At 42.2% G+C, this 118,350-nt stretch overlaps 6 protein-coding genes across 15 annotated transcripts; 1 reads left to right on the top strand and 5 right to left on the bottom strand.

Annotated features, from left to right (window-relative positions):
* Positions 1 to 2,612: 2,612 nt before the first annotated feature.
* Positions 2,613 to 7,406, bottom strand: tmem183a (transmembrane protein 183A). 2 transcript variants are annotated; one of them, XM_086198934.1, is made up of 8 exons: positions 7,205 to 7,406; positions 6,787 to 6,876; positions 6,505 to 6,675; positions 6,251 to 6,410; positions 5,309 to 5,489; positions 4,532 to 4,612; positions 4,274 to 4,429; positions 2,613 to 3,588 (listed from the first exon to the last, which is right to left on the bottom strand). In XM_086198934.1, the coding sequence occupies exons 1-8, from the start codon at positions 7,266 to 7,268 to the stop codon at positions 3,403 to 3,405; spliced, it is 1,089 nt and encodes a 362-aa protein (XP_086055060.1). In that variant the 5' UTR covers positions 7,269 to 7,406; the 3' UTR covers positions 2,613 to 3,402. The 2 variants fall into 2 exon arrangements, with proteins under 2 accessions (XP_086055060.1, XP_086055061.1); XM_086198935.1 differs by having other exon boundaries at positions 4,274 to 4,426.
* Positions 7,407 to 11,842: 4,436 nt separating this feature from the next.
* Positions 11,843 to 74,038, top strand: ppfia4 (PTPRF interacting protein alpha 4). 5 transcript variants are annotated; one of them, XM_086198931.1, is made up of 31 exons: positions 11,843 to 12,186; positions 12,365 to 12,663; positions 50,840 to 50,941; positions 51,158 to 51,322; positions 51,927 to 52,001; positions 52,873 to 52,944; positions 55,801 to 56,022; positions 57,906 to 58,040; positions 59,223 to 59,357; positions 59,572 to 59,655; positions 60,422 to 60,553; positions 60,671 to 60,733; positions 61,454 to 61,545; positions 61,667 to 61,796; positions 62,194 to 62,369; positions 64,428 to 64,656; positions 64,735 to 64,770; positions 64,851 to 64,972; positions 65,725 to 65,837; positions 65,915 to 65,996; positions 66,089 to 66,170; positions 66,255 to 66,455; positions 66,959 to 67,021; positions 67,565 to 67,591; positions 68,511 to 68,686; positions 68,882 to 68,979; positions 69,942 to 70,117; positions 70,713 to 70,781; positions 70,869 to 71,055; positions 71,222 to 71,319; positions 72,465 to 74,038. In XM_086198931.1, the coding sequence occupies exons 2-30, from the start codon at positions 12,403 to 12,405 to the stop codon at positions 71,278 to 71,280; spliced, it is 3,564 nt and encodes a 1,187-aa protein (XP_086055057.1). In that variant the 5' UTR covers positions 11,843 to 12,186; positions 12,365 to 12,402; the 3' UTR covers positions 71,281 to 71,319; positions 72,465 to 74,038. The 5 variants fall into 5 exon arrangements, with proteins under 5 accessions (XP_086055057.1, XP_086055055.1, XP_086055058.1 ...); XM_086198929.1 differs by having other exon boundaries at positions 62,173 to 62,369; XM_086198932.1 differs by lacking the exon at positions 66,959 to 67,021 and having other exon boundaries at positions 62,173 to 62,369.
* A 78-nt stretch (positions 74,039 to 74,116) lies between these two features.
* myog (myogenin) lies at positions 74,117 to 76,306 on the bottom strand. The gene is made up of 3 exons (XM_086200687.1): positions 75,641 to 76,306; positions 74,926 to 75,025; positions 74,117 to 74,833 (listed from the first exon to the last, which is right to left on the bottom strand). The coding sequence occupies exons 1-3, from the start codon at positions 76,172 to 76,174 to the stop codon at positions 74,715 to 74,717; spliced, it is 753 nt and encodes a 250-aa protein (XP_086056813.1). The 5' UTR covers positions 76,175 to 76,306; the 3' UTR covers positions 74,117 to 74,714.
* Positions 76,307 to 83,636: 7,330 nt separating this feature from the next.
* mdm4 (MDM4 regulator of p53) lies at positions 83,637 to 91,695 on the bottom strand. 2 transcript variants are annotated; one of them, XM_086198925.1, is made up of 11 exons: positions 91,521 to 91,695; positions 90,980 to 91,067; positions 90,786 to 90,860; positions 90,523 to 90,656; positions 90,338 to 90,387; positions 89,811 to 89,875; positions 88,066 to 88,162; positions 87,821 to 87,981; positions 87,511 to 87,693; positions 86,690 to 86,758; positions 83,637 to 86,594 (listed from the first exon to the last, which is right to left on the bottom strand). In XM_086198925.1, the coding sequence occupies exons 2-11, from the start codon at positions 91,049 to 91,051 to the stop codon at positions 86,028 to 86,030; spliced, it is 1,473 nt and encodes a 490-aa protein (XP_086055051.1). In that variant the 5' UTR covers positions 91,052 to 91,067; positions 91,521 to 91,695; the 3' UTR covers positions 83,637 to 86,027. The 2 variants fall into 2 exon arrangements, with proteins under 2 accessions (XP_086055051.1, XP_086055050.1); XM_086198924.1 differs by having other exon boundaries at positions 83,638 to 86,594; positions 87,511 to 87,708.
* Positions 91,696 to 92,255: 560 nt separating this feature from the next.
* On the bottom strand, positions 92,256 to 111,639 carry LOC147267847 (sortilin-like). 3 transcript variants are annotated; one of them, XM_086198921.1, is made up of 21 exons: positions 111,307 to 111,639; positions 107,940 to 108,032; positions 103,291 to 103,353; positions 103,136 to 103,209; positions 102,579 to 102,681; positions 101,862 to 102,023; positions 101,694 to 101,767; positions 100,269 to 100,318; positions 100,067 to 100,194; positions 99,598 to 99,742; positions 99,290 to 99,445; positions 98,518 to 98,630; positions 97,457 to 97,559; positions 97,175 to 97,343; positions 96,908 to 97,092; positions 96,639 to 96,828; positions 96,008 to 96,124; positions 94,936 to 95,041; positions 94,621 to 94,733; positions 94,414 to 94,537; positions 92,256 to 94,329 (listed from the first exon to the last, which is right to left on the bottom strand). In XM_086198921.1, exons 1-21 carry the CDS (start codon positions 111,532 to 111,534, stop codon positions 94,315 to 94,317), a joined length of 2,511 nt encoding a protein of 836 aa, XP_086055047.1. In that variant the 5' UTR covers positions 111,535 to 111,639; the 3' UTR covers positions 92,256 to 94,314. The 3 variants fall into 3 exon arrangements, with proteins under 3 accessions (XP_086055047.1, XP_086055048.1, XP_086055049.1); XM_086198922.1 differs by lacking the exon at positions 107,940 to 108,032; XM_086198923.1 differs by lacking the exons at positions 107,940 to 108,032; positions 111,307 to 111,639 and adding an exon at positions 103,821 to 104,385.
* Positions 111,640 to 114,073: 2,434 nt separating this feature from the next.
* Positions 114,074 to 117,272, bottom strand: psma5 (proteasome 20S subunit alpha 5). 2 transcript variants are annotated; one of them, XM_086200685.1, is made up of 10 exons: positions 117,175 to 117,272; positions 116,819 to 116,869; positions 116,340 to 116,406; positions 116,115 to 116,241; positions 115,327 to 115,394; positions 115,129 to 115,236; positions 114,970 to 115,028; positions 114,788 to 114,890; positions 114,569 to 114,655; positions 114,074 to 114,347 (listed from the first exon to the last, which is right to left on the bottom strand). In XM_086200685.1, exons 2-10 carry the CDS (start codon positions 116,845 to 116,847, stop codon positions 114,270 to 114,272), a joined length of 726 nt encoding a protein of 241 aa, XP_086056811.1. In that variant the 5' UTR covers positions 116,848 to 116,869; positions 117,175 to 117,272; the 3' UTR covers positions 114,074 to 114,269. The 2 variants fall into 2 exon arrangements, with proteins under 2 accessions (XP_086056811.1, XP_086056812.1); XM_086200686.1 differs by lacking the exon at positions 117,175 to 117,272 and adding an exon at positions 116,956 to 117,040.
* Positions 117,273 to 118,350: the final 1,078 nt, after the last annotated feature.

The following is a 118,350-nucleotide window of genomic DNA, read 5'->3' as shown; positions in this document are numbered from 1 at the left end:
TGTCGTGCTTTTAGAAAATGATTGAACTTTTAGCAATAATATCTGTATGTTTAAAGTCCTTTTTTTACTCAAAAATCTTTGTCATCTGTGAAAGTCCAGGTCTACCAGTAAAAAGAAAAAAAGATAATTTAGTGTTGATGATTCAACAGATTGATTATGCAGCTACATTCTAAAATAACCTCCCAATGTTAGGCGCTTAAAATATTACCATTCTGATGAGTCTGTTCAAGAGGCTTCTTTGTATCCATGTTTTAAAGAAACATGATGAGCTCTCATCTCTAGATCAGGGTGTTGGTCATCAACTTTAGTCGGTTAGAAACGTGTACATCAAAATGGGACCTACCACAGTGACATCGAGATGAGAAACGATGATTAGTGTTTGGTCAGAGGGAATCATTTTCAGGTGTACGCAGTACCCGGTATTACCACAAGAGGGAAGCAAAAACTTAGCGTCATTACAAGTCAGTGACAAAATTCTGGGACACTTTAATGGGCAGTTTCAGTTTTTATTTCAGTGCAGCTATGCTTTTGTTTTGTTTGTTTGTTTGTTTGAAATCAATGCAATTGACAAAAGTTGACCACCCACTAAAACAATCAACTGTCCTCAGTGACGGGGCACAGCCATGTACTACATGTTGTTTCTACAAGTCTACACTGTGGAAGGATAATCAGACTATCAGAAATGTCGTACTGTGGCCAGTTGCAAGCTAATCAAGGTTGAATGGTGGCGATGTCAACGCCTCTCCCTCCAGGGTTCACACACATCTCTACCAATCAATATTACTTTTTTCACACCTGTGAGAAAAATTACATTGACAATACATTCTCTGACATGCACATGAAAAATGAACAGAAATTCATGTCAAAATTTACCTGCATATATATATATAAAGTTTTCTCTAAGTTTCTTTTTGAAACAACCAAAACTTGTTTTACTGACCCACAAATGAAGACGTATTTAAAGTTGATCTTACCTGAATCACATATACTCTGATAATCAGGCATTGGTGAAGCATGTTTATATTACTTTCCCCAAATGTTCTGGCTATTTGTTTAAAAAAAATAATTAAAAATGGGGGGGCGGGGTTGCCATTTTCTATTATCTGACTCATCCAGGTTTTTTTAATGACTGTATGAGCCCTGGGTCTCCCTCCATAGCCCATCAAGATCAAGCCTGTGGAGTTTCACACTCACTTTCAAAACGCAAAACACAGAGCACTTAAAACATGGATATTCCACAGCTGGCAGTATGGGAAGAGGCTCAAAAAAAAAAAAGAAAACTCAACAATGAAACAAGATGTTGTTCGCCAAGAATCACTTGAGAGGAGAAATACTGCCGAGATCGACCGATAAATTGATATATTCTGAGGTAAATCTTCTCTTTGGCCCCTTAATATAGATTGTTATTAATCACATAATACTATGTGAGGCTTCTTCAAATTAAATTAATCATGAAAAACATTAAAAAAAAACATAATACAACTCTGTTGGAGCACCATTGTCAAACCAGTACAGATTTAAATAACTTTCCAAGTTACAAAACAACCAGGGGATGAAATTGTCAACCCTGTTATTCCACCAAACTTCAAGATAATGTGTCACATGTGCAGCAAGTGTCCATGTAGATGGCGTGATTTAATCTTTATATTCAACTGGTAGCTCAACGTACAAACGTCCCCCTTCACCATTTCAGTAGGGCTGGGCAATAAATCAACATCTGTCATCTGTTATCACGGTACAATTATTTCTGGACGTGAAAAAAATTATGCATGTAACTGAATCACAATGGGGGAAATCTGATTTAAACAAATGGATCACTGAAAACAGATTTCTACCAGAGGGATTTCTAAACTGCTACGAAGGGCGTGCAAGGCCTTTTCATTACCATGCTTCCACCAGGGAATTTGACGTAGTTTTCGTAATCTAACAGATATTGAAACCTTATCTATTTCATATGCTGGTTAAAATACCATTCAGTTGTTCTCCTTATTACCCAGCGCTACATCTGCATCTTTATGATACGGAACTGATGAAGTTGAGAAGTGTTTCCGGACCAGAGAGACTCCAGGGCCACATGCAAACCTGCCAAAAATGCCATATAAAAAACACACACATGAAGAGTGGGGATACTAAAACTCGGGGTTGTTGTTGTTAATCACTCAAGTGCAGTAACACGGTGGGCTGGATGTGCTCTCCAAGCTAACCTGGTACTTTGGTTTTTGTTTGGGATGCATGGTGATTTACAAATAAGTGTCCAACGGTTCCATCACTGGTGTCGTAGCTGTGAAACTGCAGCACCAATGACAGTGAGACCCGGTGGCTACAATTCATCAAATGGAAGAATGCCTCTGAAGGAAAGCCTACTGTTGTGAAAAAAGTCCAGAGTGGCACGTAGACACACACCACAAAGTTGATGAGTATAAACAATGATACAGAAATGAAAATTTAAAATATGGTGAACCCCTTATTTCACTGTACATGAATAATGATAAAAATTACGTTTTATATGCCATCATTGAAAAGAAAGTCTGAACCCAAGCTATGATGAGCCGCAGTACGCCTCCTACACAAGTAGCCAAGAGTGACAACAAACCTATCTAATGTATGAAGGAGTGTGTGTGTGTGTGTGTGTGTTTATTATCAGCCTAGTAGCTTGATAAATGTTTTTTTTTTTTTATTTAAACTGCGCTGTCATGTGGTACAGCCCTGCACAAACACTGGCAGATTTACGGCACCGTGGATGCTTCATATCCAGCGCACGCTTCACCTCAGCTGCAACAATATCAAGCCAGAAACACTGTTGAAGAACCTTCAATTCAAATCAACACAACTGGCAAGACTGCAGGTCCTTCATCGCCGGGTCTTTTCTTTTGAAAGATCGAACAGGCGGCGGAGCAGACGGGATTACTAAGACTGCAAACAGTTGATTAAGGAGGTGCTGACATTCATGTGAAGTGAAGTGTGCCGGTGGGAGGAAGCCTGAAGTGACTTAATGCATCTGGCCCCAAGTCTCTCTAGTGGCTCAGAGGTACTGATGTGTACCGTAAGAATCATGTTTTTGTTGGACCATTCTTCAGTACAAACATGACACCCAGTGCAAATATATGAGAACCTGTTTGACAGCAAGAACTCAGCCTTGATTGATTTGGACTCTAAGGAAGGGTTTAATCCCATCGTAGGCCAGTTCTTTCTGCATTGTCCCTGCAGAATGTTTTCAAATGTGAACATGCTTTTAGTTGCCCAACTCTCCACAGATGAATGGGGAACACTGAAGTGTGTGTCTAATCCTGGGTTCCGCAGAATCAGCCAGTATCATATTTCTGTTGGGGCAAGCTGGGTGAGATAACAGCAGGGAGCTTGGCATGATGCTCTGCTGTCGTAGAAACGGAGGGGAGCCGACTCTTATGTGTAAGGTGAGAGGGGGTACTGTGGATGCCACCAGTCCATGAGCCTCACACTGTTTACGGGATCCAACACCACCTGGGTCCCACCATGGTCTCCTCTCTTCTTCCCTCGCTGGATCGGTGAGTCCTGGAACATCAGCCGGACGCGGTGGTGGCGCATGTCTGTGCTGACATTGATTGTGAACTAAGACAAAGACAGGAGAGCACATTAGAAGGTGCGACGAGGGAGGGAAAATATTTTGAGAATGTTAAGTGGTTGATCAGTCTATGCTCAAAAGTCTACTGAAGTCTTCAGTGTTGAATGGGAAGCTGATTAACGAATTCAATAAAAACGTTTGATATTTTAGGATTGGGAAATCGTTTCTGTGCTCATATTGGCCAGTCGTGGACAGGCAATGTGATCCCTCGGGGGTGGAGGAAAATTGATTTGAACATCCTAAATTAACTAAATACAAAGGAATATGAACATTTAACGATATTTTTTAAATGTTTTCAAAAAGCCAAATGAATATCAATGCCTTCTCTTTACATGTTAATTTGCAATTATTATTTTTCACAAGGACAGTGTGGAGTACAAACTCATTGCGCTACAACAGCTAATTCACATCCGCTGTATCTGGGTGGGTGGATCACAACTTCGCTTTTGTGCTGTCTTTAATATCACAATCCAAATCGTATTGAAAATGTTAACTACTTTTATGGAGCACCGAGCAGGCATGCGGAGAACGGATACGCCTGATGTCAGCTCCACAGAGAGGAAAAAGTAAAACTTGTTTGTGATTAACAATCTCAGATGAATTTTCACTCCAGCAGATTACCAGTGCTTAAGAGGCGGACTGCTCCTGTGAAAACTCTGTAATTGTACTCACCAGAGTGAGCGTCATGCCCATGACCACAGGGGTGAAGATGAAGTTGAGTGTTGTGACCTGAAGCACGAAACAGTCCGAGTCTGGGTTTGTGTGGACATCTTCGTATTGTTTGGGCATGCACAAGGACTTGGCACATCCATTCTTACTGTGTCCCTGCTGGGATGGAGGAGGATATTTAAGGAACTGAAGAGACAACAGCAGCCAACATAGGCCATTACATAATTCAAGCATATATTTGATTTTGAAGAAACTTAATACCTGCTTTACAAACTTGAAGTTGAACTCCCACAATGCTTCTGGCCGAGTACCGGACAACTTTTTGACCCAGAACAGTAAACACTGCAAAAGGAATAAATATACATAATGTCATTTTCTACTAGAAGAAGCCAGTGAGACTCATTTTCAAGAACATGAAGCAAAAATTAGAGTTGTGTAAAGAAATAAAATAAAAATCATTAAAAAAACACTTTTAAACATGAGAATCACCGTTCTAACATAGCCAATTCAAACGAATTTCATTCATCAATAAATGATGGATGTTTTTGAGTCTTAGAACAGAGGTGTTCCATTTTCCTGAAAGGGGTTTACAGTGCCAATCCTGTAAATGGTGCTGTGCCTGTTTCAGCCCACACAGCCTTTCCCACTTCCTTAAAAGAGAGAAACTAAGCAGATGGGCAACTTCCAATACATTAAGCCCTATTTATGAAGTTTGGATCTTAAATTATGTATAAAACAATCTTGTCGCAGACAAATGGCAAAAGTAATTCGAAAAGAATAGTATTTGAAGCATGAGATTCTCAGAATCGTGCACCCTTAATTGAAACATGGAACAAGGATTTAGCATTTGGAGAGTCAGGTCTACAACTTCTGAAAAAAAATGGTAAGACACAGCTGGTTGTCAACAGGTACGCTTCATCCCTGTCCACAGGTGACAGAGCTCTTTTACACAAGTAAGTACCATAGCTTTTCAGATTAAAAACAGAGATCAGGCATTAAAGCTTTAGAATAAACAGTGAATGACAACATTTCATTTACCTTGGAATTGAGCAAGGTTGTTGGCGTAGACTCTGGCAGGGCAGGTATTCTTGAGACACGCAAGCTGAATGGCTCATACAAATGGAAAAGGGACCGAATCACACGGGCCCTTAAACAACACATCCTGCCAATGGAGTCAGGCTGGAGACGAAACGGCAGATCAGCATCGATTCGGTAGTGTCTTTGAGAGGGAGAGGGACAAAGAAGAGGAAAGACAAGCATATAAATGACGAGAAGATGACTAACCTTTCAACCACATTCCTCCCGAGACACTGAGACAGAAAGCCTAATCTGGTCACAAATCATTTCATTTCCAACCTGTCTAGAATATTTTCACATATAATGTACGGATGTAATATAATTTATTTGTAATACTTTTTGCTTTATCTAAGATTAATTTGATCTACAGTGCTTAAAAAGGTTAGCTACATGTCCTCGTATTTGAAAGGCTTTAACTTCAGAAAGTTTGCCCTTTTGAAACCATCAGTGGATCCAAATTATTAACAGTAGTCAATGTAATTGAAATAAAATTTCTATCAATCAGCTAATTAATTAAGTAATTGTGTAAGCGAAAATATATATCAATTAAGACTTGACTGAAATGCATAATTCCAAGTAAACAAATGTAGTAAAGGATAGCATTACAACTAAATTAACTATATGTTAATATGGGACAGACTCAGATTCAGAAAACTTTATTTTTCCCTATGGGGGGCAATTATGGTAGAGAGCTGTACAGTTGGTTACACAACAACAACACAACAGCATACATAAGGTAAGGAAGTGCAGGGAAGTCTATACTTCCCAGGGTTAGCAGCAGTTGCTTTGTAAAGTTCATGATCGAAGTTGTAGTGCAGTAGAGGTAGTAGTGCAGAAGAAGTAGTAGTGTACAATAGATAAGTAGCATAATTACATTAATGAATGAAAACAGCTGCACCTCACCTTCTGTAGAGCCTGGTCCAAAATACTGCAGTACAGGTGACCATCCAGGCATTTCTACAGATTAAAGAAAACCTGCACACGTCCTCAGGCCGGATATATGAGGAGAGAACAAGCCAAATGTCCACTGGATACTCCTCCCCGTCGCTGCACTCACTGCTCTCTGTGAAGACAACATGCATCACAGTAAATTCTCACCCTGTCCTGTGTGTTCAACTCATTTTCTCTCGTGCATAATCTTGAGATAACAATGTTACCCTTTCTCCTCTTGCTTTTCTTCTTGTGCACCACTTTAGTATCATTTTCCCCATCTTCTTCTTGGTCTAGGTCATCAGTGCTGTCCAAAGCATCTACTCTGCCACTCACTGCAGATGAGAGAACCTCCTCCACAGCACCCTGAGATGCTTCCAGGCCGCAGAGTAATTTTACTGAAACACATAGTGATGCAGTTGAACAACTAGACTAAATAATCGAGTGCGGCAAAAGACACTGGTGATCACAGACTAACTTGTCAGACAAACTGTACAGCAAATATTTACCTTCTTTTTCAACTGCATTTGCAACAGCCTTTTTCAACCTCCCCGACTTCACAACGGCTGGGTCGGCATCAGCATAATCAGCAACAGTCACTGGGAAGAAACAGTCACGTAATCACGGGATCAAAGTTATTCTTCCCTGAAATAAAAAAGACCTAAAACTATGTATTCGGTAGGTTAAAATCCCTACTGATTGGACTTTAACTAACTTTTACTAACACATTCAGCTATTTGAATGCAAAAGTCAGTAATATACACTATGAGGTACCATTAGTGAAATGACTAAGAATAATAATAATAAAAAAAGAGTTTACAAACCGAGAGAAACGCAGAAAAGATAAACAGCTCGTAATAAGCTCCCTGTTATCGGGGCTAAACTAGCTTGTTAGCTAATGTAAATGCTACAGGAAACGTAGCTTACCTGATTCCGAACAAACGTCTCCTGCCTTAAATTTCAGCCGTTTTCGGTTCCCTTTCTTGGGCATGTCGACAACAATGATTTAAGGACGCTTAGCAGGGCTGTGTGTCCTGCCATGTCTCAGTGGCAAGAGGAGGTAGAGAAAAAGAAAGAAGAATGAGAAAGAAATTGAAAAATGTCCCCCCAGGATCTTCAGCCATCATGGAATGACGTCATAGTGCAAATAACGCGAGAGTTACCACCTTTCTTTCTATCTGCTGACGCATTACTGCCATCTGCCTTTCAACGCGGCTCGTCTTTTTAACAATATTATTTATGATTTCAGCGTATTTTATATATATAGGCTGAAATAGACCCATGAAAAAGAAAAATTCTACTAAGACTCTACTATGTTTTAAAAAAGAGCAAACTTTTTTTTAAAACTTAAAAATTATTAGACTGGAATTGCTTGAATACAGGCCAGTGTGTACTTCTTTAATTAATTTGAAGTTTTTTAATTTGTTCATATATCTATCTGTATATTGTGTAGAATGTAAAGCGCTTGCTAATGACATTTTGATACTTTTTGATACTATTTGATACTTTTTGTGGTGCTTTGTTGCCTTTTATTTTGCGCTTTAAGATTTGTTCTTGTTTGAGTTTTTATAATAAGAATTAAACTTGCCACTATTTTCTGAATGTAATCCATTGGTTAATGTGAATCATTGACAAAGGTGGAAATAAATCATTATTTTGCAATTAAATCCCAATCAAGCTGAGCCTCAAATTCCAACACAAGTCTCAAATTAAGATTAGCTGGGCTAAAGCAAGTCGTAAACCAGAAAATTTGGATTTTGAGTCATGAACACATTCCAGGGCAGTCTTTAGAAATGTACTGTCATTTCAAAATTTTAAAGCCAACACAGAAATAGCACGTTTTTTGAATGTACAAAAAGCATGAGTTGAGAAAAGTTTTGCCTTTCTTTTGTTGACAATTTTGCATCTTGGCATGAAGCAGTTCATACTTTAAATTCTCTTTATGAGCTTTATGTAACATTTACAACCAAAATCTTGTAAAACTGAGAGTCAGATATGTTGAATACTGTTGCTATCACTGAATTTAGTCTGAAATAAGAACATCAAAACAGAGGGCACTGACTTTAACAATAAAAAGAAACACTGATTCATCCAACACATAGAGACAGACAACCATTCACACTCACAGTCACACCTACAGTCAATTTAGAGTATCAATCAGCCTGGTCCTCTCTTGATGTCTTTGGACTGTGGGAGGAAGCCGGAGTACCACAGAGAAATGGTTGCCATACATGCACTTCCTTGACTACAGATAACAATTGCTTGGTCTGTTAAACCCAGACGATAGCAGGGGACTGGAAGCTCTGGAATACTTGGGAAGTTGTGTATGATATATGAAATACAGTAAGAGCACAAAGCCTCATAATGGTAATAAAGAGAAACTTATATTTCAACTCTTTCAGGATCTTACAGTTATGGTTTATTTTGTCTGGATTGCTTTTGAGGGGGAAAACAAAAAACAAAAAAACCTTCACGGGGGTCCCCTAGTGGTCAGGGGGCCCATTGCGTTGCTTGTAATGCTTATAGGCAGAAACGGCCCTGCGCCCAAAACTAGTTTGCTTGACTTTTCATGGCATTTATTTATTTCTATATTATTGGACTTTGGAACAGTTTCAAGTCTTTTGGTTCATAAAACCCAAGTCAAAGTTGAGTTGCAGCTATTTTATAATTGTCAAGTTGAGTCTGGAGTCATCAAATTGTGTCTGTTCTTTATTATAGCTGTAAGTAATTTGTGACATTAAATTTCCCATACTTTGAATTCAGTTCTGAGAGGAGAGTCATAACTATTGCAATAAAGTTATGAGTGATGGGGTGCAAGGTTCTCGCTGTTATCAGTTGCATCATGCTCTGTGTCTGGAAGCATGAAACCTAAACAGACATCACTTTCAATCCTTTGTGGTTGGACAATTTATTTCATGTAGATTTTATTATGGACCATATGCTTTGAGCACATCTATGACAGAAACTACCCAGTATGTATTTTCTACATGTAAATAAAATATGGATTTGGTCGGTGTTACTCTCCCTCAATCTCCAGCAAATGGAATTGTTTTATTTACTTGGACATGGCTTCAAAGCATTCGATGAGCCAAGGGTGATCTAATATGGAGGAAAATATCTTCAGAGCTTTGATTCCACTCATTATCTAGAACCATCATTTTCAATCTCACTTCCTAATTGTTTTTTTTTGGGGGGGGGGGGGCTCCTGAAGAATTTAATTGATTTTGATTCAGTTGTGTTTCTACTGTGACTGCTTGAGTCTTTTCACGTGTCTCAGAAACAGACGGCATAATTTGGACATTTCCTCTCGGAGAGATTGTCACTTACAAATACAGACAGAAGTTTTTACCTGAGAAATTGTGTTTATTACTATGATTCCACTCCATTGTTGCACATTTGATAGAATCTTAAATTCCATCTTCTAACAAATTAAAACATCCTCAATCCTCTCAGTGGTACAATATGAATTACATTTTCTCCATAATCTAAATGTGTTGCAAGTCCTGTCTGTTGAGGCACTGGTCTGAGTTTGCAGTTGGTGGCTGCAATGGAGACTCTCGGTTATATTTCCTAAAGAAATAAAATATCTTGTCAGCAAAAGCAGTTTGTTCAGGCATCCACTGAAAAGGAGGGGTTTTGATGGAAGAGCGTGAGGGCTTCAGTGTATTCCTGCAGAGCACTGCTGTCATTCTGACTTCACAAGAGCACTGAGATGCTTCCTCAGCAGTCACTGTCTCCATCTGCCTATTTACATCAATCACAATCTTAGACAGAAAAAAAAATTAATCCACAAATGAATAATACTAAAATTATACATGGATAACAACAATATATATATATATATAAATGTAGATGCAGAGAGCAGTTCCAAGAGTCAAAATACAACAACAAAAAAAGATACATACTGCTGAGCGCAGTGACCCACTAAAGAATTTTGGCTCTGCAATAGAGCTGCAGGCTACTGCAGTTGAGAACATTGTTGTCAAAACCTTGAAAATGCAAATGGCTGGAGCGACATCCTCCAGGACTAATTCCTGAAAAAAAAAAAAAATTTTAAAGATGAGATCCGCTGCAATTTTAAGACAAAACAAAGATAAATAGTTGATCTGGTCATGAGTCACAACTGTCTCATCTCCTCAGATTTCAAATATAGGTCAGAGGAGATGTCGGGAGAAAAGTCCCCACCAGAACTCTCATTAAGGTCTTCATCTTAAGTGGTCCAGACTTATTTGAAATCACTGGGACTGCTTTGCATTTTCACAGCTTATGCTTCTTCTAACAGAGTGTATTGATTTCATCCTGAAGGGAACAATTTACTGAGTTCTTCCCATTATTTCCCCCACATGGCAAGACCTAGGACACCAGTGGTACCTGTTCATGATTACTGACCCACATCACCCACATTCAAACCATGTGTCACTTGCCAACAGCCAAGTTTGGTCTAAATCTGTAATAAACCAGTTTTAACACAAATGTACCATTGATTTAAAGTATTTGTCACGTATTAAAATGAAGTGTCATTGCTCATTCATGACCTCAAAATTATAAGACTTATCAATATTCAGCTGGATAAGATTGTCCTCAAAACACAAAGCGGAAAGAGATATTTTTTTTACTCAGAAAAGAACCCAGATGTTATTGTTATCATTTGATGAAAATGCCCATGTTTTTTCTTTTTCTTTGTGGAGGTTGTTCTGCTCATGTCAACACAAGTCATCTCGGGTGCTGTGATCACACATCAGAGCAGAAAGAAGTGACAATATTCAAGTTTGAAGCACAGTTACTAAAATAGAGTAGATGAGAGCTGATGGGTCTGATCCAACCACTAGATGGCAACAAATATCCATCACTTTAATTTCTTGTCCATGTTTTATGTATTCTTTCTCGACTCCAACTGCAGAGTTTATATTCATGATTCACAACTGTACATCCACACAACTGCTTAAATGTTAGCAGAAATACTCCATAAAATGAGAAATACAGACAATCACAAGAAACATTGAGATAGTGTATTGTAGATATTTTGGTATTTGAGTTTTAAGTAAGAGTTCTTCAAGGCAAAGCAAGCTGACATCTCAAGTCTATGGTATTTCTTTGGATTTTGGAACGAATAGCTATCATATAGTCGGTTCAGCTCTGTGAGAGGAGCAGCCTTTTACTTTTAAATTTACATTTTCATCGCATTTTCAATTTAGATCCTGCTGGGGGCGCTGTGCATCCAAGTGAAGGCCATTAAAATGCCACATACGCTCCTGAAGCGCGCAGGTCATGCTTAGTGGTGCCGATTTAAAAAGTTAATTACATTTCGCAAATTAAGTGTAAAGGCTGTGGTAGTTGCTGTGATGGCTTTTTTTTTTATAAGTGTAAAATTTTAATTATGCCAGAAAGATTGTGCAGCTAATTTCAGTCCTCAATTTTGACGCGCATAAACGACACGGAACTGTGAGTTGGTCCCTTATTACCAGAACTATAGTGACAACTGCAGATTTGTGTGTGTGTGTGTGTGTGTGTGTGTGTGTGTGTGTGTGTGTGTGTGTGTGTGTGTGTGTGTGTGTGGGAGGAGGAGGAGTGAGCGGCGGTGTGGTGGTGAGATGGAAGCAGGGAAGGCGGATGCAGATAAGACTCGCTCGCACTGTATCCAAGATTAAGGACGTAGAAGAAGCGTCTCGTCTCGGATATTGTCGTGTATCTTTTTATTCTCCTGTACTATGACCTCCGCCGTGTTCTCGGGCACCATCCCTCCGAACACCCCTGTGTATCTCTGAGCTGTCAATCACATCACGCCGGGATTTCTACATGTGAGTGCATGGCGCGCCGGGTAGGGCGGATCTGCTCACGGGGTGAAAAAACGCCGGCTAATAAGGATGAAAGGTCAACCATCATCTCATCATTCAAATCGCTCTGATTAGGTAAGGCGATGTAAAGCTTCAGGATACATGTTTGACGCACGGGGACCGTAATGTACTGGGAATAAGGGAGCGCGTTACGACTGTATCGGCTGCATCGGGGCGTTAATAGGCCCTCTCATCAGTTCCTCTGTGTTTATCCAGCTTGTAAAGCACACATTTCCCTTCCTAATCCAAACAGCGACACTCCCCTAAATCCCACACCACAGAGAAGGAAAGATGATGTGCGAGGTGATGCCGACCATCAGCGAGGGAGACTCGGCTGGTCCTCCGAGAGGAAGCACCAGCGGCGTCCCGAACGGCTCGGACCAGGAGGCCAACTTCGAGCAGCTGATGGTCAACATGCTGGACGAGAGGGACAAGCTTCTGGAGTCCCTCAGGGAGACGCAGGAAACCCTCATTCAGTCTCAGACCAAGCTGCAGGGGGCGCTGCATGAGAGGGACGTGCTCCAGCGACAGATCAACGCTGCACTGCCCCAGGTGAGGAGCAACCGGCCTCTGGGGGGTGCTTGGCTGGGGAGCCAGACGGATGGTTTGTTCCAAATAGCAGCATGGTTTGGTACAATGCGGTTGACTTGAGCTGGACAACTGTCCTCTATGTAGTGCGGGAAATGGTGAGGACAGCTGCGGGGCCCCAGAACCCCGGGGGTCCTGATGGGTCCTGACGGCTGAGGTGTGAGCAGGTTTGTGCTACTTTTAAAGAAACTTTGACTGAAAGCATGAAACCTACATAGAAAACACAAATGCAGGCAATAGAGCATGGCATTAAGGCAGATCAGAGTATAGAAGTCTTTAAAAGGGGTCAAAAACCTATTGAGGCCTTGATTAATTCAGTGTTTTATTGGCATATTCAAAATAATAAACTGGGTAATCAACTAATGGCAGAGTGCTTTCATGGCATACAAAAGCCTACATAAAACTGTGACATAACATGGAGTACAGCACATCCTTTTTGACCCAAACCTCAATAATAATAGATTAACTGATTTGTTATGTCTGTTTGAATGTTGCTGCTCAAAAATTAAACTCATCAGAAGTAAATCATCTACCTGTTTGTGGAGATGGCTTGATTCTGAGAAGTTTCTCCTAAATACACCCATAAGGAGGAACATAGAACACATAAAAGACAAGTAAGAGATCTCAGTTTCTGGTGGTTTGGTCCCAGTAATAAATAAGAGATATGCTAAATGAGACGCCCACAGTGTGAGTTTCCAGTTCACCTTCTTGTGCTGAGATGAAGCAGATGTAGGCTGTGACTAAGAGCTTGTTGCAGAATCTTAATGGAAGCTAAAGTAATAAATATTGGTTGTGAATTTTTTTAGCGCACAGTTTATACATGATGTTCTCATATTAAAACAAAAAAAGCATATGAAAAGGGATAAAGTGGGTCGGCACACAAGGATGGTGGTCTTCTCCTCTCCAGGCGAATGTTGTCTGTGACTGTAAAGGTCCAGGCCAGATGTTGAGAGCCCTGCTACCTAGAGGAGAGGGCAAGGCCTACTTATCATTATCTGGACTGAAACAGCCTCCTCACTTACGGATGTGGTGACCTGCCTTCTTGTCTGTGCCATTCAGCCGTAATGCGAGCCAAAGGTGCTGATGGTGAACCGGGATATCTTTGACAATTGACTGTAAGTGTGTGTTCTGTGAGAAAGAGTGCTGGAGACATCACCGAGCACGATGACATTAAAGGCTCAGCACAGAAAGACTTGTTACCCTCTGACCCTCTCGTCTAAATACATGGCATGATGTCACACAAAGCATACAGTGTGAGTGTGTGTGTGTGTGTGTGTGTCAGAGACAGAACCATGCTGATGATGACAATGTCACTGCAGCCTGCTGTGGAAGATGCATGGTTTCCTTCTAGTGTACATGGCCTTGGGCTGCTTGTATCAGCACATGCATGAGTGTGTGTGTGTGTGTGTGTGTGTGTGTGTGTGTGTGTGTGCGTGTGTGTCAGAGAGAGTGGGAAGAGGCTGTCATGCTTGTTTTCCAATCATGCTTGGTTCCGTGTTATATTTTATTGTAGCAATAATACAAGTATTAGGTATACAGTCATAGACCTCAGGGACATTAAACAGACATTATGAGTGGCGTCCGCAGGAATAAGATGTTTCTTACTCCCTCCCTCCTTCTACACACCCTCATGCACATTGCAGAGACACAGCGGTGGTCATTTCCACACCAGCTAGCGAGCAGGAAGATGCATCAATAGTGGGAGTGAAGCAACATTGAGAAATGAGAAAATGGAATTTCAGTTTTCTTCTCCTCAACTGGAGGGATCAACGTATCTGTCCTCGACGCGTCGGAATTTTCAAGTACATCCTGTAATTATGAGGAGGAAGTGTGGGAGGGAAAAACTGTGATGTCTGAACTTTGGGCGTGATATTTGAGCAGTGTTGTAATGGTAGACAGTGCCACTGACCCCAAGATCCTGAATGTGTCAGTGGTAATTAGGCCGATTTGTGACGGCACTCAGCATGATTGTTGTTGTATTTATGCCCTGGACTACAATACGGAATCACAGCTCCCTGTTTGCTCTTGTCAACTCGCTCGTGTAGCCCTGCAGTCAGCAGTGTCTACATTTGTGTTTTATATTTCCTTGTGTATGTCCTCTTCTCTCTGCTTTTAGGGTTGCTGATGTATAAGTGTTGGCATGACGGGACAACCTTTTTTTTAACTCAAATCCAAATACTCTTTCTTCCGCTTGTTTTGCCGAACAAACATTTGTCTTCTTCACCTTCTAAATGTGTGCATGTGTGTGTGTTTTGTTTCGTCTTCTGTTGGTTTCCTGACTCTGAGGGACCGGTCTGACCCAGAACTGTCAGATCTTTGTCTTTCCTCTGTGTACACATGCACTCACTCACACACACACACACACACACACACACACACACACACACACACACACACACACACACACACACACACACACATTTATTGAACTCACTTTTGGGGTATTAACACAGACTTACACTCATTTCATGGAGACTTACCTCAACCACTGACCCAAAAATCAGCATTTTACTGACTGAGGACACAGCATTTGTCCCTAATTAACTGTCTGATTTCTCCCTGAAATCAGTCACACTCACACACATACACTCTGTCATCAGGGGGTGTTGCAGATGGTCTGTGGGAACGTCCTCATATGAAGCAGTTTGTTGCAACAGCATTAGAGTAGGATGATACAATGATATATATATAGATATAGATAGATATAGATATATATAGAGAGAGATATATAGATATATATCTACAGTATATCTATATCTATATCTTCTAATGATCGATGATCCAGTTGTATCAATGCAAAGTCAAAACATCAATAGACATATCTTTGTCACTATCTTTACAATTGCCATTGTGTGTCTCTCAAAATTTCCGCCCAAGCAAACCTCCTTTCATAAAACTGTCAAGTTGTCAGAAGCTTTTCCCATGTTGATATCAATGCAACTGCTCGTGTTAAATATGAATATAATATCATCTCATGTTAATCGCAGGCATCTGATTCGTATTGAATCAAAATAATATTGTGGCAAATATCGCATTATTGTCCGAGGAATTGATATAATTCTTATTGCATTATTCTGTATAATTTCTCACCCCTAGACAGCAGCTACTTCTGCACAACATCATACTACAAGAGCAGCAACTGTGCACATGTGCTATAAAACCAAAGTGCACGCTTGGTTTGGCTGGAGGTGAAGATGTTTATTATTATCAACGTCTTTTTGTAATTCAAGGTCATAAAGACAATGTTGCTCCTCTTTTATTTTGCCTCATGCGTACACAGGGAATCCGTCCTCCTGTACATGGCGACCTGTTGCACACGTGTGGAAACACCAAAAAGTGGAATGACTTTAAACACCTCAGCTTTTCACGTTCACATCCATTTAGGATTATGGGAGGTTTTATCCTAACGTAAGCCATCACAACCGAGGGCTTCATCCTAAACTTTACCCTCACGTCAGATATACACTGAGTCCACCCATGACGCACAACATGGAGGTAGCGACGCTTGTTGCAGTCACAGCTCTGATCATGTGCTGCTGCTACACTACACATTAGTCGTGTGAGACAAGTGTGTACTATTTTTTTCATAGCTGGTCTGTTGTTTAGTTCCTTGTCATATGGCAATGTGGTCCTTCCGGCATTTTTACAATGTCATGAACTCCACAGTACCGGCTTTGTTTGTGCAGAACAAAAGCAGTTGTTTAAAAAAACTGGCCCCAGTGTATTTCGGGTCTAAGCCTAACCTAACCCTAAAAGCAAAGCCCTAAAGTAACCATTTTAAATTGTGGGCTCCAGCATTTTGGCCCCACCATGCGGGTCCAAGCCCACAAGTATGGTTGGTTCCAAAATTAAAACATGACCACACACACAAACACACACAGTTGCTTCCATCTATTACCACTTACAGAGCCACTACCTGCCTAATCAAGACTTCATCCTAAAATTTAAGGATATTTATAAGAGTTGGATTAATTTCTGCCCCCAAGAGTAGGCAAGTGCAAACACTCTGTCTGTGTAAAGAGCTTTATGTCTCTGTGACTGGAGGAATACCTGCCTCACACCTACAAACTGCAATTAAAAATTCTATGCTTCAGCGTTTGTCATTGTTGATAAAAACTAAACATAATCCCATTCACCTTGGCATCAGTGTTCAAATGTATTTGCCTCAGCAGCGCCACATAAAAGGGATGACATTGGAATTTTACCCCCCCCCCCCCCACACACAGACATACAGCGAGTAGGATGGATATGTTCATTAGCTACAGAGAATAGAGTTCCAGATTAACATGTCAGCCCATTACAGAGCATAATGCTTCTAATATTGCCCTCAGAGATGGGTTTTCACATAGACAAATTAGCTTTTAAACACACAGACAGCCCCCCCACCCGTCCACCCAACACACATACACACAATTGTGTATACAAGCACAAACACACACACACACACACACACGCGCACACACAACTGTGTGTGAAAATAAAGTCCTGCCAATGTCAACTATAATGTGTTACAAGTGGGTGTGTATGTGAGTAAAAAGCAGCGTATGAACGCTGTCTGCTCCAAAACTGTTTCTCCAATCACGACAATATATCTACAAATAGCTTTATTGAGGCAGTGGGTGGGGCAATAGGGACACACATGTGACACAAATACAGCGAGTGTGTCATGATTTCTGAACCAGTGCTGGTTTATATTGCACTGTCAAATAGATGAGGGACCAATGAGAGTTAAAAATATGGTGGAAATGAAATGATTGAGTAGTGTTGATTTTATTATGGCTGTCGTATTTGTTTGTTTGAAGTAAAAGGATCAGTAGCACTTTTCTTGATTTATTAGAAATCATCTTGAAGTGGAATCGCACAGTCCACCCATGAGTAAATATTAATTACATTATTATATGAATATCAAGTCATTAGATGTAAAGAGTCATGGCTGCACTTACATAAATGTGACATGATCGCGGTGATAATATCTGACAGCCGTACGGGCAGAGTACTCCAAACCACCTCAATGGTCGTTCCCGCCAGCTTCCATATGTGAATAACCTGATGTGGACGGACTGACAAGGGCTGAACTCAGGTGAAAAGGCAGCGCAGCACCAAGCACGACACTGGCATAAACCTCCAAGAGGAGAACTACATTGACACCTTTCTTTATACAGAGGCCTACCATGGAATTGCAAACATGGATTCCATCACATGATGCCCCATGACCCTTCCAGACCTTTTTTCTGTAAATTAAAATTGTTGAAGAACCAGCTGGGCAGCTGTGGGTAGATTCTTTTTTGTGTCAATCATAATTTAATCCAGTAATTTGAGAGGAGTCTTGAGGAACCACCAGATTAAATGGTGTAAATTAAATGGACTCCATTTATATAGTATGGAGTATTTCCTATCTCCAATGCACTCAAAGCACTTAACGATGTCACCTCATTCACTCATTCACACACACACTGATGGTGGAGGCTGCCAACCAGTTCTTCAGGAGCATTTAGGGGTTCAGTATTTGCTCAGAAACACTTTGGGGGAAACTGGGATCGAACCAGTGTCCCTTTGGTTACTAAATGGACACTTTAACTCCTCAGCAGTGCCTCTCTTTAACAAAGGGCTGCACCAGAATTAAGCCCCGGTGATGTGTGTTAGGACGCCTCAAGATCACATCTGGTATGGGAGCAGACTGCACGATGACGTCCAAGAAGTTGCAGCACGTTTGTCAGGAGAAGGACAGAGGGAGTGTTTGGATGCAAGTTGTGGCCCATGAAGCCGTTATTAGAGCTGATATTAAACTGTCTGCCCAACAAGGGGATTTAGTGGTCGGCAAAATAAACGGTTATGTAAAGCAGAGAAGTTCATCAACAGTCCAGTCAGACATCCCCTCAAAACACACATTACCAGTAAATCAATGTTCCCTGGGAGATTACACCTTCTCCATTTTCCAAAGAAGTGTGTAATGATGATGATTGTGCGGATGCTGTGTGTGTGTGTGTGTGTGTGTGTGTGTGTGTGTGTGTGTGTGTGTGTGTGTGTGTGTGTGTGTGCGCGTGTGTGTGGTGTTATGATGTTGGGACACCTGTTCCAGTCAGACAGAACACTTGCTATTTTTGCCAGGAGACAAATACACAAAGATGCACACACACACACACACACACACACACACACACTCCACTGTCCTTCCAACAACTGCCTCTTGTTCTGAATTCTCATGTCCCCACTTACACACACACACACACACACACACACACACACACACACACAGATTGCTGCTCAGAGTACTGTACGTACACATGAACATCCTATACTATACCTTTACTTTCATGTATGCATCTTTATAAAGAAGAATGTGCCTCGTTCTTGTGACAATTTGGCGATTTCTCCTCTTTAATTGGGTCTAAACACTGTCCTATCTCTCTCTCTCTTCTTTGTTTTTTTCTTTAGATTCTTACTTTGTGTCCCACTCATTGATACCTCAGTATTCTATTCAGTGGGTTTTCAGAGTGTTCTGTTCCCTCCTATAGCTCCAGCTGTCCTCCAGGTGTCACAATGCCCAGTGTTCAAAGCACACGTTGTCTTAATGGCACGAAGAAGGTAGAATAAATCTGTAATTGAAGAGTCGTATTGGCTCACACAGATGATTTTGACTATGTTCACATGGTCAAACCCAAACACAGGAATATATTTTGGGGAATAAAAAAAAAAAAACAATAAAAAATTGATTTGCCAGTCTTAGTGTGTTTGAATTTCAGACATATTGCATGATGTCAGGGTGTGGCGCGTGTATTTCTGTTTAAATCAGGCACCTCTAAATAAAAACAGATGTGCAGATTAAGAAACAAACCGTTTCTAATTGAATCATAGCTCTGCATCCCTCATGCTTACATGGTGTTTGTGAACATTTAATAACTCAATGTTGCAATAAAAACTCTTCTAATGTTTTATTACTGCTTTTGCCATCTCCAATGAGTGAGGAATATTGACCAGCAGCCATTTTCATTCATTCATAATTACAGCTATACGATGCTGGTACACAGCATTTACTGATTCTCTTGTTGTCGTTGTTCACCGTAAGTGAAATTAACAGACAAACGTTCCCGTAACACAAAGCAGTAGCTAACGTTCCAGGTAACTGTTGCCCACTGTTACTTTACTGTTGAAGTTACTATTTACAGTAGCTTGAAATACTCATACATATCACCAGTGTTGTGCCTGAACGCATTCATTGAAAGATAGTTCATGAACGCGTTCATATTGTGGAGGAACCTGAAATGAATGTACAGCACTGCTGCCTAGTGAACGCTACTGTGAACGCATTCCGTCTGGTGTCTGTGAACGGTTCACTCTCTCGTTCATCTTCGTTCAATGGGGTACCAGATTTCAGGTAAAAATCCGGCTGAAAAAACTCCATAAACACCTCTTAATATAATGGAAAAACACCCATTCTGGCAACGCCAGCCACCAGTGTCGCACCGCCGCACGCGTCATCAAAACAGAAAGCAGCACGGAGGAGGCGACAGGAGCGGCATGTAGTTGTAGCCCACGGACAAGACAAAACTTGACTCAGCAAAACCAGCAAGGATGCGTCTTACGGTCATTTAAACAAGTTTTATGACAAAGTCGAGGAAGATGGGAGAAATCTTACATTTCTGTGCAAACTTTGCCCGCCAGGTTTCAAAAAGAAAATACACACTTCAGTCACATCCACCACAAACCTGAAATGGCATATTGAACTGAAGAACCCAGTAGCCTTTCAAGGGCTGTGCCAGTAAATAAAGGATGCAGAAGGACACAAAATTGAAAATGAAGATGCAATTTGACACATTGTTTCATTGTTAGAACTGATAAAATAACTGCTGTCTGTGGTACCACATGGGCTGTAGCAATAATTAAGAAAAATAATAGCTCAAAGCAACATGTGGGGAAAAAGAACTGAAAGAGTTCATTTATAGAACTGTGAACTTAGTTCAAAATTTTGAATTATGAACTTTGAACTGAACTAGTTCATTTTAAAATCTGTCAACTGAACTTTGAACTAGTTCATGTAGCAAATGAACTTTCCCAACACTGCATATCACATTAAAATGATCAAGGTTAGTCAGAGATCTGGTACAATCATCTGGTTTCAGAACTTTTGGAAGCCTAGTCCACATCAGACCATCTGACCGTGGCCCTTTATTAGCTTCCTTACACTCTGGTTTCCGAAGACGTCCAGCAAGAATCCTCACCACCGTTAGCTCAGTCAGTGCTTTCCAAAAGATCCTTAAAAAGAAATTTACTGCCTAGCCTTCCAGGCAGCTGGGTTGTAATTGAATCTATTTTAATTTAATTTACTTATATGAAAACTGTCTAGTACTGCATGCATTAATCAATTTCCGCTGCCTACCCTCCCAGTAATGGGATGGTACATATTGTCTTTTATCAGCAACCTGTACAGCAATTTTTGTTTGAAAAAAGGGCTATATGGACAAAAGAAATTTACTTATGTAAATGTGGACCAAATGCCTAATTCCTAATTCTGTTGGGTAGATGTATTTAACGTCATTTGACCAAAACAAAACAAAATGAAGTGGAAGGAAACATGGAAGCAAATGGTCAATGCAGTCGTCAAAACTGGGTCTTCGATATTTGGATATTCATATTAAAACTTGTTGATTCACTCATTAACCTGGAAAAGCAAAATATCCTCAGAATTTGCCAAGTTTAAAAAACATATTCTACCATGCTGTATTGTGGAGAGACATACATCACGTAGATGGGCTGGGATTCCATGGTGTAATGGTCAGCGCTCTGCACCCTGACGCCGATGACGTGTGTTCTGATCTTGATTGTGATTTTGATTCATCCAACAGTTAAAAGTATGTGCAACTTTGCACATAACAAGTGTTCTTCTGCCATGTTGTTCCACTAGCTACTAAAACTCCTTTAGTATTCAAGTGTTGGTTTCAATGACTGATTTTAACAAGACTAGAACATCTCACATATATTGGCCCTCATCTTTTTTTTACATCTTAAAGTGAAATGAGACAAATGATGATACAAAAACAGATACATTCATCTCTCTCTCTCTCTCTCTCTCTCACACACACACGCACACACACACGCACACTTCATGAACAACAGTCTGATGACATAATAATGCATTTTTTTCCCCTACTGGAAGAGCAAGACATGCCTGTTTTCATTGCATTTCATTTTCTGTTCTATTGCTCACAAATTAATAATTTTAGAATTAATGACTGGATACTTTGTGAGGTAGTTTTTATTATTTTACTCTGGATATAAAGAGCACTTTGGTCTTTGAATCGATTGATTTGACTTCAAATCTCAGTGTGACCTTACATTTGTGCAGTTGTACTATATGTAGGCAATTAAGTGAAAAACACACAAATAAAATCGAAATTGCAAAAAATACAAAAAGAAAATACAAAATGCATTCATGGAAAAAAACAAACTGATAAAGGAAATACACATGTTGTAGTCAGTCCTCAGAAACATAAAAATCATAGATTTGAGTGAAATCTGTTTTCACATTACCTAGGCCCCCCCAACACACACACACGCACACACACACACACACACACACACACACACACACACACACACACACACACACACACACACACTATTGGTTGCGCTGGCTAATAGAGAGCAGAGTATGTTGTAATATTTGAATCATGGCCAACAGCAGGGAGCCTTGCAGGCTTGGTAGTGAGCCATGGTGTTACTGTACTAGAGGTGTGTTTAGCTTACAGGTACAGTGTGAGGGTGTCAAAGCTAATATACCTCACCCTGCAAAGACAGAGCTCCAAGGTTCTCTACACTGTGGTTGGAAGCTCATCATGATACATACAGTCAACAAGGCACAAACAAACAAACACACACTCACACACATGCATTCACACACACACACACACACACACTGTGTTTTCTTAGATGTCCGTATGCACTGGCTGTACATCCATGCCCACAATTCGGTCTAGCACAAACAGCTGAGGCATCATTGTGTACCATGATCGGAGAATATTCGGGAGGTTGAGAGAAGTCAGTTGAAAATTACCCCCCCACACACACACACATACACACTTACCCAACACCACCACCACCCCAACTCATTTGTCTACTGCTGAAGCTCAATCTTATGTTGTGTGCTATGTAAGCACCAAATACTGGAATTTAGGTTGATGTGGAGGAAAGTGGAGCATGAAGGGAGCAGCTGAATGTCACCAAGAAGCGCTGTAAGAAATGGAGGCAGCGAGAGGGAAGAAGAAGCAGAAGAAGAAGAAGAAGAAGAAAAAAACAGGGGCATGTAGATGCAGAGAAGGACAGCTCCATCTCACTTACATGCATGTACATTCACAAAAGTGATCTCAGTGCATAAACGATGGCAATAAGGTGGTGGAGACACAGGATCCTGAGTTCACTGACGTAGCTTGACGGATGACGATTTATGTGTTGTTATAGATCAGAAAACTTTGTTTCATCATCAGTTGACATCAGCTTCTGGACATCTATTGGAAAATTACATTTTATGACATGTTAACAGTTAGGTCTGGTTTGGTTTTAGAACCAAAAAAAACCCCACTAATGATTTACATGTTACGTGCCACCACCATGTGGTGTGGTGTAAAGAGGTTGTGGGCACGTGGAGCGATACGGTGGTAGATGCATGTTTGTAACTTCAGCCAACTAAGTTTTAATACATGTCAACTGTTTCTTGTTTCATATGCTTTTTGTTTTTGTTTTGTTTTTTTTCATTTTCATCATCTTTCAAATTTGAGTGTGATCATATTTTCACCAACATTATCATCATTTGCTGCAATGTTTCTGCCAATCTGCTTTATGCTAGCTCAATATTGGCCCTCCTTTAGCTCCTGTTAGCTCCTGAGGAAAATATCGAGCTCTTTAGCTGCTCAGGTATGTTCACCTGCTTGTTGCTGTGTGGTTTGCTGAGCAGGTACTGAATTACAGGGGGTTTTAGAGTTTTGTAAATGGAAAACAGCAGCCTGCTGTTGCTGAATACGATGCCATTCATCAGTCAAAAGTCAGATTGCAGACCAGACAGCTGAACAACGAGCTGGACGTGAAGCTTCAGAAATACATGAGGCGTTGCAGAGTTGGTGATACATCATAAAATGATATTCCACGCTGGCATTTGAGAATTGTTTTGAGGAGTTAGCATTTTATCCATTTTGTCAGCATCGCACTCATCAGTGAATTATTCCCTTAAAGAAAAAGTGTAAAAAAAAACTCAAAAAATTCCTGTTTGAAATGTAAATCTATGAAATTCAACTTGTTGATTAGAAGTGTCACTGACAGATATGAATTTGACAAAAAAAAATTAGTTGCAATCAAACAGAATTATTCTGTAAATGTTTGTAAACTTCTTTTTTATAACTGCGGTCTGATCCACATTTCACAAGAGACAGCCTCAGCGTGGACTCACGCTTGGTGCTCTTGTTGCATCTTGATAGCTTTTAATGTAAGTCTCCTTTCCTCAGCGGTTCACAATCCTCCTCCTGCTCCGTGAGCATTCAGTCTTGACTCATCCCAGGTCACTCTGGCCCCTGGCCTGTTCACAACGTCCCAGCCCCTGAGGGCTAATTGATTATAAGCGTGCAAAGCTACTGCAGCACCCTGCCACACCACAGAATCAGCGCTCCATAGCATCCGTCCTTTGCTCTGTCCGTCCCTCTGCCAGTACCATCTGGCTCTCAGCACCAGGCACATTTAGCTCAGCCGGGCGCCAATTTGTCCCCCCTGGCTACATGTGAGGAGAGAGATGAAGGAAGGAGAGAGAGGGGAGACAAATGTATAGAGTTCACGTCTTTAGCAAAGAAGAAAGTGAGTGAGGAAAAAAAAAAAAGCTGGATCAAGCATTTCTGATGGTCCCCAGCAGCGAAGGACGTGCTCTGGTAATGATGAGTAGATGTGTGTGTGTGTGTGTGTGTGTGTGTGTGTGTGTGTGTGTGTGTGTGTTTGTGCATGCGTGTGTGTGTGTGTGAGAGAGAGAGAGAGAGTTTCTTTTCCCTGGTAATAAGAGCAGAGTGATTGGAGTTGCAGGACCACCAGAGGGGCAGGCAAGAGTAATGAAGGAGGGATGCAGGAGAGGACAGAATGAGAAAGAGGAGAAGCAAGGGGACTGAAGACAGAGTTTCCCTGCCAGTGGTTAAGCCCACAGCAGCCCTGCCATGTCTAACAACTACACTATTGGAACTCTGTCATTTCACTTTTCTTCCTGCAACCCTCTTAGAATAGAAGATAAGGCGGGGGGGAGGTGGATATCAGACTGTATGTGACACAGTCAGTGTGTGTGAGTGGGACTCAAAGCCCAAGGTTATGGACGTCAAGGGTAGACACTAAAACACCCACAGAACAGAAGAAGAGTCTTGACAGATCTGGTACATGTCCACAACCCCTGTCTGTGAAAACACACATGCATGTAAATCAAGCACACAATCGAACCCTGGTGGTGGTGGTGGTGGTGGTGGTTGGGGGGGGGGACTTCCTCTAGACCCCAGTTTTCTCAGCTCCAGACTTGCACAGCAGCTGCAGAGGCAGCAAAGGCAGTGGCATCAGAAGCTTAGTCCTGACTGGACCCTGAAAGGGATTTAAAGAACTTCAAAATGCTTCATCTGCTCCATGAAATACAGTTTGTCACTGTCTCACAACGTAGCACACACCCCCTGCTGCTGACTGTCAATAACTGCTGCATGCCAACCCCCTGCACGCACACACGCACGCACGCACGCACACACACACACACACACACACACACACACAAACAGACATCTGAGAGAGCGTGTCAGTGCAAGTAAAATGCTGGATTTGAGGGAAGGACACAGTGGGAGGGCAAATACTGCTATTAAACTGGCTTGTATGAAGCATGTGTTGCTCGGTGCATTTGCATGTTGTGCGTCTGGGCTGCAGAACACAGTGCACCCTAATTTATGCATCGCTTTCAGGCTATGAGTCATGTTTATAATGTACTTTTTAGCTCGGCTTATGATTTTTAATATGTAGGTAACAATATAGCTGTAATCCAAAAAAGTCTTAACTGACTACCTCAAATATATTTGAATAGATTTTTTTTTTGTTTACCAAATTTGACAGCAAATATACAGTGTTTTTTCCAATAATTAGTGGTAGCCAATTTAGAGCTGTCTCATATGCTGTCTTGGGGAAAACAGTGCAGGCCCCTCGGAGAGAACCTATATCGCCATATTTAAATGCAACTGTACACGGTGGTGATGAGGCACTTCATGAAATTGTTGTTTATTAGTTCCAATTCCAAATAGCTCTGCCAACAAATAGTGTTAATCAGTTCTTGTGTCGGTTATGGTGGGGGGGTCTGCATACACCCCATGCGCAAGGATAAATCAGGCTTACTGTTCGTCACCTAAACATCAAATGAAATTGTCCCAATTTGCTAAAACTTGAAAGTTTCAGTTAAACGTTTCACACAGGAGGTGTGAACAAAGAAGCTTACTCAAGACTCCATTACTCCTCAGTAACTTCCCATGGACAACAGACGTTTGGCTTCATATTAATGTTCTAAATCTCCCAATAAGAATTTGATATAAATGTTGAGTAAACTGGTCTTTGCACTTTAAGTCTTCCACAAAGACTAACCTAAATTGGTGCGTTTCTTTCTATCATGCAGTCATCCTCTGTGGCATTGCCGATGAAATGTCCTGAACGGTGGCCAAACACTGCTGGTATTATAGGTGTTTTTTGAAAACAGCAAGAGTCTGCATGTACCGGTACACACCTACTCTCACACACGGGTGTGTTTCAGAGAGTAAAACAACTTGTGCCGTGAATGAGATATTAGCCAGTTCAGAGGCCACAGCAATCATGGCTGACCATCCGCCACAATACTGTACGTCACCGTCTGAGCCTCCTCTTTGATTATGCATGATGACATACATGCAGACTTTACACTGCTGATACATCACACTTGAATTGCACAGCATGACTTCACCGAGCACATACTGGAGAAACTAACAAGATGTTTCGGGTGCATCCACAGAAACCTCTTAGATCTGCTTGTCTCTACTGAATCAAGACTCGTTTATTCAGCACCACCTACACGGCGCCTCAGTTCTCTGCTGCAGTCTGTTATTCATTTACTTCCAGTTTCATTCACAGACATGTGGGTTGTTTCAGACACTCAGATGTGTGTTTTACATATGCACACATGCACACACATACACACACACACACACACACACACTATGTGCACTTTTTTTGCAGCAAAGTTATTCTACTGCATCTTTTTTATAATCTTAAACATTTCTTCCTTGTTTGCCTTTACAAATACACCTTAGCCGAAGAGCCAACATGCATATCAGCTTCACTTGTGTGTGTGTGTGTCCTCTCTCATCAAAGTCTTCCTCACTCCCCTTTCCCCTTGTTCTGTCTCAGTGTCTATCTCTCCCTCACTCTCCACCTTATCAGCTGCGATGACTTTAAGCGTGTGTGTGCTGAGAGGTCTATTAGTTAGCTATCGTTCCGTCAGATAAAGCTTCATATCGCTCCGCTCCCTCGCTGAGCTTACAGCTTTGCTCTGTCTGCATACGGTGGGAGCTGCCAGGATGATATACAAACACTGTTTTACATCATAAAGTTGCATTTTTGGGGGCTTTCAGGAGAAAGTTTGTGTGTGTGTGTGTGTGTCCTTCAGCAGTTGTGTGCGCACTGAATCGACCTAAATCAGCTCATTAAGCTCCATGTCTTCATAGTAGCCTGAGAACACAATATAATGTATATATATGGGAACCTATGATTGCTTCGTGGTGCCGAGGATTTGTTTTCATGATAGTACTGTAGTCCATGTAGTACATTTAATTACAATGCTAACTTGCTGGGCTGCTTGTGCTGGTATGAATAGCTGATACACACACTATCATCTCCATGGCTTGCTCCGTCTGCCAGTGATGAAGGTCAGTAAGCTTTGTGGTGCCCCATTAGAATAATGGGGGCTGTGACGTGGCCTGCCCCAGCGCAAGAACATCATTCACACTCAGCTGCCTTCCTCTCTCTCTGTCGCCCTGGCCTACACTGTCTTTTCTTGCCCTCAATTCCACACCCCCACCCCCCAACACACACAGACTCAATGACATCAGATGTCTCTCGGATATTTTTAAACACCATGAAGTGGAGCTTTTTGGTTTAAGCCTCGAGCCATGTACACATTGTAAAAATCTCAAAAACTGACCATTTATTTAATTACAAATGGCCTTAGTGGTAATTAGACACCTGCAGTAGACAGCATGACCTACAATACGTGTGTGTGTGTGTGAGAGAGAGAGAGAGAGATTCTTTTTGATGCCCTTTTCAACATCACACTGCTAAAAGATTTCAGGAAAAGTTTGAAGATATATAATCTCAAGGTCGCAACATCTTGTCTGTGTCGTTGGGCTTCTGCGAATGATGAATGTTGGGTAGTGTAGTACTTTATGTGAAAGAGCTACCATTTTGGTCTTGTGAAGTGACAAGGTGTACTGAGTCAGGTAAAATTACATGCCTCACTTATTATTCTGTCCTCTAAATGTAGTTAAATTAAGTCCCATTAAATATTTGAGCAGATCTTTGTAATGGTGAGAAATTGCATTTTCCTTTTTTCTGGTTTTGGCTCGAGTCAGCTTGGTGGAGGTACAGTACCTGCAGTCTAATTGGCCTCCAGCTGTAATTGCAGTTTAGATTTAAGTATTAGTAAACATTTCAAAAATACCAAATCATCCATCCATCCATCCATCATCCATCCATCATCCATCCATCCATCCATCATCCATCCATCCATCCATCATCCATCCATCCATCCATCATCCATCCATCCATCCATCCATCCATCATCCATCCATCCATCCATCCATTTTCTTCCACTTATCCTGTTAAGGGTCATGGGGGGGGCTGGAGCCTATCCCAGCAGCCTTCAGGTGAGAGGCGGGGTTCACCCTGGACGGGTCACCAGTCCATCACAGGGCCAACAGGTTTTTGATTTGTCCTGTTTTTTTACCCAGACTCCATTTTAAAGGCTCAACACAGCATCCCTTTTTTCACATTTTCAGCCGAGGGCGGATAAATTCAGTAGTTTCAGATGAAACCACTGTCTCAGTTTTGATTGACATGTGTATTTCGCCCGACTTCAGTTCTGTTGTTGCAACAGAGGAAAGGGCATTTCCAGAGTGTTTTTTCACTCAATGATAATAATTTGGAGGTTGACTTCTTGATTACTTTGGAAATATGCAACTTTTGGTAACTCCCGAGTTGAATGAGTTATATACTGTCTTTTTACTTTGCGTTCAAACCTTTGTCTGCCTTTTTTTTCATGATCTTTCTTCCTGTCGCTGCTTTTAAGCACTCTGCAATGAGCTAACCTCTTCACTTCACCTGCAAAACAGGAGTATTCTGCTTTTGATGTAAGTCAGTGGCTTTTGGATTGATGCCTCGTGTGTGCTTTTGCTGCTCCTGACAGCTTGGAGCTATCACCTATTTAACCGGAGAAAATAAAGATGAAATTAAAGTCCTAATTGCAGCACAGTGGTGTGGTGCCCAGCCAAAGAGCGGCTGGGCTCTCATTACCTCCGCTCAAGTTTATTGAAGGCAACTAAAGGACCTCATGGAAAGTGGTTGTGATTTCCACACCTTGACGTATGTGTCTTCAGTGAGAGTGGCGGGAGATGACTGTGAATGAGGGATGGAGAAAGATGGAGACAAAGGGGAAATGCTTGTAGTTGAGTTACATAAAGGTCAGATGAAGCTCCGCAGCTTGCATCAGACTGTGCCATCTCTCATCCCATCCCCCACTCTCTCTCTCTCTCTCTCTCTCTCTCCCTCTCTCTCTCGACTTCCGCTGCCATCTTCCAATATTCCTCTCCATCCGTTGCCTCTCCAGTTTCAGTTGCACCCTTTTGTCAATGTGATCTGTTCATTTTTGCCATCTCCAATCTGATCCCCCATTTCCTCTCTCCACATCTTGCTTTCTCAGCTCTCTCATTACTAGTGTGAACATGTCAGTATATTATGTCAAGCTTCTTCTCTTCTCTTCTCTTCTCCATCTTGCCAGATAATAGTAAAGCGGGGGTGGGGGGGGGGGGTGCCTCCAGGAAGCATACACTCGAAAACACACATACTCATTCACCCAGAAATCGTGTGCATTAATTGGTCCAGATTGGTTGAAGACAATAAATGGGACGTTATTACTCCTCTTTTCCTCTTTTAAATTTCATTCCTTCATCCCTTTGTAAAAATATGTTATCTGATTTTTTTTATATTAAATTCACTGATCAAATATATTTACTGTAATAGAGGCACTCTCTGTTTCTGATCCTTGAGTTGGGCGTAATACTCCTGCTGTTTCAATGTTCCGTCCAGCTTGTTACAGATAATGCAGCACAACTGCACTTGGTCTTGATTGGCAAATCAATCCATAAACAGCTGCTTGAATCATTCCAGTCAGGCTGATTTACTGCATGTAAACTGACATACCCCAGGAGAATGCCTGCACAGCTCTGCATGTAAGACTTTATTCTGTTTTCATCCATGTAAAAACAACTACATCAATTAAAAAACATGTCATCGTGATTTGACATGAAATATTACAAAGAATAAAGAAGGAAAATAACATTTTAGGACTTGATGTCCTTGCTTCAGATGTGAAATAATAGCATATTGTTATTGCTGCAACATCATCAAATGTATGTGTGCGTGCATGCATGCATGTGTGCAAGGTCAGCACATTTATTCCATACTAGTCACCTATGTAAGGTTATTTTTATTCATATGATTTGGCAAATCTCCTTTCCTATTTGCTATAAATGACATTTAATCCCCCCCCCTCTCTCTCTCTACCCCCCCCCCCACACACACACACACAAACACACACACACAAACCTTGACTATACACTACATCCCAGTGGGAATACACCCATGATCCAGTTGGAGCTTGTAATGCTGACCCAACGGAATACGTCTGTCCCTCCAGTGTTCACCCTCACCCTGAATGCACCACTGTGTGCAGGGGCTCTACCACACACATCCACACGAACACGTTGTGTATTCATTGATAACCTGCTTCCCAGCTGTCTGTCCTCTCAGCACCTCTGTTGAGACGTGTCAGACTGTTGGTCAGCTGGACTCTGTAAATGTGTGTCTGAGTTTTGTTTCATGTGCAGACTCAGGCTTTTCCTCCTCACCTCTCAGACCTCTCAGAGCTCTGCAAATTTAGTCTCCATGGAAACAGAGGGAGGGGAAGGGGGGGGGGTGATGTTGACTTCCTGACACCTTCTGTCCCACGGGACACCAACTGTCAGCAACTCTGTATGTGTGTATACATATGCACGCATACATTATAACATATGATTAGTTCTTATGCTTCACCTGCTCTGCAAAATCAACCCAAATATAAAGATAAAACTTGAATTACCAGGTTGTTGTTTTTTTCAATTGGGCAATTTCAGGGCTTTTTGTTAACTGGGTTGTGTTTGTGTATTTTTTGGTGTGTAAAGTTTCAACCTTGATGGCTGATTCTGATGAGCTGCCAAAGATGAGCAGCTCAGAGTGTTCGTGGGTCCGTTTGGAGGACGGTGTGAAGGGATCTCTGGTTGATCAGGGCAGAATGGTGGTTGAAGCTACAGTTCATTTTATTTTTTTCCCTTTATTTATTTATTTTATTCAGTATTTTTGTTTGTTTGTTTTTTGTGATATTTGATAGGTAATCAAGAGATTAATCAATGGTGAGAGACTGAATACGGTTGAAAAGTCTGGATTGTTCCATCTTATAGTTTTAGATAAGGGTTCCCCAATAGGCGCAAATGGCGAGAGGACGCAGACTGGCCCACACCAACTTGTGAGCAAAAAAAAAGCAAAAAGGATTTTTTGGGGGGGGGGGGGAAGTAAATCTGGCAACTTTCCAAGCAGACTGTAATAACCAAATATTTATTTTGAGTAAATGGTTGGTTCTCAACTTCTGTTTCCAGAGTGCAATTTGTCTTTGTGTGATCCCCACAAACTGTATTCCTGAATCCCAGGGCACAACTAATAATAATGTTATAATGCACTATAAGTGGAGGTTCAACGTTGGTATCTGCACCGTCACTGGAGTGGGGGTGCGGTGGCGCCCCGCTCCCTGCCGCCGCGTGCCCCGCGGGTGCTGTGGCCCTCGGCTTGGTGCCAGGTCAGAATTTGGCCCTTGGGGAACCCTGTTTTAGATCCTCCGATCAAACATCCATCCATTTTCTTCTGCTTATCCTGTTGAGGGTTGCGGGGGGGGGGGGGGGGGGGCGGCGCTGGAACCTATGCCAGCGGCTTTCGTTCACCCTGGACAGGTCACCAGTCCATCACAGGGCCAACACATAGAGACAGACAACCATTCACACTCCCAGTCACACCTACAGTCAGAGAGAACATGCAGACTCCGCACAGAAAGATCCTGTGTTCAAGCAGGGCCTCAAACTCAGAACCTTCTTGCTGTGAGGCGACAGCGCTGACCACTGTACCACCGTGCCGCCCTCCAATCAACCAGAAGAGCTAAAAGTAATTCACGTGCTATGGAAACTTCACTGTATATACACTGCATGAGAAAGATACCATTGCAGTTCTTTGACAACACTTTACAAAGTAAATATAATTTAAAGTTGATAAAAGCAATTTCATTTCCCACCAGAAACATAATGAAATGAAAGGTGCACAGCAAATAGAACATTTACTCCTTCAATTTCATGTAGTTTGGTTTACATTGTTAACTGTAACAACTAGTGAATCATTTTTCATCCTTGTTCAGTGACCTCAAGATCTCCAGTGAGATCATTTTTTGTGAAGTGTGTTGTTATGTTTCAGTTTGTTTGTTTTGCACCAAAAATCCAGATGTGACAGAAATGATTCAGAATGAAACTCATATTTTTTTGTAAGTCTCCCCAATAAACACTACAGTTTAAAAAAAAACAACAGAATTTTCTATCAATTATTTAATGGTTCAGGGTTTTCAAGGGTTAAAATAATTCTTAAACTGCTAAGGTTTAATAAATGTTACTCATACTGTAATTCAGCTATTCATGTACAAATAAATGTTCTCATTCAAAACTGGAAATTTTTGCGCAGGTGTTTTTACAAGAGAGATTTCATGGAAGTCAGGTTATATTCCCAAGTCCCCTTTCCACAAACGAGTATAAAAATGAGGTCGGGGTTCATAAAGCATGCAGAATCAAAAACATTTAGCAAGGGAGATAAAGAATTAAGGAGGAAATGGCAGGAAGAATACGAGGTGGAGAAAATGTAGAAATGTGAAGATGTTTGAGTGGCTAGATTCATTAAACAGCTGTCTGCGCTGTATCCCTACATACCACACCCCAGCGTTGCCATGGATATTAGGCCTTGGCAGCACAGCTGTGTGTGTGTGTGTTTGTGTATGTGTGTGTGTGTGGGTGTGCTGGCGAGAGGTGTACCAGGATGACATCATACAGTAGCTTGCTGAGAAGGTCTACTGCAGGCACACGGCATCTACAATATTTATAGACCCTCAGAACACATGAGCTCACTCAGTCACTCGGTGTGACTGCGAAGAAGTGGCAGAGAAGTTACTCACGCAATCAGACCACACCCCAATGTTTCCTCACCCACTGGCCTTGAAGAGCGGCCATGCAGACATCACAGCGAACGCAGCCATCAGTAAATGACAGTTTGATCGACCCTGATGCAAGTTGGGATTATTGTGAAAATATGAGACAACAGAGTAGCATTAAAAGCACTGGAAATGAGCTGCCACAGTATGAGTCATGAGGAGAGGGACCGGTTCTTTGTGAGGGATTAAACCAGTGGAAAAATAAGGGAGTGCTACTGTAACCACACAACACATAAACACGATAAGCAAACACACATTAAATGACCTCCCCCCCAAACATGTGCATATTACGCGTGCACACACACACACATATGCACGTGTGCACACACACACACACACACACAGGATTTAAATCCTCATATCTCAAAATAAACAAAATCATTTCTTGGTAGAGCAAATACTGTGCATCTGTGTAACAGCAAAGTATGATTGAGAGTGACCAGTGTGTGTGTGTGTGTGTGTGTCTGTGTGTGTGTGTGTGTGTGTGTGAGAGAGAGAGAGAGAGAGAGAGAGAGAGAGAGAGAGAGAGAGTGAGAGAGAGAATGGGCATGAGTTACAGGACTGGAGAGAACCAGAAAGAAAAATCACATTTCATAAATAAATCAGCCAAGGCCTTGTGATCTTGTGATGGATGTACACACACACACACACACCCCAACACACACACACACACATACACACTCACTTATACACACAAGGCCGCAATAGCCATAACATAGCCATCATAATGCAGAGCAGATTAGAGGCGAATCATCTTTAAAAAGCCGCCGCTGCTTATGTGTGTGTGTTGACGTGCGTTCATGCATCTGATGTGTTTATGCATCCTCCTGCACAAGAGTATTTCCTCACATGATATTTCAAACTGAGCAACAGTCATTACGAGTGTGGGGTGGGGGAAGATGTAGATTTTACAGGCCTCTTAAAAAAGGCAGGTGGAGCTCTTTGACTCACCCTTTCCTTTGCTATGTGAACATAGTCTCAGTTTAATATTCATTCCTGCCTGTGGGATTAATATGTGCATCTAAATCAGCATCTGCAGAAAGTGACAGGGTCCCAGTGCATCACAAGTATGTGTTCAGAGCTATGAAAAGAAAAGTATTTTTAGGAACCTATGTGCGAGAAAGGATCGTGCTACACTCCGCATGCTTCTCTCGCTTCTCTCTTCCTGCCATCGTCACACACTGACACTCCCAACGGCTATGATGTTGAATGTGCAGTTTTATAAATTTCACCGGCTGGACAAGTATTTTTAGATGCCACGGCAGAATAAAGTGGAGGGAGATGATTAACATTCAAATCACTGTAACTAACTAGTCAAAGCTCATGACAACCCATCAGACCCCCCAAACAGCTCATGTGTGAATGTGTGCTGTGACTTGAGATGTGACATTTCAGCCGTATTTAGCCCAGCTTGTGTTGAAGAGACACCATGTTTTTTGAGGACAGGACAGCAGTGTGACGCCTGACTTTCAGGCACCAGGAGAGGTACTTGTCGTGCCTTTGTCATTACAGTTACACACACACACACACAGTGGTGTTGTGTTACATCCTGCCACTGCAGTTTTGCGCTGTGTGAAGGGCAAGTGCAGCATTCCTGACCTTCCATAACAGAACATCCAGGTTTCTCAGTTCAGGGAAATATTGGAGGGGAGTTTATTGGAAATTATACTGGATGTTTATTTACATGTCGACTGATTACAGAGGCATGATACACTTTCATCTTCAAACCAGAGCAGCTGACTAAGTGATTCGGTCTCAGGGGTACATGTGTGTATTGGCTAGTGTGTTTGTAGGGGTGCATGTATTCATGTAATCAGCCTTCAGACTTGACCAAAATTGTGTATGTGATTAATTGAATAAGAATTGTTTTTTTAAGCAGTTATAAACAGAATGTAATTAATTTATTTTTTATTAAGATGCAAGACTTCATTTATAAATAGAAACACACTTTCTGGGACAGACTAATTTGAGGTTGCATGCAACAAAGATGTGAACCAGGTGCCTGAGGAGAACAACGGCGATGTAGAGATGGAGAGAGCTGAGCCGGCCACTACAACTGAGTGATGAGGACGAGAGGGGGGGGGGAGAGAGAGAGAGAGAGAGAGAGAGAGAGAGAGGGAGCTGACATGGCTGCTTTAGATGAAGGAGGTGACAGAGGAGCTGGGGAAAAAAACAAATGTGCAGAGCAGGAGGAGGAGGAGTGATGAGAGGGCATAGTTCAAACAAATTAGTATTTCTCATTGGCTTTCCACTCACTTTTCATTCTGGTGATAAGTTAAAATGCTTCCAATAGGTGTTTTCTGATCAGATGTCATCATCTAGATTAGCATTTTCATAATCTCTATAAATCCATGTACAAACAGAATCTGCAGGCCAGGGAGAAAATGTCAGGACAGGGAAGTGTCTGATATCCGTTGGAGTAACATTGTCATCTCTCAATATGCAAACTTCTCAAGTCATCAGACTTCGCCGATGGGTTCTGATATTTGGTGTCTTAATAAACATGGTCGCATTCAGCTGATAGCAGGAACACTTTGAGTTGGTCGGATTTGAAGAAATTCCTCAAGGTGCTCCTGAGACGTGGTGTTCATGTGAAGTGACACTAACTTTATAATCTTTAACCACCAAAATAGTTTTAACTTAATCCCAGAGTCCAAGTGAACATTTGTGCCAAATTTGAAAAAATTCCCTCAAGGCGTTGCCAAGAACAGAGACGTTAACACCCTGGGCTGCACCACGCAGAGGCATTAAAATACAGAAATGTAGTTTCAAAATGTCATTAACATAGAACTATAACTCTCGTTCCTGGGTACTCTGTCTTTCAATCAAGTCCTTGTGAAATCAAAGTAGTTGTGAATGAATATTATATCGTACAATTAGACCTAACATCATTAAAAGGTTAATTGATTTGTCATCTGACAGAAAACTCATAAGTAGTTTCTGAAATAGGTGCAATTAAGATCAAATATTATCAGATTAATCAAGAAATACGAACTGATTTGAGCAATTATTGTGGTGTTTTGTTTGTTTCTTGTGACGTTTTCTTTACTTACAGGGGCAAAGTTGATTTAATATTGTGAGAAACTAGAAGAGCAAAATGAATAACTGTTTGCACCTCTACATATACGTTCCTGTGTGTTCCGCGTCTTGCTTCATGTTACGTTACTATCTAAAATGGCTGTTTTCTGTCAAGGCCGTGGCTCAACTAATATTAGCAACACTCCAGACAAATAGAAAAAGCCGGGAAGAGCGAGGGAAGGGGGAGAAAAAAAGGTCTAGAGAGCAAGCAGAGAGGAGCTGGAGTGTGAAAGAAGTAATCAAGTGTAGTTAGGCGGCAGCGAGGAGAGGAGAAAAACCTAGGTAGCGAGGAGAATTAGGAAGTGTGAGAGGCTGACAGATTTTAAAAAAGAAAAAAAGTTAGATGGCTCCCCCTTCTGTGAATCCCTCTGTAGAAAACAGCTCAACCTCAAGTGTCAAGTTTCTTCTGTTTTTGTCAGTACTGCTGATGGGTAGGCCTTCGGTGTCTTGTGGAGTTTGTGTGTTTCGTGCTTGTTCCTGTCTTTCAGCCTCAGACTATAAATCCCAGGTTCAGCAGAGGCGGGGTCCCGCTGATGTCAAGGATGATAGGCTATCATCATATATGAAGCGCAACCATTTGTTACCTTGTTCTCCCACCTGTCATGATTGCTGTGGTTCAATATGTTTGGGGGGGGGTTTAATCCTCAATGTGAAAATCTGTAGTTGTTTAGCTGCCAGTAGGGGTCTCTGTCTCCCCAATAACACTGACAGTAGTGACTGGTATGTTTGGCTACTCCATGGATGTATGCTGAGGCTCCAGGCTGCACTGAGCCGCTGTCACTTAATGGTGGAAGTCATCACAATTACTAAAGGATTATTTGATGTGTGGAGACTTGTCTGTCTTTCTGATTCATCCTGTCTCTCTCGCTCTCTCTCTCTCTCTCTCTCTCTCTCTCTCTCTCTCTCTCTCTCTCTCTCTCCTCTGGTGCACCCTTGTTTCCTTGACAACGAGTTGCAAGCAAGTAGACCTATAGACAGGAACCATTTCTACTTTTTTTCCAACATCTTTGCACGGCCGCTACGGAAGTTCATTATATTAAATCATTTTAATGTGTTTTGACTGATAAAACAGTTGGAATGAAACAATTGCCGCTGAACTTGTTGCACAAGTGCAGTTTCACAACATGCGAGAGACGGATGAACAAGTCCACAGCCACGTGCGATACTGATGTAGCACTGATGCTGCACTTAAAGTCCTCATGAAATCAAAATAGTAGTAACAATGTAGAGTTTTGCCGAGCAGCAGCAGTGTCTGCTCAACATATTCTCATGAAATATTCATATAATATCCTATAGAAATTGTACTTTTTATGCAGTTTCCTACAAATGTCCTGCAGCACCAGTGATCAACATGCCTGTGTGAACCCCACAACAAGAACCTCAAGCGAAATGTCGGTTATTGCAATGTGACAATGCCGGTATGTTTAGGTTTGGGCACTTAAAAAACACTTTTTTTTGTTAAAATGCAAATATGTAAGTCAATTGAAATGGCTTCAAATGTTCTAGTGCCTTGCTAATAACACACTTTTTGGAAATATGTTGATGTGTCAAATCCCCTCTCTCTCAGGGGGCAGTATCAGCACGCTAACATTCTCATAATCATAATACAACTCATACAGTTATAATGTTTCCTACGTCCAGCATCTTAATTTAGAGTGTTAGCCTGCTGCTAACACTTTTATTGTTTTGGCTTCTTGATGCACATTCTGTCCATTCGAGACAGCAAAATATATCAACTGTCTGGTCACTCCAGTGTCAGTGGATTACGAAACCAGTAGGTGTAGGTCTCCGTCCTCTTATATTTCAGTGTGGAAAATATTGGCGGGACTGATTTACATTACAGTCATAAGACTTCCAGACTTTTAGCTCTTACAGTGGCTCCAAAAATGGTGAATTTTGCTTTTCCTATAGATTATAAAGTGACATCACCAGATTAATTTTCTCAGAGCTGCTCCACAGCCACATGAGTCACCACACAAAGACTCGACCCTTAGAGGAACAGCTCTGGAGTTATGAATATGGAACTGTGACTACTAATCCATCCATCCATTAGCAATACCGCTTATCCACTAGTTGGTCCCGGGGGGCTTGAGCCAATCCTAGATGACACCGGGTGAGACGTAAAGTATAACCTGGACGGCTTGCCATAGACAGCCATTCACAACTACGTTCTCACAGGTCGACTTAAAGTCATCCATTAGGCTGAACTGCGTGTGTTAAGCATTCACAGCCACACGGGAAGCTCCCAGAGCCAAAGTCACGAGCATCAAGAACACTAAAAATTCTGTGAATAAACTGAGCGTAACATTATCGATGAGATGATGAAGTATATATTTGATCTTCGTAAGCGTGTAAAGCGCTTGAGGAGCTTTCAGATTCACTGCACTTTGAAACCCTGCTGAGAGAGAAGGGACCAAACCTGCTGGCCGCGGTAGAGAGAATCCAAGTGAGCGATGTCATGCTGCAGGGAACTATCTATGGGTCTCTTGGATTTGTGTTGAGTCAGCAGAGTTTAATTTCACGCCAGTTCTTGGTACTTGGATTTGAAAATCTGATATAGTGAAACTTCATGATGATTCATCATCACTGGACAAAAAAGTTGATTGATACATGGATTTTTCTGATATTAGTGCATGGCTGAAAGAACACACATGGTATTTGAGTTCTTTTTGGTGCGCTAGTCTACAGCCAACATTATTAGTTTAAGATTGGGAGATGAACTATTTTTGTGAACAGTTGTTTTTTATTGGCCTATATTCATATCACATACATTCATTCTCAGTGGCAAATGCATTCATTTGTGGTTGAAAAAAAGCATTTCGATAACATTTCCTTTCAGAAGTCTTGAGATGAAGAAGATGTCTAGTATCCACCACAGTATTTGTTCAGTGAATTTAGGTCATCTTTAGCTTGCTCTTTATTACCAAGTTTCTAAATTGTTGGGATGCTTGGTTGTTGGGTTTTTGTGTACAAAATACTACTTAGACACATACTACGGTTGGTTAGGGTTCTCAGCCAAGACAGTGTCTTCTCCGTCTTGACAGTCACCGTTTTGAAAACTAGCAAATAATGCAAATTGATTTAGAACTCACTGTTAGCAAAATCCTTGTCGGTGGAGGAGGATAATTTAACGTTAGCGCTAAACTAAGTGGCTGCAACAGTCACTCCTGGGTCACTCTACTGTGGAGTCTAATGAGCTAAAAGGAGTACTGGAATTACAACAAAGCCTCACACACCTATTAGTCCAGTGAGAGTGTGTAGGGGGAAATTTCCTGCATTGTTTGTTTATGTAACGTATGCACAGGTAGTTATTATATCTATAATTCAGTTTGGCGTGTAAGCCATGTAATCATGAGTCAGGAGACTAAGGGGAGATGTCTGAACATTTGCATTGTTTTTTATTTATTTGTTTAAATTTGTATTTTAACCCTTTCCCTAACCCTAACCAACTGTTTTTGTCTAAAAATAACCAGACCAGCTTGGTCACAACTGTCTCAAAATATTGCATTTTCCACTGAAAGTACAAGGAGCGTCCTGCAATTAGCTTGAGGCTCTCATTGCCAGCATATGTTGAATCATGGCGTATTTATTGGTGTGTCTATATGTGTTTGTAAGCCTGAATAATATCTGCTAATTATTATAACGGACGTACTGGGATGGCGGTGTGTGACGGTGTAGTTGTGAACAGTTTTAATACATTGTGCTATTTCAAATAATAACTTCATGCTGAAACGTCACCTGTGACTATTTCGCTTGAGCTAACTCTGTGTGTGTGTGTGTGTTTGTGTGTGTGTGTGCACATGTGAGTGAGCGAAAGGGAACAGGTGGCCAAAGCCCCCAGCAGTCCTCCTCTAAATCCTGCCTCTTCTTGCTTCCTCCATCAGCTGATCACTACCAGCCGCTCTGTCACCTTCTTCTCCCTCTGTCCTCATCATATAGCTCTCATTCTGTCTTCCCCTCTGATCAAAATCCATCTTACATGTTTGCCTCGACCCTCTCATGGCCTGTCCTTGTTTATCTATCTCTCAATCAAACGCCCGTCTCTCTCTCTCTCTCTCTCTCTCTCTCTCTCTCTCTCTCTCTCTCTCTCTCTCTCTGTCCATGCCCCTCTCCCCTGCTGTTTCTCGTCCCGGGCTGTTGGCTGTAGTTAGCGCAGGCTGACTAGCAGAGTGTTGTTGTCGTGGCAGCGGGCGAAGGGAGCAGCACTGGAACCTCATCTAGACCTGCTACATTCAGCATCGACCAGGACTTAGAGAAACTCCCTCTCTTCTCCACCATCTTCATCCTCTCTTTCTGTCTCTCTGTTTATGGGGGGTCTGTTTGAGGCATCTGATATGTTAAACCTTCACCATGAACCCAACAGTGAAGATCCACCTTCAGAATGGGACCCACTTTAACACCTACATGTACCAGGTAGGGACTCGGCACCAGTGAAGGACTGTGTCCAGCTCTCTCTCTCTCTCTCTCTCTCTCTCTCTCTCTCTCTCTCTCTCTCTCTCTCTCTCTCGCTTTCTCTCTCTCTCTATCTCTCTCTCGCTCTGCGGTCTCCACGTGTCCTTGGCTGAGTATTGATTTCAATGCTGATGACTCTTTTTCTGGGACTGAGATATGGCCTCCTTTTCTCCTCTTCCTTCTTTTCAACACTGAGCCTCAATCAGGCTACGAATGATTAATGTTTCACAGTGATGCAATCGCACATCGGTTTTGAAAGTACCTAGTGGGTAAATGCTTTCCATTAAGGCTTCTCACTGGTTGATGTGGCTAGATTTCAAATCAAATGGCTCAAGAAAACTACTTGGAAACATACAGTATACACGCACGCACACACACACACACACACACACACACACACACACACACAAATATATACATGTCATGTGTAGATGGGGGATTCTCCTTTTCTGTGGCTGCTTTTAACGTTCGCTGCAGACACAACCTCTGCTGATGCACAACAAAAACTCTTTGTGTTTCTCCCATCATTCGAGGAGGAGGAGGAAGTATTCCCCTCTTATCTTTCCTCTCTTTCTCTGTCCTTTCGTTTTGCTTTCATGAAGAAAACTGGGATACGTGAATGGATGCTATTCTGGGCTCAGGCCTTAGACGGCCACGGAGGAGGAAGGCAACGGGAAAGTTGTGTGCTGAACTGTAAGAAAAGGATATTTTTAAAAAATGGTGGAAGAGGGTCAGCTGATGTGTCAGCTTTGAATTCTGCAACAGCTCCATCAATTGTTCAATAACCAGATCAATAACTGATCAACTGATTGATCAATAACCAGACTTCAATGACTTGTGGTACGCACAGAATTTCTTAATTGCATCAGTGCAGAGTTAAGGTTACAGCTTTCTTCCTTCAAGCTCATTTTCACCAGAACCTCTCCAGTAGCGGGCTCCTCCCCTCTCCCCTCTTGAGTTTCTGTCTGGTTTCATTGTAAAACGTCTTAAAGGTGGTGAGAACTCTTTTTGCTTCATTTGTGTTTTTGGATTGGGATGATTTTATTCTGTATATTTGAGACTACCTCTGTTACTCTAAATGCGAACCATACAAAAATGCTGTGTGTGGAAAAAATTTAAACAAAAAGAAACAGCAGCATTGCATAACAGATTCATGTTGTGGGCTTTTTCTTCCCTCAGGGGAGGAGAATATTTTCCCACAGTTTTACTATGATGTTTTTAGATAGTTAGGTTATGCAAAGAGCATCATTACAAATGTAAAATTAACTCTTTAGCTGTTGAAGAGAGGAAACAAAACTATCAGACTGGTATCAGGGTTACTCAGTCGTAGTATCAGTGTTGGACATGACAAAGTAGAATTGGGAGCTCCCTACGTTCTCTATTTACCATCGAAACTGTGAGGAGGTGTTCAGTGTGCATTTCTACTGAGTATATTTGCGTTCCAGAAGTGAGTCCAGAGCTGGCAGAGCTTCACTCAGTCTTGGCATCAACACTAATGTGTTTCATTCAAGGCTTATTTGCTCATGATTCACAAAGATTATGCAGAAGCCTAATTTTACTACATCTGTCTAAGCCCATCTAAGTATAATTAATAGAAGAAGATTGCTTTGGCTTTTGTTGTTTAGTCTTGTGCATCCTGAAACAGTCAGAGAAGCTTTTTGAGAAGTTTGCAGTTTGAGTCGTTCCTCCAGAGCTGCAGCCGGGTGGAGATCTGTCAGCTGCTGCAGTCAAATGCATCTCCCTCAGGAGCTGTTACACCATCACTCGGAAGAAAGACTCGTCTCCTGTTTATGTGTTTACACACCAAGGAGATCATGTTTTCACGGCATATTTGTTGGTTTGCTTGGTTGCTTGTGAGATATCTCCAAAGCTAATGGGATTTATTTGGATTAAATACGGTGGAAAAGTAGGTAATGTTAGAAAGCACCAGTTACTAACTTTTGGATGCAATCTGGATCACATTGTAGGTCCTGGATCCTGAGGACTCTTCCCAACTGTTGGCAGGACGTAGACATAAGCAGTATTTTTACTTTCTCCAGCTTCTTCCATCCAAGTATTATGTGGAATACGCACACAGCAACAAAGACAGGACAGGGACAGTACGCAGAACTGAACATGTCAGACATCAACACTGGCAGAGTAAAATGTATGAACGGATGTCGATGATACAATATTCTGGATCCATGTCGCCTTCTTGGCAGAGGGAGGTGCTCTTGGATTGCTTTCCAGTTCATTTGATGAAACTTGTAAGCAAAGTTTATATACTGCTCAAACATTTCACTTCCCTAATGAGCCGTTGCCACGGAGATAGCAGGAGTGTTCAGGATAGTGTTATAGCAACAGATTATTCACTACTTACTCACAGCCAACACCCAGAAAAGGTGTTGTAGCAGTGGCGTGTGTCACGAGCCATGTGTGTGTGTGCGTGCGTGCGTGCGCGTGTGCTTTTAGGTTAAGATGTGAGGGAGGAAGGTCGAGTCCGCCTCCCTCGCTGTTTGCCGCCTCAGCTTCTCTGCAGTAGTGAGGAGTTACACAGCTGTGATATCTGAATCTCCCCAGGGCCTCACTCATTCTCCAGTCCCCGAGCATGCATTCATCTTCAGTGTGGCACTCCTCGGTGAATTACCACCATTTACATCAGAGTTAATTTAGTGTCGTTTGGTGCACTCAGTGGAAAGGAGCACAGTCATTATATATGATCTCTGATGAAGCAGCTTTGCTCTGCTTCTTTACTGCGTGCGTCTGTGAGGCCGAGCCTTCCGTTCGCACCGAAGAACTCGCAGCTACATTTCTACCAAATCGCTCAAATAAACATGCTCTACCTTGGTTTTCTTGGTACTATTTATAGACCGTGAGTTAATTCCCTGAGACATTACTGGGTTACTTGTGTGAAAGTATTAACTGTAATATTAATTACAAGTGTCACATTCCACTTGCTGAAGGACAAAAGGAAGAAAAGCTGAATTGATTTTGTTGACTCGTGTTCAATATTTCAGTCTTTCGTCGCTGCCTGCTTGCAAATGAGTCAAATATATCCTAAGGTCTCTCACCTCATGAACAGCTTTCAAATACATTCAACATTTTTTAGAACACGTTCTTGTTTGCAGAGATGTAAAATACTATCTGACCGCTGGTGATGGGCATTGGAGCTGTAAACATCCTGTCATCGGCATAAATTATATTGCATACCACTTCCCGAGCCTGTGAATCATATGATGTGTGAATGAGTAAATAGTTTCAGCCTCTTTCCTGTCTTGCTTAGTCATACAGTTTCCTCTTTTCCTCCTCCCTCCCACTAACAGACGCTGACAGAGTATGCCTCATATCAGCGTCGGTGAATGTTGATTTATATCTGTTTTGGCTTTGGTCTACAGTGTTGTCATTCTGCCCTCACATATCAGAAGTACTGTTGTCATAAAGTTAGAGGCCACGTATGAATTCTGTTAAAAGGTGTACACTGAATGTGCCGGTGGGTTTGCATGCATAGCTGCAGTTCTAGCTGTACCAGGAGTGGAACATTTAATCAAGGTATGGTTGTGGACTACAGCAGAACCAAGGAAGAGTTGTTATTGGCAGAAGTATGTCCGCCTCTGGAACGGTAGGTTGTGGTAAACACGCCTACAGCTGATGGCGCTCAAAGTAAGTCTCCTTGCCCGTCCACACCAGCACCCGATGATTCCTCCTTCACTGTGTGCTGCTCAACTTCTGAGTTAAATAGCAACACTAAGACTACGTTTACACTAAAATGGTAGTGATTTGATCCTTTCAAATTTAACCCCAGTGAGACCTGGTCGTGATATGACCCGCATGCCCTGAGGAACAGCATCGTGTCACACGCAGCCCTATGCGTACAGAAGTAAACAGGGATATGGAAGCCTCAGATGTGAGTGAACACAATTTCATTTTGAAGTTATTGCGCAGCAAAATCCAGCCAATGTTGAAGGAAATGATGGCAGGAGAGGAATGAAGAGGAGAATGTGTATAGTAAATGTGGAGTGATGGCCGCTGTCAAATCTATAACCTCACAACCCCTCCAATGACGTTTTTTTTGTTTATGTTTGTGACTCCCGTCTGCACACAATTATTATGTTGAATGTTGATTATGAGCGACGTAAAAGTGGCATCGAATTCCAGTACGGGTCACATGGTTGTTCAAACTGAGGTGTATAAAAAAAAATCTAAACTGTATCTGATTTGGAACCACACATGAAAGTGGTTTGAAAAATCAGATTCCGGGTGACTTCTGCTGTTGATGCTGTCATTAAACAGTCAGATCTGAGTCCCAAGGGGGTGGGAGGGCGGGGGGGATCAGGTTCAGGTCACTTGAACAGAAGATGCACAGAACACACAGACCATTTGAGTATTCATGCCTGAGTAAATCAGTAGTAACCCCCTTCGGGTTAGACTCAGTATGACTTAAGTCCAACAACATGTATTAAAATTCCAGAAACGCCATAATTTCAAAACATAATGTCAGGTATTGTATTATTTTGTTATGAAATCGGTAGAAATCACACAATGCCATGTGTTGCTTTTGCTTGTGAGAGGACAGACCAAAGCAAACGCTCAGTGGGCCTGCTTAGACTTTTCAGGGAATATTGAGTGAGGAAGCAGACCCAGGTCAGGTGCGTGATGCAGGTTAACTCTCCGCACAGCATCAAACCGCTCAGCAAATTACAAACACAAATTCACACACAGTCTCACGCACATGCATACAATCAAAAAGAAGAATATTTTTCAGATTGTGTGTGTGTGTGTGTGTGTCTCTCTCTCTCTCTCTCTCTCTCTGTCTGTCTGTGTCCATTCGTGTGTAAGAGATTGAAGCTCTTTTTTATCTGACTGCACTCCAATCTCCCTCTCTTTCTTTCTCTCTCTCTCTCTCTCTCTCTCTCTCTACACACACAGACACAAACACACACATACATGCACACACGCACACACACCATTTTTTTCATCCTTTAATCCCAAACTGCTTAAGGAAGTGAAGGGGAGAAATCCCTTTACAATGTCTGAGCTCAGCAGTGTTTGGTAACCGCTTGCTATCTCATATTGTGGTTAGAAGCAGAGGAGCTGCTTCCCCCAGACACCCAGAACCTTCTCTCGGCTCTATATGATACCCTCTGACAGATGTCTAGGTTGTGTTGTCAGAGAGCTGCGTTTGTGTCTGTGTGAGGTGGAATAAACACCCTGGGATTGCTCACATGGTTTATTTTGGGTGGGGGATGGGGGGGGTGACAGCATGTGTGTTTGCGTGTCTGCATGCCAGAGGGAAGGCATTGTAGAGACCCTCCTGAGAAATTAACTAGAGAGTTTTATTTGTCTAGACAGTGATGTGCTGTTATGTTTTATATATATAAAACACTTCCCTGTCCTGTTATGTAATACTACTAACAAAAGTAATATATTCATACCTTTATCTCTTATTTCTCAGTGCGGTCGGTGTTGTTTTTATTTATTTTTTTGGAGGGCTGAAACAGTTCACGGGGAGATGTGGAAAGCTCCTAAAAGGCAGAGGGATGAAGGGATGAACTAGCTAACCCAGGAGGTGGCCTGATGAGCCTTTTTTGCCTGGATTGAAAGAGACAGTGAGCTCTAACATCTGTTGGTGGATTTGGGCTGAGCTCCTGCCTGTTGGTGCACCCCTGTGGAATAAGGGAGAGTAAATCAAACGAGGTGACCCATTTCTTCCCCCATCATCTGTTTGCTCCTTCCATCTCCTCACTCGTCCCCTCCCTCTCAGCTGCCTCGTTTTTAAGATGATGGGCAGGGTCATCATGCTGCAAGGTAAAATTTAGAGATACATGATATGAAGATTACACACTTGCTTCCAGACTGGTTCAATAAACATCACGTGGAGCTTCGGACACAGAAAACTCCTTTCATCAGGCTGCCCCCATTCAGTCTTCACGCTTGTTCTTACAAAAAGGAAATGCACTATAACTCATAACCCACATTATCCTAATCCAGGAGTGAGACGCTGGGAGGTTCGCAGACGGTATTGATTTATTTATTTATAAGCTCCTACCCAGTGGTGTGTGGGCTTAAGCTAACCAGGCCTTAACCTCAGCATTGTCAGCAACTATCTTAGAGGTGCATGCCAGTTTTTTAAGGAAATACATTCATTGTCCATCCTCCCCGTAGCCAGGCCTGATACCCTCCTCTCCTTTGTGTGTGCATTAGGGAGCTGAGACACAGTCAGATCTGCTCACTGCTAGTTAGCTTAGCACAGTAAATGTTAGCGGATGGAAAGTGTAGCAATCCTTCATCACAGTGTTAGTGTTAGTGTTATACTTTTCCCCAAAACACTCTTTGCCTGCAAACAACTAAGGGTGTGTGTAGGATTCACATTCCCTGTTGAAATCATCCACAAAATAACAGTAGTTTCTGAAGAGTTTTGGACAGTCTATTAACCAGGAGCAAGGAAATCTTCGTCCTGTGCCAAATTTAGTACTTATTAAAACTAATTATTAGTTATGCCTACAAAATTTCTGTCATGAGGGGGGCAGGAGATGAATCACTTGTATCATATTCAACTGAAAAAACATGAAACATTTGTTTTACGGTGAGCTTCCTTTACATCTATATTATTTTTCTTCCTTTAGAATTATAATCATGCTTGCTGACTCTATCTGAGACATAATAGATGGCTGTTGGAAGGTCCAGACTTGGTTTCAGGGTTCGATGAGTTTGGTTACGGGGTGAGGGACTGCATGTTTGCGACAAGGAGAGAAAGCATAAGCCTCTGGGTATTGGTTTGGACTAAAGCCAAGCTTACAGGAAATGCCAACAAAGCACCAAGAGATGTTCAAACAACACACACACACACACACACACACACACACACACACACACACACACACACAGACTCTGTATTCATGTGCATGCACTGATGTGCACATTTCAGTAAACAAATTGCCACCCAGTCTCTGCTCCAGTGTGATCAAACCACAGAAAATATTAAAATTCAGCGCTCAGCAGCAACTGTGAATCACTTGTTTTTTTATACTTTAACAGCTGCAATGAGGGCTTCTCGTCCTGTGCAAATCTAATAGGTGGTTGACAGAATAACTGAATTCAGTCGAGTGGAGGCTGGGAAACAAGGAAACACCCTCCTAAGGAACTCCTTAGACAACAGAAGATGGTGCAAAGGAAGAAGGAAGAATGTGCTCCAGAGAAGAAGCCAAGAGAAGATTAAGGGCGGGGCCATGGGTCATTTGACATCACAAAACATCGATCACTATTAAATGTCTTTAAAACTACAAGCTTCCGTGTTTATCTGGTGCAGAACCTCTTGTTGGCGCCTACGTCATCATCAGTCTGTCTTCCCAAAAACCACACCAGACCCCCCAACAGTGCAGACGCCAAGTTTGAAGTCAATCTGATGAGCAGTTAAGATGATAAAGGCAATTATAAAAAAAACAAAACATACAGGGATGTCTTGCTTTTATGCACTTGAAATATGTAAATAAAAGAAACCTGTGATTTGAGTAATGTATCTGCTAGCTAGGTTTTCTTTTAGTGAATAGATTTCACCAACATTAATTTCACTGTTTCTCAAGTCATTTTTCCCAGAAGTAACTGTGTAATTATATTTTTACCTGAGTACAGCCACAGACTGTCAGTACTACTCCCACCACTTCGGCTCAGCCCTTTTGGATAGCTTCTAAAATGAAAAAAAGGCATGTGTACTCTGTACTTGGGTCTACTTGTGCTACAGTCAGACACTGAAATATCGCAAGCGCACTGCTCTCACTTCACACTGCTACGATTGATCCGAGCAGGGGCTGAAGCAGAGACTGTATAATCCAAGACTGGACAAGGTGACAGGAACAGACATCTGACAATACAGCATCAAGGACGAGCACAAAGATTTACTTAAAGCTGGATGGGTCAGATGTGTACAATCTGATTGATCGGTGAGAATGAGAAGAAAACGTTCGCAGTCACAGAAAGACTCACAAACAACTTAATTTCTAAGTGGAAGGATACTCTTTGAAACCTCCACTACGGTTTATGTCATATTTATCAATATATCAATAAAAATGTCAGACATTACGTAAATCACCATATCAGGTCTCACTGTTTGAGTATCCTGTAAATAACGTGGTTTACTCTGGTTTTTAGCCAACCGTGATTTATAATCAATGTCTGTATCCAACTTTATATCATAATGTCACAGATATGTGTTAGCTCTGAACTGGTTTACCCAAAAATGGAAAACTGCCAGGGGAAATGCCTTTGAAGATTATATTACGTAAAGACCAAACACACAGCAGGGTACCTCTGCAGTTCTATTACACGCTTCTCCCAAACCATTAAAGTTAATGGACTCCAACTCTTCACTGCTCCAAAAAAAACTGTCCATGAAATTTGCAATATGTGGTTGTTTGTGTAGCTTTTAAAAATGGCTCTCATTTGGAAAAAGTGATGAATTTATGAAGGAATGCACTAAAAACTCTAGGGATTCAGGACAAGCAAATTTATGTATTGAAGGGTAATGGAATTACTGCTACTGTCCACTGTCAAAACAGTCTATAAGCTTCTGTTTTATCATCATTATCAATACAAAGGGAATGTAGCGCATGTGTTATGTTTTAGAGGCTTTAATTTTGAAATTCAACATCAGAATACCCTATTTTCTAGCTATCATCACTAAACATAACAGTCTGAATCCATATAAACATGTGAAAATGCTTTAATTCTGGAATCTAATTTTATTTTTATGTGTTTATCCTTTCATTCCATCTATTTTTATTACTATTTTCTAATCAGTCTGTATTCTTACCAAACTACCTGCAAATGAAACGTGGAGGCCGGTTGACGCCAGTTTTTCAACTTCAGAAACACTCTTGTTCTGTGTGGACTGCGTCTTAGCGCTACTGGCCCCATTTCTCTGTCATACATTCTTTCCTCAAGGTGCAATCATTTCTTGTGTTACCCACCTTTCTTGTTTTCTTACATTTAAACAGCACCCTTTGACCGACTGCAACTGGATGGTCCTGAATAGCTGAATAATTATCGGTCCTTGGTGATCACGGCTGATGCCTCGCACTGTACTTTAAAGCTCTGCAAAGTCATGTCTTCCTCCGTGAGCTCATAAGTCTCCCCCTCCTGAGTGGATCTGAATTCAGAGGACGAGAGCAGAGAATTTGGTTTCTCGCCAACTGGAACAGCAGTTGCTGAAAGCACCTGACTGAACTGTGACCAAGTAACGACATTGTAATTAATTGAATAACTTTGATTTAACTGTTAGATTTAATCTGGGAGAGCATTTATCTTCATTGAGACATGATATAAAATGAAAATGCCGCAGAGATTTCAGAGATACAACACCACAGTGCACAGGCCATGTTTGGCTTCAGATAACGATCCTCGTTTACCTGCTGACTCATCCAAAAACAAAAACTCATACATTTAACCACCACTGGAAACTGAAATGGTTTATTTGTCCCCTGAAAATATATTAAATCTTATTTAAATGACACTGTCATACCTGAAAGAGTCAGAAGTCTGGCTTTTTGCCCAGGTAACACGTTTTTAAGCGGTAGATCATTTATGTGATGAAGATAGTCGTGATATTTTGATTCTAGCAGAGCCACAAATATAACATTCCTGCATCTAACAGTTTAGAAACATCTAGAATAACTACAGCTTGGTACTGAGGTGGGCAGGCTGGCACAGCTGAGGTTGTGTTTATGCAGATCAGATAATAACAGAGTAATTTAGGTCCCTAGTTCCATACGCACTGTCATTATCTCACATGAATAGAAAACATTCAGTCGACACCGCCGCTCAGTCATGGACGGCAGTGTTTTAGGACCAACTGGACCACACTGTCCATTATTGAAGCCCGTCCTGACTTAGTGTGCTGATGACATTCGTCCCAGAGCTGTAGAGCTGTAGATTCACGCTCACTCAGGGTCACAGGACTGGAGCTCAGCGCGTTGTTGGCTGATACAGTATCATAACCTCTGCACATCTGGGTGTGTTCTGTAGGAGTTCGCCACCCTGACAAAGGAGCTGAACATCTGCCGGGAGCAGCTTCTGGAGAAAGAGGAGGAAATATCCGAGCTGAAAGCGGAAAGGAACAACACCCGGGTAAGTGTGAGTTTGTGTGTGTGTTTGTGTGAGTGTGTGTGTGGGTGTGCACATGCATTCATGAGCACATGTAAGAGCAACTGTGTAGTGATGTTAATAAAAACCAACATTTCAAAGCTGGAAATTAGTGTTGTCTTGGATTTGTGTGTGTGTGTGTGTGTGTGTGTGTGTGTGTGTGTGTGTGTGTGTGTGTGTGTGTGTGTGTGTGTTGTGTAGCTACTGTTAGAGCACCTGGAGTGTCTGGTGTCTCGTCACGAACGCAGTCTGAGGATGACAGTTGTGAAGCGGCAGGCCCCCCCACCATCTGGAGTCTCCAGCGAAGTGGAGGTCCTCAAAGCTCTGAAGTCACTGTTTGAACACCACAAGGCTCTGGATGAAAAGGTGGGTGAACACACAGGCACGCACGCACACACACACCCACAGAGTATCAGGGCTGCAGTAAGCTCTGGGACATGCATTGAAAACGATTGCCTCACATGGTACCATCAGGATGCACCATTCGCCTGCTTTAAGTCTTGAACAGAATTTTGATTCCCTCTTTTCTGTCACTGATAAATTCTCTCCAAAACTTTGCTTTTTATTTCCTCATTGTAATGCTGGAATTTCAGCCTAAAGGCCTTCTGAAAAAGATGAAATGCTGAACACTGACAAGCTTTTATTGTGAAACAAACAAAAGGGTTTGAGATCTCTGCGCTGAGATGTCATTTGCGTTTGCGAGCTGACTAATATCTCTTAGCTCATACATGCTGGTTCATATGCAGAAGTCAGGATGTTCTTGATTAAAACGATTTTGTTTTAAAGGAAAAAGAAAAGAGACAATGGGATTTTCATTTAAAAAGTGCAATCAATTCGATTTTCTATCTTTTTCATGGCATACGTATATAAATAGAAATAAATGTATGAATACATTATTATTCCATGTTCACACCAGTGCTGTGCCCCTTCAAGTTTGACATTCTAATATGTGTGTTCTTGTGTTGTTAAGGTACGTGAGAGGCTTCGGGTGGCTCTGGAGAGGGTGGCCACCCTGGAGGGACAGCTAGCTTCTACTACACAGGAGGTGAGGTTTTCTTATTATGTGTGTGTGTGTGTGTGTGTGTGTGTGTGTGTGTGTGTGTGTGTGTGTGTGAAGGTCAACCCAGAATTTAACATCACCATTGGTTTCCTCAACCAAAAGCCAATAGAAATTTTATACATCTGATCTATAAATAATCAGTAATACGATGCTAAGATTAAAAACTGCACTGCTAAGCTTTGCACTTCTTTTATTTTTTGACGTGATCACGTTAAATGTCCATGTCAACCTCTTTAGTCTCGTCTAACCACGCGTTAGTGAGACACATAAAAAGCTTTGAAATTCACTCGTGTGGTATGTACTGCCATATTTTATGCTGTTGAATAAAACATCAAAATACTTTAAGCAACTGTGAACAGCAGACCTTATTTCATTTCACCAAAAACCCATTCCAAAAAAAAGAAAATTGGTCAATGAAACATCTGTTCAGTCCCTTACAGACATCTGTTGGAGCCTCCAGTCTGAGGTGAAAGGCTCGCTCCTCTCAGCCCTGTTTTTACACACACACACACACACGCGTGCGCGCGTGCTATTTACCAGTGTCATTAAACAAACCAATAATCTGCTAAATATTCTCTACAGTCTCAGTTAAAAAGAACCCCAGTGGGCCATGTTAAGATTTGAAGTCACAGATTTTTACTTTGCCTGATCACACAGCTTTATAAGAGGAGCAAAAGCCTCCTCCTCTTGAGCAGAATTCAGATTTGTAAAATATGGACGCATGATGTTTTAAGCAGGCTGGCAGCTTGAAAGCCAAGCTCCAATTTTTGGCTGAGTTTTGTCCGTGGATTCATTAAGAGAAAAGAAAATGTGTGAGTTTGCCTTTTTTTTTCTTTTCTTTCTATCTACATTACAGCTGAACATGGTGAGACAAAGGAAGGATGGCGACTCAGTGGAGCGAACAGATGGATCCAAACCTACATGGAAGGTCTTCCTGGCTGTGTGATTGTTTTTCTGCTCCGTGCTTGATTTCATGTCTGGGATTTGTCTTGTCTGGTCACTGTCTCTTTTCTGTCTTTCCTCCCTTATGTGAGCACATCTCACCCCGACATCCTGTAAATGTTGTATTAATCCTTCTTTACCATTTCCAATAATGTGCAAGCTGCTCTGGCTCTCTGTTCAAGCCCTGTGCTCTGTGCCCTGAGACGACATGTTATGTAACTGTGTCTGGGTCCGTTCACAGATAGTAACAAACTTCCACATGATTAAACACTCGCGACTGAAATAAAATTTCGCAGGCTGACATCCAGTGACAAACATCACACTTATTTTGGTCCCAATTTCTAGAATAAAAGAAGATCATTTTTATGAAAGTATAATTAAACCTGAAAAAAGGAGCAAATTAACAGGAAGCAGGGAGATGACATTATCAGAAACTGGCTCGAATCAGAGACAATTACAGCTTATATCACACAGTTTGCAAACTGCTTGGTGGAAAAAAGATACCTTGAATGAATCACTTCAGAGTCAGACTTTCAAACATACAACATGAATCAGACTCTCCCATTCTACTCAAAATGACACATTCCAAGTGAAGCCCACTCGCTGGTGGTCTCCGTCTTCTGCCGCGTGCCCACTATCATGATGGGTGCGTGGGATTGTATTGGATTTTTAATTAAAAACTTAAGCCCGGCTTCACTGGAGGAGCGATTCTTTGACTTTGAAGACGTTTGCATGACGATCTTTTGAAGTCCTAATCTGGGGTACGTGTATCCCCACGGGTACCCACAGTTACATTGGAGGTACGCCATAAAAATCTGTAAAACAATTTATAAAACAAAATATTTCATCCATCCAAACTGGTGTTTTATGTTTTTCCCAAAACGCACTTGGCAAAGCACCATATTTTAGAAAGAATATCAAAACTCAAAAGGTTCAGTATAGTTACATGCGTCAACTCAAAGAAACCGATACTGTGAAATGAAAAGAGTCAGTCCACCCACTGTTAGTGCGAACTGGGCCCTGATGCCCAGGTTGTCCCCCCATGGCTCCACTGAGTCATGGTCCCCAGGTGGAACAACCAGCACTATTCAGGGAGCAGCTTTGCTCCACACACCATAACACGAAACAGCACCATGTACTTTTTCAGCAGAACTACTGCTACTGTAAGGGTCATTTCCAGTCCGATGGGGGTCTGTAATGCTATATCCAGAGTCCCGTGTGTAAAACTAATGAGTTTATGTGGCTAAAATGGAATATGCAAAACTGCAAATCACCTGGTGTGTTTCAACCCTCTGCTTCAAACCATTTAGGTCTATTTCCCCTCGTGTTGCGTCTGTGTTTCTGCATTCATGAGCAGGCAAAATGGGAGCGTTGAGGGAGTGAAGGGGGTCCAACTAGCTTTGGCTGCCCACTGTGTTGCCCGTCTGAATATGGGTCCCCATAGGGTTGTTTAATTAAGGCCCTGGAATTAACTTCACTTTGAGTTTTGAGGAGAAGAGAAACAACATCAAAAACAACAACATGGCAGCCTGACCTCACAAAACTCATCGCTGTATGCAACAACACTTTCTTATCTAGGTCATCCAACTTTATCAGCTCTTCAACATCTCTCGCTGCCCTCCACCGGAATCATGATAATTTTAATATGACAGTGTTTTTATCAGATGAACGAAACCCTTGAGATAAACACCCTCATTTTAAAGAAGGTCTTTAACACAAATATACAGAATATTTGGCAAAAACAACACAAACGCAACCGCTCGTATACGGACAAATCTGCCCAGAGTCAGAAGTTCCCAGAGTTAAATATACCTTCCTACATGCACCGACACATGGAGAGAAATTGTGTGATTAGAAGAAAGGCATAAATTAAGGGGAAGGAACAGATGTTAAGAACCTGGGTTCTGTCCACTTACACTGTTCTTACCAGTTTTCAAGTCGACCATTGCATCATCGACAAAGGGTGTTGCGTAATACACAACGGCAGACACAGCGGCTGTAGTGGTATAAAATATATTAGCTACACAATAAAACTCACTTGACAGCCACCACTGAAACCCAATCGAAAACACAACTCACTCATTTCATCAGCTCAAAATAGAACGGCCTGACGCGAGGGGGTGGGCCTTTGACCACACATGTCATCAATGGTCAGAAGGCGAGGAGAGAGATGGGGACTGCAGACTCGATTTTGGAAAAAAAAAAAATTGTCAGCAAGAAGACTTGGAACAGTTGGCGAGCGGATATACAAACACGTTCCCTGTCAGGGTTTGATGCCAAAGCAGAACTCAGATAAAAAGGAAAGCAGCAATGAGAAACCAGAGATTATGTTTAATTTAACATAACAAAACAACAAAAACTAAAAGCCCACACAGTCTATCAGTGAACCGACTGAACAGACTGTTCCACTGAGATGGAGCTTTAGATTGAAAGGCACAACCCCCCCTTCTTTTTTTTAAATTTAAAGAAAAAACAAGACAGGATTACCCGTAGAAGTCTGAATTTACAAAAGCTTTATTATAAACAAGTCAGTCTCTTGAGTGATCAGTAAAACTGAAGTATAAGCAAGTGCATTATATTCAGATGTAATATCTGAAGACAAAGCAGGGTCCTGGCTGTAAATGTGCTGGATTTCATTGAACATTTGAATTTAGATTATCTTGATCGATTGGTGATTTTACGTCACGCAACAAGCATTCATCATTCGAAGGTCACGATCATCCTCTGGTCTGAAAAGATCATTTGTGCATTTGTGTAAACTATGTGACTCAGACCTGAGGTGTTTTTCCAGTTGGCGAACAAGTGTGAACATATTCATTGATTCCACGTGTCCACCTCACAGAGACTTCCCAACGGCTCCATAGACGCCCACGATGATGGCAGCCGGGTGTCTGAGCTCCAGGAGCTGCTGGACCGGACCAATAAGGAACTGGCCCAGAGCCGTGAGCACTCTGCCTCTATGAACGGTCGCGTGGCCGAGCTTGAGGCTGAGCTCGCAAGTGCACGTAGAGAACTGAGTCGCAGCGAGGAGCTGTCAATCAAACAACAGAGGGAGCAGAGAGAGGTGAGAGTAAAGGCTGGACTTTAGATAAATGTGCTGTTTTATGGGAGTAAGCGCCGGGAACGATAAAGAAAAAGACTAATAAAATGTGACTTTTTGTGGGCGACAGGGGCCGAGAGTTATCACTCCCACTGAGCTATGGTGGTAAATGTCTACTGGTAAAGGTCTGTTGTTTATGTCTTACACACTGTGTACGACTGTATAGACGATGTGTAAGACACCAACCAGAAAGTAAGAAAGTGGAGGAAGCAACTTGGAGACTGAACTCAGTGAGGGGTCTCGTAAGCTCCACAACCCACTTCTCACCCTTGAATTCTGGATAATCTGATCTTTTTCAGCCTTGAAGGTATTTATGTCACTAAAGCAGCTGACATGCCGCTCTAAAACTCTTCCACAGATAACCTGAGCAAGAGGAATATCTTTGTATGAGCGGCCCATTTATTGGAGCAGGGACTGAGCTGTCAGAGCAGATCGCTTAACTACAAATTTAACAACCTTCACCACTGCAGCCATGACCTCATTAAGATTTGAATTTGACATCTTTTGCGCAGAGGTATGAAAGTGTCTTATGCGGCGGAGTTTTATAATGGGATGGCCGACTTGTTCCTCAATTAAAGCGACTGCTTCACCTCTCTCTCCCACCCATGGCGGCGGCGCCATCTGTTGTCACTGCCAAAATCTTGCTAATGTCATTCGCTCACGCCTCAGAATGCTCCATTAAAAACTTTGTCTACATCGCACACTGCTCGTCTTTAAGTAGAGGATCTCCTCCCTGGCACTCTCTCGGCCAAACGTTCTCATCAGTTGCAGCTGGGATGGTTTGCTTGAACCAGCTGTCTACTGTGCTCTGGAACATTTCTTCAATGTCTTTTATTCTTGATTTTATCGTGTCGTTGTTAGCGTCCTTAATATCTTCACCGTCATTGACTAGGTTTCCATATTCAGTAGAAAAAAAATTGTAGCGTCAAACACTTTGAGGGTGTTTACTAGCCTTCACTTTCCTGGACATGGCATTTTTGAAGGATTTAGCCTTGTCTGCCTCATCCTTGAAATTGTTTTTATGTTTGCTCTCAAAGCAGTTTTTAACTCTGCTTTTATTTCAAACGACATTCATCCATTCATTCATTTTATTTTACAAAGTACAAACAGAACAGGTTTTGCCAGACACCAAACCACTCTCCTCTGTCCGTGACCGCTGGACATCCAGAAACTGTATTTCAGCTTTCTTAGCTAGCTGACCTGCTGTAGCCCACACTAATGCGAAGGAGGCACCAGCAGGTCAGAGGTCATTTTGCATTCGGACGAGAAGGTAGCTGGCATGCCAACCTCAACCTCTGCAGTATCTGTCTACTGATTTTAAGCAAAAATTACTTTTCTTAAATTTAAATCAAATAACCCTCAGTCCAAATTTTACAACTGTCTGTGTGTTTGTTCATTTGTTTGTATATTTGTGTTTTTGCATCGCACAATGCTAAAGGAAACCTCAATTACTAGGATACTGACCAGGATTATTACGTAGGTGTGTACTGGCTATGCTGCAGCTGTGAAGGGATGATTTCACAGAGATAAAAGCAGAAACTATGAAGTGTTTTAACAGGGTGATATCCACTTATAGCGCCCTGCTCACTAAATTAGCTGAGTACCCGCGACGCTCGACCCAGCAGGAAACTACATAAAGCTGCCATCAAAGTGACACGCCTGTCATTCCCTGCAAACACAAAATTATATTATGTTTCTTTCTTGTTCTGTTTTATTATTAACCGTGAGGAAAGGAGGTTCTACCAGAGGCATGGAGCAGAAATAGTCATAACTCCATCAATCCTGTTAACATTTGGAGGTCTCATCAGGGATATTAGTCTAAGCTTTTCCTGTCGTTGCTCTCACAGAGAGAGGATATGGAGGAGAGGATAACAACATTAGAAAAACGCTACCTTGCCGCCCAGCGGGAAACCACGCACATCCACGACCTCAACGACAAACTGGAGAATGAACTGGCCAACAAGGACTCCCTGCACAGACAAGTAACATGCACACAACAACACGGGGTTTGAACACGGATGTGCACATTCAGTTATTTGCTGCGCGCTGTGTATGACGGCTGTTGGAAAAAAACGGGTTTGTTTTGGCAATTTTTTGTCTTTTATTTGGTCTTAGTCCTGTTTGAACTGTCTGTTAATTTTCGTCGTATTTATTCATCCTGGGGTTTTTTTCATGAAGATTCCGCTGACTAAAGCATTATATTATTGCCTTGGTCTTTTCTAGGTGAGTTTTAATCAACAAAGGTTTTTTTGAGGAAAGCCATAACGTGTCTCTTCAGCTTTTTTTCATTTAGGTTTACCCTGAGGTCTTCTTTCAGACTGCAGGCATTTCTGATTTTGGAAACAAGTCTGAGTTGGGCTGGCCTTAGGCCTTAGTGTTTTCATGAAATACATATTAGTTATAGTCTCATTTTAGTCAGATGAAATCTGAAAAGGGCAGGTTGACAAACATTTTTAAGCCTACTTTTCATGAATGAAATTACACTTTATTTAACACAGTTAATATTTTAGAATGATGCATGTGTTACATGAAAATAAGTTGAGTTTTTTTGCGTGGACTCCAACCAATTTTACCACTGAGTGAAGTACCCTGCCATAAGTCAAGCGATGAAGCCCGATAGGAATTTATGATTAAAAATGTGCCGTTTCATTACTCTGAATAGTCACGTCTCCGTGGAGGTGTTACATGTGTTGTTGTGACACCAAAAATGACTCGTGTGTTGACGCAAGGTGACTTATGACACATAAATATTGGCAAACACACTGCTTGTGATGTTTCACACATCAACCTTCCTCCTGAGGAAAGCCTGGGAAGTGAATGGATGAAAAATCCAGTTATTTTTTTATTTTTAAATGAAAGGTAAAATTTAGTTGTTAGTTTTTTTTTTCCGTAGAGTGACCCAGAAACATCCCATTGCAGATTCATGTCTAGAGCAGGGTGAATCTGAGTTCAGCTCCACTTGGGGAATACAAGCAACAAGAACATCCTCCACTTGTACCGTGCGGCTGTGTCCTTGTGACTCAATGGCTGCATAACCCTGATTAACCCTCTCTGGTGATCACACTCATGTTCCTTTGGTTTTGTTTTGTTTTGGGTTTTTTTGCATGTGTGTGTGTGTGTGTGTGTGTGTGTGTGTGTGTGTGTGTGTGTGTGTGTGTGTGTAGAGTGAGGAGAAGGTGCGCCAGCTGCAGGAGATGCTGGAGATGGCGGAGCAGAGGTTGGCTCAGACAATGAGGAAGGCTGAGACGCTGCCAGAGGTGGAGGCTGAACTGGCACAGAGAGTGGCAGCACTCTCCAAGGTGTCACACTAACACACACACATATACCCCCCCCCCCCACACACACACACACACACAGGGGTGCACACACAGGCATAGTTTTTTGAAACCACAATCAAACTGGTGGGAGAAAAGTAGAGTCAGCAAGGTAAAGACACAAAACATAGAAGCAGAGGCAAGTTCTAGGGCTTTCATGGAGGTAGTTGTACTTATATGCGAGTGTCTCCCCCTGCAGGCTGAGGAGCGCCATGGCAACGTGGAGGAGCGGCTCCGACAGCTGGAGTCACAACTGGAGGAGAAGAACCAAGAGCTAGGAAGGGTGTGTGTGCAGCAGCCCTGCAGGGTCTCTCTGACCTCTTACTGTGTGTGTGTGTGTGTGTGTGTGTGTGTGTGTGTGTGTGTGTGTGCGCGTGTGTGTGTGCGTGTGTGTGCGTGTTTAGGCTGATGCTTCACATTAGTTAGACGCCTTGACTCTTGGCTCTATGCTCCCTCATGCATACACATACACAAACACACAGGACACACTCACACACGAAGTGCTCTCCATTTTTCTGGTGCATCGTTGCATGAATTTGAACAAAATCCTCATATCATTCCTGCAAACACTCCCCCTCCCACACCACAAACACACACACGATACCACTGATTGGCTGCTATCTTTAGACTCAGAATAATTCATGCAAGGCTAATTTCTCTCTCTCTCTCTGCCATGTCAGGACTATATTTAGTTGAAGGAGCTCTCTGAGGATGCAGATGCGTGTTTGTATGTGTCTGTCTTAATTTATTTCAATGAAATTACTATAGAACACATATTAGACACAGCCCTTTCCATTTAACCCTTTTTCATCATCGCATAAATGACTGTAATTAAATCTTTCTGGCTGTGAGATCCATTGATGGCCGAGAAGACCTGTGTCTGGCAGCTGGTGATCTGGGGCTAAATACACACTTCATCCTTTAATCCATGCAGAGAGTCTTGATTAGTGGCATAAATAAACACAAATGGAGTCTGTGTCAAAGAGAATTGATGATGTCATTCCACGTAACTCTCTCTCCCTCTCTCTCTCTCTCTCTCTACCCATCAGGCTCGTCAAAGGGAGAAAATGAATGAGGAGCACAACAAGCGTTTATCTGACACTGTGGATCGTCTGCTCACTGAGTCCAATGAAAGACTGCAGCTTCATCTGAAAGAACGCATGGCTGCACTGGAGGACAAGGCATGGCCTATACACACACCTCATTATCTACAACAAAGCAAATTTATATACAGTACATGCTCTACTTGAAGCATAGATTAGTTCCAACATGGTTTCATTATCATTGCTTTTGTCTAGAACTCTCTTATTCAAGACCTCGAAAACTGCCAGAAACAGCTGGAAGAATTCCACCACACCAGGGTCAGTACACATTCAATGATTCATTAATAACGAAGTAAGATCAGTTGAACACATGTTCTATTTTTCAGGTTTTTTTCAGTTTCTGCATTCAAATTCCCCATGAATTTTTCATCAAACAGTTTTTATGTGTGTCTCTGTACTGAGCATCTAATAAACAGATAAATTCAGATAATGTAGCCAATAAAGCTCAAGGCTCCTACAATTAGGAAGCAACATACATGATTGTCAGGAGTTATTCCTGTTGAAATATATCAACATACTGTTGATTGTCCAACAGGAGATTTGTTTTTGCAGTCTGATATCTTTATATTCAGATAACCAAAACACAACAGATACACCTTCTTCAACAGTCTCCCAGCACATCTATACGCATAGTTTAACCCTAAGAAAGTTAAAAAGTAACCATGATACCATTTCCTTTTAATAAAAAGTTTTAAATCATTTTTGTTGTTCCATGAAAAAAAATGCATTTTGGCTTGCATGGCTTGTTGAGTTTGTTGGCAATAATGCTGATTTGACGACCTTGACCGAATGCTGGATATTTCACTTTGAGATACTATTACTCTCCAGTGCTGGTTATGGAGTGGATTTCAGGATCAGAATCAGAAAACGGCATTGATCCCCAGGAGGGAATTGTTTTGTGGTATAGTATTGCTTAGCACTGCATTGTATTTAGCTCATATATCTTTCACCATTACCCACAATTCCCTTTTCCCACAGGAACGTCTGATTGGGGAGATTGAGAAGCTAAGAAATGAGATTGACCATTTGAAACGTCGCAGTGGGGCGTTTGGAGATGGAACTCATCCACGGTAAACGATGACCTCCCCCGTGCACACGCACATGCACGCACACGCACACACACACACTCTCCTCAAACACACAGTAATAGTAAATTAATGATGCTAATAATTGCTTTGTATGCCACCTCAGGTCTCACCTTGGTAGCTCAAGTGACCTTCGCTACTCCGTGGTGGAGGGCCAAGATGGCCACTACAGCACAACAGTGATCAGACGTGCACAGAAGGGTCGACTGTCAGCGCTACGAGACGACCCCAACAAGGTGCTAACAGCATCTTTGTCCAACCCAAACAAATACACACAGATTTACAGGTCATGAGGTCACGTGTGAACTATGATTCTACTCACATGTCAAAGTTCATGTCTGCTTTGCTAATGTGTCAGAGCTTGGCTGATGTATGAGCGGAGTAGTGGGTTTCACGCTAACGTACCATTCTCTACTAACCTCTCTGTATCTCTCACCTGCTGACATGGACATGCTGTCTGATGTAAGTTCCCTGTTCATTCATTTCTTCTCATAACTGCCACACACAAACGGCACTGTCATGTCTTGTTGTTGGTCCATACTGTGTAGTCCACAGGTATGTTCAGCTTCTATGTTTAAACCCTATGTGTGCGCATGTGTGTGTTGTGTGCAGGTGTGCGCTGTCTTCGAACAGGACTATCCTTCTCTGCGTGGCAGTGTCAGCCACCTCCTGGGCAGCGACATCGAGGCAGAGTCAGACCTGGATGACGACGTTAGCTCGGCCCTGCTTTCCCCCAGCGGCCAATCAGACGCTCAGACTCTCGCGCTCATGCTGCAGGAGCAGCTCGACGCTATCAATGAAGAGATAAGGTGACAACTCGCAGGCACATTAGATTACAGCACATGACAGTTTCATGATACCTGTGGGGAAATTGGGTTAGTGCAGCAATGAGGAACAAGATACAGATTGGAGGAGAACAAAGTATTAAAGATAATGCAACAAATAATTATAGAGAGAAGAAGATGTGGACCTTCCTCATCTTTTTATTGCAGTGCATGAAGCCCCCATGACCAGATGGGACACTGCAGAACTGATAGCAGTGTTAGATAGATGATAATATATAATATATAAAGTGTATTTTTATGTTGTCTGCAGCAAGGTGACACTATTTACTGCAGTTTACAGTGAACAAGGTCCTGTTGAGACGTACAAATATTAGACCTGACAGTCGATTAAAAAAATTAATCCGATTAATCACGTTTGTCCATAGTTAACTCACAATTAATCAAATATTTTTTTATCTGCTCTAAATCTACCTTAAACTGATATTTTTCATTTTTTTAATTAATCATATCAACATGGGAGTAGGCAAATTGTTGCTTTCTGCAAACGCAGCATGTTTATTAGTGTTGGAGCAATGTACTGTCCAGAAGTACAAACAAAACAAAAGATCCATCCATTTTCTTCCGCTTATTCCTGTTAAGGGTCGCAGGGCTGGAGCCTATCCCAGCAGCTACAGGTGAGAGGCGGGGTTCACCCTGGACAGGTCACCAGTCCATCACAGGACCAACACATAGAGACAGACAACCATTCACACTCACAGTCACACCTACAGTCAATTTAGAGTATCAATCAGCCTCGTCCTCTCTTGATGTCTTTGGACTGTGGGAGGAAGCTGGAGTACCAGAGAGAACCCACACAGGAACAGGGAGAACATGCAGACTCACACAGAAAGATCCTGTGATGGAGACGGGGCTTGAACCTGGAACCTTCTTGCTGTGAGGCGACAGTGCTGACCACTGCACCACCACCACAGGGTTAAAAAAAAAAAAAAATTATAAACTCAAGCCCAACAAATATCATAGTAATGATTACTAGTACTAACTGAAGTACTTGAAGTACTTTATTAAGCCATTAACACAAAAGGATGACCCCGAGCATTTCATCAAACTGTGATGTACAGAATAAATTAAATTAAATAAAAACAATGACTAAAGTGTGCATTAAACAAAGGGCAGTGCAACACAGAACAGCACTCAAATGATATAGTGGGGATATCGCGGGTGGTGGACGCCTCCAATGGTCTCCGTCTTGCCAAACAATCCAGCGTGGTTTGTTTTAGTCAGAAGGGAGCGGAGGGCTCTCTGCATCAGCTGTATGCTTCGCGGACAAGTGATACTTAAGGCTGCTCGTACTCCGGTGGAAACTAAATTCAGCTTTACAGTGTATGCATATCACTTTTTTCCTGTCGAGACTGCCATCTGGCAGGGCTCTGAAGTTCAACTTTCCATTTAAAACTGACGTATTCTTGTCCATGTTAGTCCTACCTTAACGCTCATCTGCTCTCAGTTGTTGTTTTGTTTTGTTTTGTTTACAAGCTGCAACCGGCTACATCTCGCGTGTGTAACGAGTGGTGCGTTCACTTCTGGGTTTCCACGAACTACGGCATGGCCGAAGGGTCAAAAAGCACGTGCTTGTTAATCACGATAAAAAAATGTTTTACCGGCGATAAAGGGACGTTGGGTTAACTAGTTAATAAAGCGTTAACACTGACACCTATAACAAATATGCAGCTGGGCGAAAAAAAAACTAAGCTGCTGGGTATGAAAAATGTTGATTATATGAATGGAATTTTTATGCCAGTCTTTTTTCAGGTGTGCCACGAACGTCCACATAGTCTCATGGGTGAAAATACATATTTTAAGTCATATAAGACACACATGGAGTAGGCAAGAAACTGTGATGCTGTGTTTTTCATTAAAAAAATAAACTAAGTTTGATTTTAAAAATTATTTTTGATTACTTTTAGAGGATCAATAAAAAGCCACTTTTTCTAGTTCTGCTCAAAGATTCAATAACGTATATATCATTGTACATATGAGAACACGCTGTGATTTAAATCAGTGTTTACGTGTGTGTGTTTGCAGGATGATCCAGGTGGAGAGAGAGTCAGCAGACCTTCGCTCTGATGAGATCGAGTCTCACGTGAACAGCGGCAGCATGGATGGGCTCAATGTGACCCTTCGACCCCGGGCGCTGCCCACCTCCGCCACCGCCCAATCCTTGGCATCCTCCTCTTCCCCGCCCACCAGTGGTCACTCCACACCTAAACATCATGGCCGTAACACCAGCCACCATCTAGGCATCATGACTCTGGTCAGACACACAAACAGATGGATTTTTAATATTACAATTAATAGTTACTCTTATCTAACTACGTTATGTCTCTGACAGCCAAGTGACTTAAGGAAACACCGCAGGAAAGTTGCAGTGAGTTTGCAAACATTCATGAAATTGCATGTTTTTGGTTTTGCTGCGGCCTTTCGTGACTGAACTGACTTCTGTTCCAGTCGCCAGTGGAAGTGGATAAAGCCACCATTAAGTGTGAAACATCACCTCCCTCCTCGCCACGTAGTTTAAGGCTGGAAACCAATTTTGCCCAGTTCACTGGAAGTCTGGAGGATGGACGAGGGTAAAGACACACACTAACACAAACACACACACACACACACATGCACGGGGGAGTAGCAATCGTAGAGTAATCAAAGTTGGAATTTTCAAGGCCCTATTTTTTTGTCTTTTGGGGAATGATTGATATGGACCAAAGTTATTTTTTATCGTTTCTATACAAAGTCAGACGTTGAGGTCAGAAACAGCAAAAAAGAGTTTGAGTCTGTCAGAAGCCAAAAGAAGCCCTTTCATTGGACAGACACTGACATAGACAATCGCCTAATATCGTTACACTGCATCTGTTTCTCATTTGCTGGCTGTAGAGTTCTGATTCGATATTGAAACAATTCAAATCATTTTGGTCCCTATCAATCATTTCAACCCAGGCAGACATGAAAATATGGTCCGCGTTGAAGAATATCAGAATTTCCTTTAAAATCTGTTTTTAAGGGATGTACATACAAACTGTAGACATCCTGTATCAACAGGTTGAATTTCTGAAATGAAAAATATTCGCATATCCATTAATACTGGCTTCTCCAGTGAGGGAGAGCAGGAAGTTGTAGTTTTAGGAATTTCAGCGGACATGATCAAACTTTATGGGTTAAAAAACAGATATCAGTAAAAGCAGAGTATTTGAATATGTCTGGAAATGATCTTTCTCTTTGCTTCACACAGAAACAATTGCTTACTTCTCTAATTCTCAGTTTATAATAATATACCATACTACAGATTTGAGTGTGGCACTGTTTGTCTGATTTTAATTGGTCACAGCAAGCAGAAGAAAGGCATCAAGTCATCTATTGGACGATTATTTTGGAAGAAGGAAAAGGGTCGAATGGAGCAGACGATGGGCCGGGACGGACAGCCGCTGCCCGCATTCTCAGGTATTCACTCTGCACACTGATGCGGACTGTACGTGATTTACAGCGACAGGAAGTAATGTCATCGTGTCACATTTCAGACTTTGAGATGGGCATCGGTGACACGATGACTTTGGGGAAACTGGGCACCCAAGCTGAGAGGGATCGCAGGATGAAGAAAAAGTCAGTGTTTCATTCTCCCGATTTCTATCACACTTTCCCATAGGTTTATCTAACTATTAATTTTTTTTCATTTTTTTAAATTCCCATATTAGACACGAGCTTCTGGAAGATGCCAGGAAAAGAGGTCTTCCGTTTGCCCAGTGGGACGGTCCTACTGTTGTCTCGTGGCTAGAGGTATTCCACCACTTTCATATGAACCTACCAGAAAATTTCTCTTACCACTGCAATGTTGGCAACATTGAACTTTTTGCTCCCCAGCTGTGGGTGGGTATGCCGGCGTGGTATGTGGCCGCCTGTCGTGCGAATGTGAAAAGCGGAGCCATCATGTCGGCTCTGTCAGACACAGAGATCCAGCGGGAGATCGGCATCAGCAACCCTCTGCACCGACTCAAACTTCGCTTGGCCATCCAGGAGATGGTCTCCCTCACCAGCCCCTCTGCACCACTCACCTCCAGAACGGTAAACGCCACACAAATATATGTGGATATTAGAGTAATGAATAATAAATCCATGTGCACGCCACCTACACCAAATGTGTGTCAAGGAATGTGATCATCATTACCCAACACAAAGATTAACCACACTGGAAACCTCTAACCCCTTTTTAGGCGTCACATTCACCCTCCACCCTTGGGTGATGACACTCTTTGTTTTTGGATCACAGCAGAGGCTGTTTTAGCTTCTGAGTGTTGACTAGTCCTCTCCTGCTAATGTAAATTGCACACATATATAGCCTGAAACACACTCCCTCCCTTGGCATCACTCAACACTATGTTTGTCTGTGTGGGGTTTTGTGTGTGCGTGTGTGCATGCGTGCGTGTGTGTGTGTATGTATGTGTGTGTGTGTGTGTGTGTGTGTGTGTGAGTGTTTGCGCATGTGGGGTTGGGGGTCGTCTTGTGTGAAAATATACACTGGGTGTGTTTTTTGTGTGTGCCTGGGTGTGTTCTCGTCCTCTGAGCAGTCCTCCGGAAATGTGTGGGTGACTCATGAAGAGATGGAGAACCTGGCTTCCTCCACTAAAGCGGTCAGTACCATCTGGGTGCTCCCCTCCCTATCTCCCTCCCACCAAACACTCTGACACACCCACACTGTCCCCACCACGACACACATATGTCCACTCCCGGAAGCCCCCTTTAAAATACCCACACGCTAATGCATCTTTGTGCCTGTGCTGCTGGCTGTTGGGTGTAAACCTGTGGTCATGTCATATATATATATATATATATATATATATATATATATATATATATATATATATATATATATATATATATGTGTGTGTGTGTGTGTGTGTGTATGTGTGTGTGTGTGTGTGTGTGTGTGTGTGTGTGTGTGTGTGTGTTGATTGGTGATATGAGGGGTGGGTCTTTGTTTGTGGCACATCATGAATGTAACATAAAAGGTTTACTGCAGAGTAAATGTGTCCGGTTAATATCCTCTGAAATGATGGAAGCAAAGCTCTATGAGTGTTTGTGTGTGTTTGTGTGCGTGCGTGTGTGTGTGTGTGTGTATGTGTGTGCGCTGTTTCTCTAAACCTGTTTGTTGTCTCTACCATGCTGCCACTCAGGCCAATGAGGAGGGCAGCTGGGCACAGGTGAGGTCACTGACGTCTGTCTGCTCACACACTCAGAGCGTGGCTGCTGACACCGAACCGTACATTTGAATAAGAGAGTATCACACTCTCCTTCAGGAAACACACGAAGGTCATTTTTCGCAACAGAGAGCTTCCTGGTTGTTGCTGTTTTGTAATTCTCTGAGCACAACAGGGAAACTTTAATTATTATTAGAACTGTTTTGCCAACAGGAAATTCATTATCTCCATAGTCGGACACAAAAGCTCCTTTCGGCTTTGGAATATTAAAGTTGGTACAAATATACAAAGGTATGGGCATGTATAAAGCCAAGGATTCAAGTACTGAGGATATCTATTTCATTTCATTTTATTTTATGACTTTAATTTTATTTTCATTTTCGCCTTTCTTGAATAAAATGTAAATTTTGAGAATTAAGTGTTTGAAAGTTGAAACACTCTTTCCAGAATTGTAACCAGTTGTTGAAGAAAAAAGCCGAAACAGAATTTCTCTATCTTCCGCACATACTCCCCCTTCAGACCCTCATGTGTGCACTCCAAAGACGCAGCTACACACCCTTCCCACTCAGATATGGGGGTATCAGTGTGTAGCTACAAGGGTACAAACGCTGTTACTGTAGCCCTCTGAAAGACAATTCGATGTATTTTGTATCCTTTCTGTTTGTCATTTCTGGTCTTGTGTGTGCTTTGAGGCCTTTAAGGGAGTATTCAATAATGTATCTGTAGATTTACTGTTCCTGTCTTACTCCTCAATTTGATTGATCCAGCAGATGAGTTGACTTTTTTCTCTAAAAGGTATTAAAATATAAAAAAATGCACATCCCATGATTCTTGCCGGCAGATGTGGGTTGTTCCATGTAGACCAGTTTTAAAGTTGTGTTGCACGCATCAGGAGCGGTACTGTGTACTCGCCTCGTTGTAGACCCTGGCGTACGGAGACATGAACCATGAGTGGATAGGGAATGAGTGGCTGCCCAGCCTCGGCCTGCCTCAGTACCGCTCTTATTTCATGGAGTGTCTGGTGGACGCACGCATGTTGGACCACCTGACCAAGAAAGACCTGAGGAGTCACCTCAAGATGGTGGACAGCTTTCACAGGTCTGCAGCTTTGATTGATCAGCCTCCCCTTACCTCTGCTAATATTAGCTACCAAGTATGAGGGCTAATGCTTTTTGTGTGTATGTGTGTATGTGTGTGTGTGTGTGTGTGTGTGTGTGTGTGTGTATTTTTACGGTTGATTCTCCCCTCACACGTGTGTGGTTGTGGGTGTTGGTGTGTGTTTGTGTGTACAAGGGCTAGTCTGCAGTATGGGATTATGTGCTTGAAGAGACTCAATTATGACAGGAAAGACTTGGAGCGCCGAAGAGAGGACAGCCAGCACGACATGAAAGGTATTCTTAAAACATCCCCACACAAGATCTGCAGCCAAAAAAGCTCTAAAGCAAGCACACACACACACACACACATACACACACACACACACACACACATCCACAAACATACTTATTTGACACTATTTCACACCCATCAGTGTCATCATGACCCTCTAGTGCCACCTAGTGGCTCAGGCTGATATTGGCCTGAACTTAGTAACAGCTGCATCTTTGGCTGAATGTCTCCACACAGCTCCACATACCACACGTAAACACACACACGCATAGAGCTTTGCTTCCATCATTTCAGAGGATATTACACACATTACTTCCCTGTAGACTAACCCTCACCACCTCCCACCTACTTACCTCAACCTTCAGGTACTCACCCTAAAATAGCTACAAGTCCAATTTATATTTTAGGATATTTAAATAATAACTTTTGTCCCCACAGTTAACTGTGAAAATAGATTTATGTCCACACATAAATACCTGCTAGTCACTCTCTCTCACACACACACACACACACACACACACACACACACACACACACACACACACACACACACACGCACACACAATCTAGCAGTCCCTCTCACCCTTTTGACCTTAAGTTCTGTACATGAACTTGATTCAGCTGTTGTTCAAATCAGTCCTGCCCTGTTTAGACACACTTGCACGCACACACACAGACACACACACACACACACACAGACACACACACACACACACACACACACCGCCTGTTCCAGCTTGGAAAGCTGGCTGACAGCTGTGCTTTAAATGAACAAAGGGAGTGTGCCAGTGAGTTGACACTGTGGACACGCACATTATCTCTTTATCTCTCTCTCTCTCTCTCTCTCTCTAACTATTTTACTTCCTCGCTCTTCAGTTACTCCTATTTGCTGGTAATAATATTGGTATTCTGTATGACTCTCTGCTGCAGTGTCATGTATTTCGGCAACTGTTCCTCGCTTTAGATGTGTTGGTGTGGACTAATGAGCAAGTGATCCACTGGGTCCAGTCCATTGGTCTGAGGGAGTATAGCGGAAACCTGTTGGAAAGTGGCGTTCACGGAGCGCTCGTCTCTCTGGACGAGACCTTCGACTACAGCAGCCTCGCACTCATCCTGCAGATTCCTATGCAGAACACACAGGTGCTCACAGAGAAAAACCTTTGAGTCAGCACACAATGATAAAAACAACTGTTTTGATGTTGGGCATTTTTGGCTCATCAAATAAAACGTTTGCCCAGAACATTGGCGAAACTTTAATTTCTCAATTTTAATTTCTCAAACAGTTCTTACCCAGAACCAGAAGCTCAGAGAGCCTTTGACCTTCCTGTAACCAGTTCATCTTCCAACAGCCACAGTTGCTGAGCTTTTTTTTTTTATGAGATTAGAAGATTTAGTTTTCGTTGGCGCTGTGGTTTGAGTGAAGTCAGCGTTTCCTCCTGCTGCTGGCTTCCTTCTGCCAGCATTTGCTTCAGATTCTTTACCAGCTTCTCTCTAATTGAAAGGGTTCTATGAATTCTCTTAAAAGTTCTTCCCGGTCCAAATGACTTGCTCACTTTGATATTCACATGGTTTTGGCAGTTCAATGGGAAAAAAAGGAGCAGGGTATTGAAGGGTAGTTCCGTCTATTAGGGGATGATGTCGCACTCATTGCCAGTGCTTTTATTACTGTTTGTCTTTCAGCTCCTTTTCATTGACCCTGGCTGGTTAACTTCAGTGTGTTTGGGATGTTTTTCAGGCGCGACAGGTTCTGGAGAGGGAGTTCAACAACCTGTTAGCCTTGGGAACCGACCGACGACTAGAGGAGGTCTCGTCTCAAGCTGCTGATTCGATGAAATACATTTGTTTTTGATAAGTCTGTTATCACTCAACACTTTTCTCCCTGTGCCCGCAGAGCGGAGATGACAAGTCTTTCCGACGCTCTCCATCATGGCGGAAAAGGTTTCGTGCACGTGAGGGAGGGTCAGGGCTCGGGATGATGGCTGGCTCCATGGAAACGCTACCTGCTGGCTTCCGTATGCCCTCCATGTCCATGCCGCCCTCCATGAACTTGATGCCCAAGAAACAACTCCAGCCTGAAGGTGTGTCACCATACTAACATATATATTTGTACATATATATGTGTGTGTGTGTGTGTGTGTGTGTGTGTGTGCTTAGCATTCTCTTTGCCTGTCCTGACTGACTAACTGCACGCTTTGTCCTCTCTGTCCTGCTATACCAAAACGCTCTGCGCCACGCCCTCTCAAGCTCCTCCCCCAGCGCCCCCAAGACTCGACCCCTCAGCAGTGAGGACATATTCATGCTAATTCCACTCTGCTTACTAACAGGAGCGCTAATGCTAACAGGTAAGCTAACGCTGAAAACTGCTGACACTACAGGCCAGTGTGCTTTCAACCAGTGCAGCATGAGGTACTAACTCAACGCAGAAAGTATACATGTGCATCACAGTTCCACCAAAGTTCATAGTATTTGATTATACTGCAGTATTTTCTAGTCACACTGTAAGGTCAGTACTATCTGCGTGTTTGTTGCTGAATGACTGAGTGATCAAGATTCACTTCTGCTGCAGCGGTCAAGTACGGCAGTTTTTCATTGCCTGCTGCTTTTCAAATTGAAGTGAGTTACGTTTGGCAATGAGCCGCTGGGCCAGGCAGCAGCCTGGGTTGAAAGGCCTGAGTTTGAGAACTGCATGAGATTGCAAAGCCAAAGTCACGTTCAAGTGATGTTAAGTACTTCATCATCAGTGGCGGTAAGCAGTCTGAGCTCAGATGATGGATGTTTAGAAGCAACAATCTTTGATGAGAATCGATAGAAGCAATGTTTCCTTGATGTTAACTGGTACATGTGAAATACTCCCTTCTTTCATATTTTATTATTCATTAGGATAAATTCTTAAGTATTCTTGTTTTCAAGGGTATTTGTGTTCCTGCCGGTTAGGAAGCCTATAAAAATGTTATGTTTTTCAAAGTGTTTTTCCCTCCAAGAACTGCATCCTCTTCTTTTTCTAAAGTCAGGAACACCACATGGATGACACTTTTCACTTTGTTGGGCCAAAACTCATTAAGATGTGAGCTGATGCATTTACTGTCACTGACGAACCTCAGGAAGAAATGATTATGTTTGGGAAAAGTTCTCCAGTTGCAGTTCTCAACAGGCAGGAGCAACACCCGGAGGTTTTTGGCCGTTCAACAGAATAGTCAAGATCATAAATTGACAGGTGTTGTAATGATTTCCCACATGATTGCGTTGAAGCGACCAGTATTAGTGGGACCACTGCAACAAAATTGCAGATTAGCCTTTGATAGTCATGATTTTACATGACTGACCATCCTTTTGAATCACTGTCCAGTCTTATTTGAGTTCCGCTCTTATTCTAATTTCCTATTAAAATAGTTTAATTGGCTCCTTATTTTTTTCAAAGATTTCTCATCACTGAAGTTTCTGTTTGTGGGCCCATTCTTACTCTCCTCCCCTCTCTGCTGTCTTCCAGTGCATTCTCATTACCTATATGGACACATGCTTGCGGCCTTTTGAGAGTGATATGCCAAATATGGAGAGGGAGACCTGGGTGCCGCCGGTGATGTGGAGGGGGCTTCACTGCAGCCCACCTCCTTTTTGTCACCCAGCCCCAACTCGCACCTTTCACCTCTCACCTCTCCTTCGGACACGTGCAATACAAAGGCCAGCTCTGACCTTTGAACTCTTGAGAGTGCTCATCGACTGCGCTCGCTGCTGTAAAGGAGACTCTTCCCGGTCTCTCCCAGTTTACCCCCAGTGCTCCCAGTAGCCTTGTTGTTGTGGTATTGTGCTCCTGCTCCCATGTCTCAGCTGTGGGTTCTTGTCCAGTAGTTCTGATAGTCTCACCATGGCCACGTCCAAACCGGTCTTCCTCTGTCATCACGCTGGTGATGTGCTGTGTGAGTGGACGCTGGTTTGGACGTGGGAATGATGAATACTTGTGTAAATGGCAGACCCCACTGCACATCGCCCCTCTATCGGTTATGCAAGGTATTACTCATTTATCGTCTCTGTACATAAAATGGATGACTTATGTTTTTTATAGAAATATTATATATATATTGGAAATATATATATATATATATATGGAAAATGATATAATATAATGGCTGTATGAAAACCAATGCCCTGTATTCGATAGTGACTGTTCTCTCGCTCTCTCTTTCTCTTTCTTTCTCTCTTCCGTCCTTTCTTTCTTTCTCTTCTTTCTCTGTGTCCGACCTTCGTGTGTTTTTTGCCGTATGCTGTAAGTGTGTTAGTGGGATGGACTCACTAAGGAGGGGATGTGTTTCTACAAGTACTCTTCACAGGTTCATGGGTCCAATTTCTCTCTTTCCGCCTGTTCTCCTCTTCCGTCATTCTCCCTCTCTCCCTCCTCCTTTTATTTTTGACACCATGTAGCTGTTACCTCTCCTCGCCTCTCTCGCCTTCTGTATGACACTATGTAGCCTAGTAGAGAGAATCATCTCTTATGAAATACGTGTGTGTGAGTGTGCGCACGCGCGTGTGTGTGTGTGTGTGTGTGTGAATGATGTTATTAAGAAAACTTGTGGAGAATCTGTGCGTGAAAAGGCCGACCCCAGCCATGTGACCATGACGTTTCTCTGCGGATGGGTAGTGTGAACACTGTAGCTCCTCTTACTTTCTCTCAAATCAAACTGTAAACTGCTGCTCAACATAAAAAGCCAATGATATCCACGTAAAACTGCTCCAAGCGACGGACTATCCATGTCCAGTCGCCTCCCGTTTAGTTGCCATGGAGATGTGCCAGTGCGCAGTCAGAACTCTTGGCTGCCGACTCCTCATCCAATGAGAACACAGTATATGAACCAGTGAAGTACTGGAAGGGTGTACAATCTTTTTTTTAACAGTTTTTTCCAAGGTGTCTAAAAGGTGTAATGTGCTATGTGGCAGCTATGAGTACTGTGTCTTTATTCCAGGTGTGAAACGATGCTGACATATCAAGATTTTATTATTTGGCTATTTAAAAAAAAAGTGTACTGTATTTATGACACTATATAGACATAAGTAAAGCTGTTTTTTAAAAATGTGACTGCTGCGTTTCATTTGAAGTGACTGCAACGATATTGAAAATGGTCTTTATTGCAATGATTGGACAGAAAATATCACTTTTCAGAACATCTACAAATACACAACAATCTTAGTTATAAAAGTCAAAAATAAGTTAGCAAAAAAAATAAAAAATAAAATTGCAAAACCACTCTGTAGAAAAAGGGAACGTATTTACATCACTAGCATTCATAACCAGTTTAAATTAAGCAGATCTTGGTCAAAACTGCCATTGTACATATTGGCCCCACAAATAAACTCATGTTCTTTAAGCTTAAAAACACACACGAAGAGAATGAAAGATCGGGGAAAGGTTTCGAAAAGGGGAAAGCATAAATTAAGTCAGGAGGAGAAAATAAAATGGCTTCTGGCTGGCTCTATCAGACTCTAGTTCATGCAGAAAAGTCCTTTAATCTCTAAGCTGGTGAGGTTCTGACAGAACAGTCATGACTGTGGAAGGGAATAAGGGTGAAATGGCGTTGCAGACCCTTTTAACAGCAGAGCTACAAGTGAGTTGAATCTTAACTTTGAAATTTTGTGTAAGACAAAAACAACTAAGTCTAGGTGAGAGTAATTTGGGATTGTCCTCGGCTTGCTTTATAATGTTGTATCTAAGGCACAGTGTGCACCTATGGGTCCGTGGATGGAGGGTCTACTTGGGAATGTCCACAGGAAAGCCCACAGCTCCTTCTGCTGCAGTGATGCCGTCCACAATGGAGGTCAGGGCTTGCATGTTCCCCTGCTCTGGAGAGTCGGCAGCGCTCAGAAGATCTGCAGAGACACAGTCGCACATTCAGTATCAGTGTGTGTGCGCGTGTGTGTGTGCGCGTGTGTGTATGCGTGTGTGCATGAACTGCTCTCACCCTCACTGCTGTAGCTCTGTGTGCACTGCTCTGGAGTGCTGCTCCACTCTGGGCTACTGCAGCAGGTGCTGCCAGAGCTGGGCTCGCTTGACGACGACACCTGTTACCATGGAGATGCGCACACACAGAAGTTGCTGTCATTCACTCTGTGTTATGACACGGCACACCCCACACAGACACCCCCCCCCACACACACACACACACACACATACACACACATAGCAGTGTAAAGCTCCACACACGTCACCCAACCCCCCAGAGGCAAATGTACATGATGAACGCCGCCTCAGCACCTCCATCAAAACACACACAGAGAAATGATTTGGAGTTCTTGTTACGTAAAGATCATTTCACACTAATTTGGCCTGACTCTACTTCACTTTGGCACCTGTCCGTGTATCATTTTTCCCTCAGGTCCCTTTGAACCTTCAAATTTCAGACATTCATAAACTTTAAACATTTTAACACTTAAAAAAAAAACTACATTAGAACTTCTCAAACTTATTGCAAGACAGTGAGTGAAAGCTTAATGTTATACCAGTGTATCCTAACTCCAGTTGAAAACACAAAATTTGAAAAGCGTTATCACCTCCAAAACTTCCAGATGGAAAATTTCCTTTTTTCCTTTTAATTTATTTAATGTATTTTAACTATTTGTCCTCTTTTAGCGCCTTGTGTCTCAGTCCTCTCCTCATCCCTCCTCTGTCCTACTCACTCTGGCCTGGGTCTGGCTGGCTCGGTAGTGCAGTCCTTGCTGTCCCGTCTCACTGTCCTGCTGGTTGAGGGAGGACACCAGGGCCTGCAGCCTTTCGATGTACTGGATGGCGCTCCGCAAGATCTCCACCTTGGGCAGCCTCTGGTTGGGGTTCATCAAGGTGCTCCTCTTCAGAGCATCAAAAGCCTCGTTCACCTTCTTCAGGCGCCTCTTCTCCCTCAGTGTGGCGGCTCTCCGACGATCCATAGTCACTGTCTTCCGTTTGCAAAGTTTACAGGCCCAGGGGAGGCACTGCCCTGGGCAGTGGGGCTCTGAGTGAGGTGACAGGCTGGATGGAGAGGCTTTGTCCTCAGTTCCTGACACCCCAACTCCAACACCCCCAGACAGATTCCCACACAAGCCCATCATGGAGTTCCTGTCCTGGTAGCCAGATTGGTCGTACGCCCCAGGCAGGCGAGATGGGAAGTAGTTTTCTCCTCCATCATAGAAACGTTGGTCAGGGAAGAAGTAAGGGTTGGTCTCAAAAAGCTCCATATTGGACAACACTGTGGTCTGGATGTGAAGGGACAAAGATCCCTGCTTCCCCTGGAACTGCTTTGTGGTCTTCGGTCCTGCGCCTGGAGCGTGTGTGTCGGAGTGTACGTGTGTGTGTGTCTTCGTTTTTGGCCTGAGTTTGTGATGAGAGGAAGACGTGTGGAGAACAACTGCTGTGGAGCAACTGTAGGCTGGCATTTAAACCCCTCTGCCTGCTGCAGGATCACAGGGTTAAATTTAGCACGAGCCCCCAGAAACCTGACACGACGGTTAGCTGTTGCTGCACATCTACACCTCACATCTCTGTTGGGCCGTGCTCTCTAGGGCTAGCGAGGCCCGAGTGTGTGCATGCGTGTGTGTTGCTTTGCGCTCGTGAGTGTCTCATGAGACCAGGATACGATCAAGTTGCCGTGGAAATGGGAGAGATAACCTCGGATCAAAGATGTCCTTCTTAATGAGCTAATCCCAGACTCGCGTCGCCCTTCATGACACCATCCATGAAGTCCCCCACAGTGGGGGAGGAGGAGGAGAGATTCTGGAGACAGCTGTCACTTCTACCAATGATACGCAATGACAAGAAGTTGTTTGAGTCCTAATAGGAAGGAAATGAGGCCAGGCATTGTGATTTACTGAAACTAGGTCACAAATGAATTCTTCCGAAGCAAAATCGACATCAGAATGGTCACTCAGGTCATTACTAAACACGTTAAAACCAAATAAAAACTCTTTAATGTGACCACATTTATATCTGCCAACTTATCTTCCAAGCGATTACACAGTGTGAGTGCAAGTGACCTTCTGAGCCATTCTAGACTCACGACCAGACAAGCCTGAGCGGGAATCGACACGACAAAGTATTGCACCAACTTGTCACCGGCTCCCGTTACTCTCGGAAATCTAGGGACAATATTGATACGAGGGAGCTTGGGTGGGGACGGGGGGTGGGGGGTGGGGGCTCCTGCCAGTCCAACCACCAGGTGTTAATCCCCTCAGGACATGTCTCACCTCATGGTTCATCTGCAAAATCAGACTGGCTTCCGTTAGCATGGACATACGGCCAAAACACACACTTCAGTCAGCAGAGAAGAGCCATGGAATGACAGGCATAGTGTGAGCTGTGTCACATTCCCGCGTCTCCTGTGTCACTGCCATAGGTTTATATACAGTGATATATGTGTTTGATGGAGAGGTCGCTCTGTTTTGAGGCATCGCAGCGTCCCCCTGTCTGGGTGCAGTCTACACACACATCCAGAAAGTTTCAGGGGAGGTTCAGAGAATGGAGGCGAAAGAATATTAGGTCACCATGTACAACAGCCCAAATGAGTTTTATATAGATTAAAAAAATAGTTAAGAAATATAGTAGTTTTCAAATAGTTCTACAGTTTTTTTCTACTTTTGATAAGTAAGAAACGAATACATGACCCAGGAAGGACAGTTCCTCTGAAGTTATGTGATATTAGCCAGTTTAGAGGCGGCACGGTGGTGCAGTGGTCAGCACTGTCCCCTCACAGCAAGAAGGTTCCAGGTTCAAGCCCTGCCTCCATCACAGGATCTTTCATGAGTCTCCATGTTCTCCCTGTTCCTGTGTGGGTTCTCTCTGGTACTCCAGCTTCCTCCCTCAGTCCAAAGACATCAAGAGAGGACGAGGCTGATTGATACTCTAAATTGACTGTAGGTGTGACTGTGAGTGTGAATGGTTGTCTGTCTCTATGTGTTGGTCCTGTGATGGACTGGTGACCTGTCCAGGGTGAACCCCGCCTCTTGCCCATTGATGCTGGGATAGGCTCCAGCAACCCCCCCCCCCCCGCGACCCTTAATGTCGGAATACTTAGAAGACGATGGATGGATGGGATAGCCAGTTTGGCAAAGTAATTGGCTGTCTATCAAGCAACATAATAATGATCACGTCGTGTGTGTGTGTGTGTGTGTGTGTGTGTGTGTATTTGGGGGGTTGTGTAAAACCCCTGCGATGAATCTTCCTACTCCTGAATCAGACCCCCCTCCCCCTCAAAACAAGTCAGCAGGGTCATAGTCACTCAACCTGTTTGCTCTTATAATGAGAGAAACAAATGATATAATGAGGTGAGTTTTTGTAACATCATACAACAAATATCTGTTTTGATAATTCGATGCAACTCAAGGTTACTTTTTCTTTTTTTTACCAGTGAACCACAATTGTAAAGTTTCCAAAAGTACAGTGAGGAGCGGAGCTGTAACAGCCATAAATGAGACTACAAGGCTGTTTGTACAAGGTTTGTTTATGTTATGTATTCATTTAATTCATCCATTTCACCTTTTTCTTTTTTTCCTCCCAATGTACAGAACAAGCTGATCCAAATCCCACAGAACAAACCAGACGGTGAGCTTGCTGAACCATGACACCTCTAACATACACCATAGCCAGAGAGATGTTGTGTGCCCGTGCGTTTTCTCTCATTATACTTCCTACTTCTTAATTTTAGGTTGTAGCCGATGAAACGAGACTGTGATTCAAACCTAAAACAAGAGGTTGTGTAAGTGGTGAGTGAAATGATGTCACTCAGTTTTGTATGAAACGATACAGGCAGCTCATCTCTAAAACTGGGTGCCAGCCAGTGTTTGGAAGGGGTGGTAGTCTGGTCTCGGATTTGCAGTTGAGGCAGAGTGCAGAGTCGTAGCTTGGCGCAGGGCTGCGGTGGCCTGTCAGGTTAGTCTCTGATGGATAGTCACTGATGGTTGAAGGAGTACAAAGACGCCTGTGTTGGTCTGGGGGGTACAGTGGGGAGGGGGTCTGCAGTGTGTCCCAGTCACTCATAACCCTCTGTCATCTTAACCCATTGTCAGCAGAACTAGAGAATTCTGTGTGTGTGTGTGTGTGTGTATGTGTGTGTGTGTGTGTGTGTGTGTGTGTGTGTGTATGCGCGCACGCGCGTTCGAGAGAGAGCGGGGAGGGGGTGTGGGTGTGTGTCAGGCACACTTGGGTCTTGCTTGAGGAGCAAATCCCCTCTCAACATTTTAAAGTGAACACTTGACATGAAGTGAACCAGAGAGGACGAGTGTTTACGTCCTGTTTACTCTTCCTCCTCACGCCAGTCAGAGGAGGAACCAAACCAATACAGAAGATGATTAAGTACTCACTCAAGCCATCAGTGGGACTGATGAAACAAATAATTTATGGTGATAATTTCAAATATTTTAAAACAGATAGTTGTGGTCTGTGTCACACAAGAAGCAACACGTATAACAGACGTAAACACACAATTGGTGAAAAAATTGGTAAGGGGTTCAGGTAGGGTCCCCAGGAAATTAATGGAAGCATGTATGAAAACCACAAAAGTGACATGTTAATGTGTGTGTGTGTGTGGGGGGGGGATCAGGGGTTGCCCTGTCACTGGTAACACTGCTCCACTTCTCCTCAGTGACAAGCAGCAGCACATTGCAGGACAGCTGAGACAGAGAAGGGAGGGGGAGGGGCCAATTCTCCCCCACCCTCCTCCTCCTCCTCACCCCAGGTTAGCCTCAAGATCATCGCTGACCTGCAGATCTGTCATCTGAGCACAGTCGGGGAAAATCTCCAATATGTAAGAGGAGAGCAGCGTAACAGCAGTGAGGGAGTGTTGATTAAAGCTGGTTACACTCAAGACTTTGTGGCAACTTTGGGACGCAATCAATTCATTTAAATGAGGAGAAAAATGTTGTGATTTTGTAAGAAGCCGACAATACCTAGAAGACAATCACATTTATTTGAAAAGCTCACATAAATGTATTTAAATCCACAAGAATATGTCATAATTTTATTGCATTCCTCCCTGTTTCCTTCCTTCTGTATTTTCTGACACTAAACACTTGTATTGGTTTACCTTCCACTTGCCCAGTGACAGTGGGCCTCATTCATAATATATTCAACACACAGACTATTTTTTTAGCCTTGAATTTAGTCTTGCAGACAGGAAGCAAAGCCTGATGGCTATTTGGATCTCCTTGCTCATGACAACTATTGGGTAACACTTGTAATCACTCAGGCTTGCAAAGACTTTAATGTTACTGGAGCGAAGTGTTACAAATAGCTGTAAGTCTAAATTTAGGGTTAAAAATGCCCCACAGTATTCAAAAAACAATTTTGGCATGAGACTACTTCATAAATGAGGCCCATTGTCCTTCCAGATTAATTTAAAAAAATAGACAATTTCCTTTAAGAGATCACAAATACCTACAATACACTAATAATCAGGATTTACAAAATACAAAAAACAAAAAACGTGAAGCGTCATGTTCACATCTATCTATAAAAGCTGATTTCATTATTACAACAGAGAGGAGATTTTAGAGAAAATGAATTCAAAAAGGAATAAACTGTGTCTTGAATTCTGTATTTCTCCTGGCATGTTTGAATTTAATATCTGGTTAAGTGCCTGTAGTTAAGGACGTGGTCACCATAGTGACAGCAACAGATGCCCGACTGTCGCCTCAGGGGTCTTTTTATTTTTTCCTTTTTCTTTTTTTTAACTGTCACCATGATAACTGCTTTTTCCTCCTGCATAACACACACGCAGACTACCTTCTCTGTCCGCTCACGATGGCTTCGCGCTATGTTAATGAAGTAGTGCGCTCCTCTCAGATGATCATCAGTGACAGCAAATCAATCAGCTAAATAGTGGAATGAGAGGGAGCAGTCAGGGCTGATTACCGCACCGCTACGCTGCTCTGCCCCGCTCTTTCTGTTGAGTTATGAACCTTACATAAGCTGCATCGCTGTACCGTTTGACTGATGTCTAAAGGTGATGTGACTCTACTACAGCACAGCCCGGCTAATCATCGGGAGAATACTCCCATTCATTCCTCTTTAGAATGAAGGGTCCCACCTGTGTTTTCACAGGGCTCTGGAGGCCTGGAGAAAGCTTTCTAAGTCAGGGAGGAAACAGTAGTTGTGTAGCCCAGCCATGCTGCAGCTCACTGGGGCTTTTATCGCGGCGTAATCCCCTACAACAAACAGAATGGGCGGCATGTGCATATGCAGCTGTCGCAGTCTTAGTGCAAGTGGTGTCATGTTAAATCACAGGAATGGACTGAAGCCTTCAGCCATCCGCTGCCCTTCCCTTCATTGGCATCTCGTTCTCTGCCAGATTCCAGCACATAGACAAACACACATATATGCTCATTCCTACATGCATAACCCACTTCCCACTAGCATACTTGGTAGCACATGACAGCCATAAAGTTATTGTAAATAAACTATGTATCCGTGCCTGGTAATAGAAATGCCACCCTTTTAGTTTGCTGCCATTTCCCATTAAATAAGTTTCATTCTGAAGATCTTGTTTCTCTCTAATTTTGTCCACAAATGAGTAAATATCAAAGACATATTTTGCAATAATTTCCTCTTTGCAAAGACGATCCATCTCTTGAAGAATATTGACGCTGATTTAACAGCTCGGGCACTCAATAAAAGTCGAACTCAGGTCCTCCAGATTTGTCACATTACAATGACACAGATGTCAGAAGTCAACAGGGAGAAGGGAGCCGGTATGTTGCAAGCTAGATGTTTATTTTCAACAAAATCCACTCCAGAATTAATTTCTGGCAGTCGGAAAGCAACCAGCTGAGGGAACGCAGAGCAGAGAATTTATCTGCTGCGTCTGCATGATGGCGGACGGTGTTTTGTGAGACCAGCTACTCACGCAGCTGATGAAGTGTGTGGTTTGAACATCCAGAGAATCTCTGTCACCGACAGCCCGAGGGATGCCGGTTTACAAGGCCCCGACTGTCTGGTGCACAACACCCTCCTGTAAGCTATCATACGTGCTTGATGGACTCCTGCGTGTTGACTGCTGTGGATCATCAAGGGAACATGAACACCAGGGTGAGGTTCTGCATCTTTCTGCATCATCATGATGTCATCTTTCACCATGGCAATGCTCAGGCTAGGTTGTGCAAGTGATTTCTTGTTCTCTTATTGTGCGGAACATTCTGGACTCTTGGGTACGTCAGCGTGTTCCTGGATCTGGGAAGATCCGTTAACTCCAGACAGCTCTTGTAGAGGGATGAGACGACATTCCACCAGCCTCCAGCAATAATCTCACTCAGTCTATCTGCGCTAGCTCAAGTGAGTGTTGGTTACATACACGATTGAAAGCGAATTTCTGACCTTTGACCCCATCTTTGTCTCACTGGCTGTTGCAAGTATTCCTGTGGACTTTTTCTTTTTTTATAGTGTCCAAGTTTTGTTGATACAGCAACAAAGTTTTGAGCCTTAAGTAAATTAAATGTTTATAAATCCAAACTGTGACAGTTATATTGCGTTCACCGTGTTTAATTGACACATATTCAATAGCGCTGCAGTATTAGGACACTAAAAAGACCAGAAACAAAGGGCATCAGTGTCTTTTACAACACCAGTTTTCCTCAAGTTAATCAGCAAGGTGTCTGACAGGGAAAAGCTTCCCTCATAAAGCTGCCTGGTTTAACTTGAAGTCAGTTTACACCTTAGCAGTTGAAAGTACAATCAGCAGAGCTCCTCTAGGAGACCTGTCTGAATCCTGTCTGAGGCCAGGCTGCAGAGTGATGGTGCAGTCCAACCCTTTATTTTGGAGATCAATCTGTCTTTATGTCTTTCCCTACATTCCTCTCTTTGTTTTTCTCTGGTTCCAATGACCTTCTCCCATGTCAGCAGTGGGACAAATTTAGCGTTCTGGTTTCTGGAGCGACCAAATAGTCGGACACAACAGAGGGAATGTGTGTGTGTGTGTGTGTGTGTGTGTGTGTGTGTGTGTGTGTGTGTGTGTGTGTGTGTGTGTGTGTGTGTAGGTGAGAAAGGAAAGGTCCTGGCCACATGGATAAAATTACAGATATGTAGGCTCAGTAGAAAGTAGAAGAGGGTAGACAGGCAGAGGCTTGCCAGCCAGGAGGACGACGGACAAACAGGAAGTGAGAGACACTGATAATCATATTTATTATTGTTCATCATTTCAATGAAATGAAAATACTGATGGCGAGCTGTCTTTGTCATCGTTATTGTGAAGGGGAGCGTTCTTTTAATGTGAAAACGTGAGAGGTCAACAATGTTAATGTGAAGAATCAAGCCTGAACTTCCATCCTGACTATTTTCCCTCCGTCAAGTGTTGAATACGTCACAGGGGATAAAGGGAGAATGTGTGAAGTTATTCTGGGATGTTGGAATGGAGGCACTGTCGCCATGGAAACATGCAGATCCCCGACCACTCCCTTGGCCGTGCCATTCTAGAGCTGCCGAGCTCCGTGTGCCATGTCACCACGGAGTGTGCCATTCTTTGACTCGACAATGTGTGACACGCTCGACGCCATTGACAAAGCAGTAGGAATTAAACGCAAATGAATTTTGGGAGGTCTGAGTATTTGGTTATGTGGGAGGAGGGGAAGATCAAGTATCCACCTGCCACATGATCTCTCTGCTTTTCCGGTCTGTTAAGGGCTTTCTGACTATATTTTGATCACATTTGCAATAAAGGCTGTATCTTTCATGCATATGCATGTTTTTATCATCATAACTTTATTTAAATTTTCATCACCCTTGCAGTTACATTATCATGATTCGAAATGCCTGCTTACAATTGCAAAATAAACTGATAAACAGATGATCTACTTTTGGAGTTTACACTGAGCCAAAACACATGCATTAGCTTATATCAACTCATACTGTAATATGCAGATTTGTGTGAAGCAAATTCCTTTTTTTTTTTTTCAAAAATGTAACAGCTTTACTTATTTTTCAAAAACTTTTCCAGGCCAGTAATTTGCTATTTTAAAATTTAATTACATTTCCAGGTTTTTCATAGCCATATGAGCCCAGTACTAGTGGAACTATGTTGTTCCAAAGAGAGCGAGAGTTTCACAGGGACTTTCCAGTTAGGGAAAATCCTCCGAGCTATCATCAGCATCTACACCAACACCCCCGGGGTAACATAGTCACAATATTTCTGCTCATGTTAAAATAGCAGCAACATGAGCAGCGTTACAGCAACATCTACAGTAGAGGGCAGGGTGTGTGTGTGTGTGTGTGTGTGTGTGTGTGTCCCACTTCTCAACAAGGAAAAAGATGGGTGCAACAGTGAGTAAGCAGAGGAAAGGAAACACAGGTGCAGTCAAGATGGAGAGGACACATGACAGCTGGTCGGTCATACAATAACTTATTCTTTGGCCAACACACACACACTCTCACATACACATACACGCGCAGGTGAAATCATTAACTTTTAAGTTTAGTGCTTTACAAATTACTTTATTCCATGAGTAAAAAACAAAAACAAAAACAAAAAAAAGATTCTTTTACGGACCATGTTTCAACACACTGTAGATTTAAATCAATAATTAAATCTGTCATTTAATCCATTAACAGTTATATGTACAATGTTGTTTCTGTATAGTCTCAGACAATCACGCTACATTCATCTTGTATACATAAATTTATATATATATATATATACACACACACACACACACACACACACAAGTGTATATAGCCAATATAGCTGAGGAACCAGTCCAGGGCTGGTTGTAGTCACGTCGGGAGGCATGCTCTATGTATGCTCTATGTATGCTCTATGTATGCTCCACATGACCTCACTGCTTCTGTACAGCTTCTGTCAGCACCAAATACAATATTTGGGATTGCTCTCCACCTGCTGGCTGAAAAATTCAGCACATAACAGAAAACGCTGACGCTCGAGGTCAAAGAGCTTAAAGCTTACTCTAAAAGAACTGTACAGAAAATTGCTTTTTGTAGAATGCACAAACCCTCGTTCAAAGAAATGTAAGTGTGTGAGCAAATAATGTGTCATCAGACAAATGAGAACCAACTCAATAAAATCTCCAATACACATGTTCAAAACGCTTACATGGCAGTGTAACGCTTAAATCAAACCCTCTAACCCCTTTTGCACCGAGGGCACGTTTGACAACTTTCAACATTTTAATTGCATTAGAACTCTTTAATACAAGTGCAGCTTTTTTTTTTCCTCCTGCTTCATTTGGTGGGCGTCTTAACATTTAAAACAGAATTATAAATAAATCAAGTACAAAATATACAGCCACTGTTATCATAGAAGGGCAAGTCCCTAAGGAAAACATTAAAACATAACTGTATTGCAAAATCTGCTGCATCGAATATTGAATACACATTTACATCCATATACTGCAGTGACAGTAAATACTTCATCTCAAGCAGGCTGGATTTAATTTGACATGAGAAAATACTAATGCTGAGAGAAGCTACCACGTTTACAGTACAATCACTTGCGCTGAGATAGGAAAGCTTTTGGAGGATACTTTTGTAGAGCTGCAGGTGTTCCAAGGAGCTGCGGCTGATCGTCCTTCAATCTGGTTTTTAGAATTCTCATCTGAGCCGTAACACGTAAGAGGAGATTATTAATCAATTAAAATGAAGATGGAAGACGTTTGCAGAATTTCTGTACTTGGGTAACAGAGCTCGTCAGAATACTTCTGCCCATGTGAATCTTTTGCAAAGCAAATAAACAAAGCTAGAGGGATTTAAGTGAGTAACACCAGTTCTTAGGTGGCACCATCAAGAAATGTAACGCAGGTAAGAACATCAACTTTATCATTACAGAATAAGCTCACAAAAACTCTGCACTCATAAATAAATAAATATTCTGCTCATGTACATCCCTTATTTAAATGTGGCCCTAAAAAAAGTGACTGACTCGAGTCTGAGGTTTTAATCAAACAATACTTCAAAGGCAGTGTGATGCTAAATCAACCATGGAACCAAGCGCAAATGTAGCCAAGTGCTGTAGGTCACGTACGAGTGTGCATCCAGAGTGCATGCAGCTGGATGGGATCGTTTTGGGGTGCTTGGCATCACCAGTGAGCACTCTTTTCTCTAGAGGATGAAAATCTTAATGACTTTTTGAATGATCTTTCCACATCCTGGACATGGCGCCTGGAACTTGTGCAGCCTTCTTGCACACGGGAAGCAGGTGAGTAGGTGAGCCGTACGTCCGTGGATTATATTTCCGTTGCGCGGCCGCACTCGACAAAGCTTGCAAGGCTCCAGCAGGGCCTCAGGCCTCACCTCAACCTCCATGCCCAGACTCTCCTGACTCTCCCCTCCTGAGAGCTGCTCCTCCTTATGCACGCCAGGGAGCCGAGGGCCTTTTCCTTTGCCAAAATCCATGGGGGGCAGGCGCCGGTCGGCCGTGGAGTGGGAGGGCAGGATGACAGGGTCAGAAACTGTCCTGCTGCAGTCTGGGACATCGATGCCTGTGTCGCTGTCATCTTCCTCATCGTGGGTGGTGAGAGAGCTGCATGCCGGGATGTCGGGGACAGAAAGGGAATGGGAGAGTCGGGGGACATCTTTGTACCAGTTTTTCTGTAGAGCCCAGCAGCGAACGCAGTACCTCTGGAGAGGCGTGTTATACTTCCTGCACTCGGTGCACTGCCATGCATCCTGAGGACGAGGTCATAGCAAAACACCATTCAAGCTTTAACCTGGTACAATAAACTAGATCTACAAAGACAGGACAGGACACTGGTGAGGCAGACCTGCGTGGAGACCTCTGTATCTGTGTCATCACTCAGACACTGAGAGTCTTCATCCGGCTCCTCCTGCATCTGGACACAAGCACACAAAACACATTCCATCAGACAAGATATTAATTAAGAGAAAGAAAATTCATAGTTAAAAATTGATAATTTGTCAATCATTTTGAGCCAATTTTTTGTCAACACTAAATTCCCCAAAATTATAAATTATAAAAGTTATCTGATTAAGTTCAAATGCTGAGTAGTTTTCTTCTGTTGGATCATGTAATCAAATTCTTTAACATTCTGATCATGTGATCTTGGATACAGGAACAAAAATGGAATAGACATTTTGAAACATTTTCTGACAATGTATGAACAGAAAAAAAAATTAAGAGAATAATTAAAGAAATTAAATCAATAATGAAAATAAATGCCAGCTGAACCAAGATGTTCTCTGAGTGCTTGTATTTTAGCAAGAGGATATCCAGGTTGAGACTTCCTCCCCTAATAGCCGTTAACATTTTTCAGATCCGATTAGCAACTTGAGAACATCTATGAAGGAAATGTTTCACTCATTATACATGAATGCAAACAAAATAAAAAGCTAAACTCCCATTAAGACGCTCTGTGTGATGTGTTCTACCCTCTTTTCTCAGATTCCACAATCATGCATTTGTAGAAGTGAGGAGAACCTTAATCTGATTCCATGGTTCAACCATCTTTACTGTGGAGATTCAATGCATTCACCATTTTAACTCTCAAAAATATTAACAATTAAAAACAAAATATTGTTTTAGTATCTTTAATGGCTAGTTGGAGCCACGTTGGCAAACTCCTACCTCTCGATCTGCCTTCTCCTCCTTTCCTACTCCATCCTCATCCTCAGGCAGAGCCTCTCCCTCCCCTCCGCTCCCTTCTTCCAGCACAGCTTCTTTCATCTCCACGCTCACCTGTTCACTCTCACCCTCGGTCAGGAACCAGAGGTCATCTGTGGTGTCTGACACAATGGCCGTGTCCTCCTCCTGTGCAGGAGACAACTGACACATCAGTCAGACCAGCACTGTCAAACTCCAATTCATGACCTTCTCCAAAATTAACCCTGGCCTTGTCTGAAACAGACTTTTTTTCCTTACATGTATGGTCTCTTACTTGGTTAGTGTGAATGTCAGTAGAGCCGTTGCTCCTACGGCTGTAGTTGCTGCGAAGATTACCCAGAAACCACCAGGGCAGGCCCGACAGGTCCCATTCATCAAGACTGACATCCAGCTTGGGCCGTTTGCAGGCCGACCGTGGCAAGCCATCGAGGGAGTCTTAGGAGGTTTTAAAAGATTGAATTCAGCACATTGAAAGGACATGGCTGTGAAAGTATGCTAACCCCATAACTGGCTTCCTACCATCATCTGGTTCCCGAGGTCGTCGCTGGGAAGGGGTCTGCAGGAGAGGCCCGTCGCTGCCAGCCTCTAGACCTGCTTTGACCACACCTCCACACATCTACAGTGGGGAATTCAAGAAAACTAATTAGATCACAGAGCCGTGACTGTGTTCTTAGAGGACTCGCAGCTCCATTTCAAGATGGCCTCTGGTTGTAGGCTGGTGTTTGGGTATTTGGGGTAGGGGCAAGTATGTATGGGAGAGGCGGGGTTAGGATCAAAGTAAGTTTTGGGAAATACTTGATCAGTTAAGAAAAGACAGATGCAGGTAGGATTTCTAGTTCAGTCATCATGGCCAGACACTGCGGCAAAAAACTACATTTTCCTACTCGACTTTTTAAAAGTTTGTTGAATGAGGAGACACCAGAAGTTTCCCTGATGTTTTCCTTCATGCTGTGATCACCTGTCCCTGTTCTGAGACCCACCAGTTTGCATTGTCCATCAGCTGAAGCATGGATTTCCCTGATTTGTTTCATGATAAAATGTGTTCAGACAGTTAAGTACAGTTGTATTGTGTTTAAGAAATTTACATTATTAAAATCATATTCACATTATCTACACACTGTCTTTGGGTGATATCAAGAGAAATAATGTATTGCAGCTGACTGACAACAAAATTGGACTAATACTCCCGGTACGATCAGGCCGGATCTATTAAACTTGAGTGGATTTCGTGAGTGCATGAAGGGGAAATAAAACTTGTGACAAAAATCTGATCACAGCTTAGTTAGTATCCTGCTGTGTGACACACAAATGAGGCTGAAGACAGCAAGTGCTATAAAAGGAGATTTTGGAAGAAGTCGGAAGAGAGGGCATAGGAACACGGGGATGGGTGAAGAGGTTCAAGGTTGTTGTCAGGCCTATAGTGATCAGGAGCTGCGATCCCCCAATCCGAAGCAGAGAAGAGAACTCTGAGACAGAGATAGTGACTCTGTCCCCCATCCACTGGGGGGAGCTGGTGGCCCACACAAAGGTGCTCAAACTTCCACCAGACCAGACCCAGGATGGGGTTGTACAGAGACGGTGCCACTCTGTACAGATGCACACCAACGAAGACAGCAGCCATGACCCTCTCATCTCAGCACACACTAGCTGACAGGAGTTCTTCTAACCCTTTTAAGGACCATTGTCTAGAGTTTTAGGGAGATTTAGTTTCATAAAGTAAGAGTTCAATTATGTGTCCATTAGTATACATTCATCTTCAAAACTAAGTTATTTTTTGTTGCTTGGAGTAAGTATTTTATATATCAGGTCCTCTTCAACGTAGCGCACCGTAATTCACCAACTAACAAACAGACTAAGTTGTGTGGTTACTAAGGTTAAAAAAAAAGAAAAAAAAAGCTTTGTATCATTACCTTGCTAATGTCAGCTTGTATTTTAATGCAAGTTAACATTAACGATAAAATATGAAAAAAATGCAGCAAAAGTAAAAATATTATTCACTAAATAGGTAAAGTTCCTACAAGCACACTCACCTCTGGATGCCACTGACTCCTACACAATGGTCCCCAAAAGTCTTACAGACAGAAGTCACAACAAGTCTGAATGATCTCAACCCAGCACAAGAAATATTTTTTTCATTTGAGTATCTTCAATGCTTAGCATTTAATGCGCTAGTCTGTTCATTTTGGAACAAAGTAGCGTTGTGTGTAGTGAGGAGACAAGGGTTGGGGGCTCTGTTTCTCCTGAGCACCATGTTTCGTCTTTACCTGACCACGATCCTCCACTCCGCCCTCTACACATTCACGGCCCACAGAAAGATTCTCTGCAGCGTCTGCATTTCAGATAAAACACAGTAACAGAAAAAGAACACCCCCACCCTTTAATAATAGCACAACACGCTCTCACTAAGGCCTTCTTTAGTGGAAATGTAGGGCAAACTGGAACAGTGTTCATCTGATGTCCAGAGCCCTGAGACATGCACAACTGTCACAAGCACTCAGAAAGCTGATCTTGGAGTATCAGAAGGACTGACAGTAAAATAATCTCATACTCAAAGGGATTGTCACTTCTGAGAACGCCCGGTAGCAATGAAAATGTTTGCTACTGAAACTCAAAATTCATCATGAACAAAAGGGGAGAGAAAAAAAAAGATTATTGAATTTCAAGTCATGAATATTGGAAGACCAAAGGACAAAAAAAAAATCATATTAATTGTTTCTGCATAATGTCCCCAGATATATTTCAAGAAAAAAAGAGCTTTGTGCAATAGTTAATAAATGAAAATATGACTTACCACCACAACCAAGAACCACCAAGTACTTCTTCAGCATTTCATACACCGGGCTGAAAAATTTGAATATGTACTTCACATAAATAATGTACGCACATAGATCGATACATGCATACACACACTTATACAAACTCCCAATGCTCTACATTGATTATTAAACAAAAGCTCAAATAGATATTGGTGAGTACCTTGGGTTTTTGACAGAGAAGCTCTCCACCTCCAGCAGCTCACCCAAAGGGTCATCCTGGCAATGGACTATGTGCTGCCTCTGTTTGTCATATAGTTGCTTCCCCATGATGTATTGACCCAAGTAGTGCATCACCTACGTGCAAAAATAAGAAAGAGAACACATTACCTAACACTGCGAGTTTTACAAACCACTTGCCCCCTGAAAGAACCACTTGCTCCAATTAAAAGACTTGCAGTCTGAGCAGTTCACCTGGCAACTAACCTCTTTGAGTGTGAAGACTTCTTCCTGGGCTCCAGCAACACGCAGGATCTGCAAGAGTGGAGCTTTGGGCTGCACCTGAAACACGTTATTAAGCCAAAACAAGCAACTTCTTGATTCCAAACATCATTACATACAAGTTATTCTATGAATAACGAATAACTGCACATGCAAAATACAATTTTATTTTTTTGCACCTGATGTCCATCTCCAGGTAGAGTCCTGCATGATGGGCTTGACGCAGAAGCCTGGCCCGATAAGGAGCTCATAGTAAACGGACAAATTCTACAAAACAAATTCATGATATGTAAGACATTCCCGCATTTATAATCTCCAACAACACCATTGTGTATTGTTATTGTTGCCTTGAAATCAATTAAGGACCAACGCACCCTTACCAATTTACGTAAAATAAGGAACATGTGAATTACCGCATCCAACATCAGCAATATCCAACGTGGGCGAACATATCTTCAATAAATACAGGTACAACCTCAACCCGCAGTAATGTTAGCTAAACATACGTGACGTTATTACATACAAAGTACGACTAAAACATTTACTAGCTATAAGCGGGTAAACTACAACATCTGTCTGCTGACTCTGGCAGGTGTAAATCCTGGTAGAGCTAATGTAACTAGCAAACGTGTTCGTACGCGTAATGTCAGAGCTAATGCTAATGCTAGCTTAGCTGACTGGCTAGTACCCGAACAATACACGCATTGAAAATGAACTCACCGGAATGAATTTAAGTCACATTACTTCAAAGTTGTTACATTTTCCTATATATGCTGAAAGTTAAACTCCCAGTGGACATGTAATACATGTACAGACGGGGAAAATATGAAGGTTTTAAGACTAGCTAGGTGACAACTACAGTTAGCTTCACGAAATTCAAAACGATATGACCACACAACTTCCGGGCGCAACGTGACATAATGGAAGATCGCGGCGCCCCCTAGTGTTCGAGAGGATTTCCTAACATTGCAGATACGGAGGCTGAGCTGAATGCGCTCGCCAGATCGCACTTTCACAACGTGGCTGCTCAGTCCTAATTCAGATAGTTGTTGTTGTTGTTGTTGTTTTTTTAAGGATTTACTGATTGTTAAATATTGCCTTAGCGTTGAAAGTAACAATTTGACAAATATTGTTTTATTGTAATTATTTATTTATTATTAAATCTAACAAGTCGTACTGCTGCAGTAGAATATGAAAAATTTGAATGGGAGAGCCAATTGAAACATATTTCTCATTACAATAATAAAATCATATCGTCACAATGGTTGGCTTTTGTACTTGTATTGTTTACTCTTTTGTAAAATTATAAGTTAAAAGTATTATTTCATTTGTGGAACCTGTGAATTAATTGAACCGCAGAAAAATGAACCCGTGTCAAAGAGATCGTGTAATTTCACTGGTCAAGTATTCTTATTAAAATGCTCCAAGAAAACAGGAAGAAATGAAGATCACAACTCATGGCCCAATATTTTATAGAAATTAGATGTACATGGTGGTACAAATGCAACTTCTTTCACAGCTCTGTAAATACAGTGCAAAAATAAATCATTGAATCCAGTAAATAGCTGGGACAGTTGTCTAAATAAAGAAGCATGGGAAGCTGCTCTCGTATGTGACAAGGTGCACCAACAGTCCATGAGAATAACCTCCATATTAGGCCAGCTTAAACAATAGCTTATTCACTGGGATATTTATTGCCTCTGCAAGAGGAAACAAGCATGAGCCCTGCACATTTGTCTCAAAGTTCACTCCTTACAATGTCGGTTATAAAAAAAAAAAATTAGCCAGCCAATATATCAACTAAGAGAAGAAACATGTATTTTGGTGCGCAGAATAAAGGTAGACATTAATCTGACAGCCTCCTAAAAGCAAAATCAGGAAATGGAAACATTTATCTCTTTGTTGGCTGGCATCTTCCTGTTTCTCAATTCATATTAGTAACAAAACAACATCTGCACCTGCATGAACATCATTACACAAATGCGTATTGGCTGATGAGGGAGATATCAGCAAGTAACAATAATAATAATAATAATAATAAAAAACAGGAACATATTGGTGTATACTGTTAAGCAAAAAATATAAAGTTCAAGTAAAGGGTTTGGGTTAGCATTATAGCTACTCCTAATGCTGGGCTAATGTGGGGTCATGTCTAAAATTAGAATAATGAAAGTGCTTTGGTAATAATAATTCAAGTCATTCTTTCATTTACACCATGCAAACAGGGACGATAGAAGATAGATGTCAGGTGTATGAAGCTGCACATTTTATTTCTTCACCGTAACTGTCGGCCATTTTAACATTTACATCCAAGAGTTTCACTTGGCACTGAAAGAAAAAAAAATAAAATTATTACCCATCGTTTTAGAGGGCATCATTTATTTCCTCAAAAATTAGCACAGGTAATTTATTTGACTGTGTCCAACTAAATTGTATTTTTAGAGGCCTTTCCAACTGCCAAAAAAGAACTTTACTTGGGTCTTTTTTGAATGTTTATTTTCCATTAGGTTTTACTTTTACTGGCATTTTTCAACATAATATTTTAGAGTTCTATTTACTTAACTTTTTTTTTCCTGTTAATATTTTGGATTTGCCGCATGACTAACTTAATTTTCAGACTCTCATTTCATATTGAGGTATTGAGGAAAATTTTGAAGAAATGAAAACCGCTGTTACGAATAATAATGGGCCCTTAGTAATTACTAAAAATCACCTGATTTTACCAGGACAATTATTATCACAATTTTTTTTCATAATAGTTTGTGTCCAAAAAAAAGGGTAAAAAAAAGAAGGAATTAGCATGTACATTAACAGCAAACTAGATTTGAGAAGTTTACCTGTAAAAAATATAGACCATGATGATAAAAAATTTCAAAATAACATGACAGGTTAATACTGCTCATAATCTATTAAAATGGATTGCGCTAGTTTAAAAAAGTACTTGTGACGAAATAGTGAGATCATAATGTGCAAATTGTAGTGACTTGTGAAACTAGTCAAATGAATGTTTAAATGGCCTGCTACATGCAACAGGAGTGGAGTTTATGCAACGACTTACATGATGGCAGATGTAAATTGTCAGCTACCGTATAAATGATTTATTGCTTTGTTTTATTGCTCGGCGCTTCCCTAAATCCTCTAGAAGCCTATAATATATCTCAAACTCCTCTCCTCTGTGTTTTACACCTCTGCAGTGCATCACGGAATGATGAGCCATCTCTTCTCAGGTCAGCGTAAAAGGAAACCTAACAGAATTCAGACTCAACCGTCTTTTACAGAACTCTTTGTGACAGAAACAACATGGACGGCGTAGCTTTTCCTTTTGTTCTGCGCTCCACCAACTGCTGGTTTTGATGAAGCAATGTGAGAAGTCCCCCTTTGCTGCTGTTGAGTCCTCCAGCCACCAGGGGATAGCGAGAATTGAGAAGCAGACGCTAATCAGCATGTGGGAGCAACAGGAGAGCCCCGGCATCATTGAGGACTATGAAAATGTAGTCTTGAAGAGGCTCAGACCTTATTCCAGCAGGTCCTGTGAAGAGACATAAAGAATAAAGAGTAGTTTATAGACAAAGTTCTCCTGAAAAAAGGGGAAATCATCCACAGCTTAAGATACCTGATCTGAATCCTCGTACTGAGCTATTCCTGTCTCCATGTAGTGGGTGTCCACATCATCCACTCCTTCTATTTTATTAGCTTCCACATTATCCCGCATTACAGAGTACCGGTGCACGAGGAACCTGTCGAAGACACGACTGCGTGTTAGAAACAAACAGGGAAAAAATGTTAAAATAGAGAAAGTAAATAAATGAGGTTGACTGACCGTCCTCCACAGACGTATTTCTTAACTACCCAGACGCCTGCGACAGCGCTCATCAGCAGCATCGCTATGACAACCATTGCTATGATAGCAGTGTTGGGGGAACCAGTTTCTGTCTGAGAGAATGACAAAGAGGAAAGGATGTGAGAACACACTGGATCCCTGATAATGACCAAAGAAAGAAGTCAGATTTTGTTATGTCCAGTAACTCAGGTGATACTTAAGACTCTCATCAGGAGCAAACACGTCACACAGCCACTGCTTATGCCCCGTCAGACCCTCACAGGTAACACAACTGTCAGGATGAGCAGCACTGACCAGAGAATCAGGCTGGATGCTGCTGGTGCACCTCCTCCCCAGGTCAGTCTCCTTCCTCTTGGGCTGAAAACCCCCCTCACACTGGTCTCCAGGAATCTTCCGGTAGCTGGAACATACAGTATGCACATTACATTTTCACCTATCCTTTCATAACTATTATCTCTGGGATCACCACAAGTTACTTATAATTAAATATATATCACATAGTTATTTTCAACATTTTTTGAATCAGGGTTTTATTATCCAGTGGCAAAGTGGTGCAGTGGTTAGCTCCAAAGTCATCAAGAGAGGACGAGGCTGATTCTCTAAATTGACCGTAGGTGTGACTGTGAGTGTGAATGGTTGTCTGTCTCTATGTGTTGGTCCTGTGATGGACTGGTGACCTGTCCAGGGTGAACCCCACCTCTCACCTGAAGGCTGCTGGGATAGGCTCCAGCCCCCCACAACCCTTAACAAGAGAAGCGGAAGAAAATGAATGGATGGATGGATGGATGGTTTTATTACGCAGTGTCAAACAGCCAGTATACAGGATTATTATATGGATTGATCATCTATTTCTAATGCATAACCACGAAGCCACAGTCAGTACGACTATAGTATGATTAGGAAAGAAGTAAACGTAGGGAAATGTCTTTTCTTAAGTGTTTGATCACTGTAGTGATACAAGTTGGGTTGGGTCATAGATGATTTTGCAAATTTAAAATGGTTCTGGGAATAATTCTTCCATTTCATTTAGCAGCTGCTGCTCCATTCATATTGTTCAGTCAACACTAAGATGCTGCTGCTGCTGTCGCACATACATTTCCCCTCTGGAATCATTCAAATGCTCTTATCTTGAGGAAACAGGAGCAATGTGCAAGGCATTTTATACTTGGACTTAACTTTCTTTTAAGCACTCATGTTACCTGTGATTTAAGTGTCTGCATGAGTTCTTTTGTGTTTTTAGGTGTATTTATCGTCTTATATTCTGTGTGTAATTCATCTTTATAATGATTCTTGGCAACCATCTTAACCGTAGACAGAACAGGGAGTGTGGGGTGCAAGGATCCGAGGTCAGAACAGACGCGCTCACCCCCTGGTCTGAAGCTCCTCGGTGGTCCCATTCAAACAGAAGTTCAGAGGACGACCCTTCATCTCCTCCTGCTCCACACACTCAGAGCTGTTCTCTGGACGGTAGTACCCAAAGTCACTGGAAGACAAAACAAGGTAACCTGTCCATCAGGACGTACAACAACTCAGCATTCTTGTGCATGATTGCAATAAAATTATCCTGAACACTTTGGATGATTCAGGGCATTTTCATGACTACAGTGTTTGGTCTGGATCTTCATATATTTTGTTTTGCTCCAGATCATAAAAGTCGGTGTGAAAGGTGCCTTGGACCACAGTCTGGACCCCTGACATCACACCTGTTTACAAATTCAACTTCTTCAGCACTTTGCCAAATCTGCGATGTGAAACTTAACCAGATCACATGTAAACAACATAACAAAAAAATGAACTGGTCCACACTTACAGGTGGACAATGCCCAGAAGTTTGTGGTTGAAGGTTCAGACTGCTTTGTCAGTTATTGGGAAATGAAACATTCTTTTTATATACGTGAAAGAAATTTGCCTTTTTGAGTAAAACACCTGGTCTCTTCAAAAGCAGGATGAAGAACTTCAGTAGAAACCAACTCTAGAGAGAACACGGAGGGACATACCAGTGATAGTCATCCACTGTACATGGACAGGGGGACAGACGCTTAGAGACAACATAGTCCCTCCCCTTCCAGCAGACTGAGTCTTTCCTCAAGCGGAAGAAGGTCTCTTTATAGCCCAATACGCAGCCATCGTAGGATCTGTTGGGGTATGCCGAGTGGGCCAGCCACTCTACATAGTCCTCCTCAGTACCTGCATACACACGCGTACCAGTTTAAAAATACACGAGTTTGAAAAGCCAGTCACCTCCCATCGCCTCCTGTACACTCACAGTCTCTGCTCAGGAGCTTCCTGAAGTCTATCGTGATCACGACCCATTTGGTGAAGTTGTTCCTGTAGCCCCACAGGCTGACATTCATGGAGCGAGAGCCCGGCTCACTGTCCATTCCGCTGAAGTGAAAAGTGTCACTGGTGAAGTTGTAGGTATGCCAACACTGGCCTTCATCAGTGGAGAACCTGTGTGGGGTCCAGAGTGACAGGTTGACGTGCACTAGAAATGACAACCAAAATAAATTCTATTCAAATCCCTTGTTCTAACTTGATTTGATTGACAGCTGAGTTGGTGTGTTCCACAGCCACCAGCAGACTTCCAGAGTCCAGTATAGCGAAGTGATGAGGGCCCTTGAGGGACAACCGCCACGAGTAGCCTCCATCGTCAGACACATACACGTCAGGCATGAGAGCTGACTCAGCATCTCCCACGCTGCCTGAGGGGAGGGAGGAGACAGGGGCAGAAGGCCTTTGACTATTCAGCAGGGTTATTCTCTATCAAGTAATCTGCGTGTGTGTGTTTGCATGTGTGTCTGTGTGAGTTCCATACCGTGTGCGAGAATCAGGCCCACTGCATTGGGCTGTGAGACAGGCAGCATGGGAACATTCATCTTCATGGTGGTACTGTACATGGCATGGATGTGAAATCTGCACTGTAAAAAAAACACACACACAAGCAGTACAAGCACAACACTAAATATCAGTAAAAATGTGTGATTATAGTTAAAAAAAAGTCCACAAATAATGCAGGACCATTAAATTTGCACGATGCTACAAAATGCAGACACTGTTGGTAACGCAGTCTCCTGTGAATGGCTGTGAATATTGATTGTGGAATGTTGTCTCATTCCTCCACAACAACTCTGCGGGATTCTGGGATATCTCCAAAAACAGGGACACAGGCAGGAAGACGCTGACGTACACAACACTGGAAAATGTTCCAAAGATGCTCAATGTCTGATCAACAGAGATGTTTTCATCTTCTAGAACTTGCATGCAGAACCAAGAGAAATGAGGCCGACTATCGCCACGGTGATAAGTGACATCATGACATCCGCGTTCCCTCGATGATCTGCAGTTGTGTCCGACCATTAATACAAGCCAGACAATAACTCCTCAGGACACTCTGATGACGACATCACATCAGCAAAGCGCTTGCCAACACAACACCAAACATATTGCAACCATCTGCATGATAGAGGTGAAAACAAGATGAATTTCCACTGAATATGAGGTCTGGTCGGGTCGGTCAAGGATTCTGTGGAGAAGCTCCTCTCAGGCTGGTGCGAGATTCTAGTTTCACCACACACCTCAGGTTGTAGGTGGTCACGCAGACGCAGCAGACAGACGAATGTTCCCATCCTGAGCTGGCATTGTGACACATCCTCAGGTCATACATTTGATTGCTGGAACTAACTTCAAAGGCAGCATGTTGTTAAATGACGAACACTTGCAGGTGCGCCGAGTCACTGAATGAATATGTCAGCTTGCAACATGCCAAATGTTGACTTGTGACATCTGCATTTACCAAAGAAACATCCTCACATAAACAGAAGCGGCCAGAAACCCTCACACCTCAGCACAGTTATCACTGAATATGGGATGTCTCACTCTGTTAGGCCTGTTGCTGGAGGATTCCGTGTCACAATTGCTGTTTTGTGGTTTACGCAGCACCTGCCACGTTGCACCTTGGTCGAAGGTGATCACCGTCTCCACCGCTCCATCTGTGAGAGACACCGTGAAAACTCACTCACTGGCATGACAGTCATTTATTTAAAACACCAGAGGACTTGCTTTACATGTTTAGGCCCCTTAACTAGAGCCAGTGAAACAGACTCAGCTAACAAATCGGCAAGATATTCCAGCAGTTTCTGCGGCATCCTGCTGCAAGCAGGTTTATATTTGATTGAGATGGATAATTAACACAGTGAACATTTATTTTGCCGTCTTCTAACTGAAGTTGCACGGATTCCTGACTGCAGGTGTCTCTTTAATGTGCTAAAAAACTAAGATATGAATCTTAACTTGGACCATCTTAACCTGGGAGAAATATCAAACATCATACAGAACCACATGAATAAACTGGATGTTCCCTTTTGCATAAATGCACGAAAACACTTTCATGTTTCCCTCTTGTTGCACAACCATGCAACAAGAACATAACCTTTAACCCAAGACCCATGTGACATGTGCTAAATTACACAGAAGGATGGTGACATTCCTTTCATTTCATCCTTGATCCCAACCACAGAGTTAAGAAACATCTACATGTAAAGTTCTTTAGAAACCGGTAGATTCATTTTGCTCATTTCAGAACATATATCATTGCTGCAGTGGGTTTTAATAACTCTAGATATATATTTAGTACAGTGGGTTGACCCACCCTCTGTGAGGATGCTGGTCATGTAGACGCCCTTGAGTGAAGTAATGGTAGTGAAGTCAGTGTCACTTCCTGTGGTGGTGTAGAGATGGCGCTCCAGGGACTTGGAGAACACGGTTCCTCTGTCATCTGACACATAGATTGTTCCAGACCCAGAGTCTGAAACACACACACACACACACACACACACACACACACACACACACACACACGCACACACACACACACACGGATTACAACACAGTAACATTTACTGAGAAAGATCAGCAGGATATTTCCTCATAATCCTCTTCTACATCCCTCCTGCTGACCTTCAGGATCGTCCACGTGCATGAATATCATGTCTTGAGTGGCAGCCAGGATGGAGTAGAACTGCTCGTGGTTGACTGTAGGAAGCTGCGCCATATTCCACACTTCACCTCCATCTACGGAGACATGGATCATACGCTCCGTACCCTAGAACACAAACAAACAGCTGTTATGAGGCTTACAGTCTTACAATCAGAGGGGAAACAGGTGGCACACACCTGTTATACCATCAATATGATGAATGATATGCTGAAGTAAAGAATACACCAACAATGTGAAGGGAATCCTGCAGTTATGAAACAAACAAATAACTCAAACAGGTGCAGAGATAACATGGTAAGGGGTCAGTACACCGACACACACAAATTAAAATGGAAAATAGATGACACACATTTATACCATATGTAGAGTTATGAAACGTGTGAAACGCCGTGGTAAATTTATGTCACACACAGACACATACACACACACCTTGCCAGTCATGATGGAGGCAAACACAAAGCGCCCTCCCAAAACAAAAGAATAAACTCTTGTTGCGATTGTTCGGAAACTTCTCCCATAGTCCGTCGTTTTCCTCAGCTCCAGCGTTCCTTTGTCATCTGTCAGAGAGGCTGGTGCTATTATACGTATCATGACATTACAAATACATGTGTGTGATTATGAATTTACTTACTACATGACCCCTTGTAGTTTGTTGTAAAGTAGATGCTGTTCTTTGGACCCCTGTGTATGAGATAAAGAAACGGTGAAGAAGGAATCTTGAGAAAGGAAAAAACTAATTGTGCTCATGTTTTAAACCATTTGAAAAATGCCTGAGTTCAAATGTAAATCTTCTTTTGGAATTTGAAGAGATCAGAGATTACGTCTGTGGTTTCTTGTAAGTGCTGTGTGAGCGAGGCGCACGTTGAAACCTGGGCCGTGCTCCAAGCCCTCTACAGCTTTGTTAGCTGCCAAAAGAGGGAACCAAGGTTTTCAAAAACTGCGGGATGAATAATAATGTTGTTGCTGACTCATGACTCACTCTGACAGCAGCCTCAGCTCCCTCACTTGCCAGTCAATTTAGATTGGGGCCTAAATGACAGCTGTGGTCACATGGAGCTATCACAATGTTCCCACAATGCAGTGCTAACAACCGCAGGTTGACACCGCAACCTCATGTGAACTCTGGTGTTCGAATGAAACCAGAGTCAGGCAACTGGTTCAAACTGTGGTCAGCTGGAATAACAGCAGTACACAAAATACACACACACACACAAACACACACACACACACTCCTGTTATATGAACAGAAACACAGTTGTACTGGTAGACGGTGCGGAGACAAACATGGATGAAGCTGCCACCTCTCAGTCATTGTTCACATTATTTATGTGTTGACCTGACTGGTTTACTCACTCCATGCAACAATATTCATGTTCTAGATGAGCGCCACCAGCCTGCCATTCACAATCCTCTGGTTGATCGAAGCGTCTTAGGTTTTAAGCTGCTCTTTATCTTTACGCTACGTCGCTCCCTCATCAAGCACAGTCAAGATAAGCACATAGCTACATCGGTGGACGTCCTGTTGGAAAGTGAACATGTCCATAACATACTCCCGAGGGAGCTATAATGACAGATCGGAAGAGAGGAGCAGCATCAGAGCCCACCTGAGGAATCCACAGCCTCTAAAACTTCACGGCCGTTTCCAAGAACCGCATCTTCCGCTTCGGAAAGTCTGACTTTGATGCAATTCAATGATCATAATAATGCAGAGGTAACTGCATCATGCCGGTGATTGGTGAAATGTACGAATGCATACTTTGTTAGTAGCTTTCCGCAAATGAGAAGTAAAACAATTGAAAAAAAAAAAAAGTTTTCTCAATGGAGTTTGGATTTGATGAGCTAAATTTTGACATGGAGGTTGCAAATATGTGCAAAAAGATGTGATGTAGATTTATCTCCACCTTTCTTGAATTGATTTCCACTACAGTACACAATGCTGAATGTTTGCTTCCAAAAAGTAGCATAGAAGTTATCGTTATTATTTGTTTTAGTACAACCAAGCAGAACCCAAAAGGTTTCTTCATGCATAAGTGACAACGTAGCAGACAAATCTCACCATCTGACCAAACAAACACTGTCATGGATCTTCCTCCAGGTGGTGCCAAAGTCCTCAGAGAGCCACAGGTCCAACTGAGGAAGGAAGATAAGACAAGGGTCACATGACTATTCCGTTCGATCCTATTAGGTGTCTAGTATCCATAAATATCTGTTTGTTTTATGTCACCGTGATACTGAGCGTCAGGATTGCGTTGCTGTCTCCAGGGTTGTAAATCATCTGAATGAGTGGCTCGAACGGCAGTTCAGATGAAATAAAGGTCAGACCGAAGTCCTGCGAGCGGAACAGTCGATAACCCCCGATTTCGGACACGTCGCCAGTCAGAATCACCTGAAACCAAACATGAAGAAAAAATGCATGCTTCCACATATGCAATGGACACCACCACGAAGCAGAATCAGTGTGTCAAGATTTGGCTATTGGACAAACGTTGGCTGCCTGTTTGTTGTTGTTGTTTTTATTTACTCGTGCAAATTAAAAAAGGTTTGTATTTCCTGTAAAGCCTTTTGTAAAGTGGGAACGAATAGTCGAGCCAACCTCCGCATGTTCCTGCAGAACTGATTCCGGAGTATAGCTTCATTATAGTATATTTATATTATAAGCACCTGCTTTTTCTTTTGGAAGCTGCAAGCCGAGATCTCCATCATCATCGTCACACTCTTTTTGTTAAGTGTCAAACAGCACTGAATACTTGTTTAAAAAACAAAAAACAAAACAGCAATTAGCTCCTTTAGCTTGCCAGTCGCATCCGGATTAAAATGAAATAATCTCAATCAGGGGGTTTCGCAGGAATGTTTTGCAACAAACACCTGGATCTGATTTCATCATGTGGCTAAAACCTTGTTAAGGATCTGGAGTGGAGGGAGGAGAACATCACCGGCTCACCTTGCCTGAGTGGTCAGGGCTGATGGCGATGCCAAAGTCTGTCTGGATGAAGGTGTGGTTGATCTGGTCAGTCACATCTTTGAAGGTCTTCCCAAAGTCTTCACTAAGACGGGGACAAAGTTGCAGTTAGAAAGTATCATCGCGAGAAATAAGAACTGCATGATTTTGAATTGTATGTCTTAAAAAATATTTGTCCAATCACCAATATTATCTTTATTTAAGAAAGAAGTTCAAATATTTACTTTTTGTCCACTGAAAAAAAAAACCCATCAGGATTGTGAATTTGGAAAATATCGCATTTGTCTTTATTTCCACAGCACTTCTGTTTAGATTCCTCGTCTTCTGTTCGCACAGAAGATGAGACTTGAGCAGAACTGGGCCGACAAACACAAAAGTTATTGGTTTCCTCATTAATGATTGGCAACAAGAGACTTTTGCTCATCGAGCTGTTATATTTAAAAGATGACAAATGTCTGCTGATATCGTGCTTCCCTGTGACAAATGATTTACTGCTTGCTTCCCATTTAGTGCGCCATCAACAGCCTCGTTCTTCTCACCTCCTGTACAGGTAGGACTGGCCGAAACGCATCATGAACAACGGCACGTGGAACGTGGTCAACACCAGCAGCACCTGGGAGACGAGAGTGGGGTCTTTACCTCTCTTTCTGCAGGTCTTGCATCATATCTCTTTCACACGTGTAATCAAACTCACCCCTGATCCATCCCCCACCCAGGCAAGTGACAGGGACCCCACGGTTTTCACTTTGAAAGTGAACTGGAATAGAAGACAGGGAAACGATCAATGTCGTTTCAGTAAATCTCTGGAACATTTGGAACATTTGTCCCGGAGGAGCACACAAACACAACTTCCCATAGTAGGAAATACACAAATCTCAAGGGAGTAAGTGTTTCTGTCACCCACTGCACACTAGACTCAACCGCTGAGGACAGAATGAACTGTCCTTACTGTCCAGAGCAACTTGGCACGCCGTGTGTGTGTGACCTACATTCCTGAATCTGTGACAAAGCTCCATCCAGAGAACAAGACAGTTCCTCCCGACAAAGGCAGGAGCCGTAGAGAATTTTACTACACCAATAAATGTTTACAGTTCGATTAAATCATGACACTACGGAAGTTTAAATGTTCACAGTAAAATAAACACATCTCAGTGTTATGTAATATTACAGCTAACGAGCAAAGCAAGGTCAGATCTAAACTTCACAACAAGTGGCTGCACGCACAACATTCCAGCGCGCTCATCCGGAGTGACGTTGAAGTGTTTGGTCATTTGAGCAACCTTTCTGGCTCCTGTCCACTTTGTTTAGAGTTTCTAGGAAGTTGCCCCCTTTTTTCATTTCTGCTGGCAGCGGAGCTGGAGATGTTTACAAGGTGATTCAGTCCTGCAGAGTCTGTGCGCAGCTCTATAAATCCACAGGAGACGGCCAGGTCTGTCTGCTGGAAAGTCCTTGTAAATCGGTCCAGTGGAAACTGGCCTGCTGCTGATCTCCAAGTGTGTGTGAACACAACTTTCCACCTCTCCTCCACAGGAATCACTTCATCTCACCCTCCATGGTTTGCTTTTAAATACCATGATCACTTGACAGCTTCTCCTCTTCTTGTTGTCTGCTCAAATGTCTTTACTACCGTTGTTAAAAAAAAAACAAAACAGTGAGACAGCGACACACCTCTCTGAGCAGCGTGGTGGTGTTAGCGAAACAGTTATCAGCCATTATACCAGGTAAGCAGAGGGTGCTCACACGGACAGCAGTACAAGTGCAAATCTTAGTACAAACTGTGGAAAGTCTGGTCTTCTCTGCTGTTTTGGTGTGTTTTTAACTGATTTATTTCATTTTTTCACCTGAAAAATGAACAGGCACAGGTAGCTTTAATATACCGTGCATCATCATGTATCGGCTTGTGGCATCTGTGTTCATTTTTCCATCTGGACGTTACCTGGTCGATTGACACAGCTGAAGATTTTTTTCATCAAAATGTGACATGCAGCGCGTCACAACTTTTAGACGAAAACATTTATTTATACCTGAAGGATATAAGCGTATATATATATATATATATATATATATTTGTCACTGTCCCCTCACAGCAAGAAGGTTCCAGGTTCAAGTCCCGGCTCCATCACAGGATCTTTCTGTGTGAGTCTCCATGTTCTCCCTGTTCCTGTGTGGGTTCTCTCTGGTACTCCAGCTTCCTCCCACAGTCCAAAGACATCAAGAGGGGACGAGGCTGATTGATACTCTAAATTGACTGTAGGTGTGACTGTGAGTGTGAATGGTTGTCAGTCTCTATGTGTTGGTCCTGTGATGGACTGGTGACCTGTCCAGGGTGAACCCCGCCTCTCGCCCGAAAGCTGCCCCTGCGACCCTTAACAGGAATAAGCAGAAGAAAATGGATGGATGTATACAATCAAAACCTTTAAAATGAACATGAGCAGAGAGGAATGCAGACCAACCACAATCTCACATGAAGCCACTTTCAGGATATGACATCACAACTTCCTTAATTCCCATTTAAAAAATTTGATCTCTGTAGTCAGGTCACAATGACAGACTGCAGGGACCGGGACCAGGTCCAGGACACAGCCTTGACAAATGCTTCTACCAGTTGCTTTCACACCTGTTTCAAATTTAATCAGCCGGGTGTTTACACATTTGTTTGGCTGAAAGTGCAACGTGACAGACGCTGACTTGAGCGGCTACAGTTCACTGAGAGGGAACCTCAAACAAGAGATAAATGTGACACTGCTGGCCTCTTCAACACAACCTCTCAAGTGTGAATTACTCAGCTTGCAATATTGAGCAACGATGCTGCAGCACGCACACACACACACACACACACACACACACACACACACACACTGGTAGGAGGGAGGGAGGAGAGCAGTGAAGTCGTCCCTCAGAGGTCAGACGCTGACACAGTGAGCTCCTTGTTCCCTCGGCTCTGAGTTTTAACCTTTCTGCTTGGCCAGTGTTTACACACATAAAACATCAGAGGAGGAGGTCAGACACTCAGCTCTGATCTAACACATGGAGCTGTGTCCGCCGGCCCTCTGATGTTGGCCTCAATACTGGACAGAGAATAAGCTGCAAGGTATTTATGTCCCTCGTGGTATTCTTGTGGTAGATCATCAGAACAGAAGGGAAGAGCAGCTGAGGACCACAAACATAACTGCTTTTTTAAATTTGTTTTAATTTTCTCATTCATCATTACATCATTAATCTATAACATTTTGCAAGACAAAAAGAATTGAAATTTCAGTCTAACACTAAAAAAAATGAATTTGGCGAAAATGCGAAGCAGCAGTTTATTATTTTTTGATCATTTGGAGATCCAAAAACTGACTTAATAAGAATTCATCTGAAAATGATCCCCCCCCCCCAAAAAGTAAACTTTTTTTTTTTAAATGACATTGCACTTTTATTAAGCTGAGACTCTCAACCCCACAGGAAACTTCTGAGAAAACAAAAAGGGGGAGAGATATCCAAACTTCTGATTCCTAGAATCTGCCATTGGCCCCTCCTCTCTGCCCCATAAACCCCACATCTCTCAGACTCCACGTCCAAGTATTCCTTCTCCATTAAACATACAATAACATGTTTTCACCAACTTGCAGCCAGTGTCAATAAGTTAAACAAAACACTGACATTTATTTATTTTTACCTCGACCAAGGAGGTGGTTTTCACCCGCGTCTGTCCAGACGTTAGCAAGATAATACAAAATCTACTCAACTGGTTTTCATGAAACTTGGTGGACGGCTTGAAATACGGACGAAGGAGGAACCCCTTGGATTTGGGCTGGATCTAAATCACTGGGTGGATACACAAGGGCTGAACCAGAATTTGCCAGGCTCTGGTGTATTGGGGGCGCGTCCTTATTGACCCGCGTGAGCCAAAGACCATGGACGTGAGTTCTTCCTTTCTACCCGGAAGCCAAACTCTTTTTGGCTTCATTTTCACGGAAGAAAGTGTTTAACCCTTCCTTTGGGTGACAATTTTCAACTTTCAAGCATCTTTTTTTTTTTTTTTTTTTTTTAACCAAAATGAAAGCAAACTTGTCTTTTTTTTCCCACACAATCGAACATCTTAGGCAGAAAGAATCACAGATTTTGCTCCATGACCTTTCTGGTGAGACGAGTGATGTAAAATGACCTCAGTGAGACCAGGATTTTTCGGGAAGGAAACTGAGAAGTGGGCTTTTATTAACTCCCTTTAATACACACGTTTTTGACCACTACAAGAAGTAGTAAACATTTTCACATGCAGTTGATTCTCCACTCACTGCAGGAGAAACCTCGCTATGACAGGTAGAGAGTTTGAGTAAGAAGTTGAAAGGGGAGGCTCTGAATTTTGGTCTCATGCTGAATCTCTGCATTCAATTCATTTAAATTAATCTATCAATATTCTACCCAAGATTTCTCTTGATGTATGAATGAAACGAGTATAACTGATATATATTGTTCTTGTTTGTTGCCTAGACACCCCCCCCCCCCCACACACACACACACACACACACACAAAACTGACAGGAGTAACTTTGAAATACAAATGTTTCTATGAGGGTTGTATATCTCCCCTGACAACCCCACATTTTTATAATTCCCTGCCCCCCCCCCCCGCCCACTATACGGAACATCAACTCTTCCGTTTTTCTTGGTGCTCCAACAGCTGGCTGTGACCCAGCTACATAACATGTTTTTTTCTCAGTTTTGTTGTTGTTGTTCACTTGGAGTGAAAACGAGGCTAGGTTGTAAACTGGACAGACAGACACATACTCTCTTATCAGACCCAACATAGCAGAGAAAGCAGGATAGGAGGAGGCTAGATTTGTGCTAATCAGAAGAGAGGGGAGTGTCTGCTGCTGATCTAAATGCTCACCAGACTAAATCTGCACGAGGGAGCACAAACAACGTGGGGAGTGACTGCGAGGGAGACAAACGGTAGGAGACTGCCCTCTGACAGCGAGGCAAATTGTTTTCATGCTCTAAAGCTGCTCCAGGTGTCTGAACACACACACACACACACACACACACACACACACACACACACGCGCGTGCACGCGCGCGCACACAAAGCCTGTGGTGTTCTGTGGCTTTAGAGCACACAGCTATTCTTCAACATTCCTCTGGACATCAAGGTTGTTCTTGTCGCGCTTCCTATTACAACATGTTCACAACTGAAACAACAGAAGGTGTGTTTGGATGCAGGAAGTGTGTGATTGAAAAGAGGGGGGAGGGAGGGAGAGAGAGAGAGAGAGAGAGAGAGAGAGAGAGAGAGAGTTTTTAGGCTGTGCTGCCCGCCTGCTAGTCTCAGTGACAGGTAGAATTTAAAAGCTCTCCCCTCACATTGACAGGATGAGACCACTTGACTCTTCTTCTCGTTACTGACTCCTCCCACCATCCACCTCTGGCCAAATGGATCAAACCTGGACAGACTAACTACAGATATTCAGTGTAAAAGCGAGGATGAGACTGTTTTTACACATTTGCAGCTTTTCTTAGGGTTTTGTGTTTGTTTTTTTACAATTATAAACTGGACTTCTTTACATTTCCGCTCCGATCTGAACTTCACGGGTTTCTCAGGGCCAGTGCTCAGGGAATACAAAAATTTTGATCGTAATATATCACCTGCATTTCAGTTTTACAATGAATTTTATCCCTGCAATTGCTAGAAATAAAAAAGTAACATATTTCTGTATTGATGTTATTGCACAGCCCTACTACCCATACATCTGTGTCGGGCTGACATCTGCCTATAATATCCGCCACAGAGATTTTATCAGTCAAGCTCTAATTTTTGCCTCTATAATGGATAAACCCATTTTCACAGAGTTTATGAATGATAGGGAAAATATTACGGCTGCAACTGTTTAAACTTGTTTATTAATCTGCAGTTCATGCTGGTGAAAGGCTACAAGAGGATGAATCACAGTTTCCTGGTGCGCGAATTGGCCTGTAGAAAATCCACGAACCATCAAATCTTTGGCTTTTTTTATTTTTTTGCAAGAAATGTTTAAAACATTAATTTCCTGTCATTAAATTAATCCAACAACCGTCCCATCTCTACCATCGACACTCCGGATTAGGATTGTGGGATTATTTTTCTCACCTTCATTCATATCAGTCACTGTAATTATGATGATAATTATTCGTTTTATTTATTTGTTTATTTAATTTTTCCACATATGAAATAAAAGTATACTGTACACTGATATTGCCAAAAATAATGTGAAGGAGAACTGCCAAAAAACCCTCCAGGGCCCTTTAAGGTGTTATTCTCTAAGCAGCAACCAGTCAGTGGTGCAAGTCAAATACCATCTATGACAAAAGACCAGAGAGAAGAAGGAAAAAGTAAAAAAAAAAAAAAAAAAAACTAAAGAAAAAAAATACACAAAAAGGAACAGAAGCAATATTCATGAGGCATAAACAGGGCCCAGTTTATACTGGCAAACTATACGGAAAGTATTGGGACAGAAGAAATTATTTTGGTGATTGATTTTTCTGAAATGTTACAAGGACAAATTTTACAGAATTCGTTGGCAGAGAATTCCAAATTTTGGAAACCTCTGCAGATTACACTCAGTTGACTTTGAGAAGTGCGGGAATGAAGAGCTCTGAGGAGACAAGAACTACATATGGATCCAGTATGAAGAAAATTGATAGTTGTATGTAAACAAGTCAGAGAAAGGACAAATAAAGCCATCTTGATGAAAGAGAAGCTGAGAGGAATGTCTTTGATGCACATCACAAATTATTCTTAGGACTCATTTCTGGAGACGGTAAATGGGTTCACTTTTGTTCCGATGAGGATCAGCCCAAACTATGTCACAATGATTGATATATCAAGTACTATAGCGTCACAGCTACACCAGAATTTATTAAATGCTGGATTTTACAAAGTATATCAATTTTCTTGGCCATTTTTGTCATCGTGTCTCTTCTGTGCGATTTCCAGGCGAGGATTCATAAATCAAGAACATCCAGAAATCGAATGGTACCCACTCTAAACATAGGAGTATGAGGGTTTTGTGAGGGTGCCAGGATCTTTACGTGAGTAGAAGACACTTGCGTCTTCAGCAAATAAAAATTTTTGACAACTTGTCATAAACATTTGGGAGGTGTTTATATATATTTCTCTAAAAAACACAAGGGTCCAAGAACTGATCCTTGAGGAACACCATATGGAACAGCACATACAGGAGAATTTGTTCCCTTATAAGAAATATACTGCCGTCCGTCTTTAAAACTTGTGAACAAAAGCAATGATTGGTTCCTTACTCCTAGATTTGGGAGCAACTGGAGAAGAATATGGTGATAAACGGTATCAAATGCCTGAGCTAGGATAGGTCCTTTCCGTCTCTAGCTTTATAGAATTCCTTTTTTAAATTTGTAAAAAAAAAAAAAACATAAATGAGGAATGTTTCTTTGTAAATCCATACTGATGTGAGTATATAATATTGTGCTTATCGAGATGATTGATAAATCTTTGACAGACAATTTTGATCAAATATTTTGCATAACAGCAGCAACAATGGAAAGGGGCCTGTAATTGCTGGAAATAGTTGGATCATCATCTTTATGAATTGGAATAATCTTGGCAATATTCAGTTCAATAGGAACAAATCCCTTTTCCATTGACAGACTGTAAATATGTATTAAGGGTTTTAAATTATACTCATGACTGTACTGCAATAATTTACTAGCAATAATATTACAGCCAGGAGAAGTATTTGTTAGACTACCACATATCTCTCGTGCTTTCTCCTCTGTGACTGTCCTGAAGAGGACTGTGGTTGTAAGGTGGATTATTATCAACTAGTGTTGCTCTTTTTTGTGTTGGGAATGCCATTAATTGTTTTCCAGAGAAAAGTCATATCATACTTGTTTTTGGATACCTGAAATGACGGAGGCATTGTTTTGCTCCTCTGATATCACCGTTCAATTTAGTTCTCTAACTTTTAAGTTGGAAAAAGTTTAAACAGAGCAGGGCTGAGGAGATATTTTTCTATACGGCCGATGTTAGGACTTCAAGGATTTTATGATGGCTGAAGTTAGCCATGGTTTCATTTGTCTGCAATGAGTTGCGGTTGACACAAAGAGGAAAACACAGCAGACGGGCTTGAGAAATGTATCTCATATGCTTTCAAAAACAAAGGAAGAAATGGACAACACTTCGGACTCAAATGAGCCAACTTCCTTCTCCATCTCTCTCAGATCAGCAATCTGGGCCTGGGAGAGCTGAAGGCTGGATTTGACCGCCTGCGCCTCGGACACCATGCCATCGATTCTGTTATTTGTCAACTGTTTTTGTTAAAATACATGACATTAACCATTTGTCTGTAGAAACATCTCCACATACAATGATCTCTTCCATCTTGTCACGTCATGACAGCTGATCACTCAAAGTTGTCTTTGAACACAAAATGTTGCTTAAAATTAGTAGTTTGCAACTTTAAAATTGTAAAATAAAACTCATCAAAAGATGAAACTTTGGTGGGCCAAGGGACTTGAGCTGCAACACAGGAAGTTGTTACCATGAGTTGAGATGTTTTTACTGGACAAACTTTTATTGAAGCAAGTTTCCCTTCTTGTGTATGTGATACGAGGCAGTTAACCTTGTTTGCACTTTTGAGATGATGATTCCGCTAATACTCCTGACCACAGGCACTATTTAAATACCGGAATTGCCTTAAAAGCGGATTTAGCCACTTACAGTATGGGTGTTGTTTAGCAGGGAAGACACGGCTCCAGGAAAACTTGTACATGTGTGTTCATTCACTCCTGCGCTGCGTTTCCAGAGATTCTCCAAACTATGTCGCTCCTCATCACTGCTCAACTCCTTCCGAGGCCTCCTCACACCTACGTTCTCCTCCGCGACGACAACTCCTCCGAATGCACATGAAATCAAACCGAGTGTCACGATGCAGGAGACGGAAACCATGTTTATTGGAAGACTAGCCAGCTTTTGCTCTCAGAGAAACTCATCTGTCCCAGCAGCACTTTGCTCCACATGCCCCCCTCATCCCTAAACGCATCCTCAATAACGGCCCATCCACCACGGCAGGTGATTGGTCAGGACCAGAATAACCTGCACTCCCATTGGACAGCGGGAATCTTCCTTGGCTGCTTAATGCCGATTTTTTTTTTCTGGTTTTAAGCGCCCCCTAGTGGACTAACTAGCAAAGGCGTTGTTGGAAATGTTGCATTACAGTCAGCGTGACATTTATGTTTGTTACTCGTGATGACTCCAATTTGATTTTTTTTTTTAAAAACTGCTTGCTAAATCGCTCCTGACTAGAAGTAGACAAACCAATTTTTATTGCATTTATTTATTTTATTTCTTTGTAGGTAAACATAGTTTTTCATTTATGTCTAAATACAATGTTTGTTTAGCTTCCATGTCAAGTGACGCAGAGGGGTCCAGCAATTAGGACTGGAATTAAAAGATAAGACACTCCTCTTTTAAAACATGCTATTGTCTACTGTCTTTTATGAAAAGGCTTTGGTGCAAAACTTATCATTTTACATCCACAGTGCAAGATACAGTGTTGTTTTAGTGGGGTTTTCAAGAGCCTCCATATCCTGGGGACCCCAGATCTGCATGTCATCAGGACTAGGCAGAATATACAGGACACGTATTCCTATACGTATTCCACTGCAAAACACTTTTATTTTATTTTATATTTTTTCATGATTCAGTGATAGTTTTTCTCCAATAACTTCCAAGTCAATTGTCCCCAACTGGAAATACACGTTGTGACTTAATTTCCTGCTTTTTATTGCCTCCTATATCTTATATGAATATTCTTGTGCAAAATCTTTTTTTTTATGAACTGTATACTGATTCAGTATTTCTTTTTTTCCATAGCTCCCATGTCAAGTGACCCTGGGGAAACAAAATCAGCACGAGCCATTTGTAATAGAATTGAATAATGGTGTGTAAAGGCTTCTTGCTGGCACAAATCAGCAGTAGACGAATGGTGATATATGACACACACTCTTTTATTTCATGAGAATTTCATTTAAGATTTGTCAAAACTTGTGTTTTTTCTTTCTTCTATCGCCTACATGTCAAGTGGTCCACAGAAGCCCTCAGCACAAGTCATCTATTTTAAGCTAGAAACACAGGATACACCTCTATTTTGGAATTTATGGCCTGATATATGAGATATTCATTTCGAGTTGGAATCCATTGTTTTCCATATACTGTAAAATTTAGTTTTCTTCTTTCTTAAACATCCTCCATGTCGAGTGACCCAGAGACTCCAAATAAGCACAGGCTAGCAGTGCTCGGATGGATATATGACATACCTCAATTTATTGCTTCTTGTATAGGTTTTTGATGAGGAATTCTATCTGTAGCCTCTGCTTGAACTTTCTTGTACCTCATCTTCATAATTCCTCTTTAAGGTCACAGCTGGTCTGACCCCAGGGCCTTGGCCTGGGTTTGGGAGCGAATTTGTGGTGCCTTTCACGTTCGTATATTTGACGTCAGAACACTCTCTGTTAGTGCAGCTGACACCCACGGCGCCAGCGTGGTTTAGATGTGCAGCTGTTTAGACTACCTGAAGGTTACATTTGTGAAGAATGTTCTAATTCAGTGATACTGGGTAGCGCCCGACATTACCAGTATGACTGTTTCCAAATGTCGGCACAGATGCTCCGGCGGAGCCGACTCAGCCTCGTCTCACAGCGAACCTTGTACACCTGTCGTGGACGTCCAGTAGTGGTCCAGTGTAAGGCATCTCTGAGTCCCCAGCCTTTTTCTTGCGTCTGATGAATTCCTTCATCACATAAAATTCCTCCCCAGTTTTCATCCAGAGCAAAATTCAGTGTTTTCTTTTTTCAGTAGTTTTTACATCAAGTGGTGCTAAGAGTCCAACCAGCACAAGCCATCAATACCAGACTGGAGATGCAGGACACACCTCTTCTTACTGGACGTTGTTTCTAACTGTATTTCAAATTAATATTTTTTCATTCACCGGGAAATAATTCAGCTGTTTGTCTTTTTTCCCCAACAGCCTCCATGTCAGGTGACCTAGCGGCTCCAATCATCACAAACCATGAGTACCTAGAGTAGAAACATAGGGATTACAGGCTTTTTGTCAGGAGTTTCCCTGTCATGTGACATGGGAAAATTGCAAATGAGACCATAAACTGTGATCAAATGTGGCCGCGTCGGTGTACTTAGCACACAAGCAAAGACAGAGATGGGGGCATGAAACAATTCCTCAGACCCCGGCAAATTTATCAATAATCAAAAATAACAAATGGATAAAGATCCAGATCTTTCTGATAAATGAGGTCTCCTAAGATACTTTTATGACTTGGTGTTGCTCTGAATATAAGGCTGAAGTGGTAAACCCCAATAGTGTGAAAGAAACAACAGACACACAAGAAACTGCAGAGTCAGATCAGTCCTTGAATACAACAGTTTAATTGTGGTACTGTTTCGTAACAAAAAAATACCCCCCCCCTCCCCACCCTATGTTTTCCTGCCGCTTGGTTTTAAGCACTGGTCAGACTCCAGTGCAGCTGTACAGATGCTGAGAGAAACTTCATATTCATTCCAAAAAATCTGAGTGCAGCAAGATCGAGAATGTGCTGATGGAAAGTTGTGGTGGTGTCGGGACATTCAGCCCAGGTGGACTTCCTGTCCCACATCCCTTCTCTCTTCTAAATGTCCTTGATGACGTCCTCCAGCTCCTCTTTGGAATACATGTGGAAGGTTTTCCCAGGCTCTACTGTTGCCAGCTGCAGACACACACAGGATGAGGAAAGTCTGGGGTTACAAATTTACAATATTTTAACTATGAAGTTCCTGTAAAAACAAACAAACAAACAAAAAAACACACAAGGAACAGTGGAGGTGTTTAACTCCTGTTGGGTGCGTTGGATGTTTTCACTGACATACAAACAGCAGGGATAAAACTCCAAACAACACACAGTCACTGAAAGTTATGAATTAAACTGACCTCAATGTTGGTGGCGTTGAGCTTCTCCTCCATCACCTGCTTCAGAATGGTGAGAGACGACTTGATAGCATCTTTTAATGTCATGGACTAAGAGAGGGGCAAACAAAAAAAATGGCAAATCTCTGTGACTCCTTAAAGCTTTGGGCTGATTACATCTCAGAATCATGGCTGGAAGATGGCTGCCTGTTGACCCTGCAGATGTAGTGGTGGGTACTGTACCTTGTGGTAGACCTCTTGCAGAGAGCTCTGTGCACCCTCCGACGCTGAACCGATGGCCCGAGCATCACACTGCACAAAGGTTCCTGATGGATCCATGTGGTACCTGGGTTGACAAAAAAATCGAAATGTTAAAAATCAAACTGTAGAATGTCTGGTAAGAGCATACAGCAAAACTGACGTACAGCTGGGGTCCTTTTTCATCAACTCCCCCGAAGAGAAGTGCAACACCGAATGGTCGACTCTGTAGGCGACAACAAGAGAGCAGAGACAGTAGAGCACAAGTTAGCTTGAACATTAACCGTCTTTGAAAATCCCACAAATTGAGTAGATCCTGAACTGACCATCGCACCGGGGTCTGCATCCTCCTCGCCAAACTGCAGTGCCAGGTTGGACACAGCCTGAGTCACGCTCTCCACCGTCATCGTCTCATTGTAGGTGAACCAGTGGTTCTAAGAAAGAACACACACAAGTTAGACACACACACACACACACACACACACACACACCAATCAAACAACGTATGATGAAGTAAAACACACCTGTGTTTCCACTCTTGCTTTATCAATTAAAGTCTTGGCATCAGCTATCAAGCCGCTCATCGCACAACCTTTGAAGAGGAAAATACAAATCAGAGCTGTCCCATTAGGAGAAATGTCACATCTTTCTAGATCAATGAGGGGAGGGGAGCTTAACATGAAAAATTCATCTTGATTTTTAAAAAAAAATGTATGGTAAGGTAGTTATGGGCCTGGCTGCACTGTGAACGGAACAACTCCTCACGTTGGTTGTAGTCACTCCAATAAACACACGCACCACGAAAACAAACAGCACCAAGTACGACAGATCCGACGTGGCTCAACAAGAAAAACCAAAAAAATATTTTCTGAAACTAAGCAAGAAAAATGAGCAGGAGTCTGAAATAGATCTGAGGTCTGAAGTCACAGACTGCTGAAGCTGTAAATGCAGCTGGAATAAAACAAAAATGTTGAGCCATCAGGCTGGAAAGGGATCAAGATGTCCAAAAAGCAGCTGTGCTCGCAGCTTCAAGTTTTATCTATGACCAAACATGATATTGCATGTTATGAGCATGTGAGTGAACGGATTTAGAGAGAGACATTTAAAGCTCTGGCCACATGAGGACGGGAAACATAAGGGTGATGAGCAGCCTGTCTGGTTTAATTGAGGCACCAAAAACAAGGATATTCCCATATTTTACAGTTTTATAGAACACATATTATTCATCTGCACTATAAAAACTGTACAAGTTAGAAAAATACTAAGTTCTGAATCAATAGTCAAATGTGAGGTTTGATTATTCAGTATTTACCGATGTGGCTGTCGATCTCCACAATCTTCTCAATGCTGTTGGGCTCCATCAGGGGAGAGGTGATCCTCTTCTCCACAGCCAGACACACCCCCTCTGATGTCTGGATGCCGATGGCTGTGGAGCCCAGCTGGAAAAGACAGACCGGATCAGAGGAAACATGAGTTTCAAAATGACATTTCTTTAAAATATCACATAAACGCTACACATAAAATGAGCAATATTCACCTTTATAGCTTCAATAGCATATTCTACTTGGAACAATCGTCCCTCAGGGGAGAATGTGTTCACACCTCTGGAAAACATTTGTGAAAAACGGTTATTATTATTAATTGCTTACAATTGTTGCTGAAAATTGAGCACTTTAGTACGCGAGTCTAACAGAGCAATGATTTACCGTCAATAATGGCCAGATTGATGTCAAACAAGGATTCCATTTAAATAAAGTTCACGTAAAAAAAGTTGTCCATAACGAAAGTGAAAACGGACCAACACTTGCTAAGCTAGCTAACTAAAGTTACCCCCAAAAAGTTGCATCAGTGATTGGACTAACATTAAATACATATTTGAGACATTTAATCGTCAAACCACAATACTGGCGGGACAAAGACAAAAGATGCTGTTGTGTAGTTGTTATTTTTTCATTTCTAATTAGAGGCGCTCAATAAATGACAAAGCACTTTGAGTTGCAGCACTGCTTCACCTACCTGTCATATTCCGATCTGGTCAAAAACATCTTTAAACCTTTAATACACGATCTGCAAAGATAGAAAATGGAATTACGACTTTCGAGCAATGAAAATTATTATTAGTGAGTTAAATAACGTAGTAACAGGCACTTAACTGTAAGTTTGCCGTAACACTGTGACTAGCTAGCTAATGTTAGCGGCGATACGGAGCAAACATGCTAACTACCAGACTATCAGGCGACTGCTAAACAGCTAAAAAGAAAATTTCATATCAAGATCAAAACAACATTGAAACAATTCATTTATACATAATAAAGAACAAACAAATTATTGCATTATCTTATTTTGATTCTTCAATGTGTTAACTCGTTTACCTCCAGCCACAATCCCTTCAATGAGTTCGCTAGTTTCAGGGGAACCGTCTATGGTGTTGCATCCATAAGTTCCGGTTGTCTGACAAAAAGGAACTGACGTTCCGCGTCTGAAGCTTTGCGTACAGTTTATTTTAGTGTATTTGGGATCGGTTAAGCACTGAAATGAGCAAACGCGACGACTGTTCCTGAATTAATCAAACCAGTAACAGTGTTGAGAACAAAGTAAGAAGACGCCTTTCGAACATAAGCAACAATAGGAATGCCTTCATGTAGTTTAAAAATAAGAATATTTTAAACTAATTAAAAGAAAAAATGTACAACAGACAGACTTGGGGGGGATATAACAACTTGTTTTCTTTATTCTTTTTGTTGCTTGTATCTTAACAAATATGTCTGTCATAATGTGTATCAAATATCAGATTAGGCCTTCCATCAAACTGCCCTTACACCATCACGTCCATATAATGGACACGATGATGTGGATTTATTTATAAATGTAATAAACCACGTGTAATATAATCAACAAAGCCACACAAGTCTAATCATATAAATATTCTCAAGCAAACACTGCTGGGCAAATTTTAATTTCATATAGTCCAGCAGTTCCTGATTCCTGTTTTTGTTTTTTTTAAATTTTGTTGTTGTTGTTGTTGTTGGTGGTGGTTTTTTTGTTTTTTGTTTTTTGTTTTTACCCAGGTGGCGAGAGATCAATTCCCAACATGGGAACATGCTTTCAAATAAATACATGTACTGATAAGAATTACAAATAACAATACACATCTACCTCACTCACGACCTAAAATAATGATGCTGTATCAACATCTCTGCTCAGGTTAAGAATGCCACTTGTCTCAATAAACTAATTCATGATATGATTAAATACCAATGATATAGAAATGTGCTTATTTATACATCAGTACAGTGGAAAAATTTTAAAAAGAACATATAAAAGAAAGATAACATGTCATACCAAGTACCCTACCACTTGGGGTCGTCAGTGAGCTGAGTAAGCAAGTGGGGGTGGATATACGTATTGAGTCAGGTCTCCTTTAAGACTGCAAACGTACACATCGTTAGAATTCCTTTACAAGCACATTATCTTCGATTTTTTTTTTATTTGCTATTGCTGAAAATCTATTAAAGTAGCTCTGCTTACTAAAAATTCTAGATTTGCAA

Source organism: Aulostomus chinensis, chromosome 3 (genome assembly GCF_037954235.1).
Source record: "Aulostomus chinensis isolate RoL2024-O1b breed Wild chromosome 3, RoL_Achi_v1.0, whole genome shotgun sequence".
Taxonomy (NCBI): Eukaryota; Metazoa; Chordata; class Actinopteri; order Syngnathiformes; family Aulostomidae; genus Aulostomus; species Aulostomus chinensis.
Note: the sequence above shows the minus strand (reverse complement) of the source record. Positions and strands in the feature narration are given on the sequence as shown.

Excerpts from the sequence above, each read along its gene's own strand:
- tmem183a (XM_086198934.1), bottom strand. The coding sequence starts at position 7,268 with ATGCCCAAGAAAGGGAACCGAAAACGGCTGAAATTTAAGGCAGGAGAC. Across the intron at positions 4,613-5,308 it reads CAACCTTGCTCAATTCCAAG|TGTTTACTGTTCTGGGTCAA; the intron begins GTAAATGAAATG and ends TTCCTTTTGCAG. Across the intron at positions 4,430-4,531 it reads ACTTCAAGTTTGTAAAGCAG|CAGGGACACAGTAAGAATGG; the intron begins GTATTAAGTTTC and ends CCTCCATCCCAG.
- ppfia4 (XM_086198929.1), top strand. The coding sequence starts at position 12,403 with ATGATGTGCGAGGTGATGCCGACCATCAGCGAGGGAGACTCGGCTGGT. Across the intron at positions 59,358-59,571 it reads GAGTGGCAGCACTCTCCAAG|GCTGAGGAGCGCCATGGCAA; the intron begins GTGTCACACTAA and ends CTCCCCCTGCAG. Across the intron at positions 68,687-68,881 it reads ATGGTGGACAGCTTTCACAG|GGCTAGTCTGCAGTATGGGA; the intron begins GTCTGCAGCTTT and ends TGTGTGTACAAG.
- myog (XM_086200687.1), bottom strand. The coding sequence starts at position 76,174 with ATGGAGCTTTTTGAGACCAACCCTTACTTCTTCCCTGACCAACGTTTC. Across the intron at positions 75,026-75,640 it reads CCAGCCAGACCCAGGCCAGA|GTGTCGTCGTCAAGCGAGCC; the intron begins GTGAGTAGGACA and ends CCATGGTAACAG. Across the intron at positions 74,834-74,925 it reads ACAGAGCTACAGCAGTGAGG|ATCTTCTGAGCGCTGCCGAC; the intron begins GTGAGAGCAGTT and ends GTGTCTCTGCAG.
- mdm4 (XM_086198924.1), bottom strand. The coding sequence starts at position 91,051 with ATGAGCTCCTTATCGGGCCAGGCTTCTGCGTCAAGCCCATCATGCAGG. Across the intron at positions 90,657-90,785 it reads AAGTCTTCACACTCAAAGAG|GTGATGCACTACTTGGGTCA; the intron begins GTTAGTTGCCAG and ends TTTTGCACGTAG. Across the intron at positions 87,709-87,820 it reads CTGACATTCACACTAACCAA|TTGTCTCCTGCACAGGAGGA; the intron begins GTAAGAGACCAT and ends CTGATGTGTCAG.
- LOC147267847 (XM_086198921.1), bottom strand. The coding sequence starts at position 111,534 with ATGGTTTCCGTCTCCTGCATCGTGACACTCGGTTTGATTTCATGTGCA. Across the intron at positions 100,319-101,693 it reads AGTGTTTGTTTGGTCAGATG|GGGTCCAAAGAACAGCATCT; the intron begins GTGAGATTTGTC and ends TCTCATACACAG. Across the intron at positions 94,734-94,935 it reads GCATCCAGCCTGATTCTCTG|ACAGAAACTGGTTCCCCCAA; the intron begins GTCAGTGCTGCT and ends TCATTCTCTCAG.
- psma5 (XM_086200685.1), bottom strand. The coding sequence starts at position 116,847 with ATGTTTTTGACCAGATCGGAATATGACAG. Across the intron at positions 116,242-116,339 it reads ATGCTATTGAAGCTATAAAG|CTGGGCTCCACAGCCATCGG; the intron begins GTGAATATTGCT and ends TGTCTTTTCCAG. Across the intron at positions 115,237-115,326 it reads AAGCAAGAGTGGAAACACAG|AACCACTGGTTCACCTACAA; the intron begins GTGTGTTTTACT and ends GTTCTTTCTTAG.